The 144,179-nt window shown below is 37.4% G+C and overlaps 2 protein-coding genes across 2 annotated transcripts; one reads left to right on the top strand and one right to left on the bottom strand.

The window, feature by feature from the left end:
• Positions 1 to 77,886: 77,886 nt before the first annotated feature.
• Positions 77,887 to 141,525, top strand: LOC140142605 (arylsulfatase B-like). The gene is made up of 11 exons (XM_072164604.1): positions 77,887 to 78,060; positions 78,361 to 78,446; positions 80,811 to 81,003; positions 88,359 to 88,421; positions 89,226 to 89,495; positions 105,080 to 105,266; positions 107,247 to 107,434; positions 129,507 to 129,714; positions 132,545 to 132,794; positions 134,220 to 134,380; positions 140,537 to 141,525. Exons 2-11 carry the CDS (start codon positions 78,436 to 78,438, stop codon positions 140,839 to 140,841), a joined length of 1,836 nt encoding a protein of 611 aa, XP_072020705.1. The 5' UTR covers positions 77,887 to 78,060; positions 78,361 to 78,435; the 3' UTR covers positions 140,842 to 141,525.
• LOC140142956 (putative nuclease HARBI1) lies at positions 121,766 to 126,343 on the bottom strand. The gene is given in 3 exon segments (XM_072164984.1): positions 121,766 to 122,343; positions 124,991 to 125,374; positions 126,186 to 126,343. Coding segments are annotated over 3 exon segments (876 nt in total). The 3' UTR covers positions 121,766 to 122,009.
• Positions 141,526 to 144,179: the final 2,654 nt, after the last annotated feature.

The raw sequence follows: 144,179 nt of genomic DNA, 5'->3' as shown, positions 1-144,179 counted from the left end.
AGTGTCAAATCATCGTCACCAACTTTGTGATGGTTGATAGAATTAATTAGATCCGTTAACAGAGTGTGCTAAGAGGGTGGACTACATTGCGCCCGCAGGAGTGAATGTTAATAAACATAAGTTTGATGATTCTGCCTTGGTGCTTCTTATTTATAAAAATATGAGGTATGAATGGAGGCCTGAAAACCGTAATACTACTTCAGATACTTTGAAGGAAGTTTGCAGATAGGATATAACAACACAATGTCAGTAAAATTGTGAGGATTTGTCGAGAGAACTATTGAGATACCTATACTTGTGTTGACAGTGCATGTTACATTGATGTGACGAAAGTTGTTAATATTATTCAATTTCTCTGCAGCAACATACTACATTATTAGAAACAGCAAGAGAGAGTACAAAATGTTGCCCAATATAATGAACTAATCTAAAGGGTTCCTCCAAGCAATACAGTAACAAAAAGCATATTATTGTATTGCCTATCCATGATTATGAACACTTGTGGACAACACTACAAAGGAGGCAAGTATTCAACCACGTTGTTATTAATTAGGGTAACTTACTAATTCGGAAAGTTCGAGTGAAATTATATCACAATTTCAAAGGGGCATAGTGTTTCCATAACCTAAATTGATATAGGCCAGTATCGGCCAGAATCATTCCGGCATGCTAGTAAGAACGCCCGTACTTGATATTATAGAATTTATGTGTTTCACATATATGAGCATACTTTTGTCACGTTTCATCAATATTATAGAGATATGACTACAGTTTATAATGTGAGCTTTCGTCAGACACTAAACACAGGATTGTGATGAGCTAAAGTTGGGAATAATGCTGTCAATAGGGTTTTATACTTTTAAGACAAGTTCTAACATCTTAACAACATCATTAATGTTGTTACTTTTCAAAAGACTTTGCGTAAATTATGTCCAATTTTCTGGGTAATGCGTTATTTTGTTTTTCAGGCTCTCTTAGATCGGTCTTGCCCTATTTACATTTACAGCACGGTTACATATCACCTATCTACGGCTACGATCCGAAGGTCGATATCAAACATTGGTATTACTTCATGTATTCGAACATCTATCAAGAATTAAAATGCCACATCCCATGTCGCGGTAAACAGGCAAATCATCGTCACCAACTCTGTGATGATTGAGAGACTTTTAGATCCGTTAACAGAGTGTGCTAAGAGCGTGGATGCATTGCGCCCGCAAGGGTGAATGTTAATAAACCTAAGTTTGATGATTCTGCCTTGGCGCTTCTTATTTATAAAAATATGAGGTATGAATAGAAGCCTGAAAATCGCAATACTACTTCAGATACTTTGAAGGAAGTTTGCAGATAGGATATAACAACACAATGTCAGTAAAATTGTGAGGATTTGTCTAGAGAACTATTGAGAGACCTATACTTGTGTGTTGACAGTGCATGTTACATTGATGTGACGAAAGTTGTTAATATTATTCAATTTCTCTGCAGCAACATACTACATTATAAGAAACAACAAGAGAGAGAGAGAGAGTACAAAATGGTGCCCAATATAATGAACTAATCTAACGGGTTCCTCCAAGCAATACAGCAACAAAAAAAAGCATATTATTGTATTGCCTATCCATGATTATTATAACACTTGTGGACAACAATACAAAGGAGAGGAGTATTCAGCCACGTTGTTATTAATTAGGGTAACTTACTAATTCGGAAAGTTCGAGTGAAATTACATGACAATTTCAACGTGGCATAGCGTTTCCATAACCTTAATTGATATAGGCCAGTATCGGCCAGAATCCTTCCCGGCATGCTAGTAAGAACGCCCGTACATGATATTATAGATTTTATGTGTTTCACACATATGAGCATATTTTTGTCACATTTTATCAATATTATAGAGATATGACTACAGTTTTTAATGTGAGCTTTCGCCTAACACTAAACACAGGATTTTGATGAGCTTAAGTTGGGAATAATGCAGTCAATAGGGTTTTATACTTTTTAGACAAGTTCTAACATCTTAACAGCATAATTAATTTTATTACTTTTCAAAAGGCTTTGCGTAAATTCTGTCCAATTTTCTGGGTAATGCGTCGTTTTGTTTTTCAGGCCCTCTTAGATCGGTCTTGCCCTATTTACATTTACAGGACGGTTATATATCACCTATCTACGGCTACGATCCGAAGGTCGATATCAAACATTGGTATTGCTTCATGTATTCGAACATCTATCAAGAATTAAAATGCCACATCCCATGTCGCGGTAAACAGACAAATCATCGGCACCAACGTTGTGATGATTGGGAGACTTTTAGATCCGTTAACAGAGTGTGCTAAGAGGGTGGACTACATTGCGCCCGCAGTGGTCAATGTTAATAAACATAAGTTTGATGATTCTGCCTTGGCGCTTCTTATTTATAAAAAATATGAGGTATGAATGGAAGCCTGAAAACCGTAATACTACTTCAGATACTTTGAAGGAAGTTTGCAGATAGGATATAACAACACAATGTCAGTAAAATTGTGAGGAGTTGTCGAGAGAACTATTGAGAGACCTATACTTGTGTGTTGACAGTGCATGTTACATTGATGTGACGAAAGTTGTTAATATTATTCAATTTCTCTGCAGCAACATACTACATTATTAGAAACAGCAAGAGAGAGTACAAAATGGTGCCCAATATATGAACTAATCTAAAGGGTTCCTCCAAGCAATACAGCAACAAAAAACAAACAAACATATTATTGTATTGCCTATCCATGATTATTATAACACTTGTGGAGAACAATACAATGAGACAAGAATTCAGCCACGTTGTTATTAATTAGGGTAACTTATTAATTCGGAAAGTTCGAGTGAAATTATATCACAATTTCAAAGTGGCATAACGTTTCCATAACCTAAATTGATATAGGCCGGTATCGGTCAGAATCCTTCCCGGCATGCTAGTAAGAACACCCGTACATGATATTATAGATTTTATGTGTTTCACACATATGAGCATATTTTTGTCACATTTTGTCAATATTATAGAGATATGACTACATTTTATAATGTGAGCTTTCGTCTGACACTAAACACAGGATTTTGATGAGCTACAGTTGGGAAAAATGCTGTCAATAGGGTTTATACTTTTAAGACAAGTTCAAACATCTTAACAACATCATTAATTTTATTACTTTTTAAAAGACTTTGCGTAAATTCTGACACATTTTCTGGGTAATGCGTCCTTTTATTTTTCAGGCTCTCTTAGATCGGTTGCCCTATTTACATTTACAGCACGGTTACATATCACCTATCTACGGCTACGATCTGAAGGTCGATATCAAACATTGGTATTACTTCATGTATTCGAACATCTATCAAGAATTAAAATGCCACATCCCATGTCGCGGTAAACAGACAAATCATCGTCACCAACTTTGTGATGATTGAGAGACTTTTAGATCCGTTAACAGAGTGTGCTAAGAGCGGGGATGCATTGCGCCCGCAAGGGTGAATGTTAATAAACATAAATTTGAATAAGTAAAGCACAGCACGGTTACATATCACCAATATACGGCAACAATCCGAAGGTCGATATCAAACATTGGTATTGCTTCATGTATTCGAACATCTATCAAGAATTAAAATGCCACATCCCATGTCGCGGTAAACAGACAAATCATCGGCACCAACGTTGTGATGATTGGGAGACTTTTAGATCCGTTAACAGAGTGTGCTAAGAGGGTGGACTACATTGCGCCCGCAGGAGTGAATGTTAATAAACATAAGTTTGATGATTCTGCCTTGGTGCTTCTTATTTATAAAAATATGAGGTATGAATGGAGGCCTGAATCCGCAATACTACTTCAGATACTTTGAAGGAAGTTTGCAGATAGGATATAACAACACAATGTCAGTAAAATTGTGAGGATTTGTCGAGAGAACTATTGAGAGACCTATATTATTCAATTTCTCTGCAGCAACATACTACATTATTAGAAACAGCAAGAGAGAGTACAAAATGTTGCCCAATATAATGAACTAATCTAAAGGGTTCCTCCAAGCAATACAGTAACAAAAAGCATATTATTGTATTGCCTATCCATGATTATGAACACTTGTGGACAACAATACAAAGGAGGCAAGTATTCAGCCACGTTGTTATTAATTAGGGTAACTTACTAATTCGGAAAGTTCGTGTGAAATTATATCACAATTTCAAAGTGGCATAGTGTTTCCATAACCTAAATTGATATAGGCCAGTATCGGCCAGAATCATTCCCGGCATGCTAGTAAGAACGCCTGTACATGATATTATAGAATTTATGTGTTTCAAAAATATGAGCATACTTTTGTCACGTTTTATCAATATTATAGAGATATGACTACAGTTTATAATGTGAGCTTTCGTCAGACACTAAACACAGGATTTTGATGAGCTAAAGTTGGGAACAATGCTGTCAATAGGGTTTTATACTTTTAAGACAAGTTCTAACATCTTAACAACATCATTAATTTTGTTACTTTTCAAAACACTTTGCGTAAATTATGTCCAATTTTCTGGGTAATGCGTCGTTTTGTTTTTCAGGCTCTCTTAGATCGGTCTTGCCCTATTTACATTTACAGCACGGTTACATATCACCTATCTACGGCTACGATCCGAAGGTCGATATCAAACATTGGTATTGCTTCATGTTTTCGAACATCTATCAAGAATTAAAATGCCACATCCCATGTCGCGGTATCAGGCAAATCATCGTCACCAACTCTGTGATGATTGAGAGACTTTTAGATCCGTTAACAGAGTGTGCTAAGAGCGTGGATGCATTGCGCCCGCAAGGGTGAATGTTAATAAACCTAAGTTTGATGATTCTGCCTTGGCGCTTCTTATTTATAAAAAATATGAGGTATGAATAGAAGCCTGAAAATCGCAATACTACTTCAGATACTTTGAAGGAAGTTTGCAGATAGGATATAACAACACAATGTCAGTAAAATTGTGAGGATTTGTCTAGAGAACTATGGAGAGACCCATACTTGTGTATTGACAGTACATGTTACATTGATGTGACGAAAGTTGTTAATATTATTCAATTTCTCTGCAGCAACATACTACATTATAAGAAACAACAAGAGAGAGAGAGAGAGTACAAAATGGTGCCCAATATAATGAACTAATCTAACGGGTTCCTCCAAGCAATACAGCAACAAAAAAAAGCATATTATTGTATTGCCTATCCATGATTATTATATTACTTGTGGACAACAATACAAAGGAATGGAGTATTCAGCCACGTTGTTATTAATTAGGGTAACTTACTAATTCGGAAAGTTTGAGTGAAATTACATCACAATTTCAACGTGGCATAGCGTTTCCATAACCTAAATTGATATAGGCCAGTATCGGCCAGAATCCTTCCCGGCATGCTAGTAAGAACGCCCGTACATGATATTATAGATTTTATGTGTTTCACACATATGAGCATATTTTTTCACGGCAGTGAAATGATGCCACTTGCACCCACATCTCATATGCGCAGTTTATCCCTTACATATCCTGTGTCTTGAATAGCTATATAGCCCACCAACCTTGTGGTTAAAGAGACTAGGAAATAATTCCTAATATCTCATGCCTTAGTTTGTATGCCTTTATCTAATCTTGCCCCACTGACAACTTACTATTTAGCCCTTTCCCGGGGAAGAGTCTGTTAAATGTAGGATTTTTTATATTTTTTTATAAACATGTTTGTAATTGGCTTATAGCCATCACGTGCTAACTATACACATAACTGATTGGTTACCAGGTCATGGCCAGGCCTGATCACAAAATAAACATCATCTGTATAGAAACATATTAAGCAGGCGATTTACTTCAGAAAATTACTACATTGCACGAAACTAAATCCATTAATTATCTATAGTTAATTGAATGTTTATTGACTCTGATAACCCATGTGTATAAACCTGTATAATATTGGTGTTCAGTTCATAAAAAACAGGACCATGACCCTGACAAAAGCTAGCAAGAACAAATGGCTGTGTAATCAGTGTTTACTTTAGTGATAAAGGCATCTTGCAATTGTCTTCGTATAGGCCCTACCTATAGCCAAATTTGTTTCCTGTATAGGTAGCTTAATAAAAATTCCTTTAAAAAAGGAATGGGGCGCCCAATGTTAGCTTGGTCGTGATGTGGTGAATTTCATGGTGTTTAGATTTGGTATTATTATCTCTTGCAAACCCGGTGACGCCTCATTATAGAAGTACCTGTCGATAGGTTGTAAGAGAGGATAGCCTTTTCCAGGCACAAATTGCGCCATATATAAAGAAAGTTTTGCTACTTTGCAACACAATAAAACTTAAATGCAAAATGAGATCCTGTAGGTGGCTCCCGATGGGGCTTAAAAAACTAAATGCAAAATGAGGTTTTTAAAAAATATTGTTTTCTAGAGTCAAGACGCAGGTATCATTATTAAGCCTCATATCACTTATTTATTGTTGAATAAGTGCAGAGTAGGTTAGATATGAATATTAAATGTTAGACCAAAGTAGCTCAAAGTACATGTACTATACACCTGATCCGTGAACTTGTCTTTTTAAAGACAAATTCTTGTTTTCACATTTTATCAATATTATAGAGATATGACTACAGTTTTTAATGTGAGCTTTCGTCTAACACTAAACACAGGATTTTGATGAGCTTAAGGGTTGACGAGGTATTGTTGGTCGAAACAACCTACAAATCGATTTTCATTATCTAGATCAATATATTATTGAAAATTAACACCTTGATGCTTTGCAAAAGTTCATTCTATAAATCGTATACTTTGCAAACTTGCTTAATTTCTTGTTGTTAATGAGTTATGTACGTTTTACAAAAGTGTTGTTGTTTCAGACCTCTTTACAACGTAACTCAAGAACCGAAGCACCTATAAAAGTATATCTGTGATATTTTAATTCTTCTACGCGCTCGTATGAATTAAGCAATGCAGTTTTTGCCAAAGCTCGCTAGTATTCGTAGGATGCTGTGAACTACCAAATCACAACAGTTTAAAATAATTAATAACCTTAAGTTGGGAATAATGCAGTCAATAGGGTTTTATACTTTTTAGACAAGTTCTAACATCTTAAGGGAGGTGTAATGAGCGTGAACCTGGTTTGGATGCAGAGGGAGTGTGCCTGTAACAGACACAGCCACCAGAAAAGGACCAGCTCAGATCGCGCGCCAAATAAGTTTGCAGTCCAGAAATTTCATTTGTTTTCTCAGCCTTGCAAAAAATAGGCAGAGGTGGGAATCGAACCCGGGACCTCCGTGTTGTAAAACCTACTGCGTTACCACTGAGCCAACTGACAATTAGCTATGAGAAGTTTGATAGTAATCCTTGATATTGCTGAATAGAATAAATCAATACTGATAGGTCTATTTATCTAATGTACGATGCTATTCAAATTGGCCTATAAACTAGGAATATAATGTGAAATAACTATCAATCGATCAATCAATCAAGTTGTCAAGTTATCAACAATCAATAATAAACCGACGTAGGCCTATCATGGAATATTACTAACTAGGCCTACTAACTAATATACCAAATAAATAAAATAAATAAATAAGTCAGTGAAATGAAATGGATGCTATAACGTACCCAATCAAGCGAACATATCAAGGTCATATCAGGGCGTTATACAAAGAATGGTCAAAGGTCAACGTTTCCAAAGAAGTATAGTAATAGATGTAGACACAAGCTTTCGTGCGGGAAACATAAACACATAGTCGTCAGTCGTGTGGTTTTTATGAGATTTGATACGGCGCTGAAGTCTATGGCTGTCCCAAAATCAGTACCAGACCCGGTTTCTAGACGGCAATGTGTGTGTTGTTACAAGGAATGCAAACTCATTTTATCAATAAGTGAACCACATAGAGGAATACGACATCTATCGTGAGCCAATCTGCATTCTGTTGCCTGCAAAAGCCGACGATCAGGTAAAAATTCTAAAAGCAGCGTGACTAGATATTTGCGTTAATTTCATGATACGTGTAAAACGCATTGAAAACGCCAAATTGCAGTCATAAAATATATAATATTAGTAAATCACCCAATCGAATGTTAACGTAGGTATGTGGAAAAGAACTGCAATAATAATAACAAACTATGTGCCCAAAGAGTTGTCTTTGGCATGTCGCTTTTTTGAAATATCACCAAAAATATCAAATTTTGGAAAAACGCCCCAAAATTTAAAACAAACACGAACCTTCCAAAATAAATATATATTAGCACTCGGCGGCCCAGTCACTACCTGCCGCTGTGATTTAATAATAATATAGTGTACGTTTTCCATTAGTGTCCCAACACATTTTGGCCATGGTTGTATTTGAAAAGTTGAAAAATAACTCAAAAAGATATGATATTGACACCAAATTTGGAGCAGTTAGAGATCTTATCATTTGGCTTTACCCAAAAATTTTTGGATGGCTACATTTTAAATTTAGGGACTGGTCACTTCAAATGTCTTAAAGCGATATTTTGGCCCTGTCTAAGTTCACTATTCGTCACTTTAACTGTCAAAAATCTTCCATTACAGCTATAGAAGAAAATAAAAGTTATCACAACATCTCGTAATCAAAAAAGAAATAAAGGAATCGAACCCATGCACACTTGTTTTCCCAATTTACCGCAGTCTACCACAAATGAAGCAACGGAGTAAATCAACTTGTTAGCATTAATTTCGATTACATACAATGATGGATGAAAAAGTACTGTGTGTTAGCTCAGTTGATACTCTGCTTTTATTTGTGATGTTATTTATGAAAATAAGAATCCTACATATTTTCATTTCAACAGAAAAGTGAGAAATTGGTAATTTTAATAAGAAAGCAAAAAACAAAAAAACAAAAATTTTTTTTAAATCGTTAGGAATCGAACTCAGACTTTTTGAGCATAAGACAGACGACTTATCAACTGAGCTAATAGGTCCAAGTAACATTACGAAGTATTTTGGGGCATAAAAGCTATTGCGAAGTTAATAAAAGTGTTTAAACTAACCCGCTGCTTTTAGGACATAAATATCGTCTTATTGGCTATAGAAGAACGGTATTCAAGGCCTTTTTGAAGAAAATATATTCTAAAAGTGTAAGAAAGTCTGAAACCCACGGTATGCACTCGTAATCTAAATAAAGAGATAGTAGTGATTCTCTTTTATTATAGCCTGCATACCGTGACCCGAAATCACCTTCCGTATACAAATGTCAATGATGAATCGAATTATTGAACGGTTTACTGGGGCATAGTATTCTCTAAATGACCTATGCCGTGCATTAGGGTTTCAGCTTTGCGCATAATGGTATACGCGAGTTATAAATATGTTTAATAAGGAAATAAATATAATTATTAGGTCTTGATGATGCTGAAGCTGATGATGATGATGATGATGATGATGATGAAGATGATGATCATCATCATCATCATAATCATCATAATCATCATCATTGGATCCAAAAGGTGTGCCTATGCCTGTAATAGACTAGTCGAATTTCTTGGAAAGGGGCATAAGCCATCAAGGTGCATTTTTTGTTTAATGTGGTATCTATGACTTTTAAGTCAATTTGGGTATGCTGAGTTCATGAATCACGGATACCAAAAAATAATTTATATGCTTTGACATGCTAATTTGCATCAAACAAAATGATTACCAAAGTTATCAGAGTTTTAAATACTAATTTTATGATTTTGGCGGTTATTTTGTTTTTATGCAAATTAGAATGTCAAAACATTACAATTGTTTATGGTATCCACGTTTGTTGGATTCAGCCTACCCCAATTGACTTTATAAAAACATAGAGACCGTTTTTAACTTTAAAAAACGCACCTAAGACTGCTATTACTCAGCAGAAAGTCGACTAGTCTAATAGGATATGAAGGTGAATAGTCAATGATGTTTGCTATCTTCTGAAGATGATGAAATTCTGATTTAGAAATTATGTGTAATATTATGATAATTACTTTTTTTATGTGCTATGTTATTTTTTTATACATAAGTTTCTTTGAAAGCGCTTAAATATCAGTCATAAAATGTAATTTAAGCCCACTCCTGCCGACTATGATTATATTTACACGATTTACTCGTTGCAAATACCACATACGTTTTTGATGCAAACGATGAAAATGACTTTAAAAAAATTTATTTTGTCTAAAAATTAGCTTTTTTTAATTTTAAGTATTTTTTTTCCAAATCACTCTTTTAAAAGACTTCAATCAATTCCTGTTAACAAATATCATGCATTTCTGGCGACTAAATCACTACTCTTTCAAAATAAAAAGTCATTTTAAGCAAAATACGTAGTTCACATAGGCTAAATAATGTTCAGAACGCACTGTAAAATACATGATATTGCGTATAAAACGTGACCGTATCCCTAAATCACGTGGGGAAAATGCAATATTTTTTATATAAATGAAAAGATAAATAGTTTCTCCGTTTTCATGTAAAATTTGATGAAAATCCAAGCTATGGTTGAGGAGATATGGGCCAAAACACACATTTTAAAATTTGATTTTTTGTACCTTAGAGACAATGCTGGCCATAAATGTTGGGACGGTTTGATAGGGTAATGTAAATAAGCCCCCCACTCCCCCCGATCAATGTTGAATCCGACTTTTTTGGTCACACGCGCCTTGTGGCACCCAACATTGATTGGTGGGGAAGGGGGAGGGTTGGGGTGTTAGGAAAGGGTTTAGGCTTGACACCAAAGAAACCTCCATTTTATCACGTTAATAATAACGGAAATAAGGCCATAATATAGTGTACGTTTTCCATTAGTGTCCCAACACATTTTGGCCATGGTTGTAAGAGGGTGGACTACATTGCGCCCGCAAGAGTGAATATAAACATAAGTTTGATGATTCTGCCTTGGCGCTTCTTATTTATAAAAATATGAGGTTTGAATATACGCCTAAAAAACCGCAATACTACTTCAGATATTTTGAAGAAAGTTTAGATTGGATATAATAACACATGTCTTTAAAAATGTGAGGATTTGTCGAGAGAACTATTGAGAGACCTATACTTGTGTGTTGACAGTGCATGTTACATTAATGTGTTGAAAGTTGTTAATATTATTCAATTTCTCTGCAGCAAGATACTACATTATTAGAATCAACAAGATAGAGTACAAAAGGGTGCCCAATATAGTGAACTAATCTTAAGGGTTCCTCCAAACAATACAAGGGTAACTTACTAATCGGAAAGGGCGAGTGAAATTATCCCATGTCGCGGTAAGCAGACACATCATCGTCACCAACTTTGTGATAATTGAGATTATTTTAGATCCGTTAACAGAGTGCGCTAAGAGGGTGAACTGCATTGCGTAAGTAGGGGTGATTGTTAATAAACATAGGGTAGATGTTTATTTATAAAAAAAATATGATGTATGAATAGACTGTTCACGTACAGTACAACTTCAGATATTTTGGAGAAAGGTTGAAGATTCGATTGAACCACACATGACAGTACAAATGTGAGAATTTGTTAAGAAAACTATTGAGAGACCTATACTTGTAAGTTAACAGTGCAGTGTTGAAAGGTGTTGATTTTATTCAATTTGAATAAAAGGGCCATGCCAGCAAAATAGCCCAGGGGCCCCATAGTAAGGAGTTTGAATCACTTTTTTTTTTTTTTTTATTAAGGGGGGAGCATAAAACAAAATTAGACTAGTGAGCATGTACTGAGATACCTACGCGCGTAGCGCGCGAAAATTTTGATGGATATGGGTTCATTTTATTGACAGACATTAGGCTCATTTCGATCGAAGCGCGCGAAAATTTGCCATTTTTGATGTACCCAATCAAGGTATTTACCGATTGTGTGCGTATTTAAACAGTACAAAGAACCTGGAATATTTTTTTTAATTTTTTTGGCCCATAATATTTGACATATGAGGCTCATGTACCCATGAAAAGGTATACTGCTCAGGTGCTATGGCTGTAGCAACTCAGAATTATGTAGCAGTTATATTTGTTTTAAATTACTTTGCTTTTAAATTTTGGGCACTGGGACACCGGGCCTCAAATGTTAAAAGAACGAGTAATTGAGGCCCATAATATTTGGAGTTCATGTATTAGTATAAGTATGCTCAGTATTATCACTGGTAGGCCAGTAAATCTAGCACTTTTGGGTACCATATTAAAAGTCCCAAAATATCCAAGTTTGGCAAAGGTGCCTAATTTGCATAAATCCAAAATGGCCGCTAAAATTTCAGAAAAAATTACAATGATTTAACATTCTAGGAAGGTTTTTTTGGACACATCGAGTCTAATGGGATATGTTACAAAATGTTTACAAAGCAGTATCATTAGCATATTTTCAAAATGGCCGCCAAGATGCCCGGGCCAAGATGTTAATTATCTGTGTTTTACACAGGAAACACATCATTTCGTATTGTAGAATAGCTTGGAACAACTGCAACATTGTTTTTTTTTTTCACCACAATAATCATTTGAGAACCCTTGAATACTATACTAATAGTACCAACGTATCCAAGTATCACGAAACAGATTAATTTGCATAAATCCAAGATGGCCGCCTGCCAAAATTCAGAAAATGTAGATTTTGACATACCTTCACTTCTAAACATGACTATTACAATGATTTAACTTTCTAGGAATGGGTTTGTGGACAGGACACATCCATTATTATGGAATAGGATATAAACTGACCATAGAGAATGATCACTAGCATATATTTTCAAAATGGCCATAGGCCTATTTACACAACAATATCACTATGTACAACTACACTTGGAATAAATCAACAGTTTCTTTCAGCTTAATACCACTGGCTTAATACAATGTATTTGAGTTCCCTGAACATTCTAAAATTTCTCAAATATATATAGAAAAGTATGGGAAAGATTTATTTGCATAAATCCAATAAATGTACCCAAGATGGCCACCAAAATTACACAATCACAAAGAACACAGCTAATCTCATTGTTGGATCGTTACTCTTCCGACACACGAAGTTAACTTGGAATTCTCCCAACCAAATTGACCATGCCACTCCATAAAAGACGTTAGAGTGTACAGAAGAGCTGATGTTGGAAGTGGCCATAACCTGGCAATTGCTACCATCCACGTAAAATATGACATCAGTAAACTGCTAGAGAGTGATGTTTTGACATGCTTTAATGCTAAAATCGGTGGAAGGTTCCATGTATTGGCTGAATTAGATGCTAATACTGATTTTGATGAAGAGTGAAATGTATCTGTTGATACGGTAAATAGAGCATCAGTATATTTAATTACACTTGGGCCCCGACCTCATATCTACGGCACCTGAGACTGTATTATTTGTAAAGCTAGAATGGCAGGATTTGCACTCATGTGTTTAATGAGGAAGGAGAAGAAGGGGAAACAACCCAAGGATCACACACATACCCTACATGCGTGTATAATAAGTCTGTCAGTTGCACGGGTATAGACCTTTTTCATTACTAACCCATCTACTTCACATTCATTTGAACATTGATTTAACTTATCGAGAAGTTATGAAGATCCTTGCAGCCCCCCCAAAAAAAAAAAACCTGACTTGCTGACAGTTTAAATCCACCACTAGCTGCTGCACAACAAGGACTAGTCGTCGCAAACACCTTCTGCAAAAAAGAACACAAATTAACGTTGGACACGGGAAAGTACAGGTGGGAACTTTATAAACCAAATTGATTTTAGTATCCAGATAGGCATTGTAGACTGTAGAGTCATCACGAGTGTTGACATTTGAAGCGACCATAGGATGGTCAGAGCAAAGATAAGCACCGCTACGGAACTTGCAAGGTTTCAGATCATCAGGAACAGAAAGAAAAACAAACGGAATATTCAGGCTTCGTGAAGTGGAAGAAAAACACCCAAAAAAAATGAAATAAACCGAACTTGTCAAAACAGCGAGAAAGAAGAAACGAAAAGAAGAGAAGCAGAAAGAGAAGAAATGAAGAAATTGAAACAATCCTGATGAACGATAAAAGACTAGAACAGATTTCAAACCTAACCAATAAGAAAGCCAGAAAGAGCAAAATGAGAAAAAAGGATGACAACATCACAACTTATAGAGAATAAATTTGAGACGCGTGGGGGGTGTGTGTGTGTGTGTGCAGACTTTTACCAAGATCTTTGCACACATCGTCTACCCCAGGTAAATAATTATTTTGTATAGGCAGCGAAACGAACTGGTCTATAACACTAGGAAACCCAAAAGTCCAGAAAGTACCCCTTTTGTCCAGAACAGGCGAGGTGTGTCCATATCAGTCCACAAAAGTCGTGATAGCCGACACCTTGAAGGTAATTCAATTAACTCTGGTTCAGAGTTTAGTCACTTTGTCCAGAAAAGTCCAGAAGAGTCCGGAAAAGTCCACAAAATCCTAGAACTTGTCTGCAGACATGATGTCTGTGTTGGTCAATCCAGCATTCACACCTAGCTCCAGGCCATTGTTAAACTATTGACTTTAAGAGGGTAATAAAGTTTCTGGCTGTGAGCTCAGAATTATTGATTGGAAATGGTCATGGTTGGTAGAGTTTGAACAAATTCAGAGATATTTTCATGCATTTTATTTCTTATTATATACATGTACAATAAACTAGTCATAGTATCACTAAAAGCTAGTAATAATTACATTTTTGTGTTGACCATGTTCAAGAGTTATTTTGTAAGACATCAAAACCTGGTTTGTAAACTTCCGTTAAATTTACTTATCAGAACACATCAGAAAATACTGTTTCATACTACGTAATTTCTGGCTGATGTGTTACCGGAGACAAGAATTATATATTTGTAAGGCTCTCCAGACAATTTTTTTTCCTTCGAAAAATGAGACTTTTTTTTTTTAATAATCGATCCCCCACCCCGATTTGGAGTATCCCCGCATCTAGAGCTAAATGCTAGGATAATTCTTGGTTGACTTAATGCTACTTAAAAACACAAAATAAACCAAAAACATTTTGTGTCTTCAATATGCAAAGTTATAATTGTGTTCATGTCATAGTCTATTAATTGGTTTTGCATCCATTTTCCCTGAAGTGACATTGACCCAAACAAAACCGTGGTCACATTGAGACCGTGGTCTGCGGTACCGCTTAACTTCCATTGGTGAAGGACGAAGGGGATAATTTTTTTTAATCCGCCCACCTGCACCTCCTAGCTCTTTCCACTATTAGTATTTCCATGCTCTTTCAAAGCTGTGGAGGACAAACAAACACTTGGTGGGGGTGGGGGGTCTTATGGTGTACGGTGCAAAACTATTGTTTGAATCAATTATTAGATGTAACTCTCTTCTGTTTTAATGTGTGCATTCTTGATACTGAATACAAAATTTTGCAGTAACTTGATTAACATTCAACTGACATTTTAATTGACAATACACTTGACTTAATCTTATATCACTTGACTTGATCTGATTTAGTGAGGTCATTCTCACTGAACTAATTATTTACAAAAAAATTATACTGGAGAAAATACAGAGTATGAAAAATCATAATCTGAAAATGTGGATGTTTCCTACAAATCTAAGAGTATAACAGATCTTTTCTGTTTCATAAACTGAGCAAGTAGTGGAAATAACGGACCCATCAATCAATAATTAGATTAAGATTCAAGAGCAAATTCCTCAAGTGGCATACAATAGTGAACAATTGATTTTGTGATCTAGTAAGTGTGCACTACAATGGACCATTAAATGTAATCACTTGTCACTCACTTAGGCCTATCTCTGATATTGTGTGCATAGGTGTTGTGTGAGAGAGTTGGGGTGTATGTATCAATGATTTAATGCACTGAATGCAATGTCAATGATTTAATGAACTGAAGAAAAAATGAACATTCCTGTGATAGTAAAATAATTCTATGTTTATTAATTTTAAAAAAAAACATTTGAGATCTTTGAATGCATTGCCAAGTAAACATACCGCCCGTGAAGGACAGACATGTTCAAATAAAATAAATAATACTAGCCCCAGTACATTTGAGAATCCCTAACATATTTATATCTGATGCGATCAAGCAAAATCAGTTGGAACTCGGAAATATTAAATTTTCAGTTTCTTATAGGATAGTAAGAAGCATTTACAAAGCTGCTTTGTTTGGCTATATCTCAAAATCAATATTTTGCTTGATCGCATATTTGTTTACTTTATTTTATTATAACCTGTAAAATATTTAGTTCACTTGTAAATATTGGAGGGAAAAGGACACAATTAATGAATTATTTTAATGGAAATGCCTATTTAATATGAAAGAATGTGAACAACAAGGACCATAAATTCTAACCATGGGCATTGTGTAACATTCAAAAATATTTCAGACTCAAACCATATTCAGTAACCATGACCATTTCTAATTAAGGGAATTAAGATCTGTACATGATCAAAACATGTGACATTGCTAGCTTTTAAATACTATGACTAGTTTTGCAATAAGGTATAATAAGAATAAAATGCATGAAAAACTCTCTGAATTGGTTCAAATTTTGTAGTTTGTGTTCACCAACCATGACCATTTCCAATCAATAGTTCTGTCATTTTATTACACTCAGAGCCAGAAACTTTATTACCTTCTTAACAATGGCCTGGAGCTAGGTGTGAATGCTGTGTTGACCAACACAGACATCATGTCTGCAGCCCCAACACATTTTGTGGACTTTTCCGGACTCTTCTGGACTTTTCTGGACAAAGTGACCAAACTCTGAACCAGAGTTAATTGAATTACCTTCAAGGTGGCGGCTATCTGGACTTTTGTGGACTGATATGGACAAACCTCGCCTGTTCTGGACAAAAGGGGTACTTTCTGGACTTTTCCTAGTGTAAATGCTCCGCCAGCTGCAATACACAATAACTCCGCGCGGTAAGCGATTGATATTGGTATTTCATTGGTTAAAAATCCCGGCTAAAAACTAATCGCTATAGTGCTCAGCGATCATGTTATTAATTTGACTGTTTGAGTTGTCTTTCAAACTACCTAGGCAAGATTGATTATTCTATTGTTGAATGGCGGAGGATAAAGCTTGTATTTACACAGTCTCTGTAGAATTGATAACTCAATGAATAGTCCGAACCGGTAGGCATTCCTGAAGCACATATAATTGGAATTATATGAATTGTGTGACGCGACCACGATCCTATAGCAACATAGGCCTATGCTGGTGTGTTTACTATTGATACGATAAAATCTCAAATCCTTGAATATATTTCGTTATTTTTGCTATTTGAACAAACCTTTGTATAACGGCTTGCACATGAATATGTGTTGAAAGAATCTGATAACCTTCACTCTGTGTATTGAATTTCCTGCTTAGAGGCGTTTTGAAAACATAAACTGCCAACAAAAACACGAATTTGTTGGAGTTAGAAACGTTAAAAGGATAAAGAGCATGCACGGATCGCAGCGGAGCATGCGTATATATGCGTAGTGGAAAAGTCATGTATCTATCGTACAGGTGGTGTTCGTGCAGGTACAGGTAGCTTATACTTTGCCTGCAGTGCTTGGCCTTTATCTCGAAACTATTTTAATCACGGCGGACCAAAATCGTCATGTCGTGCTGTTGAACAACTAGTGGTTCGCCCTACTATCATGGCAATTTATGACACGAAGATATAGGAAGATATAGGAATGTTGACGCTGTGGTGTAGTTCAAAATCAAATCAGGATAAGACAGACACAAAAGTCTACTGATCAAACTGATCTCCGAAGTATAACAGTAGGAGAAGTTGAATTGGCAGTGAAACATTTGAAAAAAATAATAAAGCTCAGGGCACTGACGACATAACCAATGATGTCTTCAGGGATGCAGTGATAAACGCATAACACCCTAGACTGTATAACAAAATACTACAAGAGAAAAGGATACCTACAGTTTTTGTCAGAGAAGAACGGCAGATGTTTACATTTTGAAAGCGTGTAGAGAGTAAACATGGAAGTGGGGTTCTATTTGGCTGAACCAATGCTCTGTCAATCATAGCAACGGACCGATAATCTGATAGACCGATTGTGCGTCAAAACGTTGGTCGGCACAGATCGGCGCCGTTGAAAGGAACACAAAGCTTATTAACAGGGTGCGTCAATCTGAGCAAAGGACTGCAGGTCTTCTCTGAAACCCAGTTGGTATAGCACCGGGTCCCATTGAACATTGAACAAGCCGACATGTCCCGTTAGGCGACCCCACAGGTTCATCCTTGCCTGTCCTACGTAGGCTAGGCATTACCTCTTCTGGACTCATTTCTTCTTCCAGTTTGAGTTATAAGCGTTCTCGTGAGATCGTTTTAGATGCACTCAAATCTCTGGTTCCGGATATTTTCTTTATACGGCCTATAGCCTGTAGTCCGGGGCAGCATCAGGTGCTTGTGATGCTCATGTGCCACCTTTCTGATCTCAAATGACGTGCGGCGGAAGACTGAAAAGACCAGGAATCTTAAATTCGATTCATCCACCCTTGCTGGCTTCAAAGTCCTCGGGCCCTGAGACTTTTAACAAATATGTTCCCCATATTCAACGTCAGCCTACGTTGAGGTCTAAAATCGCGATCATGAATATGTTTATATCAGATATGGAATGAATAAAATGAAAAGAATTAGGAAAAGAATGACTGAATATTACAAACATATGAAAATATGAAAAGAAAACAATGGATGTATGCAATGTGGAAAACCAGTCAGAGGAACCTCAGAGGGCACTCTTACCACAGGGGTTCATGTCTGGAGTTCCACAACGGATAGCTGCACGTATTTGAAATGTCTTTGAACATAGATTTGTTACTTTTGGCGCCTACATATTTAAATATGGAACGTGATATGGCCGTGTTCTCAGAAGTTATACGCCTTCTAGCACAAATTTCCACACAACCAGATCGGCTTTGAAGTCGGAACACATTAAACAACATTTCTTTTCATTATAGACTTTTTTATAGTCTATATTTTCTTCATTTCAGCTTAATTTAGTAGTTGTCATGGTTGTGTGTTAATTCCTATTACTATTAGATACGTTGTAATAAAACATGATTTTAAATATTTGTATATTAATTTTCTCTGAGGGCTTGCAGCAAAATTGATATTTTATTTTCCTTGGTATGGGTTTGTGGCTAGTAGTCAGGTAATGATGATGGTGATGATGATGATATGATGATGACGACGACGACGACGACGACGACGATGATGATAATGATGACGATGACGATTACGATGATGATGATGATGATGATGATGATGATGATGATGATGATGATGAACAAATCAAATCAAATCAAAGATGATAACGATGACGATGATGATGATGATAATGATAATGATGATGATGATGATGTTGATGATTAATACACAAACGACAAAGAGGAAAAAACATGCCTAGCATGTAATTCTATTTTTAACATGGAAAAATTTGACCTCTTATCTTTTCGCAAACAGAGATTATGCACATCTTATCTCTTCAATAAACATTGTAAAAGTCGATTTGGCCTTGGCACGGGCCCTTGCTGAAAATATGTCACATGTTGTTCGGATTATAAAGACACAGTTTGTTGACCCTATAATGTGTATGCACTCATAAATTGACCTCTTAGTTTATTGGGTATAAACGCATGATCCTCTATAACAGCAGGTTAACTTTCTTGTTGAATGGAGGCCTCGAGGTCACTGAACTGTGTATTTGGAGATGATGTATTTTTGGGTCATAGCACACGTGTTAAGCAAAAACATATACATGAGAAGTAAGCAGGTTACTACAAGTAACATGAGTGGCAAACATTAATGTTTCATATTGCTTGCAACCCCCCCCCAAAAAGCAATGTTGGAGCCAATACTAGTCCGTTCCTGTCTCAGTATCAAAACAACATTGACTGGTGGTCAACAACAACAACAACAACAACAACAACATCATCATCATCATCATCATCTAAACCATCATCATCACCATCATCATCATCATCATCGTCGTCATCATCATTTACACTATAGCCACACAAATAGAAATATTACATTAACTGCAAGTCATCAGAAAAACAAAATAGTTTAAACAAATTATTGTTTTATTACTTGCGCACAGTTTGCAACAACAACATCAACTGCTAGATTATGCTCAAATGAAAAATAAAATAGACTTTCAAAAATCTATAATGAAAAAATATTTTGTTATTACAAGATCGTTCATTAAAGATCCATACCTCTCAATTTTTCTACTATGCGTTTTATTGATATTCATTTTAAAAGGGATGGTGAGTTAAACGACCCGAATGCGCTTGGTGTTGTTATTTATGATACCTAAATCAGGGTGTTGACTGGTGGTGAGAATAATTTGAGGAATGGTACCTCCACCAATGGTCGTCCCAGATAAGTCCGCATAAATTATATCTCAGTTGCAGAGATAGCATTTTTGGCAATAGCGGTCTGCAATATTGAGTCAAATTATTAGTCGACAGGGTGCCAAGTAAACTTACCCTGGTTGAGGGACGTGGAACATAATAAAGAATGTGATGGCGGGTTTCATTCTTAGGACAAAGTTTGCAAGTAGTGTTGGGCCGTTTTCCGTAAGTCCGAAGCTAATTGATCGTTGGATCGTTGAAATGGTTTTATTTCTTACACGGATAATACGCTTGACTTATATTCTACCAACCGCTCATTTCTGGTTAGAAAATGTACTGCAATACCAGCACTGGGTAATCAGAATTCCTCTGAGGAAAAAAAAACCAGTGCCACACAAGATTTTTCTGTGGAAGAATGTTAGTATTGACAATATGAAAGAAGAATGCCTTGTCTTTCAAAAGCAGTGTACAAGCATACTACTAGTAGTTCCCCCAGCAGATGTGGGCAGCCATCAAAACATGTCTTCTAATAATGTAACAGAAAAGAAAAGAAATTTGCTGACGTAAGAATGGACAAAGAAAGAGCTTTTAGATTATAGAACCTATCATTCCCGCAGATTGTTGAGTACTTTAGTACTGGAAAGGAAGTACATTTTCTGCAGCTCTGTTTTTTTTTCTACAGGATCTGTGATTTCATATGGAGGTATGATATATTGGGCGGTAGTTTGATACTTTGATTCTGTCACTAGTCCAGGCCAACTGCCTGAATGGAAGACACGTCCTAATAATTATAGAAACATCTTGTCTAATCCGGAGTTCGAATTTCACAAAAATAGTCATTGAATCTTTTATACAAGGATATACTCTTGTTTTCATATTTACACTTGTTTTCATATTTACAAATTAAAAGCGATACACATTTTGGTTATTTAAATTACTTTTCGTCTGGTGTAAATGTTATAAATAAAATGTCATTATAAGCGTGCTGAAGAAAAATATACATTAAGTCACCATAACCAATTTAAGGTTAATCTGTCAAATTTGGAAGATATTGTATGGTAAAGAAGTTTTGTCTGATCAGGGTTTCGGCCCGAACTGATCCCCTCTCTTAATGACAAGTTTAAGACATATCTTGTGGTACCAAACTAGAATCAAGGCTGGCTGGTGTTGTTTTGGCAGGTACAAAGACATCCTTTGTGATAAAAAGCTACCAATGACATTGAGGAGGCGCATGGATGATCAATGTGTGTTACCCACAACTAAAGATCTAGAACAAAAACGAACCACGACACAGCGAGCCATGGAAAGACGTATGCTAAACATAACTTTACTTAACAGAATCAGAAACAGTGACATAAGAAGTAAAACTGGAGTCAAAGACATCATGGAAAGGATTGGTGAAGCAAAATGGAGATAGCAGGACATGTGGCAAGAAAAACTATAAAGACGACTTGATCAAGCATTACCATTCCAATCCACAACAAAAATAACTAAACGAGTTCGAATCCCATCAAGAACGAGATATTTTACTGCCCAAATGTGGAGAAACGCCTGATAAGAAATGTGTGACTAAAACTAACAAAACAAAAGAGTATACACATCCAGCCCAGCAGTAGATGAAGCCATACGTAAACTGTTACGTGCATATTACTAGGTATTTAACAGACAATTTGAATCTGTTCAATCAATTTTTTCTTCAAACCAAGTAAACATTCCCATAAGACATGGTTTACACATTTATTAAACTTTTATTTTATTATTTTATATCGTACTTTCAACATCGAAGGCCCGTGGAATTAATCGCACCTGGAATCCACACATTGAAATAAAAGCCATATCTACACATGCATTCCTGCAAAGACACACCCGGTAGTTCCCTAGTGAGACCAAAGTTCTCTACTATAAGACAAATCTGCGTCCTGTAATGGAATATGCCAGTGTCGTCTGGGATTCGCAGTGCTCCACAACTTACACCTGGAAACTGGAAATGGTACTAAGTCCAGAGCCTCCAGGTTTCTATAAAAGACAGAAAAGGTTTTCGAACGGCTCTTTTCAGAGCCACCAAACTTTCAAAAAGACGGATGTAATTGGTATAATCGTTTTGCTTAGATATTTACAGTTTTGAATCTAATAAACCAAAAAGTATGACTTTGGTTATGTATAAATATTTCTTTTTTGAAACCAAGATAAGGTTTTATTATATAGGCTGCTAGTATAAAATTAAGAATTTTTCAGCAGAAGAATTCCTAATTTAATAGAGCCAAAATGGACGCAAAGATCATTGACCTGGTGTCTGCAGATTGCCTAAGAATCGTGACCCAAAAGTGACATATGCGGATGACGTCACATAGCCAAAGCCGAAAGGAAACTGTGTGATCGATAAGGGTCATAAGAGTGGTCAAAATACTTGGACCTGGAGAACTTATTAGACGAATTATTACAGAACCTCAAATGAGACATAACTGGATTCTTCCTTACTACTTAACTTCAGATCACCTTAATATTATGCATTGAACCAACTATTAGAAAAGGCAAATGAATACCAGTTGAAGCATGGCTCGGTAGAACACAGAGACCTATTCACAGCTTTAGGAAAGATTGGAGTCGACAATGGATATGTACAAATCTTTGACAAAGACTCTAATCAATAGGACTGAATGGATACAGAACCATTTTGCTCCGTTACCTGGGTAACAAAATGTTATTGAGTTCGGTATAGCGTTGATATAAATCAAAAACGAAAACTGACCCTAAAATGAAACCCTAAGGGGGAGGGGGCGCTGGTAAGTCTCATCCATGTAATACCAGAAAGCCCGTGAAATATAATCTACACGTGTTAGACAAATAGGTCAACGATATTTTCAGATGGTTTGAGAAGTCATTGGTGAAGACATATAAGGAAATTTACGTCATGGCAAGCCTTATATTGCATGCAATGTTCACTTTCGTAAATGGACGCATAACAAGAAGTTTGGGGACCGTCCACATTATGTATAGGAAAGAAAATATGTTTGCTCTGTATATTTTGAGCAGCTTACCCGCAATATTTGTACAAAACTCCACATATGTATCGTACATGTAATACCAGAAAGCCCGCCAAATATAATCTACATGATTTAGACAATAGGTCAACGAAATTTTTAGATGGTTTGAGGAGTCATTGGTGAGGAGATATAAGAAAATATACATCATGGCAAGCAATGTATTGCCTGCAATGTTCGCTTTCGTAAATGGACGCATAACAAGAAGTTTGGGGACCGTCCACATTATGTATAGGAAAGAAAATATGTTTGCTCTGTATATTTTGAGCAGCTTACCCGCAATATTTGTACAAAACTCCACATATGTCTCGTACATGTAATACCAGAAAGCCCGCCAAATATAATCTACATGATTTAGACAATAGGTCAACGAAATTTTTAGATGGTTTGAGGAGTCATTGGTGAGGAGATATTAGAAAATGTACATCATGGCAAGCCTTATATTGCCTGCAATGATCACTTTCGTAAATGGACGCATAACAAGAAGTTTGGGGACCGTCCACATTATGTATAGGAAAGAAAATATGTTTGCTCTGTATATTTTGAGCAGCTTAAATAAAAAATAAAATAAATTTTGGTATTTATACAGCGCCTTTCACATGTGAACATGTACCAAAGCTCTTTACATTTATTCCGCCGTCGTTTGAATATGTCAGCTGCCATACAATGCCCAAGGCATGCTCATACCATTGGGCGGCGCTCAATGGACATTATTCATAACAGCTCCCCATTTCACACCTGGGTGGAGAGGAGTAATCGATATAAAGTGCCTTACTCAAGGGCACAACACGATGGCGTCGCCGGGGTTCGAACCCGCAACCTTCCGATTATGAGTCGTGGCCCGTTCCGCTCGGCAACCGTCCACATTATGTATATAGAAAATATATTTGCTCTATATATTCTCTATATATAAAAGTCCACATTTGTCTCGTACATGTACTACCAGAAAGCCCGTCAAATATAATCTACATGCGTTAGACAATAGGTCAACGAAATTTTTAGATGGTTTGAGAAGTCATCGGTAAAGAGATATAAGAAAATGTACATCATGGCAAGCCTTATATTGTCTGCAATGTTTGCTTTCGTAAGTGGACGCATAACAAGAAGTTTGGGGACAGTCTATATACATTTAATATGTATAGGAAAGAAAATATGTTTGTTCTGTATATTATGAGCAGCTTACCTGCACAATTTGTACAAAACTCCACATTTGTTTTTCAGAAAGTTGGACTAAGAATTCAACCCAATTGCCATAGATTCAATAACTCTTCCTATACCTTTGTACAGGAACCAACCGTTGTTAACCCGTGATGAATCCACAGTTTACAGTATTACTGATAGCCAGAATGGAGTCAAGTGACTCTATAAGTGGAGAAAACTAGCACTGACTCTCCAAAGGAATTGTGAAGTGATCACGAATGTGGACATTGGCAGCGATCACAGGATGATTAGAGCTAAGATACTATTGAACAAGAAACTGGCAAGACTGAAATTCATCAAGAATTCTAAAAAGAGTAAACTTAATATAATGCGGCTGAGAGAAAGGAGGGAAATTTTTCAACTAACACTCAAGAATCGATTCACAGCACTGGATATGGAAGGTATGGATACAGACTCGAGATCTACACTTATATCCAGCATAGTGTCAGAGGCTGCTGAAGAGATAGCACCACATGAAAGAACAAAGAAACAAAAAACCAAAGAAGATATTGAGATTGAGGAGCTAGATATTAAAAGAAAGATACTCAGAGAAATCATAGACAAAACTACTACTCAGAAAGTAGAGTACAAAGAAACTGTGAAGGAAATTCGAAAGAAGAGGCCTCAGAGAAGTAGAAGAAAACGAAGAGAACAAATTTAGACTATCCTAGAAAGTGGCAAAGGACCAAAACAGATCTCCAAAATGAACAGTAAGAAAACTAGAATCAGCCAGATGAAAGACAAAAATGGTATTCCTACATCTAGTAGAGAAGAAATACTCTGTGCAGAGTTTTACCAAGACCATTCTCATTCTAATCAAAGTAAACCAAACTTCTTGTCTCCAGATCAAACAGACATACCAAATGTAACTGTTAAAGAAGTAGAGACAGCAGTAAAACAAATGAAAGACAACAAAACACATGGCACTGATGATATATCCAGTGACGTGTATAAGATAGGAGGTGCGGAAATCATCACTTAATTAACAAGACTCTACAACCAAATATTGACAGAAAAGAAGATACCAGCAGCCTGGAAGGAAGCCAAGATTATTCTTCTATATAAGAAAGGTGATAAAGAGGATATCAAAAACTACCGACCAATTAGTCTGCTGTCACATGCATATAAAATTTTCACACGTATCATTCAGAATAGAATCAAGATAATCTTGGATGAAAATCAACCTAGAGAGCAGGCAAGCTTCAGAGAGGGCTTTTCAACAACTGATCATCTGCATGCTTTGAACCAACTGATGGAGAAAGCAAATGAGTATCAGCTGAAGCTTTGTATAGGCTATATAGATTATGAGAAAGCTTTTGATTCGGTGGAACATAGTGACTTATTTGCAGCCTTAAGAAGAATTGGAGTTAGCGAAGGGTATGTTAAGATTCTAGAAGACATTTACACAAACGCCACAGCTACAATCCACATAGATAAGGATGTCTCCAAGCTTATCCACAAACAGAGGGGAGTACGGCAAGGGGACACAATCTCTCCAAAAATATTCACAGCTGCCATGGAACAAATTTTCAAACAACTAGATTTAGAAGAAAGAGGTATTAACATCGATGGAGAATGGTTAACCAACCTGAGCTTTGCAGATGATGTAGCCCTTACATCACCATCAGTCAAAGACCTGGAAGTTCAGCTAAATAGTTTGAACACTAAGAGCAGGAAAATTGGACTAAAATACATGACCAACATTGACACTAGAGAGTCCATTGAAATTGACAATGAACCGATAGAGAAAGTGGATAGTTAAAGTATCTGGGCAAGACAGTCAAAATGTAGGGCAACACAAGAGAGGAAGTCTTACTGAGAATCAAGGCTGGCTGGTGTTGTTTTGGCAGGTACAAAGACATCCTTTGTGATAAAAAGCTACCAATGACATTGAGGAGGCGTATGGATGATCAATGTGTGTTACCCACAACTAAAGATCTAGAACAAAAACTCACCACGACACAGTGAGCCATGAAAAGACGTATGCTAAACATAACTTTACTTGACAGAATCAGAAACAGTGACATAAGAAGTAAAACTGGAGTCAAAGACATCATGGAAAGGATTGGTAAAGCAAAATGGAGATAGCAGGACATGTGGCAAGAAAAAACGACAACAGATGGACAAAAAGAGTCACCGAGTGGCAACCAGGAACAGGAACGCGTAGAAGAGGAAGGCAAAGACGAAAATGGCGAGACGACTTAACAGCATATATATAAAGGCACCACTTGGGCAAGGGATGTGCAAGACAGACAGAAATGGAAGATTCTTGCAGAGGGCTTCATGCTAAAGAGGATGAAACAGCCTAGGTGAGGTGAGGTGAGGTAGCGTATACGCGAACGCAAGCGCGAATATGCGTTACGCGTGTGCGCGTAGAATTTGTCATTCCTGGCCCAGACAAACGAGAACCTAGACCTATAACTTTGGTTCGCGTAGTGAAGTCAACACTGCTTAGCAACGATTTTGACAAGGACGCAACCCGGACGCAAACAAGCAGACATGTTCGCGTCTACAGAACATGTTGCATTTGACGCGGGCGATAACGGCGCAGCAATCACGCAAACGATCGCGTTTTTCGTTCCAGACATGAACGCTTATTTCTACGCGTCCGACCACCCGACCAAAATCACCTTGGATACGTGGCTTCACCTACTGCCATGGTTAGGGATGGGCAGTTACAGGTCTAGGTGGTATGTCTATGATTCCTGGAACCTGTGTGCGTATACACGCTTACAAGTTGAATTCAGTATTTTGGAGGTAGCGGCTATAAAACATTGCCGTTTTTATTCTGTAGTTTTATTCCTAAGTAATATCCATCACCGATCTTTTTGTAAGGCTGAGTGGCAATGATTGACTGACATTCCCCATGAAATAATCATTTGAATTATACGATATTTAGATTGTTTTCGTTGTTGAAATTGGATTCAATCATGGGGCAGCTAAAGCTGCCCTCGTGAAATAAACCCCTCAGACGACGCGGACGCATCGTTGTTAAACGGTGATGAACAACGATGAAACATGATTAAATCCCTATTGTACAGCAGAGCTCGAGTTACGTTACTCTGCTATGTTTTTTGCGGCCAAGGGCTGGCGCATCGGTGTCGGGAAATTAAAATGGCGCCAGTGAATCGACGCTTAAGGTAGTGATTATTTTGCGTAAGACGCACGACTTGGTTTGATCATTTCGACCTCTTAGGGCTAGGCCTGTGGCCCTCGGCACTTTGACTTGCACATGGGTTTGCAAATCTCCGACTAAAATGTGTCTAGGCAACTACATCAACATGAACATAAATGCATAAACATGCAAAAACATAAAATATCGGTCATAGTTTTTAGCACTCACGAGACTATCTTGCACGAGTCTGGAATAGTCCTAACAATAACCTAACTTTATTGTCATAATTGTGTGTGAAGTATTTAGGTCTAATACAATGGTCAGCATAGGCCTATTGCCAGGATATATGTGATCCAATTAGCACCATGATACGTACAGTTCAGCTCAAGTTCAACGTCATATTCATGGATGGGTCAAGATAAGATTTCAGGTAGCATGGTTAGACCTATTTGTTTGCTCACACCATACCATACTAGTACTTGTATTACGTTACCAATTTTATTTAGTTTTTGACATGCATCGTAGTTATTTCGCAGTTATTCATTCATAAAATAATTGTTACAACCTCAAAAGGAGATGCTACGACCACATGATCATAACCTATTAATTATTCATGAGTGCGTTTGCTTGACACTTTTCGAACGCAATCGTTACCAGTCCTCACCTGCCAGCACCTGATGACCGTGCGCAGCAGTTGAAGGACTGGTGGATCCGACCTAACTGGCATTGACCAAGCATGATCAATGTGCACGTGAAAAAGCCAGTGTTGGAGAAGGTGATTACTGATCCTGAACAGAAAGAGCTCCTAGGATGAGTGGGTCAGAATCTGGAGTTAAAAAACGAAGTTAAAGCTGATATGAAGGCATTAACTGTGTCCTCTCTACCGTCTGTGCTTTGAGAGCCGCGTTCAACTTGCCCAATTGAAGAATAAGAAGAGTACGATCCTCATCCCACCTGATGACGACTCATTGGATCTCCATGTGGAAATGACCAAATACATGATGGGTGATTAATATTGTTGTGTCAACTCTAGAAGCTGCAGCTACTTTCATTCAACAACTAGAGTGCATTTTCTCCCTCCTAAAAGCTGGAGTTGAATCCATTATACAACAGTTGAACGATATCTGAAGGAACTGTGTACACGCTTGTATTGTTGCTTTATAGACACCGGTCTGATGATAACATTATAGAGATGGTTTTGAAAATACATCGCAGCTGATTGATGGCCTGTAATCTGAACCAACGTGCTTTTGAGACTCTTTCATAAACATTCGCTGAATCGATCTCACTTCATAGCCAAGAAGAGATGGACAACTTTAGCATAGCAAATGAGACTAAAAAATATTCAAGATCCGGTACCACGCGTTTCTAGTGACAGGTGCAGAAGTACCCAGTAAAATCCTGTGGCCACCTGAGCTGTACGAGTCGGTATTAACGTAATGAAACGCTACAACCGTGTCCTCAATATGGTGGGAATCATTTAATAATCACAAGCGTAATTTCTTTATGCAACCACCCGGACTGGTCTCTTTGAAAAGACAAGTTACAGACATGTTATATCATACTAAACTATAAAGACGAAGAAATTTTTAGCGAGTCGAAGGGGAAGCAATTATTTGGGCAACCCATTTTTTGGCACACATTCATGGGCGCCTTTTAAATAAACGCTCTAAAAAGGATTAGTAAAAATTTGGATCCCAAAAATTTGCAATATACCTCCCGGGGGAGGGGGGTGCAAGCGAGTTTTATATAAAATTTGGCTCGCTGTAGGACAATATGAATATATTTACATAGCTGAAATACAATTTTCAAAACAAGTTTTCCGTTTCAAAATGGCGGCCAAAACAAGTTTTGTCACGTGACCCAAAAATGCTAATTTATGCCAATAAGCTTAAAAACGGCGCAGCCGATTTTTTTTCACCAAAAGATGCGCAACTGATATTTAGGAGACGCACAAAACGTGAAATGTTTGGTCCAAGTGGACTCCCCTTATGTACTTAAAAGCGTTACATTATCATCGAGTCAGAATAAATTGATCAAAAGAAAAAACATTCCATACCATACCATAATTTTGTCGCGTATTTGTACCATTAACTTCATCAAAGGTGCTTAATATAGATTTTTTCTGAAACAAATAGCCATTTTTCTTATGCACACATGCCCAACCCCCCCCCCCCCCTTACGCACGCTTTGTGCATAACTAAAAATGACGAAAATTATGGACGGCCCCTTATGGAAACACCCCATAAAACATCGTATCTACACCTGGCTGAGTTAAGTCTACACCATTGAAGTTCACCATGTTCAAAGTCTCTAACATGCTGTAGAAAAGTGTCACATAAATAACTTCATTCATGTCACAATGCTTCACTTGAGGTTACGTAATGACATGATTTTCATCAATACTTTTTTTCTTGAAAATTTATAAAGTACACAAATTTCATGAATATGTTCATCACTTCATTGACTCAAATTATAAAATATCTCTACCAACGAAGTGCTTTTAAACCATCTTAGTATATATTTTTTCCCATATATTATTTTTAGTGTTACTAAGGAATTATAGTAACTCAGATGGATCTCAAAACAAAAGACGAAATAAAAGATAAACAAATCTCTTCCACATTGCTATAAAGTTTCTATCATGTGTTGTTCTGAATCATAGGTCAGGTTTATATAGGTCACCTGGTTGAGCTCAAATTATGCCTCCATTTTGAACTACATGTGATATCGTAATGAAACATTAATTTTGATAATTTGTCTAGTTTGTCTTTTACTGAATACATATTCAAATGGCATATGATAGGTATAATAACATACATATGGATGTTAATAGAGAGTACAATTTGGTTTACCAGTTATGTTTACCCCTGTACAAATTTGTCAAAATGAAAACAAGCAACCAATACCTATTCTCTTTTAATTCTGATTTAAGACCTTATTTGTTGAAATTGGTTGAGAATGAGGGAAACGGGGATCTAAAACCTAAAGAAGTAATCAGAGAAAACACGACGTTAGTTTTAACGTGCTAATCAATGGAAACACGCGCTAGTTCTCTTGTTCGAGAACGCTTTGTGTACAAATCAACAGGACATGCTATGGAGCAAACGGAAACTTTTTAATTGGCATCTTTCTTGGATTTTTAGATCGTCTTGTATCTATTTCTTGACGATTTCAACTGATTAGGTCTTAAATTTGAGGTAAAGGATTTTTTTCACCTTTGGCTTAACTAGGTTTCAGTGAAATAAAGTCGCTTGTTAAAAATACAAAAAATATAGTTCACCATTGAAAATAGAAGCATTTTAACCAATTCAGTTTTTGATAGGTGTGGAACACTGAAAATCACCAAGTTCATGAAGTCATAAAAGCAATCAGTAAGCAATTATTTCAATTTTAAGTATCAACGTTATTTCTCTAATATGTAAGTAATTCCAAAATTGTAACGAACTTCGTTGATAGTACGCTTTCCAAAAATGAAAGTGAATTTAAAAAATGACATGGTGCTTGGCAATTCAAACACTAGTAAGTAAGTTTTCCCTTTGGCTCATAATAAAACTAATAAGAATCCTTAGACCTTTTTATCAAAATTTTATCACTATAATGAGTGCGAAGGGTGGATCTACGATTAGCTTACGTCGTTTAGGCGTAAAGACGCGCATTATTTTATGACGGATAAAAACCTTAGAGGGGGTGGTACAATCTCCTCGTAGTTTTAGGATTTATCGGCGAATTTCATGTCATCTTGTTTTTAATTATACGTGTCTTACTTTAGTTGGTGATTTCTGTTCTATAAATAGGTATAAATCTACAAAACAAGTAATCCGATGACAATTCTTTTTGATAGCCTGGTAGAGATCTTAACACTTTTCTCTTACTTGGTGTACATATCGTAGCCTGGTATAAATTATATCCCTCTTCGCTTACTTCTGTACATATGCTTCAGTCGTTCCTGCCACAACTGAGGACCAGCTGTCTCGCCTGTATAGCAAAACAAAAAATTAGCAAACAAAACGTAAATCGTACAAAGTCCATGACGAAACCAGTGTAAAGTTGCACATGTGAGTATCTTAGATTTTGAAATGGCTAAAATTCCCATAAACAAGCTTTGAAATGGTATATCACATGTTACAATTCAAAATTCAATATTTTGCCTTAAAATCCTTTGTTTTCTATTGAATTTTATTTGGTTTATTGGTCCATATCTCTGAATGTGTACATAGATGGTCATTTAAGGATACATACTCTTCAATTCCATCCAACTTGTCCATGTTTTACATTTTTGCATATTTATGAAGTACATAAATGTATTCAGCACTTCAGATATTCATTTTGCAAAATTTGTGCCTAAAAAGTGCTTTTAAAAATGATTGTAGTATATTCATTTTTACCCTACATATATGTTGTTTACAGTTGCTAGGTGAGGGCAATTGGGATTGCCAGACCCAGCCATAAACATTTCTAAGACAGCTGAGCATAAAAATTCCTCTCATTCACAATATGTATTATCACAAGGCAGAGAAAATCCATAAAATCAATATATTCAGACAATGACATAACACCAGCCCTGTTTCAGCATTATTGAACACCATCCCACAATTCACCTGCTTTTGACACCTCTTTATCTAAATAGCAGTGTATTATAATACATGTTAGTTTGTCACACATCAGCACGCATGTATTGACTGCATTGATTTGTGGGAAGTGATTTGACTTGAAAGATAGGCTCTTCCCCAACCTTCAAAAGAATTCATTACTGTACTGTTGTATGCATGCCTAGTTGTCAATAGTGTGACTTGTAAATGAGGCTTTTGTGTTGGTCAAATACTTGAGGTCAATTCTGGGCACCATTTTGAAAACAATGTGCTTTTTATATGACTGGAGACATTTGAGATTTAGTCTATTTAACCTGTTCTTGAACCTGAATTTGGATATAATATAAAGGATGCATACATTTTGCTTGGGATATAAATGGTGAGTACAATCATGGGGCTATTAAAGATGGAGAGGCAATAGATTATGTAACGCATTGTTCACTTGTGCCGATTTCAAATCTGAAAAGTTATTCATCGAAAGGTACCTTTTGTTCGGGACAAAGGGCTTCCGCCATTAAATCGGTAAGCTGACCCGACAGTGTATTAACGCTTTACCTAGCAGGCTACTGTCAATAAGTGATCAAACGAAAGTCGCGTGAAAGCGTCTACTGGAACGAAAAGTAACCTTTGTTACCATTAAACCCAAGGGTGTGATTGAGTAGCCGTAAGCACAAAAGGCACACATTAGCCGCTGATGTACAGTTCGTTGTAACCCAATTGACTTTAGGTGCTCATGCTTCATTTACATAAATTGAATGCGCTTGCTGAATGATTACACATCAAGGCTGCCATATCTGCATGTCTGCATATATATAGTACTGTATAATGGTAATAGCTACGTATACATGTAACACATAATAAGTATACCAGTATAGGCCTATATAAAAGTTGTTTCACAAATTGACATTTTATTTTATTTTAAGAAGGAGTATGTCATAAACAGTGGCGTACTGAAGGGGCCGCTCTTCTGTGAGAGGTCTTGGGAGGGGATGAGGGAAGAAGAGGTGGAGGAGGGGATATGAAGAATGAGAGGGGGACTGGAGGAAGAGAGAAAGAGGAAGAAATGAAGAGAAAAAAAATAAATAGAAGTAAATAAATAGAAAGGTAAGGAAAATGAGAGGGGACAAAAAGTAAGATGGGATGGAGAAGGGAAGGGAGATAAGAAGAGGGAGTGATACTTTAGCAAGAAAGAATAAGTACAGAGAAAGGAAAAGAAAGGAATGACAAATAAATGTAGGCCTTATAATAATTATTATAGAAACTAAACACAGCCCCCCACATAAAATTTACGTTATGTAGAAATTATATTTCGGAGGTTCATATACCAGAGTTTGATAGCAAGAATGTAATTTTGGAATGTTTGACATATGCCTACAATTTGGTAGAGAAATCGGTGTCAAGTATGGTATGATATCAACGGTCCAAAAATAAAATAGCGAGTGGTGAAAGCGGGGACCCAAGTCATAGGCTTCCAGTGAAAATCTGATTAAGGCTATAAAAATAACAATGGGAAAATAATAATATATAAGCCTTTACCTTTAAGATGAGGTATAACTTTTATTTTTCCGATGATTATTTCTGGGCCAAATTTGATACTTCATGTGGCAAATTCATCCCATTTTTTGCTCAAAACCTCGAAAGAGGCAGTAACCTTAATGGAATACAAAAGGAATACTATGCAAATTAAAAGGGTTCACTTATTACATTCGCCATACAGGTGTGTACCTGGGATTTATCTTAAATGACGTGTTTGGGGCTCGAGCAAACTGACATATGAAAATATTGAGAGAAAAAAATTCAGGACTCAGCGGGGACTGAACCCCAATCGCTGGATTACCGGTCCAGAGTCTTACCACTGTACTACCTGAGTTTACAGTCGGTACTCAGGCAAACTCAACTTAAGTCCCATAATAACTCTCTCATTGTGTCTCAGCGGCCAATTATATATTAAATAATGAAGAAGGAGGCGGCCTATATGCTTCACCCTAGCAGGGCGTAAGACAATGCGAGACACAAATTAATATATGCGAGGATCGGAAAAAAATAAAAATAAACAATGCAAGCTCGAGAGATTATTATTTAAATGACGTGTTTGGGGCCGGGGCTCGAGCAAACGGACATATGAAAATATTGAGAGAGAAAAAACGCTGGATTACCGGTCCAGAGTCTTACCACTGTACTACCTGTGTTCATAGTCGGTACTCGGGCAATCTCAACTTAAGTCCCCATGATAACTCTCTCATTGTGTGTCAGCGGCCAATTATATTACATAATGAAGAAGGAGGCGGCCTATGTCAGTTCGGGGGCACTCATAATTCACCGACGTCTCTGATATCAAACACTCTTAAACCGTCATGTCACATAACAGTATCATATTTCAGGGACGTCTCATAAGTCACATACTTTTAAAACCCAGTCGCAAACGATAATTATGAGTAATTTTAGTGAACGTGCCGGCGCAGTGGGAATAATATTGTGAGTAGGCCTTTAGTGCCTGCTAATTTTACTATCCAATTCATGAATTAGAGCGCAGGCACGGGTACTTTCTTTTGGGTTTATTTTTTTTGCTTCAAAATATCTGATTTTGGCCATTGCAATCTAAGTCTGTTCTGGACCATTTGTCAGAATTTGCACAGATAATATAATTTTTGCACAGGTAGATATTTGCTAAACATAGGAAAGCTTATTCTAACACACTCAGCTTCGTTCCGATGTGCTGCATCGAGTGCAGCTGTCAACAAAGCTTGACGTATGTGATATCACAGACTACCCGTATATAAAATCACTGACCCTTCTTTAAAATCAGTGACGTCCGTGAATTACGAGTGCCCCCGAACTGATATGCTTCACCCTAGCAGGGTGTAAGACAATGCGAGACACAACTTAATATATGCGAGGATCGGAAAATAAACGATGCAAGCTCGAGAGATTATTATTCAAATGACGTGTTTGGGGCTCGAGCAAACTGACATATGAAAATATCGAGAGAGACAAAATCAGGACTCAGCGGGGATTGAACCCCGATCGCTGGATTACCTGTCCAGAGTCATACCACTGTACTCCCTGAGTTCACAGTCAGTACTCGAGCAACCTCAACTTAAGTCCCCATGATAACCCTCTCATTGTGTTTCAGCGGCCAATCATATATAATATAATAATAATAATAATTTTTTTCTTATATAGCGCATTACAACAAAGACCACAAGGCGCTTTACAATTAAAACATGTGTACGTAAAAACAAAATACCCATTGAATTAAATATACATCATTAAGAAATAAGAAACAAATGAAATAGGCACACGATGAACATTGCACAAAAGGGATTGCACGGAAAAAATGCATGCAAAATGAGCAGAGAAACAACTAAGTGAAATGTTCAAAGTGACGGCATCATAAAACACACATTTTTAAAACGCCAAGCTGTATACTACATTGATAACACGTGAGTAGAAAACAAAAAATGAAAATGAAGTATACAGCGAAGCAATTAAACACATGATCAATTCAATGCAATATCAAAAATGGCAAAACACAAAATCAAATTGAATATGAAAAATTCCAAACAAATGGATACTTTTAACGCAAAACAATACCAAAAAGTGGCGAAGCAAACATATTTACACCAGGTATAATACTCAAATGAACAGAGCAAACACGAGAACAGCCAAGAAAATAACTTTAGTTATACGAGGTGTATAGGCAAAATAGTATGCGAAACATATTGCACAATTATTAATAATACAATAATATCAAAATATCAACAAACAATACCAAAGTGGCGAAGCAAACATATCTACACCAGGTATAATGCTCAAAATGAAAAGAGCAAGACATATCACGAGAGCAACCAAGAAAAATAACTTATGCGAGGTGTAGACAAAAAATTTCATAATAATTAATTAATAATGCAATAATATCAAAATGTCAACAAACAATACCAAAGTGGCGAAGCAAACATCTACACCAGGTATAATGCTCAAATGAAAAGAGCAAGACACGACACGAGAGCAACCAAGAAGAAACTTGAGTTATACGAGGTGTAGACACAATATTATGCGAAACATAATTGCACACTTTTTATATCAAATAATGAAGAAGGAGGCGGCATATATGCTTCACTCTAGCAGGGCGTAAGACAATGCGAATCAAAAATGAATATATGCGAGGATTTATTTTGTGAGGATATGAATGGAGAAAGTAGATTTTGGCATGATATGAGTTTCTGATTTGTGCAACATTCACCATTTTAGTATGGTAAGTGTGTGCCTGGTTTTATTTTGTGAGAATCTGAATGTAGAAAGTCGATGTTCACATTTTTACAATGAAAACAAGAAACAAGTAAAAAAAGAATCGGGTTCATGTTTACAACATTCAACACTCATCATTAAGTCCAAATACACCTTGAATCGCCAAAAATCTGTGTCAAAGCGCTTTTTACATTTATTCCGCTGTCGTTAGAATATATCAGCGGCCTTACAGTGTCCAAGGCTTGCTCATACCTTTGGGTGTCGCTAAATGGACAGTATTCATAACAGCTGCACATATGGGTATAGAGATGCAGGTGAGGCAGGTAAAGCGCCTTGCCCAAGTGCACAACAAGATGGCACTACCGGCGATCGAACTCGCAATCCTCCGATTGCGAGGCAGAGTCCCTACCGCTGCGCCTCCGTAACCCTACTCAGCATGCTCATTTTTGATAGGTAAAGAAATGTTAGACCGTTTTAGCTTCTTTTTTTTCTTTTTTGGTGGACCGGTGATTTAGTGCCTTTAAGTTCTGGATCAGAGTCCTGTATCTCAAGTAATTTAGTGACATCATCTTGTTTGTTTGTTTGTTTGTTTGTTTTATTTACCCAGGTTGGTCCGTGAGGGACACATGCTAATCCACGAGAAAACCACGGACCGTTCCAAGCTCATACAAATGTACAAGCCTGGATAGCCAGTGTACTCTAATAAATATGCATGCTGGCCTAGATAGCTTTGATAAACAAAGCGCGAAATGGAAGAAAATAGCTAGGAAAAAAGGCCACTCCCAAACACAATTGTACAATTTTACTCTTAGCCCTTACTTCGTGAGAAAGGAAACTGGAATTCCAATCTCAGGCCCCGATGCAAAGATGAATGTCAGCTAGGCTAAGAGTTATAGGTCATGTAAATGTTTACAGTTTGCGCAGAGTTATACCAATACCTAAATTGAAAGTTTGTGGAAAGTTTCCATCTGGTATTCTTTCTGTGGGTGTGCGGGGTGCTTATGTATGTTCGAAAGTTTTACATAATTATATTTGTTTGTGTGTTTTTCCCCTGATATTTCCTCGCGTATTTATCCTAAAGTTATGAATCTTGGTGTATAATAACTTCAAGTATGTACGATACAAGGTCATTTTAAGGGTCATCAGAGGTCAGGTCATCAGAGGTCAAGTTTGTAAAGATGGTTTGATTTACACAAGAGTTTGACTTTATGCTACCAATTTATCCTCAGTGATGAAATTTAAAGAGAGTATTGTGTGACAAAATTTGAAGATCCTTTCTGGGTCATTCGGGGTATTCTGGGGTCAACTAACTAGGACTTTTATCATGAAAAAAAAAAAACCCGCAAGAAATATTCATGTATTAATGCGATTATTGGCTTCCTCGACTCGTTTTATATAAGATAAATGTAATGATATGAAGAAGTGCACTGTCGTCTTTAATGTAAATGCTTAACTAAAAATAGTCTATAGTAGGTAGAGAGCTACATCAAGAACAGGCAATGGTTTTAGGTAATCTACACTTCGTTCAAAACCTAGTGGAGGTGACGAGATTCATTGTCATGTATACTAACCAGGGTAGCCTTACTTAATGATCACATCTTACGCGGTCTTCTGCGTCAAGTATGGGCGGGCATCCATGCAATGTCTTGTAGACTCAAGGCATGTGGTGTCTATCCCGTAGCCATGTTGTTGAATGTCTGGTCATCAAGATGGAGCTTAATGTCCGTATTTGAAGAGTAAGAGCTATTGGAGATTTGGGCTATACCTGGGATGAAAAAATGAGGTAAAGTGATTTAATACAATAATAACATAAAGGCTGTAGGTGTATATACAACCATATTTTCTTTTCTAAGTAAAAAATGAAAAAGCGCAACGGAATAGTCACTGTATTACATTACTATTGTACGTATAGGCAACCAGATTTTAGTCGGCTTTTTTAATACTCTGGTCCACAAGAAGGAGGCGGCATATATGCTTCACTCTAGCAGGGCGTAAGACAATGCGAATCAAAAATGAATATATGCGAGGATTTATTTTATGAGGATATGAATGGAGAAAGTAGATTTTGGCATGATATGAGTTTCTGATTTGTGCAACATTCACAATTTTAGCATAGTAAGTGTGTACCTGGTTTTATTTTGTGAGAATCTGAATGTAGAAAGTCGATGTTCACATGTTTACAATGAAAACAAGAAACAAGTAAAAAAAGAATCGGGTTCATGTTTACAACATTCAACACTCATCATTAAGTCCAAATACACCTTGAATCGCCAAAAATCTGTGTCAAAGCGCTTTTTACATTTATTCCGCTGTCGTTAGAATATATCAGCTGCCTTACAGTGTCCAAGGCTTGCTCATACCTTTGGGTGTCGCTAAATGGACAGTATTCATAACAGCTGCACATATGGGTATAGAGATGCAGGTGAGGCAGGTAAAGCGCCTTGCCCAAGTGCATTACAAGATGGCACTACCGGCGATCGAACTCGCAATCCTCCGATTGCGAGGCAGAGTCCCTACCGCTGCGCCTCCGTAACCCTACTCAGCATGCTCATTTTTGATAGGTAAAGAAATGTTAGCCCGTTTTAGCTTCTTTTTTTTTCTTTTTTGGTGGACCGGTGATTTAGTGCCTTTAAGTTCTGGATCAGAGTCCTGTATCTCAAGTAATTTAGTGACATCATCTTGTTTGTTTGTTTGTTTGTTTGTTTTATTTACCCAGGTTGGTCCGTGAGGGACACATGCTAATCCACGAGAAAACCACGGACCGTTCCAAGCTCATACAAATGTACAAGCCTGGATAGCCAGTGTACGCTAATAAATATGCATGCTGGCCTAGATAGCTTTGATAAACAAAGCGCGAAATGGAAGAAAATAGCTAGGAAAAAGGCCACTCCCAAACACAATTGTACAATTTTACTCTTAGCCCTTACTTCGTGAGAAAGGAAACTGGAATTCCAATCTCCGGCCCCGATGCAAAGATGAATGTCAGCTAGGCTAAGGGTTATAGGTCATGTAAATGTTTACAGTTTGCGCAGAGTTATACCAATACCTAAATTGAAAGTTTGTGGAAAGTTTCCATCTGGTATTCTTTCTGTGGGTGTGCGGGGTGCTTATGTATGTTCGAAAGTTTTACATAATTATATTTGTTTGTGTGTTTTTCCCCTGATATTTCCTCGCGTATTTATCCTAAAGTTATGAATCTTGGTGTATAATAACTTCAAGTATGTACGATACAAGGTCATTTTAAGGGTCATCAGAGGTCAGGTCATCAGAGGTCAAGTTTGTAAAGATGGTTTGATTTACACAAGAGTTTGACTTTATGCTACCAATTTATCCTCAGTGATGAAATTTAAAGAGAGTATTGTGTGACAAAATTTGAAGATCCTTTCTGGGTCATTCGGGGTATTCTGGGGTCAACTAACTAGGACTTTTATCATGAAAAAAAAACCCGCAAGAAATATTCATGTATTAATGCTATTATTGGCTTCCTCGACTCGTTTTATATAAGATAAATGTAATGATATGAAGAAGTGCACTGTCGTCTTTAAGGTAAATGCTTAACTAAAAATAGTCTATAGTAGGTAGAGAGCTACATCAAGAACAGGCAATGGTTTTTAGGTAATCTACACTTCGTTCAAAACCTAGTGGAGGTGACGAGATTCATTGTCATGTATACTAACCAGGGTAGCCTTACTTAATGATCACATCTTGCGCGGTCTTCTGCGTCAAGTATGGGCGGGCATCCATGCAATGTCTTGTAGACTCAAGGCATGCGGTGTCTATCCCGTAGCCATGTTGTTGAATGTCTGGTCATCAAGATGGAGCTTAATGTCCGTATTTGAAGAGTAAGAGCTATTGGAGATTTGGGCTATACCTGGGATGAAAAAATGAGGTAAAGTGATTTAATACAATAATAACATAAAGGCTGTAGGTGTATATACAACCATGTTTTCTTTTCTAAGTAAAAAATGAAAAAGCGCAACGGAATAGTCACTGTATTACATTACTATTGTACGTATAGGCAACCAGATTTTAGTCGGCTTTTTTAATACTCTGGTTCACAAGTAATGTCCGATTAACCACCCTTAAGTGTCCAGACAATTATTACCACTTTCACCAGGTTTTATTTCTTTCCTTTTTTTAAATGCTTGAAATATAAGTATCCATGCACACCGATCATATCAGGTTTCGGCTATATGTTATAAACACAGCCAAATTAAAAAGTCGCCACTAGTTCCATCCCCATTTAATCAGAGTCTGATGAGCTTATGGCAACATAATGTATATATAATAATAAATTTTGGATTTATAAAGCGCCTTTCTCCAGATCTTAGAGGACTCAAAGCGCTGTAATTTCGCTGCAATGGTGAATCATCACAATCAGATCGCATCAACTAGGTTGCTGCCGAACGGCGCACACCTATCCGCATTTAGATTGTAACATCCACCAATTATCTGCAGCTCCCCAAATTCCATTGGGTGAAGGAAGTTTTTGATAACCAAACAAATATTTTTTTTTTTTGCGATACAGGAGGAAACCGGAGATCCCGGAGAAAACCTGCGAGAGCGAGCATGGAATCGGGATAAACCAAGTGCACATGAGTCCTTGGGCCGCGCCGGGGCTTGAACCCGGGACCTCAGTGGTGCAAAGCGAGGGAACTACCGCTGCGCTAACTCGCCCTCCCAATAATAATTTTCTATACACTTTCCTTCTAAGGTTGATACCATCATCGTGAGCATAGGAACCGTTGTTTGGAAATTCGTGCAATTTTCACAAAAACGTGATTTCAACTCCAAATGCTACTTCTCCCACAAATTACGTAGGGCAGTAACATCACTTGCCCACATGCGTTGTTGTTACCCAATGTCTGTAAATCTTACACAGATTTGAGGTCAAAGGTCATTAAAGGATCAGTTCCGGTGTAAAACCAAATAACTTAAAAACATAGCACAGTGACGGTATATTCACACATAAATTGATGTTACCTAGTGCACACGTGGTATTTTTATTTGTGGTCAAAGGTCATTAAGGGGTCTCTTCCGGTTCTAAGAGGAAAACCTTCAAAATGCCCCTCTGCCACAAATAACATGGCATAGTGATGCCACGTGCACACATGCATTGACATTAGTCAATATCTATGCGGTTGTCATAGATATTGGGGTCAAAGGTCATTAAGGGGTCACAGCACGGCCGTGTTCGTGGTCTTGGACCACAGCCATGTATAGTTACACATCCGTGAGTCACACCGTGTTCTTTTTCTTACAGGTTCTTTACATAGCCGTGACGCGGCTGTGTCTTGTATCGTACGAATACTTTCTGTCAACCTTTACATTTGCTCTATAGCACTCACATGCTTACACCGATTTTGACCTAGCTTGGTCACAACCATCATTGACCACGCCCCTACATGTCACGTGAAACTTGTGGGGTCAAAGGTCACGCAGGGATCATAGGGTCAAAAACGTGATTTCAGCTCAAAATGCATCTTCTCCCACACATTACGTAGGACAGTGACGCCACTTGCACACGTGCATTGTTAGGACCCGGTGTCTATGGGATGTACACAGATTTGGGGTCAAAGGTCATGAATGGATGACTTCCGGTATAAATCGAAATATCTTCAAAAAATTTCATTGGCTAAGAAAAACATAGGATAGTGATGGTATGTTCAAACGTGAATTGTGTTTACCCAATGTATATGATGTATTTTTTATTTGGGGTCAAAGGTTATTAAGGGGTCACTTCCGGTATAAAACGAAATACCATCCAAAAATTTTATCAGCCAAGAAAAACTTAGCACACTGACGGTATATTCACACATGAATTGATGTTACCTAGTGTACACGTGGAATTTTTTTCGGGTGGGTCAAAGGTCATTAAGCCAAGGGGTCACTTTCGTTATACCTTCAAATACCTTCAAAATACTTCTTTTCTCAAATTACACGGCGCAGCTGGGGATAAGTGTCCGGTGCATATATACTGGCTATAGCCAGTATGGTGTAAAAATAATTGGGATCAAAGGTCTTTTAGAGGTCATTTCAATTAAAAGACAGGGAATCCTTCAAATTCGACATGTATGCACAGCGTAGCAATCCTACACGTGGTAGCTCCCATCAGATCGAGCGCTTTTTACACAGACATGACGCGGCTGTGTCTTGTATCGTGCGAATACTTTCTGTCAACCTTTACATTTGCTCTAGCACTCACATGCTTTACACCGATTTTGACTTAACTTGGTCACAACCATCATTGACCATGCCCCTACGTGTCACATGAAACGTGTGGGGTCAAAGGTCACGCAGGGGTCATAGGGGTCAAAAAGTGATTTCAGCTCAAAATGCACCTTCTCCCACAAATTACGTAGGACAGTGACGCCACTTGCACACATGCATTGTTATGACCCAGTGTCAACGGGGTGTACACATATTTGGGGTCAAAGGTCATTATGGGATCACTTCCGGTATAAAACTAAATACCTTCAAATTTTTTATCAGCCAAGAAAAACATAGCACACTGACGGTATATTAACACATGAATTTATGTCAAAGGTCATTAAGGGGTCACTTTCGATGTCTGATCGAATACCTTCAAAATACTTCTTTATGGGTATGCATGTGTGTGAAAGACCTTTCTATTCATTGTGGGAAATCATGCAAGTATGTAAGAATAGCCCAAATCCATTGTATACTATTTTGCCCACGTAGTATAGCCTTCAATTTAATAATAAAGCTTTCAAATAATATTATCTTTAAGGACTCGGATAGCAACGTTTAGCTAGTATTTTTGTGGGACCTGAGAGCACATCAGACATATCGAATTGCATTCAGAATACGAGGAATGTCCTTCTGATATTAAATATTTTTTACTTTTTCGCGATATAATACAAATTTGTTTTATGGACAATTATTAAAATTTGATATTTTCGGATATTTAACCGTCTTCGAAGTTAACTTTATACAATAAATGAGATGTACTGAAAGTGTATTAGCTGAGATTGAAAATTTTGACCTTTCAAATTGAAGATACATTTTTAACCAAGTTTTTTTTGTGTGTTTTTGGGGGAAAATCTATATCTTCAATACGAAAGGTTAAAATTTTCATATGATGGACGGCTTTTCATCCCAGCTACATACATATACTTCAAAGTATGTATGTATGTAGCTGTACTTCAAAGTATATACCATTAGATTTATACAATTTACTTCGAGGACTGTTACATTTCAAAAATATGAATTTTTAATCATTTGCCATAACATGTGTATTATATCGCGAATTTCCAAAAATCAAAATTATTTGATATCAGAAGGACATTCCTTGTTTTCAAAATGCAATTAGATGCGTCTGATGTGCTCTCAGGTCCCACAAATTATACGTACAAACGTCGCTATTCGAGCCCTTAAATTTGTTTCCTTTTATTTGTGCGGTTTTGAAAATTAATATATTTCAGATACTCAAAATAAACGTTTGTTTACGAGTATGAATAAGGTTCAATCTTAATCAAAACTAATGCATTTCGCCCTTCCAAAAATCGATGAGACTAAAACGTTATAGTCAGCTTCAAATGGTTATAGATTGTACTACGCAAAGCTGAATTCAAACAACCTTAGCCATTAAAAACAAAATATGCAATTTTCGTTAGTTAAATTTTAGTTTCAAAATCAAATCCTCCAGTATGAACGTAATCCATAGTTATAAATGTTCACAATGCCATAAGGAATATGCTTCATTCGAAGATATGGGGAGACACATTCGTTTGAGATTTCTTGATACATGTATTCTTTAACTTGAATCTGGTAAAGTAAAATCATTTTTCTTGATTAAAACATCACTATTTTACTCTCTCCTACACCCCGAACAGATTTTGTGTATGTTGCCACATAAGATTTGGGATAAAAACGGTGCACTTTTGTGATTTTGATCAAGAACTGATGGGTTTTTTTTTTAAAACACTAACATTGCCGTAGGATTTCTAGACTCCTTTTCTTTCCAAAAATATATAATTTTATATACTTTCGATCTAAATTGAAGAAATAATGCTAAACTGTCTCAAATTGGTTCATGTTCTTCCCACTTTCCTGCCCTTAACATAAACACAGCCAAATTAAAAAGTCTCCACTAGTTCCATCCCCATTTAATCAGAGTCTGATGAGTTTATGGCAAAATCATTTATATAATGATTTCGAAGGTTGATATCAAATTTGATATCAAAATTTTAATCATCGTGATCATAGGAACCGTTGTTTGGAAATTCGCGCAATTTCAAAAATTACAAATTACGAATTGACCACGCAAAATCCAATGCACGGTATCAGCTAAATTATGTGGCCCGAAGCAACCCGTACAGGAATCATTGCATTGTACACTTGCCTTCGCACAATTAAAAGAGCGGGGTATTTTATTTGCATTTTGACGTGCATGGGTAAACCTTTAATGACAATGAAATCTACCAAAAAACGTTTCAAAACGTAAAAAGTGGCCAAAGTTAAAAAAAATCTTTCCTGTGTGGTTTTTCACCCTTTTTTAAACTTGGTCCCATTTAGTAAAGTAGTAATAACATGAAGAATTAGTCCTAATTTTTACATGCAACAATGTGCTCTTATAGGTTTAAGACTGTTCGAAAGCGGTGCAATATGACGTAGGCTATGTATTATCAAAAACATTTCAAGGATTATGTTTTATTATATTGCTTGTTCATAAAGAGTAGTAGAGTATTATATCGTCGGACGCATCACATACTGGTCTATCTCGAAAAACACGCATTTCGAGAAAATCGCAATTGAAAATCTTCGTATTAAGTTAACCTTTCTATAATTTAATTATACTATGGATTTTAATGAAAGTGGTTTTAAATTAAAGCATATACTTCACAAATTTATTTAAGTGGAATTTTGAATTATATTTATGTATGCAGTATTGCTTAAAACTACACTAAAGTTGTAGTTCTGTATGTGAAATAGTTAATTTCCCGATATCGTATTTAAAATTCGTTTCATACTGGTCTATCTTGGGGGCTATCTCGATTTCGCGAACAATGATGTGACTTCAGACGCATCACATACTGGTCTATCTCGAGATAGACCAGTATGTAATGCACTTTGAATACAATATCGGGAAATTAACGATTTCACATACAGAACTACAACTTAAGTGTAGTTTTAAGCAATATTACATACGTAAATATAATTAAAGATTCCACTTAAATAAAATCTGCTAAGTGTATACTTTAATTTAAAACCACTTTCATGAATATCCGTAATCTAATTAAATTATAGAAAGGTAAAATTTTCAATTGCGATTTTCTAGAAATGCGTGTTTTTTTCGAGATAGATCAGTATGTGAAAATACGTATTTTGAAAAATCATAGATAGTTTAAATTAAACATTTTATAACTAATTATCTAGGAAAAATTGAGGTCTGTAATTTGTTGTATTTGAAGAGCTCCGTAAAAAAGAACTATATACCAATTTTCTCAAAAAAGTCAAAAATTCAAGATAGACCAGTATGTGATGCACCCGACGATATATGGTTAGCAAATTGACTGTGTGTCAACCTGCTATGTATAGGCTCTACATCTGTACATAAGGCGCAGAATCGCACATGACAATGAAGAATTTAACAAAGTGAGTATTTGCTGCTTTTTCTTAAATCAAAATACATTATAACGTCTATACGGAAAAACTTCAATTACGCACGAACATTAATTCATTTGCTCTACAAAATAAACACCGACAACTAAGAAAATCAACAAATAGCCTATAGATGACATCGTATGGGTCTTTAGAAACTTTCATAAATGGGACCAAATTTAAAAAAGGGTGAAAAGCCACACAGGAAAGATTTTTTAAACTTTGGCCACTTTTTACGTTTTGAAACGTTTTTGGTAGATATTAATTCTTTTTTGAGGTAAAAATATTGCGCGGTAAGTGGTTCTTTGTAGCCATGCGAGGCGAACTAGTTGGATATCCATATTTCGCGGTTAGCGGTTCTTTATACCCTGCGGGGCAAACTAGTTGGATATCCATATTTCGCGGTTAGCGGTTCTTTGTATTTGCAAGGGCAAACTAGTTGGATTTCCATATTTCGCGGTTTGTGGTTCTTTGAAGCCCTGCGGGGCAAACTAGTTCGATATCCTCATTTCGCGGTTAGTGGTTTTAACCCGTGACCCGTGACCACCACAATCAGCTGCATACCGCATCCTGCTATTTTAATTATCAAAATACTAGTTTTTTTTAATGCTATGGGGTAAAAGAATTATTTAAAAAATTAATAGCTGAACCCAATAGTTCAGCCAGGAACTGGAAACGACATATTGATGACTTTATATAGAGTGTATTCAATAAATCCAAGCGGAACGAGAGTTGCTAAGTAACCGCTATCCGAACCATAAACATGATCAGAAAACGAGTGTTCAATTTCCTCATAGCATCCCACGTTGTACACACGTCAGTCGAATTTGGAGATGATGGTTTGTTAGCCCTCCAAGTTATAACATCGTTCACTTTGTGTTGAACATTGTATGTGGGCCTCGCTGTAATAACATAAAGATCAGTATAATCAGTGTGATATCATTCCAAGAGGTCACTTCCCGAATAAGCTAAACAGCCTATGTGGAGGAATTGTATGCATGAGCAACCACATAAATGATAAAGTAATGAATACCCTCTATTGTTACTTTTACGACATTCGATTACATTGAGGTTGCGACGAGGGCGCGATATTTGATTTCTTAACCCTAACACCCAAAAATCTTACAAAATCTTACTATAAAAAATTCTGCGCATGCATGGTCTGCGATGACGCAATCACCCTAAGTGTTATATGCGCGAGGAATTGCTGGCCGGGCAGCAATAACCCGTGTAGCTACCGGTTCGTGATGGTGTGCTTGGCATGCGGGGGGTCAAAGGTTCGAATCCCGGGGGTGCCAAGTCAAAAATTCTTCTTCTCCTTGACTTTTTCGGATCTTCTTTGACTTCGGATCCCAAAAAGCAGGGTCCAGTGTTAGGGTTAATATACTTATGTTGCCCTTCAAAATGCCTAAAAATCATCAAGATATTCCAATACTGTCTAAAGTTATGTAAAATTGTGTAAAATTTGTATGATTTATCGCACATAATTTCTGCGTAGCGTGGAGAATCATTTACATATGATTTTGGAGAAAAAATGTGATAATTTTAGGGAAATATAGAATGGTGGAAGAAACAAATGAAACATTTTCCTCAAATGTGTAGACCATGCTCTTTCTGTTCCTATTGATTTTTATACTGAAATAATTCTTAAAATGAAGTTGTTGGATGATTTTAGTTGGCATTGCTATAGTGTAAACATGTTGGCAGACAGTAGATCATTGTTGAGAGGGCACTCTATTCACGAGACTTCTTTTCCAACGCCAAAATAGCACGAATTTTGGTGGTTTGCGAGTGAAGAGTGTCCGCACTATCGAATGACTACGTACCTGTTCAATAGGTTTTTGTAAATGGGCTAGTGTTAGTGGGTAAGATGTACGTCTCTTTTGCATTGTTAAGACAAGCCACGCGGTCTCTGCTAGGTCTTTCGATCAACGTACTATGCGTGTTTGGTCAAGCGAGGATAATTTGTAAAGCAGTTTGGTAATGGTGAGGATGTTGCCCTTTTTGACGACTTCTGACTTTTAGTAAGCCCAAAATGAATCAATAAAATCGTGTATAACATATTTGTGGGGATATTTGGGCGCTATACAACAATTTAGAAAATAAATGGGCACTTCTCGGTTGGATATTATAGATTCTATAGATTTAAGTATGATATATTTTCGATGGTAAATATATTTTCACTTTAAAAGTTTATAGTTTTCATAATTGCAATTTATTAATATTATATGAAAAGCACATATAAATATATAATTGTAAGAGTATGGGATAATTTTGAAAATTAATAATTGCGAAACGCCGGCTGTAGAGATCAGCAATAAATGTGCATTTCAGGAATTGCCGCGATTCCTGCAGTAGTTTTTATGAATAGAATACAATAGCGGATACAATAGGGAATTCAATAGAACTCTATTACGGGTAAATAAACCTCGTCGCGCTGCAAAATTTCACTTCTTATTTTTTCATTAACTAACCGTTATTTCATCAAGTAACCGTTATTATTCAAACTTTGGAAAACCTCAACCGAGGTTTATAATTAGACCTCTCACATGCGTGTAGATGTTGAGAAGAGGTGGATTATAATCGATTAACCTGCCGTCCTATTCAGGCGACGTAATTCGTGGCACTCACGCTAGCTCCGCTGCGTGATAATACTCCCTATATCATTTTTGAAATTGCACGAATTTCCAAACATGATGCAGTGATGTCTACAGTAGAATTCATCTCGACCTTTGCAAGACTTAATCCCCATTAAAAGCTATTAAACCAAGATAACACTCATTGAAACAGCTCAACTGATTAAATCGGATCTTCTCTGGTTGTGCGATATCGCAATAAAGCTGGTATTATAGCTTCAATTGGAAACGGAAGGACACAATGGTATGTGGACCTTTGTTCACGAAATGAGACAATGGCCTGCTTTTTGTTAACCAGGATTCTTGAAAATGAGCAACATAATGATTGTTGACTTAACACAGTTTGGAAATAATTTCTTCATATTTTTGGTGTTATTTGTCGTTTACATATCCTTCCTTAAACACAAAAGTGCGACCCTCTCCAAACACCTAAATTAGCTAAAAATTTAGGACATGTTACAAAACTATATTTTCTAGAATTTCATAGAATAATTTAAATATAGCTTGTACCGTTTTTTTGTGGCATCCTTCAGATGTGAGCGGTCCGATACCAATATTTTCGGTCAAATCTCCATTCAATTAACATGGGGAGTTGGCTAGCTATGCCTTGCCCTCACTCATATTTTACAAAAGTGCGACCATTTCTGAACATCTAACCTAGCTGTAATTTTAGGTCATGTTAGAGAAATATATTTGCTAGAAGTTTATAGAATAAATTAAATATTTGCTGCTTATTTTTCACACAGTGATGTTAACTAGGCAAGTGTCCATTCTTCCAACATACATCATTTGTAGAGGTCACGCGTCAATGGTGAGAGCACTGTGTATTGTGTATAGGAAAACGGACAGTAACTGCAGTATGATAACGGTTCCTATGCTCACGATGATTAAGCGTTTGATATCAAATTTAGTATCATTATTCGAAGGAAAGTGTATAGAAAATTATTATATAAATTATTTTGCCATAAACTTATCAGCCTCTGGTTAAATGGGGAAGGAACTAGTGGAGACTTTTTAATTAATATAATATAATCTGCAGATACATGATGCAGTCATGTCTACAGTAGAATTCAATTCGACCTTTGCAGGACTTAAACTCCATTAAAAGCTATTAAACCAAGATAACACTCATTGAAAACAGCTCAACTGATTAAATCATATCTTCTCTGGTTAAATACACACAACATATGTGTCTGCTTTAAACGTACAATGGAGCAATGGGCTGGGATTATACTTTCAGTTGGGTGAACGATTATAAAGCGAGCGCTAGAGAACAATTGTGTGTGGTCTTTGTTTACGAAATAAGACAATACGTGCTTATTGTTAACCAGCGTTCTTGCAAATGAGACACATGGTGGTTTGCAGACTTAACACGGGTTGGAAATAATTTCTTCATATTTTTTGGTGTTATCTGTCGTTTACATATCCTTCCTATAACACCAAAGTACGAGTATTTCCAAACATCTAAATTAGCTAAAAATTTAGGACATGTTACAAAACTATATTGTCTAGAATTTTAGAAGAGTACTTTTAATATTGGCCGGTTATTTTTCACACAGCGACGTTAACTAGGCAATGTACTATTACCTATAACATTAACTAAAACACCAAAGTACGAGTATTTCCAAACATCTAAGTTAGTTATATATTTAGGATATGTTACAAAACTATATTTTCTAGAACTTTAGAAGAGTACTTTTAATATTGGCCGGTTATTTTTCACACAGCGACGTTAACTAGGCATATCCCCATACTTTTAACGTAGGCTATTTGTAGAGGTCACGCGTCAATGGGAAAGAGCACTGTGTATTTTGTATAGGAAAACGGACAGTAACTGCAGTATGATCTAAACTCAATGAGCTACTAAACGTCATCAAGCATTCGTTAGAAGTAAACGTTACTAGATATAAAATGGGAACAGATTAAATCACGGAAGGCATGTTACATCGAATATTCAACACCCACTAAAAAAGTCTGTAAGCGGTCATTATAATAACGCGAGTTAAATGGAACTAATTCTCATTGACTTGAAACGCGCAAATAGTTACCTTGATCAAAATATGTATGTAGCCCTTTATCTATGTTCATACATGTATAATTAAGGGCAGACTTTAGAAAAGGTTAAGTATAGGATAATGGCCAAGGATTAGAACGTTCGTGGATAAGAATGGCCGAAGACCGAAGGCCCAAGGCCATTCTTATCCACGAACGTTCTAATCCAGGTGTTTAGTTCAAATCATCCGTAACCACCTTCTTGAATTATAAAGATTTAAAATGTTTGTTACAAGAATTGAATAAACGTAGATTTGTAAAATCATTCAAGTGATTAGACCAACAATAATATTAGTTCTTTATGCCCACTTCTAATGTATTAACTATTGAAGTAGTTGCGTTTAGGTCTCTATTTTGCATAATAAGGAAAATTGGCAAAGTGGTCATAGGTTCATATGAAAGGTTCAATTGCGGATCATTACAGCAGGGTACCCCAGTAAAGCTAGACCTGCGCTATATATCTGAGCAATGATACTCTTTTCTGTGAATCGAGTGTTCGATTTTGGAACAACCATGCAGTTATGGACATTATTTTTTTTTTATCTTCGTTGGATTTGGATAATTGTAATTTTGTGATGGAATCATTCCGAGGATATAATCGTTGATTCGCAGCATTTCTTTCGAAGGGAGGACTTAAATCAGGCATGATTCTACGATTGGCCGAAGAAAGGTACGAGAATTGTAAATGCGCAAACTTTTATTTGTTTTATTTGGTTGGCCTTATTACATCCCATTTGACTTAGGCCTACATGGCACTAAACTTCGGCGGCAAAAACAAAATAAAAACAAAAATAAAAAAACTTCGCCGCCCTCGCCGCGAAATAAAAGCCCCGACCTCAACTTCCAGACCCCTCCCGAAATCAAATGGAGCGTCCCTAACATTTATCGGATAGGCCTACTGATCGATAGTATCCAAGCATCACCAAAATACCATCAGATGAAACATCAGATGTATTAAAGACATATCAAAATTAAACAAAAAATAGACATACTGTGACTTTTATCACCAGTAAACATGTGCAAATCAAACAAATATATAGGCCTAAATGCATTGATACAGAATGTATATACTAGTATGTAGCAATGTTTCACAAATAACAAATTATACGTAGGGTCTAATCGACTGAAAACGCATAAAAAATATAAAGACGAAAAAAGAAAGAAAAACTAAATAAAGTTTAATAGAAAAAGAACAGAAAAAAAAACCGAATGTAAATATTCAAATACTAAAAATATGTTATAATAAACATTCAACTTGTTTAACTTAATTGAGCGTCGAAAGTAAGGTCCATAATTTTAAGTATACACTGAAAATAAAAATGTGTAGGTTTCTGTAACCCCTTTTAAACACGCCAATGTGTTTATTAAAAACTGAAAATAGTTACTATCCACATTTTCAAGAAATTACTGGTATTTTCAGACTCCTAAATTATTACAAATCCAAAATAAAACTTAACACTTTCCATTTTCAAATAATCGCACTCTAAAGTTTAAACTTAAACACATCAAAGTGTTATAAACACTAACGATATAACGTTTTTTTAAACACCATGTTTACGTTTTAAACATTGTTAGTGTTCAGAGTTTAATACCGTATTCACTCGATAGTTAGCATATGTGCCTTCTATCGAGGGCTTTTGAAAACGTGCAAAAATGAAAAAAAAAATGAACAGCGCCATCCCCAAAAGTGACAAAAGTGTAAAGGGTTTTGAGCAAAGCATCGATACACATAGCTATATACGAACAATTAAGCCTACAAATTGATGTGTTAACCACATTAGCTCAGTTGGTAAAGCGACAGACTTTGAATCATCTTAACAAGAGCGAACTGAGCAGGAGTTCGAGGCTCGTTATAAACGTTTTCAAAAGCCCTCGATAGAAGGCACATATGCTAACTATCGAGTGAATACGGTAGTCCTTAAACGTTTGAAATTTGTAGTTACAACAACTGGGTTGGCCCTATTATATGTATTACAATTACAAACCATTTTACCTTCATGTCCATGAGGGCAACAAAAAACCACCAACAACCCCCCCCCAAAAAGACAACTTCGGCGCGAAATAAAAGCTCCGACCTAAACTTCCAGCCCCATGGAGTATCCGTAACATTATAAATTTAATTCTCGCTATTCACAATAAGGGCGCCGCCAGCGGTTTGCGATGTAATCGTGATGTATCATGGGAAAAGGTCGACATCCAAGTCCGCGCAATACGAATATTACCATGCTATTACACAGGAACACGTGACAATATTTTTAGTTTGTCAATATAACGGTATTACACGCAAATCGATAGAGAAAAAATTAATTGTGCACATTTCAAATCACATTATTAAGTATTATTGATCTAATACCCCACCAAGCCATCACTCTCTCTTATACTCCATCAGACCCTTATTCTCTCTGAAACACCACCAGACTGGAGAATACCCCTTTAATCCCAAAACATTTTGTCCCTTTAAGCGGTTAACCTCTTAACCCCATTGTACGTCGTGACGTATGTTTGAAGCCTTCATCATTGCAAATACAGGTAGCTACCAAAATTCTACCTATTGCGATACACTGTGTTAACCGGTCGTACCCATTTTGCTTTTTAAAGCATATGAACTTTGACCTCGGGGGTTGTGGCTAGCATAGCATACTTCTAGGTCATAGGCCATCATTATACCAAGTATGAACCCTGAGGGCGCTATAGTTTTTGAGCTAGAGCTGTTTGAAATTTTACACATATTGCCCCCTCTAGCCCATGACCTTTGACCTTTGGGGTAGGGGGTACCCTAGGATGTATCTAGGGGTCATGGGCCATCATTGTACCAAGTATGGGCCCCGAGGCTACTTTAGTTCTTGAGCTAGAGGAGAGCAAAGAAGTGGTCTTAAGAAGGAGAAGGAGAACTAGAAACCACAGTTGTGTTTGACCAAACACGAATATCTATGCCCGTGGCCCACACTCTCTCTAACACCCCACCAGACCATCACTCTCTTATACTCCACCAGACACTCACTCGCTCTAAAACACCACCAGACTGGACCACACTCTCTCTAATACCCCACCAGACCCTCACTCTCTCTTATATACTCCACCAGACACTCACTCGCTCTAAAACACCATCAGGCTGACCCATACTCTCTCTAATGCCCCACCAGACTCCCTCTCTCTTATACTCCACCAGACACTCACACGCTCTAAAACACCACCAGGCTGACCCAAACTCTCTCTAATACCCTACCAAGCCTTCACTCTCTCTTATACCTCATCAGACCATCAATCTCTCTAAAACACCACCAGACTGGACCACATTCTCTCTAATACCCCACCAGACCCTCTCTCTTATACGCCACCAGACACTCACTCGCTCTAAAACACCACCAGGCTGACCCAAACTCTCTCTAATACCCCACCAAGTCATCACTCTCTCTTATACTCCACCAGACACTCACTAGCTCTAAAACACCACCAGACTGGCACACACTCTTTCTAATACCCCACCAGACCCTCACTCTCCCTTATACGCCACCAGACAATCACTCGCTCTAAAACACCACCAGGCTGACCCAAACTCTCTCTAATACCCCCACCCAGCCATCACTCTCTCTTATACTCCACCAGACACTCACTCGCTCTAAAACACCAACAGGCTGACCCATACTCTCTCTAATACCCCACCAAGCCATCACTCTCTCTTATATTCCACCAGACACTCACTCGCTCTAAAACACCACCAGGCTGACCTCAACTCTCTCTAATACCCCACCCAGCCATCACTCGCTCATATACTCCACCAGACACTCACTAGCTCTAAAACACCCCCAGGCTGACCCCAACTCTCTCTAATACCCCACCCAGCCATCACTCGCTCTTCTACTCCACCAGACACTCACTAGCTCTAAAACACCCCCAGATTGGCGCACACTCTCTCTAATACCTCACCAGACCCTCACTCTCTCTTATAATCCACCAGACACTCACTCGCTCTAAAACACCACCAGGTTGGCCCAAACTCTCTCTAATACCCCACCAAGCCATCACTCTCTCTTATACTCCATCAGACCCTCACTCTCTCTGAAACACCACCAGACTGGAGAATACCCCTTTAATCCCAAACCATTGTGTCCCTTGTGGTTAACCTCTTAACCCCATTGTACGTCTTGACGTATATTTGAAGCCTTCATCATTGCAAATACAGGTAGCTACCAAAATGCTACCTATTGCGATACACTGTGTTAACCTGTCGTACCTATTTTGCTTTTTAAAGCATATGAACTTTGACCTCTGGGGTTGCGGCTAGCATAGCATACTTCTAGGGTCATAGGCCATCATTGTACCAAGTATGAACCCTGAGGGCGCTATAGTAGTTGAGCTAGAGCTGTTTGAAATTTTACACATATTGCCCCCTGTAGCCCATGACTTTTGACCTTTGGGGTCGGGGGTACCCTAGGATGTATCTAGGGGTCATGGGCCATCATTGTACCAAGTATGGGCCCAGGGGCTACTTTAGTTCCTGAGCTAGAGGAGTGCAAAGGACTGATCTTGAGAAGGAGGAGGAGAAGGAGAAGTCGAAGACTAAACACAACAAATACAATATCTATGCCCCGTTGCACGGGCATAGATAACTAGAAACCACAGTTGTGTTTGACCAAACACGAATATCTATGCCCGTGACCACACCTAACCCCCTTCCCCTATTCACACAAAAAAATGCCTACACATTCCCTTTTAAGGGAGTTTTTGTCAAGTGATCAATTTCCTTGACGTACGATTCGGGCCGTTATCATTGTAAACCCATGTAGCTAACAAAATACTACCTATTGCGCTACACTGTGTTAATAGGTCGTACCTATTTTGCTTTTTAAAGCCTTTGAACTTTAACCTCTGGGGTTGTGGCTACCACAGAATACATCTAGGGTCATGGGCCATCATTGTACCAAATATGAACCATGAGGGCGCTGTAGTTCTTGAGCTAGAGCTGTTTGAAATTTTACACATATTGCTCCCTGTAGCCCATGACCTTTGACCTCTGGGGTCGATGTTGCTGCAGTAAATATCTAAAGGTCATGGGCCATCATTGTACTAAGTATGAACCATGAGGGCGCTATAGTTCTTGAGCTAAAGCTGTTTTAAAAGTTTACACATATTGCTCTCTGTAGCCTATGACCTTAGACCTCTGGGGTCGTGGCTACCATAAATTACTTTTAGGGGTCATGGGCCATCATTATACTATGTATGAACCCTGAGGGCGCTATAGTTCTTGAGCTAGAGATGTTTCGAATTTTACGCATATTGCCCCCTGTAGCCCGTGACCTTTGACCTCTGGGGTCGGGGCTACCCTAGGATGTTTCTAGGGGTCATGGTCCATCATTGTATCAAGTATGGGCCCCGAGCCTACTTTAGTTCTTGAGCTAGAGGAGAGCAAAGAAGTGGTCTTGAGAAGAAGGAGAACTAGATGCCACAGTAATGTGTTTTACCAAACACGAATATCTATGCCTGTGACCACACCTAACCCCCGTCCCCTATTCACAAACGAAAACTTGGTGAGCACCATGTAAAAGCACTTGTTTTAAGCTTTCATTTGATATACATGTAATGCTCATAACACTGGACTGGCCCTCACCTCACCTCACCAGGCTGTGTTCGACCATTGTTGGACGTAGCCCTCTTCATGATTCTTCCACTGTTCTCTGTCTCTTGCATTTCTTATCCATGTAGGTCCCATGTAGGCAGTAATGTCATCACGCCACCTCCTCTTCTGTCTTCCTCTTGATCTTTTCCCTGTTCTTGGTTGCCATTCTGTAAGCCGTTTAGTGCATCTGTTATCTTCCCTTCGTGCAAGGTGACCTGCCCATCTCCATTTCGCTTCTTTGAGTTTCACCATAATGTCTTTGACTTGAGTTTGACGTCTTATTTCAGTGTTCTTAATTTTATCCCTTAAGGTAATGTGAAGCATCTTCCTTTCCATTGCTCTTTGGGCTGTTTGTAATTTCTGTTCCAGGTACTTGGTTGTTGTCCATGTTTCTGCCCCATATCGTCGGCCGTATCACATACTAACGTATTCGACATTTTTAAAAAATTTGAGAAAATTGGTATATTAGTTTGTTATGTTCTACTCTTTATATTTAGTAAAACTCATGCCTCAAAATGGCTTAATTAGTAAGATATTAAGTAATTTAATTATGTCGTATTTACAAAAGCTTGAATGTCTGCATCACATAACGACGTATTTGCCGATCACCTATACTGCGCAAGCCCAGTATATCGTATCTGCAATTTGAAGAATTGCCGTTTCACATACTGACGTATTTGCGCTACGTTTTTTGCGAGACTCTGTCATTGCACGGCAATATCGCTGTTTTGTCCTTTTCACATACTGACGTATTTGCGCAACTGTTTCCCATACTGACGTATTTGCGCGACGTATTGTCATTTGAACGGCGAAATTGACATTAGTCCTTTTCACATAGTGACGTATTTTATTTAATATTGATTTTTTGCAGAATAAGTTATGCTCTGATAGTGATAAGTGAATTATATTGAAAATATGTTAACCTGGTTTTAATCGACAATAATATTTTAATCAAAATTATGCAGCAAATGAAAATCGCTAGATTTTCAAGTTCGATTTTCTCGAAATGCGTATTTTGCAAATACGTCAGTATGTGATACGGCCGACGATATGTCATTGTTGGCAATACACACTGGTTGAACATTCTACTTCTCAGATACATTGGTAACTTTTTGTCACATAGAATGTCCTTGAATCTTCCAAAGCAACTCCAACCTGCCTTTATTCTGATCAAAGCTTCTTCCCTGGTGTTGTCCTCCATCTTCACTGTTTGGCCGAGATATTTGTAACCATCCACCTTTTCGATAACATCGCCTTCAACTTCAATGACATCCTCTGACTGGTAGTTTGTCATATATTTTGTTTTGCCCTTGTGTATGTTCAGTCCAATCTTTTTACTTCCTTTATTCAGATCATTTAACTAGACCTCCATATCCTTTACTGATCTTGTCACCAAAGCTACATCATCTGCGAATCTCAGATCTGTTAGCTTCTCGCCATCTATGTTGACCCCTCTCTCCTGTAGGTTCAGCTTTCTGAATATATCTTCCATTGCTGTAGTGAATATTTTGGGGGATATTGTGTCTCCCTGTCTCACACCACGCTGAATTTGGATTGTTTTTGAAACATCGTTTTCAATGTGGATTTTGGCTGTGGCATTTGTGTATATGTCCTCGAGAATTTGGACATAACCTTCGTTGACTCCAACTTTACGTAGTGCTGTGAAGAGGTCTTTATGTTCCACTGAGTCAAAGGCCTTCTCACTGGCCCACACTCTCTCTAATACCCTACCAAGCCTTCACTCTCTTTTATACCCCATCAGACCATCACTCTCTCTAAAACACCACCAGACTGGACCACACTCTCTCTTATACCCCATCAGACCATCACTCTCTTATACTCCACCAGACCATCACTCTCTCTGAAACACCACAAGACTGGACCACACTCTCTCTAATACCCCACCAGACCCACACTCTCTCTAATACCCCACCAGACCCTCACTCTCTCTTATACTCCATCAGACACTCACTCGCTCTAAAACATCACCAGACTGACCCATACTCTCTCTAATACCCCACCAAGCCTTCACTCTCTCTTATACCCCATCAGACCATCAATCTCTTTAAACACCACCAGACTAGCACATACTCACTCTCTCTAATACCCTACCAAGCCTTCACTCTCTCTTATACCCCATCAGACCCTCGCTCTCTCTAAAACACCACCAGCCTAGACCACACTCTCCCTAATACCCCACCCCTTAACCAACCACACCCCTTATCCCATCATGACAACCTTTTGAGGTGGTCCAAGGAACCAAAAGCAAAATACCTACACATTCCCTTTTCAGGGAGTTTTTGTCAAGTGATGAGTTTCCTTGACGTACGATTCAGACCTTTATCATTGCAAACACAGGTAGCTAACAAAATACTACCTATTGCGCTACACTGTGTTAATATGTCGTACCTAGTTTGCTTTTTAAAGCCTTTAGACTTTGACCTCTGGGGATGCGGCTAACATAGAATACATCTAGGCTCATGGGTCATCATTGTACCAAGTATGAACCCTGAGGGCGCTGTAGTTCCTGAGCTAGAGCTGTTTGAAATTTTACACATATTACCCCCTGTAGCCCATGACCTTTGACCTCTGGGGTCGATGTTACTGCAGAAAATATCTAAGGGTTATGGGCCATCGTTGTACCAAGTATGAACCCTGAGGGCGCTATAGTTCTTGAGCTAAAGCTGTTTTAAAAGTTTACACATATTGCTCCCTGTAGCCTATGACCTTTGACCTCTTGGGTCGTGGCTACCATAGGTTACATTTAGGGGTCATGGGTCATCATTGTACCAAGTATGAATCCTGAGGGCGCTATAGTTCTTGAGCTAGAGCTGTTTGAAATTTTACACATATTGCCCCCTGTAGCCCATGACCTTTGACCTCTGGGGTCGGGGTACCCTAGGATGATGCTAGGGTCACGGGCAAGCACTATACCAAGTTTGGGCCCCGAGGCCACCTAGGTTCTTGAGTTAGAGGGGTGCAAAAAGTGGTCTTAAGAAGGAGAAGAAGTCGAAGACTAAACACAACAAATACAATATCTATGCCCCGTTGCACGGGCATAGATAAGGAGAAGGAGAATGAGAACAAATACAACTAGAAACCACAGTTGTGTTTGACCAAACACGAATATCTATGCCCGCGTTTTCCGCCCTAACAAACCTTAACCCACCATGACACTAATTAATCAACCCTAGCACCCTTCACCACCTAAACCTACCCTGATACTTCTTAAACCACCATGACATCCCCGATCCACCAAGGTATCCCCTTAACGCAGGACAAGAGTTTTACAATTTTTATGCTAAGTAGCTAATTTGCATATAACTTAAAACAGAAGCGTGCAATGAAAAAAATAAATCGCCTATAGGTTGTTGCTCATGAAATTTGCCACACTTTGGTACCAATGACGATACACTTTGGACACATTTTGAGCATTTTTATGCTAATTAGCTAATTTGCATGTAACTCAAAACGGAAGCATCCAATGAAAAAATAAATCGCCTGTAGGTTGTTGCTAATGAAATTTGCCACATTTTGGTACCAATGACGATACACTTTGGACAAATTTTGAGCATTTTATGCCAATTAGCTAATTTGCATATAACTCAAAACAGAAGCGTCCAATGAAAAAATAAATCGGCTCTAGTTTGTTGCTCAAGAAATTTGCCACATTTTGGTACCAATGACGATGCACTTTGGACAAGATTTATGTATTTTTATGCTAATTAGCTAAATTTTACACATATTGCTCCCTGTAGCTCTTGACCTTTGACCCCTGGAGTCGAGGCTACTACAGGAGTATCTAAGGGTCATGGGTCATCATTGTACCAAGTATGAATCGTGTGGGTGCTGTAATTCTTGAGCTAGAGCTGTTTGAAATTTTACACATATTGCCCCCTGTAGCCCATGACCTTTGACCTCTGGGGTCAGGGGTACCCTATGATGTTTCTAGGGGTCATGGGCCATCATTGTACCAAGTATAGGCCCCGAGGCTACTTTAATTCTTGAGCTAGAGGAGGGCAAAGGACTGATCTTGAGAAGGAGGAGAAGGAGAAGGAGGAGAAGGAGAAGTCAAAGACTAAACACAACAAATACAATATCTATGCCCCGTTGCACGGGCATAGCTAATATCTATGCCCCGTTGCACGGGCATAGATAAGTTTGGGTGAACAGCATACGTCCATCATGTGAAAATGTTGACCTTCATTATTGAAGATAATAGCTCAAAACACTAAAAAATGTAGGTCTTTTTGGAAAAAAATATTTATGTTCAATATGAAAGGTCAAAATTGTCAATTGATGGTCGGCTTTTCATCCCAGCTACATACAGTGTAATTACATGTTATTAGATTTATAAAGTTTACTTCGAGGACTGTTAAATTTCAAAAATATGAAATTTTAAGAGGCATTGACAGGTTATTTTGGAGAATTTTTTGAAAATGTTTGCCACGGTCAAGAAATGGATTTCCTTTAAACTTTCATATTTGATGGACCTTGACTTAAAACAAACACAAATGAAATAAATTTTGGAAAATATCCCGTTGCCATGGTAACAGCCAAATTTCCATTTTAGGCCTATTTTCACAATTTTTACATTTTTCAGCAGTCAAATTGTCAAGTTTTGAAGCCAGTGTTACTAATATACACAATATATATAATGTTTTCTTTATAAGGTATGAATAGGTCAAACCGTGGATGCCGCATTGAAAGCATAAAAATAATCACCAGGTGTCAGGTTGGGTTATACCATTTATTTGAAATAGGGTGTTTTTCAATTTTTCAAAGTATGAAAATATACCAACTTTGTATAGCTCATAAACCATATGGTAGTGCTCCGAGTTCAACATCGACCACAACATGTTGAGATGATATATTGGTCTTATGAAAAATTTACATTTGAGCTTGGGGAAAAAATATCTTTTTATACAGTGTTGCCAGACATTTTCCTATTTTTTCGTAATTCAGCACAAGTATCACCTTAAGTTAAATGATGTGAAAATGAAACTTCACCCTTTCAAGGAACATTTTTTCAGAAAGAAAGTTAATTTCATATCAAAATTGATCAGTTATTATGGTCAGTGTTGTTCTAAACCAAATGAGTGTTGCCAAAATTGGGGTTTAATTGTAAGATGTGAATATTTTTCAGCTTCTTACAAGTCTTAAAAATACCAAAATACAATGGCATGCTTTCCTAAAAATAAAATAAAGATGTGAAAATAAAACATCGACCTCATCATGTTGAGATGATACATTGGTCTTATGAAAAAGTTACATAATAATTTTGAGCTTGGGGAAAAACATCTGTTTATTTAGTGTTGCCAGATATTTTGTAAATTGTATAAATCTAGTGATATGTACTTAAAGTGTATGTAGCTGGAATGAAAAGCCGTCCAGCATATGAAAATTTGACCTTTCGTATTGAAGATACACCTAAATAATAAAAAAAAAAATAGATAAACACCTAAAAATGTAGGTCTTTTGGGAAAAAATTTAATTTCACTATGAAAGGTCAAAATGTTCAATTAACATTAATTAATTGATTAATGGTCAGGTTTTCATCCCAGCTACATACACTTTAAGTACACATCATTAGATTTATTAAGTTTACTTTGAGGACTGTAATATGTCAAAAAATATAAAAAAATCAATTTATATAATTGACCCTAAAATTTTTATTGTATCGCGAATTTATCAACAAAAATCAAATTTTTTTTTATATCGGAAGGACATTCCTCGTATTCAAAATGCAATTCGTTATGTCTGATGTACTCTCAGGTCCGACAAAAAGTACTGTGCAAAGGTGGGTGACCAACCCCTTAACATACAACACAGAAAACAACAAATATATATACTTTAAAATATACATAAAATGGCATAAACTTGTTACCAATATACACATACTAGCTGGGCTAAAAGAAATTAAAATAACATAAGATTATTACATTACAAAATGATACATATAAGAGTAAGATAATGTTTAAATTAGCCCTACCCCATATGATTAAAGCACACAAACCAACTATACTTGCAAAAAAGATATGGGGAAGAAATGGGCAACAAACTAGATCCAGCAAATGTCTCAAAAGATAATTGCAGATACTTCGGGGTTAAAGCAAAATAAAAAATCACCAAGTGTTGATAAAAGTTGTCTGAGTAAATATCCGTTTCAAGTAGAAAAAGAGGACTACTGGGCACTGTATACCTCTGACATGACCCCGGAGGGGGTTCTCCCTGGTTAAAGGTATACGGAGATGTGCCACTGTTTTGGGGGTACCATAGCAATTTTGGTATATCGATTGGTGGGTTTTCAGTGGAGACAATACGCCAAATTGGGCGCATTTAGGCAAAAGTGCCCATAAAAGCGCCAAATTAGGACAAATTTGGGTGCTTTTTGGGTGTTTTTTGTGAAAAATTGGAATACTATAGCTATAACTTTAATAAGGTGTCATTTTAAAATTGAAAATGTCTCCACATTTCACTATTAACTCCATTTATAGTGGCATCATCCATGTGGTTTATTCATGGCAGCGATTTAAACAATATAAAACCTAAAGTGGAACATACGTTGAATTTTGAATATATGTGATAATATCTGGCAATACTGCATAGAAGGAAATATTTTCCGAACTCAAATTTAGAATTTAAATTCACATACTAAGTGTTCTTAGGTTAAATTTAACCTTAATATTGTTCATTCCACAGCAATTTTAGGGATGTGTACTATTTTTAAGACTTGTAAAAAGCTGTAAATATCTAAATTGTCATATTAAACGCCAGCTATGGCAACACCCATATGGCTTAGAATAACACTGACCATCCCAGATGATCAAATTGAATATGAAATTAACTTCCTTGCTAATAAGATCCGTATGAAGGTGAAGTTTCATTTTCATATCATTTAACTTAGGGTGAGACTTGTGTTGAATTTCGAAAAGATAGAACAATATCTGGCAACACTGTATAAACTGATGTTTTTCCCGGCCCCCAAGATCAACATAACTTTTTTCATAATAGGCCAATGTATCATCTCAACATGAGGTCGATGTTTCATTTTTCCATCTTTATTATAGGAATGCATGCCAAGGTAATTTGGTATTTTTAAAACTTGAAAAAGTTGAAAATATCCACATCTCACAACTTAACCCCAATTATGGCAACACCCATGTGGTTTAAAACAATACTGACCATTATAACTGATCAAATTTGATATGAAAAAAACTCTCTTTCTAATAAATGTTCCTTGAAAGGGTGTAGTTTCATTTTCACATTAAGGTGAGACTTGTGCTGAATTTTGAAAAATAGGAAAATGTCTGGCAACACTGTATATACAGATGTGTTTTCCCCAAGCTCAAATGTAACTTTTTCATAAGACCATTGTATCATCTCAACATGCTGTGGTCGATGTTGAAATCGGAGCCATACCATATGGTTTATGAGCTATACAAAGTTGGTATATTTTCATACTTTGAAAAAATTGAAAAACACCCCTATTTCAAATAAATGGTATAACCCACCCTGACATATGGTGATTACTTTTATACTTTCAATGCGGCATCTAAGGTTTGACCTATTCATACCTTATAAAGAAAACATTATATATTTATTGTGTATATTAGTAACACTGGCTTCAAAACTTGACAATTTGACTGCTGAAAAATGCAAAAATTGTGAAAATAGGCCTAAAATAGAAATTTGGCCATTACCATGGCAACGGGGATATTTTTCTGAAATTTATCCCATGTGTGTTAGTTTGAGGTCAAGGTCCATCAAATATGAAAGTATAAAGAGAATTTATTTTTTGACCGTGGCAACACTATTCTCAAAAATAACAGATAGTTCCTCTTAATAATTTGCAATAAAATTTGTAGTATCGCGAATATCACAAATTAAATCAAAATTATTTGATATCAGAAAGACATTCCTCGTATTCAGCATGAAATTCGATGTCTGATGTGAGGTCCCATAACAATACCGTGCAAATGTGGCAACCCGCTTCCTTAATAATGTATTAATCAAAATCATTGTCTTGTTGTTTTTCGTATCATTGTTTTACATGAATGAAGTGATGATAACAATATACTGCACTTTTCGCAAATACTTGCTTTTCGAAAGTGTAATGTTATTAACACTACATTAGTAAATGCTAGTACTTTTCCCCTGAAAAGTATTTGATTTTCAGAGAAAAGAGAAAGGCATTTACGAATGGCGTGTTATTGTGATCATCGGTCCATTCGTGGAAAATAATGGAGCGGTAATACAATAGCGCGACGTCATAGGTGTGTATTAAAAAAAGTTAATAAACTCTTTTCACCCAATGCAATGAAAAACTACAAACAGGTTGACCCATTTCACAGGTTGTAAATCAGTGAAATCAATAAAAGCTCAGTGATCTGAACTACTGATCCTACTAAGTATTAAGTTTTCAACAACAACAACAACAACAAAAAACCCGACATTTAATATCGGAAATAAACTTTTGTAACTAAGTAATATTAAAATATCTTACCTCTTAAATATTTGGTTAAATATTTATCGTTTGATCCGTAGAGTTGCCAAACACCTCCGTGTTAAATGGCGTCTATGTACTTGTAGATAGAGAGTGTAACCTTGCAGTTCAGCTTTTGATATTGAAATTCGCAAATCACTAGTCTTTTGTTTGTCATAAATTGTGCAATGAACCAGTGTGCAATGAACCAGACCAGATCAAGTAAAATATTTTAGGGTCTTTTACACTCTGAACGATGATCAACAATGGCCCTATTGTTGTACAAGGCTCACTCAGTCATTTAAGGTTATTAATTATTTTAAACTGTTGTGATTTGGTAGTTCATAGCATCTTACGAATGGTAGTGAGCTTTGGCAAAAACTACATTGCTCAATTCATTGCGAGCGTGTAGAAGAATTAAAATATCACAGATATACTTTTATAGGTGCTGCGGTTCTTGAGTTACGTTGTAAAGAGGGCTGAAGCAAGAACATTTTTGTAAAACGTACATAACTCATTAACAACAATAAATTAAGCAAGTTTGCAAAGTATAAGATTTGTAGAATGCACTTTTGCAAAACATCAAGGTGTTAATTTTCAGTAATATATTGATCTAGATAATAAAAATCGATTTTTAGGTTGCTTCGGCAAACAATACCTCGTCTACCCTTAATGAGGCAATACAAACGATCGAATTTGGTGTTGAAATGAGCAAAATTTTGAGTTACACCTTTTCAATGTAAAATTAATTTTCTCGGCCAGATGAAAAGCAATAATTTTCATTTTTTCAGTAAATGTCAGGAAAAACTGTAATGCTTGATATTGTATTTTTTTTTTCAAATCCTAGTGTTAAACTTAGGCGTAAAATTCAGTCATTTAGTGTAAGATTTTCGATTTTGATAGGCTTTAACTCTGCCCGCGAGCCTTTTTTTGGATCAACCTTTTAGCTTTTCAAAGTAATATAGTTCGCTAATGAAAGATTTTTCCCAACTTTCTAACGCACATCACCGTGAGCGATATATCATAGTTTTGTCAGAATTTCAGTTTTGATTTCACCATTTTTTACTGCCGGCTGAAATTTTTTCAAAATCAACGCGTGAAATCTGAGGCTAATACAGCATTGTGGATCGATATCTCTGGGTGCCCGGCCTGGCTACAGTGTTGCCAGTACTTCAATACAGCAAAGAAATTCCCAGGCCTAGCGTGGAAGTTTATAAAAACCTTTGTGGCAACAATGAGCCTTGCATTGAAAGTCATGGTTAAAATGTGTTGAGTACCACCCCTACCATCCCTACATACACCCCCACTACCCACCTCATACACCTGGGGGGGCATAATGACACTGAATTATTAGTCATTTATTCTTAAGTGAGAAACTTTTGCAAAATGAAGACCTAATTGAAGTCATTTGGTGGACCATTTTGGCACTATAATTGTGTACAATTTTAGTTTGAAAAAGCCAAAAAATTGTGAAAATGACGGCCTAATTGAAGCCATTCGTGCTTCACTATTAATCATTATTTAAAACCAAAGTGCCGATGTCCAAAGCAGAAGCGAAAAGGGCAACTTCTTTATGTATACGCAAAGGGGGTGTCTGAGGTGGGTTGTTCCCCCTAGAAGTTGGAAAATTTTGCAAATGAAGGCCCAATTGAAGCCATTTGGTGTATGATTTTGATACTATTATTTTGTAAAATTTTAGTTAGAACAAGTTGAAGCCATTCGTAAACTATTATTAACTATTATGATATAATACTGTTAAAACATAAAGTGTACGGGTGTCCCAAACAGAAGTGAAAGCGACCACTTGTTTATACAGGGGGGGGGGGTGTCTGAGGGTATTCCCCCCTCAGATGTTGGAAAATTTTGCAATATGAAGGTCCAATTGAAGTCATTTGGTGCATCATTTTTACAATATTTTCAAAACAAAAAAGGACCCAAACTCAATTTATACAATTTTACTTGAGATTTGATTTTCGCAATTACTAAAGCATACATGGATTGATGTCGAACATATTGAAGTCAGCATTGAGTCAGTTTTAATACTGACTTTATTTGTGTGATCAAATGTGACGAGCCCTGCATATCGGCTGGCCCGCAGTAATTTTCACAGGCTTTTGGGCCGTGGACCCGCCTTCAAGCAATGCCTAAAATAACCATCAGACCTAATACGAATGACCCGACTGTGCGTTTTTTTAGGCATGGGCAGTGATGGGCCTACTCAATTACATGCAATTTAACTTTTTCTCTTCTCTTTTCTCCCTTTTCTCTCTCTTTTTCTCCTTTTCTCCATTTCTTTTCTCTCTTTTCCCTTTTTTTTTTGGGGGTGGGGACCAAAATGTGGGGGGGGGGGACATTTGATATTGTGCCCCCCACTTTAAAAAGTGAGGGACGTGTCCCCATGCCCCCATAGGCCTACATAATATTACATACCGGTACATAATAATATTTATATAGCACGGCTATAGCTATACATTTAGAAAGTAGGTCATATATTGCTAAATTATGACAAATAGGCTTACATGTCAAATTAAAAACAAACCCGAACACAAGTCTGAAGGGTGTAATGAAAATGCCAACCCGCGATGGGGGGGGGGGGCATAAAAATTCACATGCAGATAGGAGGGACAGAAAATTAAAATCCCCTATAATAACACGCTAATTTTTCTAGGTTTGGAAAGTGGATTTTCCCATGGACCTCATCCTAGGTAAATAAAGAAACAAACAAACAGACAAAATTCTGACAAAACTATAGACCCACACGATGTGCATTACAGAGGTGGGAAATATCTTTCTTTAGCAAACTATATTAGTTTGAGACGCTAAAAAATGAATTCCGTAAAAAGCTCGCGGGCGAACTAAAGGCCTATAAAAATCAAACATATCACACTAAAAGACACAATTTGATGCTTAATTATAACACCAGGATTAAAAAAAATGTTTATATCCAAGCACTATGTTTTTAACTGACATTACTGAAGAAAAAAAAATATTGCTTTATATTTGACCGAGAAAATAAATTTCATAGCAAAAGGTGTATCTCTGAATTGTGCTGATTTTAACATGTATCGATCGACTTTTAGCGCGACTATGCATAACAAAAGAATTTTTGACCATCGTTCTGAGATGTTTAAACGTGCAGCATGCGTGGATTGAATTAATAATTTCTTCATGTTTATTATTATAAGTGTTATTATCAGTGTTATTATTAGTATTAATATTACTACTATTATTATCATTATTATTATTAATATTATTATTATTATTATTATTAGTATTATTAGTATTATTAGTATTATTAGTATTATTAGTATTATTATTATTATTATTATGTATTTTACTTCTTCTTAGAATTGAATGTTTGTGCATTGTACTGAGCATGTTCTTTTAGTGATTGCACAATAATTATAGAAAGTGTGACACATTAATATAATAATGCCATGTAAGACATGGTTAACAGTGAACAATGGTAAACGTGCATAGAATAGTTTTCATAAAGTTTGCAAGAATATATTCTGTATGTTATTAAAACGTTTTAAACCCTTTATATAACCCGACATTTAACCGTTTTCTGTAAAACCGTTCGTGTTTGCTGGGATAGTTTTGCAGGGCTCCTTAATCATTATTTGACGCTTGACGTGGCAACAACATAGGTAAAAAGCTGTATCGCAAATGCAAAATGCGATGTGATATAATTACAGGTCTGATATAAATGTACTATATTCAGTTAAGGGCTGGGGTATGAACGTTTGGACAGTATTTATTTTGGGACATTAGAGCACATCAGACATATCGAATTGCATTCTGAATACGAAGAATGTCATTCTGATATCAAATAATTTCGGTTTTTGAAATTCGCAATTTAATACACATTTTATGGCAAATCATTAAAATTGATATTTTTGATATTTAACAGTACTCGAAGTAAACTTTATAAATCTGATGATTTATACTTAACGTGTATGTAGGTGGGATGAAATGCCGACGATCAATTGAAAATTTTGACCTTTCGTATTGAAGATATGGATTTTTTTCCCAAAACACCAAAAAAAAAATAGGTCTTTTTGGGAAAAAATCTATATCTTCAATATGAAAAGTCAAAATTTTCAATTGATCGTCGGCTTTTCCTCCCTGCTACATACACTTTAAGAATATATCATAAGATTTACTTCGAGGACTGTTATATATCAAAAATTTGAAAAATATCAAATTTGTATAATTTGTCATAAAATTGGTATTATATTGTGATTTTCAAAAAAATGAAAATTATTTGATATCAGAAAGACATGCTTCGTATTCAGAATGCAATTCGATAGGTCTGAGGTGCTCCCATGTCCCTCAAAAAATACTGTCGAAACGCAATAAACGCTCATTTTAGATCCCTTAAGAAGTAATATAAAACTAGACTTAGCTGTGGTCTAAGACCACGAACACAGCCGTGTTATAACCCCTATATGACCTTTGACCCCAAAATATATGAAAACGCCCATAGACATTGGCTAATGTCAATGCATGGGTGCACGTGGCACCACTTTGCTATGTTACTTGTGGCAGAAGGGGAATTTTGAAGGTTTTTCGTCTCAGACCGGAAGTGACCCCTTAATGACATTTGACCCCAAATAAAAAAATACCACATATGAATTGGGTAACCACAATTCATGTGTGAACATACCGTTACTGTCCTATGTTTTTCTTAGCAAATAAAAAATGTTGAAGGTTTTTCGTTTTATACCGGAAGTGACCCCTTAATGACCTTTGACCTCAAGCAAAAAAATACCACATATACATAAGGTAAACATAATTCATATGTGCACATACCGACCCTCTCCTGTTTTTCTTAACTAATAAACATTTTTGAAGGAATTTGGTTTTTTACCGGAAGTGACCCCTTAATGACCTTTGACCTCAAATCTGTGTATGATTCATAGACACTTGGTAATAGCAATGCATATGTGCAAGTTGCGTCACCGTCCTATGTAATTTGTGGGAGAAGTAGCATTTTGAAGGTATTTCGTTTTATACCGGAAGTAACCCCTTAATGACCTTTGACCCCAAATAAAAAAATACCACATTTACATTAGGTAAACATAATTTATGTGTGCACATACCGTCACTCTCCTATGTTTTTCTTAGCTGAGAAAATGTTTTGAAGGAATTTCGTTTTATACCGGAAGTGACCCCTTAATGACCTTTGACCTCAAATCTGTGTATGATTCATAGACACTGTGTAATAGCAATGCATGTGCGCAAGTTGCATCACCGTCCTACGTAATTTGTGGGAGAAGTAGCATTTTGAAGGTATTTCGTTTTATACCGGTAGTGACCCCTTAATGACCTTTGACCCCAAATAAAAAATACCACATATACATTAGGTTGACATAATTCATGTGTGCACATACCGTAACTCTCCTATGTTTTTCTTAGCTAATAAAAAATTTTGAAGGAATTTGGTTTTATACCGGAAGTGACCCCTTAATGACCTTTGACCTCAAATATGTGTATGATTTATAGACACTGGGTAATAGCAATGCATGTGTGCAAGTGGCGTTACTGTTCTACAAAATTTGTGGGAGAAGTAGTATTTTGAGTTGAAATCACGTTTTTGACCCCTGTGACCCCTACGTGACCTTTGACCCCACGAAATTCATGTGACATGTAGGGGCTTGGTCATTGATGATTGTGACCAAGTTAGGTCAAAATCGGTGTACGCATGTCAGTGCTAGAGCAAATGTAAAGGTCGACAGAAGAAAGAACTAGACTTAGCTGTGGTCTAAGACCACGAACACAGCCGTGTTGTGACCCCTTAATGACCTTTTGACCCCTGAAATCTACGAAAACCCCACAGGCATTGCCTTAAGTCAATGCATGTGTACACATAGTATCACTCTGTCATGTTATTTGTGACAGAAGGGACATTTTGAATGTTTTTTGGTCTTGGACCGGAAGTGATCCCTTAATGACCATTGACCCCAAATAGAAAAATATCACATATACATTAGGTAAACATAATTCATGTGTGCACATACCGTCACTCTCCTATGTTTTTCTTAGCTAATACAAATTTTTGAAGGAATTTGGTTTTATACCGGAATTGACCCCTTAATGACCTTTGACCTCAAAAAAAAAAATACCACATATACATTAGGTAAACATAATTTATGTGTGCACATACCGTCACTCTCCTATGTTTTTCTTAGCTTATAAAATTGTTTGAAGGAATTTCGTTTTATACCGGAAGTGACCCCTTAATGACCTTTGACCTCAAACAAAAAAAATACCACATTTACATTAGGTGAACATAATTCATGTGTGCACATACCGTCACTCTCCTATGTTTTTCTTAGCTAATACAAATTTTTGAAGGAATTTGGTTTTATACCGGAAGTGACCCCTTAATGACCTTTGACCTCAAACAAAAAAATACCACATATACATTAGGTAAACATAATTTATGTGTGCACATACCGTCACTCTCCTATGTTTTTCTTAGCTAATAAAAATTTTTGAAGGAATTTGGTTTTATACCGGAAGTGACCCCTTAATGACCTTTGACCTCAAATCTGTGTATGATTCATAGACACTGTGTAATAGCAATGCATGTGCGCAAGTTGCATCACCGTCCTACGTAATTTGTGGGAGAAGTAGCATTTTGAAGCTATTTCGTTTTATACCGGAAGTGACCCCTTAATGACCTTTGACCTCAAACAAAAAATACCACATATACATAAGGTAAACATAATTCATGTGTGAACATACCGTCACTCTCCTTTGTTTTTCTTAGCTTATAAAAAATTTTGAAGGAATTTGGTTTTATACCGGAAGTGACCCCTTAATGACCTTTGACCTCAAATCTGTGTATGATTCATAGACACTGGGTAATAGCAATGCATATGTGCAAGTTGCGTCACCGTCCTATGTAATTTGTGGGAGAAGTAGCATTTTGAAGCTATTTCGTTTTATACCGGAAGTGACCCCTTAATGACCTTTGACCTCAAATAAAAAAATACCACATATACATTAGGTTGATATAATTCATGTGTGCACATACCGTCACTCTCCTATGTTTTTCTTAGCTAATAAAAAATTTTTGAAGGAAATTGGTTTTATACCGGAAGTGACCCCTTAATGACCTTTGACCTCAAATCTGTGTATGATTTATAGACACTGGGTAATAACAATGCATGTGTGCAAGTGGCGTTACTGTCCTACGAAATTTGTGGGAGAAGTAGCATTTTGAGTTGAAATCACGTTTTTGACCCATGTGACCCCTACGTGACCTTTGACCCCACGAAATTCATGTGACATGTAGGGGCCTGGTCATTGATCATTGTGACCAAGTTAGGTCAAAATCGATGTAAGCATGTGAGTGCTAGAGCAAATGTAATGGTCGACAGAAGAAAGAAGAAGAAGAAGAAAGAACCTGTAAGAAAAAAGAAAGAAAGAAAGAAAGAACCTGTAAGAAAAAAGACACAGCCGTGACTAACGTCACGGCTGTGTAATGTGACATTTTCACAATATACCTTCCTGGTCGACAGCAGGGCTACAACTCGAGGGGTATGGGTTATTGAGGCGGGGTGTAACACCTCTAATTCTTTAATAAAAAAAAAAGATTTTGAGAAAATGTAGCACCCGGGGTAGCAGCGGCCACGTAACGCCACTGATAGGTGAGTAATAAATCCTACAGTATTGCAACATTTAAAAAACCGTCACTGGATGCTTTGGATGTGTTTTGACAAAAAAGTACTTTTTCCCTCCACTTTGTTTGTACCAGAAATCTTTGCTCCTCCTTGACCATACTGCAGTTACTGTCCGTTTTCCTATACACAATGCACAGTGCTCTTACCATTGACGCGTAACCTCTACAAATAGTGTATGATAGAAGTATGGGTAATTGCCTAGTTAACGTCGCTGTGTGAAAAATAACCAGCGAATATTAAAAGTATTCTCCTAAAATTCTAGAAAATATAGTTTTGTAACATGTCCCAAATTTTTAGCTAATTTAGATGTTTGGAAATATTCGCACTTTGGTGTTTTAGTGTATGTTAGAGGTAATAGTACATTGCCTAGTTAACTTCGCTGTGTGAAAAATAACCGGCCAATATTAAAAGTACTCTTCTGAAATTCTAGAAAATATAGTTTTGTATCATGTCCTAAATTTTTATCTAATTTAGGTGTTTGGAAATATTCGCACTTTGGTGTTTTAGGAAGAATATGTAAACGACAGATAATACCAAAAAATATGAAGAAATTATTTCCAAACCGTGTTACGGCCCACAGCCATTATGTTTCTCATTTTCAAGAATGTGGATAACAATATGCACAGTATTGTCTCATTGCGTGAACAAAGGCCACACAGTAATTGTTACCTTGCGTTTGCTTTATATTCGTTCACCCAACTGAAACTATAATACCAGCTCATTGCTCATCACACAAGTAAAACAGTGTGTGTGGATTTAACCAGAGAAGATCTGATGTAACATAGTTGAGCTGTTTTCAATGAGTGTTATCTGTAAACATGACTGCATCATGCATGCCAACAAATATTTAGGGGTGGTGCAATAATAATATGTGTACCCTGGGGTGGTGATTTATAGGGGGGGCAAAGAATTTTGGCAGACCAAAAGGGAGGGGGTGCAAGCATTTTTGGCAGGTCGAAAGGGGGGGTCAAGCGATTTTTGGCAGGTTGAAAGGGGGGGGGCAATTTTTGGCACAGATATTTTGGGAACCGTTTCTATATTACACCCTAAAAAGTGTAGGGAGACGTTAGGAACACATTCAAATGTGCAAAATATCCTGCTCGCTGCGCTCGCATTATATGATATTTTGGCACGGCCAGGGGGGGGAATGCGATTCTTGGCAGACCATTTTGAGAATTCACCAGCCCGGGGTACACAAAATTATTGCACAGGCCCTTACACCTCCCCTTTTCCACATGCCCTAGAATATCGCCAACCTGGTCTCTCTCATATTCAGTGTATATCGCACTGAACCCACGTTCGATATTCAGTCTATATCGCACTGAATATACTGCAGTAAATAGCGCCTTCTGTTCAAAATTAACTTTAGTACGTATTAGTAATATTTTGATAAGTTAAAAACCTAAATGAGGTATTATTTGACAGCATAGACAACATGTATAAAAAGCAATATTTTCAGTTATAAACTTACATGAGGTAAGAGGCAGATTACAGGGGTGTCGGCGGTAACAAATTCATAAACAATATTGTTTAAGGTTGCCCCGCAGTGTTTGAAAGAAACAATAATTTGCTCCAAATAATGGCAAACAAGCTTAAACTATATATTAGCCCCCGATAGAGGGCTGGTGGTGAAGTATGAGGGATATTAAGGGGTAAAAGTTAAAATATTAATATTAGAAGTAGAATATATATTCTTTGGTGTCAAATTACATTAAGGTTACTGTTGGTCAATGTAACATTAAGGTTTATAGATTTTTAAGGTTAAGATACCAAAAAATTCAGACTGTTCTATTTAAGAATTATTTTGAATTTGGCACCCTCAAAGTATCCGAAACCTTTTTACCCACTTTCGAATTACCTACAACATTTTCTTCCCAGCAAACACAATAAACTTGGGGGAAAGTGGGGTAATCCCGGACAAAGCTATTGTAGCTAAATGGATAAGGGTGGCGCTCTGACACTACCCTGCGACATTAGCTACCTGAAGCTATTACCTCGTGTGTGCTACTACTGGTGCTATCCCATGTCACAAAATGAGACCTTTCCGGATAACTTCCCGATAGTCACCGGGTAGACACCGGCAAATTTCACATGCAAATTAGATAGGTAGCGGGTGACTACCCGATAAATTTTTGGGAAACCATAGTGGATACCTTTCAGGTAGTAGGTACCGGATGACTACCGGATGACTTTTTTGGGAAACTAACGGGTAAATACCCGGTGACTTTTTTGGGGAACTACCGGTAGCGGATAACTACCCGATAACTTTTCGGGGACCTAGCGGATAACTTTTGGTGACAATATACCTGGTGACCTCTTTGGAGACTTCCTATTGACCTTTTTGGGAATGCAGAAATACAAATTCATGAGTATGCACAAATTTATTAGACAGTTAGTAAGCTTATTATTTGAATAATTTGGAGAAATACAACTCTGTAGGCATGGCAGTTGAGCTTATAAAGTGTTATCTTGCAATAAGAAACTTGAAAGTGTACAATGTAATTGTAGTTATTGTACAAAAATTTTCTTCTGATGTAATTTGGTTCACACCTTCATACCTTAATTAATGTACAACCAAATTGTTATGATATAGCATATGCATTACAATATACCTAAATGTGATGACACTATAATTTTTATATCAAATATGTGATGCGATCAAGCAAAATCAGTCGGAACTCGGCAATAATAAATTTTCAGTTTCTTACAGGATAGTAAAAAACATTTACATAGCTGGATTTTGCAGAAAACCCCATTGAAATTGAACAACCAGTTCCAAAGATATGAGCAATTAAAGAGTTTCCAAAACAAGACGAAACAAAAGGAAATATTTCCTTTATTTGGCTATATCTCAAAATCAATATTTCCGAGTTCCGACTGATTTTGCTTGATCGCATCACATATTATAATTTATTTACAACAAATAGCTTAACCTAAAGCTTATATCAGTTAATAACATTAGCTGATGGTATTAATTTAATTGACATTAATTGACTGTCAAAATCATGTATGATTTACTAGAAAAGATATAAACTAAAACATTCAAATGTGTCATATATGTGACCGTACAGCACGAATGAGCCGTAAATGTCCTCAATTGTATTCTGAGTTACAGTGTAAAATGGGCATGAAGGTCGTATTTATAGGTACCTCAATTTGGTGCTACGTGTACCTCATTTAATGAGATACACGTAGCATCAAATTGAAATACCTATGAATATGACCTTCATGCCCATTTTACACTGTAACTCAGAATACAATTGAGGACATTTACGGCTCATTCGTGCTGTACGGTCACATATTAGGTACATGTACAGTGTATAAAGACTGCATTAATACACAAATCATTTCATACACATTTTCCTACCTGCATTATCATATAAAATCAAGCATTCAATGCTTTTTAATTCCTATAGCATGTTCCAGATTAATTAGTAAACATCTTGTAATGTCCTATATGTGACCGTACACCACGAATGAGCCGTAAATGTCCTCAATTGTATTCTGAGTTACAGTGTAAAATGGGCATGAAGGTCGTATTCATAGGTACCTCAATATGGTGCTACGTGTACCTCATTTAATGAGATACACGTAGCACCAAATTGAAATACCTATGAATATGACCTTCATGTCTATTTTACACTGTAACTCAGAATACAATTGAGGACATTTACGGCTCATTCGTGGTGTACGGTCACATATGTAAATCCATTTGGACCACAAATAACTTGAATATTCTGCACAAATATATTCCAACTGCCAACAGCTAGCTGCTCCATTTTGAATTCATTCAGTGACCTTTGACCATATACCCACCCACAATGCATTCTTAAGATGCGTTATGCTATTTTCAAGGTCAAATTAAAAGCGGATAACCACCGGGTAACTCCTGCAAAGAATCTATGTTTCTGGGAACCTTCTGGGTAACTCATTTGAAATATTTGAGTTTTTGGGAGACTTCCGGATGTCTACCCGAAAACGTTTGGATAACTTAATTAGGTATCCGCAAGGTATCCGCTAGCGGGCACTTTCGGATAACTCTGGAAAAGGTACCCGAAAGGTTTCTGATGACCACCGAATGGTCATCGGGTGGTCACCGGGAAACTTTTCTTTTTGCTATGGGATATGTCTCGTCTTTCTTTCGAAGATTCCAAAAAACAGGTACGTGTCATTTTCGACTTTTTATCTTAAATGTGATTGATTAGATATATTTCAAGTATGCAATAAATGTCAGAGCTGAAGTATAGGGCCTAAATAAAATTATATCTGAGACTTGATTGTTAGCTGGCTATATGAATTAGGGTGGGTTAGTAGAAAAAGCACTGTAAAAAGTAACTCATGTCCGTGAGGGGTAATCCCGGACAAGTGTCCGGGGTTGTCCGGGGTTACCACATTCAAAATAAACACATTGAATATGTAACTTATTTAGTTTTCCTACATCGTATCTGCACTTAAAATGCAGCTTTTGGAGCGTCTGCTGCAACTTGACATCGCTATTTGTTACATATCAAGTATTATTATATAGGCCTATGTTCGGATTACCCCCAGATCACGAGGTAATCCCGTTTTCTTGTCTTGTCTGTAAGTCCAAAACAATGTATTGGAAGTGACTTATAGCATGTTACTGGCTACTATAATGGTTGTTCTTAACAATGATAATGATGGTTCTGCATATTTATGCTTGGTATTGTACTTATGATGTCCGATAGAAAGGTGTCCGGGATTACCACCCTCCCTGATAAACGCGTTTTGGTGTTGTTCAAAATAACATAATAACAAAATGTTGGGCTAAATTTTATGAAAAAAAAACCACAACAACATTTTTGAAACGAATGTTATGCAAAATAATTGTTGGCAAATAGTTTGGCAAAAAATGTTGTCGACACTTTATCAATGGTTTGCATTAAGGGCTTGGTCATCCACCTTTGCACACTGAGTGTTTTATTTGTGGGACCTGAGAACACATCAGCCACACCGAATTGCATTCTGAATACAAGGAATATCTTTTACCTATAATTTTTTTGTTTTTTTTGTTTGAAATTCGCGATATAAAACAAATTTTATGCCAAATTAATAATTTTTTGACATTTAACAGTCCTCATAGCTGGGATCAAACGTCGACCATCATGACAATTTCGACCTTTCGTATTGAAGATATACATGAAGCTTACCAAAAGACCTGGATTAGTCTAATACATATTAAGTTGGTGTTGTGTGGCACTAAGTTATTATTTGTTATTATTATGCATGACCCCGAGGTTGCCCCAATGGTTGACTGAGCAGGTCAGGTTTAACCTGCTATTTAGATTGCCATTTTAACCATACATAACCGAAGTCAAGTAATCTATGGGCTGCACGCTATTGAGAACAGGTATAGAGCCTATTACAGTGGACTTAATTACTTTTTAACATGGATAGGTCACAACCAGAATATGCTGAATAATTAACGTAAGTATTTTATTTAATATTGATGTGATGTGTTCTGATTCAGTCAGACCAAAACTAGCAATTGAGAAATTGCGATAGAAGCTTAATGAATGTAGCAAAATTCAGTCAGACCAACACTAGCAATTGAGAAATTACGATAAAAGCTTAATGCATGTAGCAAAATTCAGTCAGACTTTGGGGGGGGGGGGTAGGGTTATTTTGTTGAAGCAATAATCATTTTAATGGGGTTGAATTTTGATATATAATTATTTATATGAAGACTAAAACAGTTATAATGTTTAATACTGATATTATGTATAGTTTTAAACCAGTCTTGAATCGAGCTAATTACGACCATCACTGTCAAACCAGATCGAAGACTTGCATACTAGCACAATGGATAAAAGGTATGAAGTTTATGAATATTATTATTATTATTATTATCATTATTATTATTAGTAGTAGTAGTAGTAGTAGTAGTAGTAGTAGTTGTACACTCGTAGCTGTGAGAGTAACTGATGGGAATGCTTCATGACCCTATTGACTTTTTGACATGTTCCCGTAATTCTTTTTACCACTTGTAAGTCCGATTGGGCATACTCTAACGTTTGGCCACATTATGACCTTTGACCTCGAGTGACCTCGGTTTGATTTTGTTCATGTTTCCATGATATGGAGAATTACTTTAACCAAGTTTAAAGGAGGATTGCATGATCCTAGCATCCTCTTTTTCTGACATTTTTCAGTAGATATCCACGAAAAAAGCTTATTCCCAAAATTTCAGTTGATTCCGATTTGCGTTTGCGAGTTATGCATGATTATGTGTATTACACTGCTCCATAGGCCACCATTATAATTTCGTTCTGGTATACCAGAATGAAATTCAAATTTGGCAATATTTTCGCTAAACGAATTAATCTGCAAGAAATTTTTGGTACATAAACATTATGTAGCCAGACGTATCTAGGGGTATAAAAATCTCAACATTTTTTGAGAAAAGTGGGGGGATGAGGCTGTGGATCACGAAATGCCCTTTTAAGCCAAACAGGGCGAAGTTTCAAATTTAGCCCCTGGATACAGGCTGAGTCATGTTTGAGGGGCTTTTAACTAGAACTATGTGAGGAATCTGTTATAATTAAATGGAAATGTCATTGGAAAGAGCAAACTCTACATGTCTAAATAAAAAAAAAATGTTGCAATTGCTCACTGCAAGTCACACTTATTTGAATACAACCACCCATGTTTGTAGCTGCACACGGCTGTTTGATTTTCATCCTTTTCAATTTCGACGAATCAGCAAAATGCTAACAGTATTTTATTGTTGAAATGACAACTTCTGCTTTTAATTATCATTCAACAAACAGGATGAAGTCCATGACAGTACTGCAATTCATTGCGGAATGTTAGGTACAGGATTGCGTCTTGAGCTGATCTTTGTTTGGGTCTTACTGCAACACATGACTAACTCTATCAGTTGTGATCTGGCAGTTCGGGGTCTGCCTAAAGCTTCCGGCTATTTTTTCCTTAGTGTCCCATGCACATTGAGCTTGTTTACATTCTTATATACTACTCCCTTACATGGAATCCGATTAGCCATGTTAGCTGTGGGGAATTGGAGACGAACAAGACGCTGAACTTCAGTGAAACTCTTAGTTTCATGATACATCGTCGACAGAAACGTGCGCTCCTGTGCGGTTAATGTAATATTTATATTGAAAAGAACCCTTTGAATTATTGATCGAAACCACACCTGCCACGTAACTTTATTTGCATTTGAATATCGCACCTTACAAATCAATGTAATACTTGGAAAGTGAAACCGTGTGCAGCTACAAAAATGGGTATTTGTATTCAAATAAGTCTACCTTGGGTTTGCTGTAAGCAATTGAATATATGAATACAAAAGCCACCTAAGTCCATAATTTGGCCAAATTGAGTTAAGCATGGGAAATTGTTGCTATACATAGGCCTGTTATATGCATGAAAGAACAACTCAAATTCATCCTCTGTGTCTATTGGGCATGTGAAAAATAGCATGTATGAAAGAATCACCCAATTCCATGATTTGAGTCTTGTAACACATTGATTGAAATCCAGTATGTATAAAAGTCCACTTGTAACACATTCACTGCTGGAGAATGACTTTTGAACAAAAAATGGGTTTAATAAAGGAAAGTGTGTGGTTTATATTACATGGCAGAATGCTTATCAACATTATACATACCTGTGTGCTTTATTTTGTATTATCTTACTAGTGGTAATCTCATTCTAACATTGTTGTCTTTGTATATGATTCAAAAAAACACCTAAGTCCAAAATTTAAAATGAACCCCACGAAGTCCCTGAAATGCTAATCGTCATACCTAATACAGGTTAATCCACTCATTTGCACGTAAAACTTACCATATTGACCAGGTAAATCTAACTGAAGGAATTAAAATGATACACAGGTTTTTCTTTCAAAATAACTTCGCATGGACTTAGGTGGCTTTTGTATTCATGTATTCAATTGCAACAATTCCTTTTTTATTTAGACGTGTAGAAGCCGCTCTTTTGAATGATATTTTCATTTATCGCATATTCTTTACAGATCTCTAGTTACAGCCCCTCAAACATGAGTACTTCTTTTGGACTCAGCCTGTCATACCTGTATGACCATGCCGGACCACTCTCTAGTTTGTATCCTAACAATTGCACTATAATAATGTTAATATGATGATGGTTATCATTATGGTGATTAGTTTATAATGTTTCATCTTTATATATTATAGATCTACTTTTAGAACTTTTAAAACATACAAAACACCAGCAGCAGCTGAAATCGGTTCTAAGAAGAGACGACCATGGCGATTATTAACCCTGATCGGATCTGTATGTGTCATCGTTATAATATTTCAAATCTGGATAGTTGAAGAATATATCACCGGGCCTCCTTTTACTCTTCAGCATGTCCAAGCAAATGAAGTAAGGGCATGAATTGTGATATTTATTTATTACTATATAAATGCATATAAATCATGAAACAGGTCATGTGCATCTATCTCACAACAGTGGCGTAGCCAGGTTTCCGGAACCCGGAGTGGGTACAAACTTGTTTATGTACCGACGAAAGTTGTGAATTGTTGCGCTCAAGAATCTAAAAAGTAGGGGTTGGGGGTAGAAGATAACAGATATATTCAAGCAAAACTATACCTCCTTCAGTGATAGAATTCAGGAATAGAAAGCTATCAAATACACCGGTCTCTCAATCTATCAGTTTAGCACAGGTTAATCTTAGAATAAAGTAACACATCTCCCGGAACCAGAATTTTAAAATTGACCAAATAAGAATGTATCTTTTTTTATGGGCAATAAGAAGATATATTTTACCAAATAAGGTACGTTTTTTGCTAAATGATTTCAGAATTGCATTAGTCTTGATTGAGCAGTCGATCATTGCGATAGTTTCAAGACAGAATATACCCCAAACATGCCAAAAAGTTTCTATTTTTTACTTAATGGGACTCAAATTGCATTTTTTGCTAATTCTGCAGTTTAAACTTTAAGGCAGAGGTTTTTATGGGTTATTGTTTATTATAACATTTCATCTGTCATATCGAACTTGGTGACGGTATATTCGATCGTTGTTCGTCTTCCTGTCCATGCCTACCATTCACATGCGGATGCCTGGTTAGAACGAACATAGAGTACACATGTATAATTTATATTTACAACTGGGATGTTGATCGATCCGAGAACAAAATCAATAAACGATACAATTAGTTCGCAACACAAACTTAAAAAACGGGCAAAACAGACACATCGTTTATCGGTATGACATTTTCGTATTGGTGCTGCCCTATCTAAGTTTGCACTGAAGTGCCATCTCAGTTTTGGTGCGCCGATGTGGATCATGTGTTAATGAATTTTTATTTATTCTGGATAAATAATGGAGTATTCATTACCCAAATCTGTGAACACCCTATAGAAGCTGGCTAATGTCAATGCATGTGTGCAAGTGGCGTCACATTGCTATGTTATCTGTGGCAGAAAAAGTATTTTGAAGATTTTCGTCTTGGACCGGAAGTGACCTCTTAATGACCTTTGAACTCAAATTGGTTAACACCTAATAGACATTGACTGATAGCAATGCTTATGTGCAAGTGTCGTTGCTGTACTATGTAACTTTAGACATAATTAAATTTTTGAATTTTTCAAAATTTCAGGCCGGAAATGATCCCTTTAATGACCATTGACCCCAAATCTGTGAACACCTCATAGACACTGGCTAATGCCAATGCATGTGTGCAAGTGGCGTCACTGTGCTATGTTCTTTGTAGAAGAAGAAGTATTTTTAGTGTCAAAAACTGCGTTTTTGGCCGTAAACCGGAAGTAGTTACCCCTTAATGACCTTTGACCCCAAATCTGTGAACACCCCAAAGACACAGCGTAATAACAATGCACATGTGCAAATGGCGTCAATGTGCGATGTTGCATATTGGAGAAGAAGCAAATTGACAGAAAGAAAGAAAGAAACTAGACTTAGCTGTGGTCTAACCCACAAACACAGCCGTGTTGTGACCCCTAATGACCCTTGACCCCAAAATATAATTATGAAAACGCCCATAGACATTGGCTAATGTCAATGCATGGGTGCACGTGGCACCACTTTGCTATGTTACTTGTGGCAGAAGGGGCAGTTTGAAGGTTTTTATCTCAGACCGGAAGTGACCCCTTAATGACATTTGACCCCAAATAAAAAATACCACATATGAATTGGGTAACCACAATTCATGTGTGAACATACCGTTATTGTCCTATGTTTTTCTTAGCAAATAAAAAAAATTGAAAGGTCAATGTATAAATCTCATTACTGTACCATGTAATCTGTAGGAGTAGGAGACTAAAGCTGTGGTCTAACCCACGAACACAGCCGTGTTGTGACCCCTAATGACCTTTGACCCCAAAATATATGAAAACGCCCATAGACATTGGCTAATGTCAATGCATGGGTGCACGTGGCACCACTTTGCTATGTTACTTGTGGCAGACGGGGCATTTTGAAGGTTTTTCGTCTCAGACCGGAATTGACCCCTTAATGACATTTGACCCCAATTAAAAAATACCACATATGAATTGGGTAACCACAATTCATGTGTGAACATACCGTTACTGTCCTATGTTTTTCTTAGCAAATAAAAAAATTTGAAGGTTTTTCGTTTTATACCGGAAGTGATCCCTTAATGACCTTTGACCCCAAATCTGTGAGGACCCCATAGACACTGGGTAATAACAATGCATATGTGCAAGTGGTGTCACTGTCCTACGTAATTTGTGGGAGAAGAAGCATTTTAAAGGTATTCCGTTTTATACCGGAAGTGGCCCCTTAATGACCTTTGACCCTAAATAAAAAGTACCACATAACTACAATTTATGTGTGAACATACCGTTACTGTCCTATGTTTTTCTTAGCAAATATAAATTTTTGAAGGTTTTTCGTTTTATACCGGAAGTGACCCCTTAATGACCTTTGACCCCAAATCTGTGAGGACCCCATAGACACTTGGTAATAACAATGCGTCACTGTACGTAATCTGTGAGAGAAAAAGCATTTTGAGTTGAAATCACGTTTTTGGCCCCTATGACCCCTGCGTGACCTTTGACCCCATAAGTTTCATATGACATGTAGGGGCATGGTTAATGATGGTTGTGACCAAGTTAGGTCAAAATCAGTGTAAGCATGTAAGTGCTAGAGCAAATGTAGTGGTCGGCAGAAAGAAGAAGAAGAAGGTAAACCGGGTATTCGTAGGTAACATGATCGATTTAACAATATCTATATTGAGTTTAGAGGTTCAAATGTTGCTATTATGGTAATGAATGAATAAAATGGTAGTTTTTAGATCTGTTTCAGATGGTACGTCCAAATGAATAAATGTTATTACCTTAGATCAAATGAAATTTGATGCTTTTAGCAAGATTTTAAACACTTCATTTTGATATAAAAATAGTTAAACAGCAAATTTGCATAAAAAATAATTGTTGAATGAATCCGTATAATGGGTAATAATATTGTCCGGGGGTACCGCTTCATAAAAGTTTTTGACAATTAATTTCCATTGGTAGGGACACTTCATTACACATGTCATGTATTATGCTGTATTCGTAGGTAACATATCAGTATTTGTAGGTAAGAATTAGACTTTTGGTGGATATCGCAATCAAATCTTCATTTTATAAAGCACTTTGAATGTATTGCTTTCTTTGTGTGCGTTTATTGATACTAGAGACCCTGTCATGTATTAATAATGTCACTTAAGTGACTTGTGAAGTCCATCTTGGAGTCAGTTACGTCTTATGGCCTTTCGTTTGAGGTCAACTACAATTAGCTTTATACCAGGGTCCATCACTGTGTTGTCTAGATCATGAGACAATGAGAACAGTCGTTTTTGTCCATGGTATTCGTAGGTAACCTTAGCGAAAACGTCAAAAGTTACCTTCGAATAAATCAATTTGGGCACAAATAACCCGGAAACCAGAAGGTCGGTAAACGTTCAAAATGAAGCACACATGACAGCTGACAAATCCAAGTAGTTATCCCCTTCTAATCTTCCTCGAATCTGATTTTTCTTTCAAATGAGCAGACCGTCGTCTATTTCAGTACACATTTTCCAACAATTAAGCCGTATTCAGTTTTGCATGGTAGGCATTTATGTGAATTCCCAACTTTCATTGACACAAGATTTGATAGCGAGCGTACGGGCCTTCTTTATGTACCGATATGGGCATTAGCATGAATGGCGGTCTTTCACAATACTGTCATGATGTCAAAGGTTATTTGTAGGCAACATTCGGCTACCGAAAGCTACCTACGAATACTTACTTATTTTGTTAATATCTCAGAAATAACTAAATGCAGGCTATTGAAACTTGGTAGTATTAAAGAGTGTATTACCCTGCACCTGTTACTTACATATAATTTACTATTCTCTCAGTTTGTGGAAATGACAGAGCTTTTAACATGTTGTTAAACACAATAATAAAGATGTCTGAATGCAATGCATTTCAGTATTGGACATATCAAAGCTTGTATCAATATAGCATTTCCGAATTACTGCTAACGGAACAAGTTTTAATGCTAGTTTTGGCGTTGAAATAGCGGCGCCGCTTTTCAACATGTTTTGATAAAAAACTGAATCCATAAAGTTCACCAAAATTGAAGCTTAAATGAAAATTTCAGTCCTTAATTAATACAGGGATGATGTAAAAAAAAGGTGAAAAACATTGTCACGCCACGTAGAAAACTCCGCTTAAAGAGGAACCAGCACATCTGGAAATGTAGCATGTTGAAGTCCATTTAATCCAGTAACATTGTTTTTATGAGGAGAGATTAGTGACATTCACCCACAAGACACAGATTTTATTGCACCATATCCCACAATGCAAATTGATGAGGTGTCCTTGGAGAGCAGGTGGTGTAAACTTATATTTAAATGCAGAATATGCATGATTAGACTACCCCGTAGTCCACTTGCCCATTGTGCATACTCTGGATATTGTATTTAAGCTTAAAACTCAATTAATGTGTGCACAATTGATAGATTTTCACATCTGATCAGTCACCCTACTCCCTCTGTTTGTTAGCTTCCCAAGTGGACTACTGACATTGCCTTGCGGTTAAGATTTTTAACACGGGACTCTATGGAGAGTTAGGCCAATTTCTGGCCTAACTAAAATTGTTCATGATGTAATGCATCTTTAAATGGATCTGCCTTGTGATTGGTCGCCCATACCTCGCTATGGTTTAAATCGTCTGGGCCCGCGCCATTACCATTAACTACACCGTAAACAACTGTCTGTGGTATTTGCGGCGCTTTTGTGTTGACGCGAAAGTTAATCTCTCATCAAACATCTAGCGCGTCCATGCTTAGTACTTGGACTGATAAACAAGTATGCTTGACAGTGTGTTTTTAGAGAGCAAAGTCCAGGGGGTAAAGTTCTGCTTACAATTCAAAGTTCATAGTCGAAATTTCGGGGTTCGCTATCAATAAACTGGTAGATTCCAAAATCAGAATTGTTCAGTATTAAAGTGAGCCGTTATAATTATGCAAGATAATGTTGCATTCAATTACTTTTATTGTCACTAATCGTCTGATATTTTAAACTCTTTATGACCATTTTACTATTGAATACTTTAATTTTAATAAACATCAATATAATTTTGAGTTCAACGAAATGGATTCATCATGACTAATAATAACATATTTTTAATAAAATTCGACTATGGCATAGTCTAATGCATGATATGTGTAAAGTCCTAGTGCATGCATGATGGGATATATATATTTGATGGTCTACGCCCATAAGGCATCGGCAACACTGATTAAGTTCGCGATGGTTTCGAATGATGTTTTCTTGAGAGGTCAAACAGATGTGGGTTACAGAGCAAAATGTTCCAGAAAAAAACACCGGCCTAACCACTCCCCCTAGCTACGCCACTGTCTAAAAAAATATACGTGGAAACAGAATTAGCAAAATGCACTTAATGGTTTTTGTTTTTTGTTAATGAAATTTATGTGGGTATAATGTTTTTTTATTATTATTTTTTTCTCCGGCAAATCAAATTTTCATTCCTTAAACATATTACATATCTTACTCTACCGGGTTTTTAATACTTAACACAAAACAACAACAATACAAAACAAATAGACAGAACAATTTATCACAGCAAATTCTCAAATATAATAGTGTAGACAAAAATCATCGCATGCATTAATTAAATAGGCCCCTCCAAACCTGCCATTTACGTTGATATATTTGGTAATTTAAGTCTTTTAGATAAATAAATCTTTCCAGAATGTGATAATTTTCAATTTCTTTTTGAAGAGGTAAAAAAGAGAGCGACGAATTTTGACATATTCTTCTATAAATATAAAATTTGGTTAAGATAATAATCAAATTTACAGCATGATTACTCTTTTTTATGTATGTTCCAAAAAGAACATGGTTTAGATTTAAGGTAACAGGAATACCAACTTTTTGTAGCTGAACCCAAATTGGTTTCACCTTTTTACATTCTGTGAAGATGTGCTTAATTTTTTCAGATTCCTCATTACAAACTGTGCACAAATTGTTATTTCTTTGGTTGATTTTATACATGAAGGTATTGGTGGTTATTCTATACTGAAACCACCGCAATTTTACGTCTATTGTGCATTTAAAAGGTATCAAACAGTGCATCTTCCATGCATCGTCTTGAAAAGGGATGCCCAATATTTCGCTCCAATTTTGTTTTGCTTTTGGAACCTTTATATTCATTAGTTGATTACAAAGTGATTTGCAACCTTTTTTATCCTGAAGGATCAGACTCAAATGAAAAGGAATAAAATGTTTTGGGATTGGGTACATTTGAATATTTACCTGGAATATATGCTTAAAATTAAAATTGCACAAAGTACACCATTATATTCTAAAGGATTCATTTTCAAATCATACCTAACTTCAATTTCATTCAAGAAAAGAAAACGATTACTATCTGCATGAACCAGATCCGAAATGAAACAAGTTCCAGAACAGAAAATTTACCATTTTTTACCCAATTAAATGTTTTGTTTGTTAGTTCGGGGTTTGGATTTCTACCTCGAAGTGAACCGATGTAAATAACATTGGTTTTGTCTTCATTTATTTTCAAACCAGATAATCTCTCAAACAAATCCAAAGTATTCAATGTTTGTACCAAACTCTCATCGCTTCCATTTAAAATAACTGTGGAATCATCAGCATATTGAGAAATTTTACAATTATAATGAATATTTTCGACTTCAATACCAGTAATATAATTATTTTTTCTAATAAGGCAGCCCAAAATCTCCACACAGCCTCGACCCAAATTAAATTGTTTTGAAGCGTTGCCATTCACCAGAACTGAAGATTGACTATTGTTGCAGAAGAGTTTAATCCATTTTTTAAAAGAAGTTCCAAAATTGAGAAACGGAATCAAAAGCCTTTTCAAAATCTATTAAGAGTAACATACCTGGCTTGTCGTGTAACTCGGTATACAGAATTAAATCATAAAGTAACCTTATATTTTCCCAAAAAATTTATACCGCCCCTTCATAAAGCCTTTTTGGTCATCATTTATTAAATTCGGTAGGATATGTTTCAATCTTTCAGCAATACATGAAGAAGCTAATTTATAAGTTAAAATGCACTTATTGTTATTAAGATAACTAAACTAGAGAACTATTTTACTTTTAGCAAGAAAACGAATGATAATGTAGTTTTCCATTGTATGCAAAGTATTTCAGTTCTGCAATTTCAATACATTACTGTTAATATTTCAGTCTTGGTCTCATCTGATATTTCATGCAACTGGGGATACACAGATCAAAAACGCTAAGCAAACGGTAAGTTTCTGTAGTTCAATAATATATAGCTACATGTTCAATGTAATATCTCATTATACTCACCTCTACCTCTGCATTTACATTACTTACTCTACTTACAAATTAGCATCCCACTGCTTATTCAAGAAGGTTCATTAATACTATCTTTACGAATATTATCCTAAATATAAAAGGAAATGACTATTTCAACCTAACTAACAAATAAAAAGTCAGTAGCTCTTGGAATAATTTTAGAAAACCGAAATGAAAATAATGGTCAAATCCCCGGGTAAAATGCTGGGGTACAAATTGTATTACTTAAATGAGTGCAAATGATGGATCTACGATCAGCTTAGGTCGTTTGGGCGTAAACACACACGTTTTTTATGACGGATAACAAATCTTGGGGGTTGGTACACCCCTTAATAAATGTACGTCAAGTATGCGTCAAAGCTTCTTTTGTAAAAAGGCTGAATCTTTTTACAGGATCTAAAGCAACCTCAGGGATTGTAGTACCTGTGTTCATATTTAAACAGCGGTAGCTCATAAACTTCAATAGCCTCAGGTCCAGTTACCGATGTCCCGTGACCCTAGTGTGATATTTGGTGGCCCCAATCCCACAGGTTCAAGTGGGCTATATATAGGAAGCAAAATACGTGAACAAAGTTAGAAAAGCTCATGTCAGAATATACTGATAGCTCCTGATCATTATATTTTGGTAGGGGTGTATAGCCGTAATTGTGTGAAATAATAACGCCTTTTAGTTGTTGTTTTTTCCTCGTGCTAGTGGGAACATGACTAATAGCCTATTATGTTGTTTTTCAGGATAACGGGACCAAAGAATTGTTTGGTTCACCTGCCAATCGAAATAAAAATAAAAATACATCACTACCATCCAAGCAACCAAATATTGTATTCATTTTGGCTGATGACTACGGTTACCATGACATTGGTTACCATGGCAAACAATATGGCGGTCTGATCAAAACTCCTGTAATGGATAGATTGGCAGCTGAGGGTGTAATTTTAGAGAACTACTACGTGCAACCAATTTGTACACCAACTCGAGTTCAGCTCATGTCAGGGAGATATCAAGTAAGCAAATGATAATCATCTTGGACAAATTTAGTGGTAGGTGACCTGATTGACAGCCTCCCACTTAACCCCATGAGTATTGAGATGTTAATTGGCACCTGCTGAAAGCTCGTATTTGGACCCTGAAGGGACGCACATTCGACTTTAAAGGGGGGGAAGTTTTGAAAAAAACACTTTCCCCACTACATGAGCAAAAACAAAAAAAAAACTTTCCCCATTAACACAAAATTCCCCACCTAACTGTGTATAAATGTATGAAATTTAAAAAAAAATCCCCGACCCCAACTTCGTACCCCACTTTGATGTCTAATGGTGCGTACCTAAGGTTATACGATGTGTTGTTGGTCGAAGCAACCAAAAAATTCAATTTTCATTAAAGTTTTATTCATATTTCCTTTGACAGCTTAACCATCGCTTATACGTGCGCGACGTCAAGCGTGTGCATTGGACCTTGTGCAAATAAAACGCGCTGGACGGCTAGCACTACGCTTAATTTGTAAAAGGAAATCTGAATAAAAACTTTATCTGAATCACAAAAGACCTACAAAAGTATATCTGTGATATTTGAATTCTTCTACACGCTCGCTATGAATGGAGCAATGCAATTTTTCCTAAAGCTCACTACCATTCGCAAGATGCTGTGAACTACATTTGTGTTGCTGCTTCGACCAACAATACATCGTATATCCTTAAAAGGACATTTCGTGATCCAGAGCCTCATCACCATACATAAAACAAAAAAAGTTGAGATCTTTATACCACTGGATACCTCTGGCTACATAATGCCTATGTACCAAATATTTCTTGCAGATTAATCCGTTTAGCAAAAATATCGCCAAATTTGAATGAAATTACAACAGTGGTGTATGGAGCACATAATTATTGTTACGAGTCGTACTTGACTCAAGGCCAAAATCACCTTATACCCGAACTCACACGAATGCACAACACAAATACACTGTTTGATTAAGCTAACAAAATCTAAGTCTTTAATTGAAAGCACGTTATGATTGGTATAATATATGACAACAAATGCACATACACAATAATCAAATATAATCACTTTTTATCTATTTAGTACTTAGCCAGCATTCTTCTTATTGGTGATCATACAGTTATCAGTTAATTTGGACGAATTTCGGAACTTTACCCCTTTTGACCTTTGGTTGACCTCTGGTGACCTTGAAATGACCTCCATCATATTTTGAATCATATCGTGATCACATGCTGCAAAATGGTATCATTGATTCTATCTGCTTGCCTCATTTGGTTGTTGGGCCTAGGCCCATGCATGAGTGACCAGGATGGTTATATTTGTTCTATTGAATCCTCATCAACACCTTGCAATGGGAGATATGGACTTGTGCATTGCCGATACCTTGCACGTAGGATCCCCTTGTACAGTAACTCATCATCAACGTTTCAAGCCGAACTGCTTCGCTCAGGCGATATTAACCCGAACCCTGGCCCAACAAATGAAATCTCAGTAAATCCTAGCAAACATAGAGACACTTCTCCCCCATATGATCCCAGTAAGATATGTTATACCAATGAGCAACTACTGGACATGAACCATCAGAACCTTTCCCTTCCTGTTTCTGTTTGGAATACCATAAAGACTCTGAACATAAATCGGAAACCATCTACCCATCGTGGATGTAGAGCCGGCGTGAAGAAACAACGTGGACGATTGCAGATAGCCAAACAACATCATCTTGGGTTCTTTAATGGGACTGAAGTAATACAACCTATACCTGTCATCTTCCGGCCTAGGAGGAACAATTCTAAACTATCACTGCAGATTAACTCTAAACCTAACTTTAATAACTTGCGTACAATTAAGTGTGTCTCAAATTTCAATGAAACTACTCTTGATATATGTTTGTGGAACGCCTGGTCTGTCAGGAACAAGACGGCTCTTCTATGTGATTACACAACTGAAAATGACATTGACGTCTTTTTTCTGACAGAGACATGGCTGTATGACGACGAAAATGTCATTATTGGGGAATTCAAACCCCCAGGTTATCTGTTCCTAAACCACCCTCGACACGATGGAAGAAGTGGTACACGAGGAGGTGGTATTGGTGTTTTATATAAAACCGAATTGAATTTGATGTCAATTAGTAGTGGTATTGTAACAACGACATTTGAGCATATTGTAGTAACTGATCAATCTAGATCAATTCTTTTCATTGTCATATACAGGCCCCCACCATCAAAAGTTAATAAACTCAAACTAAGTGACTATCTTGTTGAAATCGACAACTTTATAGGGGAAACAGCCCAGTTACCAGGTAAACATATTTACCTGGGGGATTTCAATATTCATATGAATGAGCCCACAAAATCTCATGTTGCCAAATTTATTAACATTCTCTCCTGCAATAACTTACAAAACTATGTGACTGGTCCTACTCATAAATCTGGAAACCAGTTAGACTTAGTCATTGGTAATGTTGATGATAATCTTGTGATGAATTGCAAAACCCATCAAAATCTAATGTCTGATGATCACTATTCTGTGTTTTTCAAACTAAATCGTAAAAACCAGATATGCCTAGAACATATACTAGTTGCCGTGATTTTAGGACTGTTGACATTGATCAACTCATGATGGACTTGACAACTGAGTTAGCTCCTTTAATGAGCATCATGAATGTTGATGAGCAAGTGCAATTCTATGATGCCACTGTTTGTGATGTTCTTGATAGGTATTGCCCTATACAATCTCGCAATAGAACTATTCGCCCAAGAGTGCCTTGGTATAATGATGATATTCATCTTGCTAGAAGGGTTAAGCGTAGACTTGAACGTCGCTGGCGTAAGAGCAAACTGGATACTGACCGCGAAGCATATGTTGTTCAGTTGGGTGTGCTTTCTGAACTTATCCACAGTGCCAAGGCATCTTATTTTACTGATAAGTTATCTAGCGGCAATGTTAAAGATACTTTCAAAACCATTAATACTCTTCTTAATACAACCCGCAACAATCTTCCTGTTGGTGAATCTGGTAAACCACTGGGTGACAAGTTTGCTCTTTCATTCAAAGGTAAAATTGTGAATATAAGAAATGAACTTGATGCAACATCTGGAATTGGTGACTTGACTGCTTTCGGGTTTCATGATGTTCCTGTAAATTGTGAGTTATCTTCTTTTGCTTCGGCTGATCATGATGAAATCTCTGAAATTATTGTTCGTGCACCAAATAAGACTTGTTCTCTGGACTCCATGCCTACATGGCTTCTTAAGACCTATGTCCATGATATGGTTCAGTTTGTCTCACATATTGTGAATACTTCCATCAGTACTGGTGTTTTCCCAGACTCCTTACGTCGGGCCATAGTTACTCCGATCCTTAAGAAATCAAATTTGGATCAAAATAACTTGAGTAACTATAAGCCTGTCTCCAATATCCCCTTCCTATCCAAAGTCATTGAAAAGGTTGTTTCTCGTCGTCTTGATTCATATATCATGGAAAATTCCCTGGAACAACCTTTTCAGTCAGCTTATAGAGGCAACCATAGCACTGAAACTGCCATTCTACGTGTCAAAAATGACATTATGCATGAGATTGACAATAACAGGGCTGTTTATCTTGTCTTGTTGGATTTGTCGGCGGCGTTCGACACGATTGACCATGATTTATTAACATCTCGCCTTGCTACATCTTACGGGCTGCGTGGTCTCGTGTTGAACTGGTTTGATAGCTACCTCAAGAACCGCACAAATCGTGTCAGTATCTCTGGCACCCTTTCGGATGAGCAATCTGTGGATTTTGGGGTTCCTCAGGGCTCAGTTGTGGGTCCTCTCATATTTACTTTTTACACTAAACCTGTCGCTAATATCATAACTCATCATCATCTGAGATACCATGTATATGCAGATGATACACAGCTTTATACTGCCTTTGATCCTTCTGTTCCTGGAAGTTCTGATCTAGCTTTATCCAGATTGTCTGCATGTATCTCAGATATCAAGAAGTGGATGACAATCAATAAACTCAAGTTGAATGATCAAAAAACCGAATTCTTTGCTGCTGCATCCCTCGTGCCATTAACTCCATTTCCAATGTTACGCTTCATTTGAGCAGCTCAGTCATCATCGAGCCCTCCAATTCCATCCGGAATCTGGGAATCATATTTGATCCCACCATGTCTATGCGTGACCACATTACCACCCTCACAAAGTCTGTCAATTTCCATCTTCGTAATCTTTACCGCATCCGTAAATTCATCGACCAGGATACCTGTCACCATGCTGTTCGCTCTCTCATACTGTCCCGACTTGATTATGGCAATGCAATCCTCTATGGTATCACTCAAGGTGAAAGAAATAGACTGCAGAAGCTGCAAAATCGTGCTGTGCGTTTGATTTTCTCTGTCCCTCGCTCAACTGGTACCTCCGACCTTCTCATTCAATTACATTGGCTTCCAATCCAGGACCGAATTCTTTTTAAACTCCTGCTTTATGTTTTCAAGTGCTCTCAGGGCCGTGCCCCCAATTATCTTTGTGAGCTTCTTTCAGCCTATGCTCCCGGAAGAGAATTGAGATCTTCTTCGGATAAGACCCTGCTTAGTCAGCCTAGGGCACATAGAGGATCTGGTTTAAATACCTTCTCTGTCTCTGGCCCTGGCCAGGGAGTCTCCATCAATTCCAGTTTTCAGGAAGAAACTGAAAACTCACCTTTTCAGTTAGCTTCTTTCTTGTTCCACTGTGTTTCTTTTTTTCCCCATCCTTTCTCTCCTTGTTCAGCGCCTTGATAAATTTTAAAGGCGCTATATAAATACCTTTATGTATTTATGTATGTATGTATATACTAAATTTTTTTCGAATTGGACACATTTTAGAATTTTACCCTTTTTGACCCCAAAACAGACCCCTCCCCATGTTCAAGCCAAATCTGATTTTAACCCTATATGCACCCAATGTTATAGTCATTTTGGCATTATTCTGATGATCACAGCACTTAATATGCAGCAAATAATGGAGCTTAAGGTGATTTTCAGTAATCAGCCCTATTTGACCCCTGCATGACCTTGAACTCAAAATCCGTGTTTACCCTATAGCCACCAGCTAATGTCAGTGCATATGTGTAAATCTCATCTCTGTACTATGTAATCTGTTGGAAAAGAAGCATTTTGAAGGTATTTGGTTATGTGCCAAAAAAATCCCCTTAATGACCTTTGACCCTAAATATGTGTTTACCCCATAGAGCACAACTATACTCAATGCCGATGACTAAGTCTCATTACGCTACCATGTAATAACAATCTAGCTAATAAAATAATTTGACCTTTGTTAACCTCTGATGACCTTGAAATGGCCTCCATTTTGTTTTAAATCATATCAATATTATATATTCTAATTTAAAGTTAATTTGGACGAATTTTGGAATTTTACCCCTTTTGACCTTTAGTTGACCTCTGGTGACCTTGAAATGACCTCCATCACATTTTGAATCATATCGTGATTACATATTAATTTTCATTCGAATTGGACAAATTTTAGAATGTACCCCTTTTGACCCCAAAACAGACCCCTCCCCATGTTCAAGCCAAATCTGATTATAACCCTATATGCACCCAATGCTATAGTCATTTTGGCATTATTCTGATGATCACAGCACTTAATATGCAGGAAAAAGTGAACTTTAAGGTGATTTTCAGTAACCAACCCTATTTTACCCCTTCATGACATTGAACTCAAAATCCGTGTTTACCCTATAGACACCAGCTAATGTCAGTGCATATGAGCCAATCTCATCTCTGTACTATGTAATCTGTAGGAAAGGAAGCATTTTGAAAGTATTTCGTTATGTGCAGAAAAAAATCCCCTTAATGACCTTTGACCCCAAATCTGTGTTTACCCCATAGACTCCAACTATAGTAGATGCCGATGACCAAGTTTCATTGCGCTACCATGTAATCTGTAAAAGAAGAAGCATTTTTGGTAAAATTCGCATTTTTAGCCAAAATTACTCATGCGTGACATTTGACCCCAAATGGTTCATGTCAAATGTAAAGGCTGGGGTAGTGGAACCTTTGCCCAAGTTTGGTTAGAATCGGTCAAATACTTAGGGAGCTAGAGCCAATTATGTCAAATGTTGACAGAAAGAAAGAAAGAAAGAAAGAAGAAGCAGAAACCGCTGGGATGCAAGAGTCCAGCCGTTGCTCGGCTGGACTAAGAAAAGAAAAAAAAAGAAAAGAAAAGAAAAGAAAAGAAAAGAAGAAGAAGAAACCACTGAAAAACAGAAGTCCAGCCGCCGCTCGGCTGGACTAAAGAAGAAGAAGAAGAAACCGCTGAAAAAACAGAAGTCCAGCCGCCGCTCGGCTGGACTAAAGAAGAAGAAGAAGAAACCGCTGAAAAACAGAAGTCCAGCCGCCGCTCGGCTGGACTAAAGAAGAAGAAGAAGAAACCGCTGAAAACAGAAGTCCAGCCGCCGCTCGGCTGGACTAACAAAGGGTTAAGGTGTGTTCCTTTACACATGTTACCAAGTTTTACTGTCATTACTTATATTAGTAATAATGTGTACAATAATTGTATCCAAAAAAGCATTACAATTTTCGTCACTAGTCACAATGTGTACAATTGTGAACAGGCCCTAATTTGCATACCCTCTTATCTTCGCGATACAGAAATCCTTAACCAATCTTAAACAACCGCTGTTTACGTGGCCCTCTCTTCTAATAATTGGTTAAAAGCCTTAAACCCAATGCTTTAATGCTTTGAACAATGCGTTTAAGACTTTAACCCACCAATTGTTTAAAGATGTTTTAACATCTTTAAAGATGTTTTAACATCTTTAAACAATTTTAAACAATAAACGTTTAAAAAATACGCTCGTCTTAAACAATAATTGCTTAAATATATTAAATGGGTCAATAGGATTGGGAGTTTCTTTCTTTCTTTCTTTCTTTCTTTCTTTCTTTCTTTTATTTTATACTAAAACATAATTCATGACAGATTTGAAGTCATCAGATCTTGGTCAACTGTGAGATTCGTTCAAAAAATACAATTTCATGCATAAATTATTTTAGTTTGTTTTCGTAGTATCCGAGTAAAAAAAATCTAGTAAACCTTTCTCTCTCGCATGCATTATGATATCCTATACTGAACATCGCCGCACACGAATTGCTGTTATACACCGACTGCACGTAGAACAGCACAGTACAGAACAAGACAGTATCGCTAGAATGTCAATCCCAATGATGTTGATAAATCCAGCAAATAAACCCATAAATATCCATCCTTTATGTCTCAACGATGTCTATGCATAACTTGGGGAAACCATGAAAAACCCATTAAGTCATGACAAGCTGATTCTGGAGCAACAAAATGACACAGAACTCAAAGAGATCAATCAAAGGGCATTGACCCTAGAAGAAGCAGAACAAAATTCTGTCTGTTTTTACAAACAAGATGGTGTACTAATGAGAAAATGGCGATGAAGAGTGGAAGGTAGTGCATCAAATTGTGGTACCAAAAGTATACCACACTGAAGTGATTAACTTGACAGTCCAATGGCAGGGCATTTGGGTGTTAAGAAAATTCATGAAAGAATTCTGAGATATTTCTGGTGGCCCACTCTCAGAAAAGATGTTTAAGAAGAATATTGCAAAACATGTCACATATGCCAAGTAGTAGGGAAGCCAAATCAGAGAATACCTCCTGCCTGGGGGGCACTCAACACAAATGACCATACGGGTATGCTCCCCGGAAAGACCCCCTTTTGGGTTTCGCAGCTCGAAAGACCCCTATATTTGACCAAAATAAAGCTCCGAAAGACCCTTGATTTTGATAATTTCAGCTCTAAAAGACCCAAAAATTGCTTATTCCTCATATTTCTGGTTTTTTTAGGCAATTTTCAACCAAAAAGCCAAGAAAGACCCTTGATTTTGACTTTTCACAGCTCCAAAAGACCCCATTTTACTTGTTCACAGCCCGGTTTGCAGCTCCGAAAGACCCCTTTTACCGGTACGCCGTCAGCTCCCAAAGACCCACCACCTCAAAATTCCGGGGGAGCATACCCACCAAAATTTTTGATGCCCCCCCCCGGGACCTCCTGCTCCATTAAAGCCAATTCCAGCCTTTGATGAACCATTTAGTAGGGTTATTATTGATTGTGTAGGCCCCCTACCAAAGACTAAGTCAGGTAATTAAAGCCAATTCCAGCCTTTGATGAACCATTTAGTAGGGTTATTATTGATTGTGTAGGCCCCCTACCAAAGACTAAGTCAGGTAATCAATACCTTCTGACAATTATGTGCGCGTCAACATGCTTTCTTGAAGCCATACCATTAAGAAATATTAAGGGGGGTACTACACCCCTGGCCAATTTTTTGCCTATTTTTGCATTTTTCTCAAAAATTATAGCACATTGGTGACAAGTACGATATGTATATTATAGGGGCAAGGACTACAACTACTGTACGGAAAATTGAGCAACTCAAAGCAAGTAGTTATTGATTTATTGATCAAATAGTGGTTTTCCCTCATTTTTGACTGTAACTCCACAACTGTTGTCTGTGCTGAAATAAAATTTCCAGTGCAGTAGTTGTAGTCCTTGCCCCTATAATATACATATCTTACTTGTCCCCAATGCGCTATAATTTTTGAGAAAAATGCAAAAGAGGCACAAAATTGAGCAGGGTGTAGTACCCCTTAAAGGCCCGGTCACATTATGACGGCAGATAACCAACGAAAGGTGACGAACGTGACGAAAATGTTGACGGCAAAGCGACGGCAAAAAGAGGAAAAACAATATTCGCTGACGATTGGGAACGACCTTCAGCGACAACACGACGGCAAGGGACGAAAGGCTGCAGCAGGAAACGGAGACTAGCGACCAAAACCGGACGTTGTCTGGGCGGCGAGCCCGACAACAAACAACGAGGTCAGACGGCTGCAGCGGATTTGCTTGCGGCAAGGAACGGCAGCTGATGGTGGATTGCGGCGATGATGACGTGACTCAGCGGCCGACATCAAAGCCTGTGTGTGTGTGTGTGTGCGGGTCGTATAGTCCACTTTGGCGTTCCCCCTCTTCACAACGTTCTGGTCATCTACTCAAAAATATAAATATCAATAATAATCAAAAATAGTAAAATCAATATCAATAATAATCCAAACTATTAATATCTATATCAATAATAATCAAAAATATTAACATCAATATCAATAATAATCAAAAATATTAACATCAATATCAATAATAATCAAAAATATTACACATATCAATAATAATAATAAAAATAATATAAATATCAATATAAATAATCAAAAATAGTAAAATCAATATCAATAATAATCTAAACTATTAGTATCTATATCAATAATAATCAAAAATATTAACATCAATATCAATTATTATATTCAAAGATATTAATATCAATATCAATAATAATAAAAAAAATATTACACATATCAATAATAATCAAAATATTAAAATCAATATCAATAATAATCCAAACTATTATATCATTATCAATAACAATCAAAAATATTAACATTAATATATCAATAGTGATTAAAAATAGTATCATCAATATCAATAATAATCAAACATATTAATATCAGTATCAATATTAATCAAAAATAATACATCAATATCAATAATAATAAAATATCAATCTCAATAATAATAAAAAATATTAGCATCAAAATCAATATCAATAATAATCAAAAATTTTAATATTTTTGATTAATATTGCTATTTCTTTTTATATGAACTTCAAAATTGCATCGTGCCGGACAGTTTCTTGAAATCGAACTGACGTCAAAAAATGTCAAAAAACGCACAAAAAGTTTAAAATCGTGGACCATCGTTTAAAAATCGCAGACCACCGTTTCAGACCCGCCATTAACAGTCAACATCCATCACCCTCCGGACAAAATTCGCAAGTCACTGTCGCACCAAGATCGTTACAATTTCGTTACTTGCCACAATGTGTCGTCAGGGTCCGAGATGTGACGTCTCTTGCCGTTGTTTTTTCGTCAATGGTCGTTGACAACGACTACCGACGAAATTGTAACTACCTCAAAACGACTAAAGACGGCTTCGCACGGTATGGAAACGTCAAAGAAATGAGGGTTGCAGTCTCCAACGAAATCTGAACGGAATCACAACTACTTATTTTGCCGTCACAAAATTTTCAACATGTAGAAAATTTGCCGACGGACGCGACGAATAATTTCGGCCGTCTGCGATCGCTAACGGATTCGTCACCGACAACTAACGGCAACACACGATGAGTGACGGTAAATTCAAAATGGCAATTCGCAGCTTAACGTCGCTTGCCGTTCACCCCTATTCGTCATAGTGTGACCGGTCCTTAAAGGGGGGTAACCCTATTGGTTTTGGATATGGATTGTTTTTAAAATTACATATAATATCAAATATCGTCCCCTTTATGCAGCTTTCTGAAAAAACGAGAGCATTTTCAGCGTAAATGTGAATAAATAGCAAAATTTGCAATCCAATATCTTGGTATGCGTGAATTGCATTCTGCATTAACGTCGCTTGCCGTTCACCCCTATTCGTCATAGTGTGACCGGTCCTTAAAGCAGTGACCATAGTGAAAGTGTTAACCAACTTCTTCACATTTGTGGGGCTCCCCAAGTCTATACAGTCAGATCAAGGATCAAACTTTACTTCTGGAGTATTTCAGCAGGTCATGTATCAATTAGGTATAGAGCAGTATACCTCAAATGCTTACCATCCAGAATCACAAGGTGCACTAGAAAGATTCCACCAAACATTGAAAAACATGATTAGTACATACTGTTTGGAATTTCAGAGGGACTGGGATGAGGGAGTACACTTGTTGTTGTTTGCTGCTAGGGAAGCTGTTCAGGAAACTTTAGGATTTAGTCCGTTTGAGTTAGTGTTTGGACACACAGTGCGCGGGCCCTTAAAGTTGTTGAAAGAAATGAGAAATCAGATATCAATTTGTTGGATTATGTCTCCAATTTTAAGCATAGGCTTAACAGAGTAACTGATATCGCCAAAGAAAACTTGAAACAGGGTCAGGCCAAAATGAAACAATGGTATGATAAACATGCCAAAGAAAGAGTGTTCAAACCAGGTGACAAAGTTCTAGTACTGTTTCCAATTCCAGGACACCCATTACAAGACAGATATCATGGCCCATGTGAGGTAGAGTCAAAGTGGGTGAAGTAGATTATATTATCAAGACTCCTGGTAGACGCAAGAGCAGGCAGGTATGCCACATAAATATATGTAGAGTATGTTGAAAGAAGTGACAGTGGCATCCCAAACCCCGGTGTGTACAGTAAAACATGCTGATCACGTAGACAAAAAATGCCGATGTAGACAAAATCGCCAATGTAGACAAGAGTAAAGATGACAATTCTGATGTCACATTTGACCAGGATAAAGAGCTGGAGCACAAAGAGTATAATGTAAAATTGAACAATTCTGATGTGCTCACTAATTTGGACTCAAAGTTAGGTCATGTTTCTCAAGATCAACAAAGTCAAATTGCAAATTTGATTCACAAATTTGACAATATATTTCCTAATACGCCAAGTAGAACAAATGCTGCATTTAGATGCAACATGTAGATGTTGGTGATACAAAACCAATCAAGCAGTACCCTTGCAGAGTCAATCCATTGGAAATGGAACATCTCAAAAATGAGATCAATTATATGCTAGACAATGATATCATAGAACCAAGTAGTAGTGAATGGAGTTCACCGTGTATACTTGCAAGCCTGATGGTTCATACCGAGTAGTCGCAGACATGAGAGCTGCAAATGTTCATTCGTACCCAATTCCAAGAATTGATGTTTGCATTGACAAAATTGGGAATGCAAAATTTGTTAGCAAATTTGATATTTTGAAAGGGTACTGGCAGGTTCCACTCACAGACCGTGCCAAAGAGATTTCTGCTTTTTGTACACCATTTGGTCTTTACCAATATAAAGTTATGCCATTTGGGTTGAAAAACGCGCCAGCAATATTTCAGAGAATGGTGAACCAAATTGTGACAGACATAGAGGGATGTGAAGCGTATGTAGATGATTTAATTGTTTACAGTCAAACTTGGGAACAACACATGGAACAACTCCATCAATTGTTTAAGAAGCTGTCTGAAGTACAATTGACAGTCAATCTGGTAAAAAGTGAGTTTTGCCATGCAACAGTCACATACTTGGGATATGTTGTAGGTCAAGGTCAGGTGAAACCAATCAAAGCCAAAGTTGAAGCAATTGAGCAATACCCTACACCTGTAAACAAGAAGGCACTCATGAGATTTCTAGGAATGGTTGGCTATTATAGAGAGTTCTGTCCAAACTTTTCAGAGATAGCAAGTCCTTTGACTGATTTGTTGAAGAAAGATGCAAAATTCATTTGGTCAGAACAGTATGAAAATGCTTTTCACAAAGTCAAATCAATACTCATGAGTTCACCAGTACTTACTGCACCTGATTTTCAGAAGCAGTTCAAGTTGACTGTTGATGCCGGTGATATAGGCTGTGGAGGTGTTGTGATGCAAGAGAGTGAAGATCAAATAGATCACCCCATTTGATACTTTTCAAGGAAATTCAACAAGCACCAGAGAAATTACTCCACATTTGAATATATTAATACAAAACCCACCCAAGTCCATACTTTGGCCAAATTGGGTTAAGCATGGGAAATTGATGCTATACATAGGTTTGGCATATGTATGAAAGAACAACTCAAATTTATCCTCTGTGTCTATTGAGCATGTGTAAAATGGCATGTATGAAAGAACCACCCAATTACATGATTTGAGTCTTGTAACACATTGATTGATATCCAGTATGTATAAAAGTCCACTTGTAACACATTCATTGCTGGAGAGTGACTTTTGAAGAAAAAAAAGGAAAATGTGTGGTTTATATTACATGGCAGAATGCTTATCAACATTATACATACCTATGTGCTTTATTTTGTATTATCTTACTAGTGGTAATCTCATTCTAACATTGTTGTCTTTGTATATGATTAAAAAAACCACCCAAGTCCGGCATTTAAAATAAACCCCACGAAGTCCCTGAAATGCTAATCGTCATACCTAATACAGGTTAATCCACTCGTTTGCACGTAAAACTTGCCAAATTGACCAGGTAAATCTAACTGAAGGAATTAAAATGATACACATGTTTTCCTCTCAAAATCACTTCCCATGGACTTGGGTGGGTTTTGTATTCATGTATTCAATTGTAAAGGAGTGTCTGGCATTGCTATTAGCATTGCTACATTTTGATGTGTATTTGGGTACCACAGTATACCCTGTGCTTGTTTCCACAGATCACAATCCCCTCACCTTCATCAATAGGATGAAGAGCAAAAACCAAAGACTGGTGATGTGGAGTTTGACCTTGCAAGAGTACAATCTGTACTATCTGGACATCAAACATATTAAGGGAAAAGACAATGTAATGGCTAATGCCCTGTATGTCCAGAATTGCATAAAACCTGATAAACAAAAATTCCTTTTAAAAGAGAACTTGTGTGACAAGTAGTCACTGTGTGTGTTGAGTTGAAGTTTATAGTATTTTGAAGTTGATGTAAAAGTGGAAAACATTTAAGAAAGTTTTCATTACATTCGAACTTTCTTCTTTTAAGGGTGAGGGTGTGATGTGCCCTGAGTAATTTAATTTAATCGTTTAACTTTGTTTACAAGCTGAAAGTATTTCATGAGATGGGAAACTCCCTTGTACGTGCAAGATAGTGATGTGGAAAGTCATTTCGGAATTCCCCCTAAATTGTAAACAAAGTTAGATCTATGTTTAGAACTTGGAAATCTCCAGTTCAATATATTGCACCATAGAGAAAACAAACCCAGGAAGTGATGTAATGAGAAAGGTTAATGTCTATAATTAATCTTGGGAAATCCCAAGCTTGCATCATCTGTGAAGATGTGAATGAAGTGATGGTTTATTAATAGATGATGGGTTTTTTGCATGAGTACTGGTATAAAAAGTTGGAGGCTTGAATTTGGACTTTACAGAATATCATGGGAGATTGTAAAACTCCACATGTGTGTGTTGGTCTTTCATGCTTCAAAAAGAAGTACATTTTAACCAGTTTACATAGCCAATAATTGAGATATTTTAATACAGCAACAAAGGAGACTTACGAGTACACAAAATTTTATTTTTATTTTTTTTTATTTATTACAATTTATCACTGGTATACAATAATTATAATATAACATCAAAATATATTGCACCTGAATATTCAAAAGTACATACAAAAAACAGGACGTATAGAAAAACAGGTGCAAAGCACCTCTAGGACAGTCCCACCAAAGATCAAAACAAAGAGGATCATTTTCGTGTGAGGATTTCATACGCAAGGATATTTATATATTATAAACGCAAGTGTACACTGGACTTCGCTGATTTTCGCAGGACAAGTGAATAAGGATATATTACATCAGTCGTCGAGAACATTGCAAGAACTCTAGGATCACTAACAAGAAGACCGCTGGTTAAGTAATGATAGAATAAAACTGATTGTGTGATTTTATTGTTTATGCAATTGTTGTTATATGTACCAATCATACTTTGTTTTCAATTAAAGACTTAAATTTTGTTAGCTTAATCAAACAGTGTATTTGTGTTGTGCATTCGTGTGAGTTTGGGTAAAAGGTGATTTTGGCCTTGAGTCAGTACGACTCGTAGCATGGTTAAGAGGAAATTTTAAGTTTGGGGTGCAAACCAATCGGAGAGGTGTCAGGAGAAGGAGAAGCAACCCAAGGATCACAAATATACCCTACATGCTTTATTATATATGGCCTGTTTCACTGGCATACTTTTAACTTTTTAATTACTATCCAACCCAAGGAACCATTGAACACGGATTTAACTTAAAACCTTTTTTTAAAGGCATGATGGCCTGTATGCCAAAATAGAAAGAGGGCCTTGTCGCCAACTGCTGACTTGCTGACAGCTTTATCCGCCAATGTAGAGGACGTATCATGCAAATGCATTATGCAATTGTGATCATTTGCAAACCTCCATGAAGCGAGGACGGTCCCCCGTTGCAGGGAGATCCGCGGCTTAAAGGGGCATTTCGTGATCCACAGCCTCATCCCCCCACTTTTCCCAAAAAAAGTTGAGATTTTTACACCACTGGATACCTCTGGCTACATAATGTTTATGTACCAAATATTTTTGCAGATTAATTCGTTTAGCAAAAATATCGCCAAATTTGAATTTCGTTCTGGTGATGCTAGGGGATGCTAGGATCACGAAATCCTCCTTTAAATGTGAAATATCAGTGCGTTTCTTCGTTTGTCGACAAACACGTACGATCGTTTTCGAGGACGCGATGTGTACAAATGCATAGGGCCTATAATGAAGCAAGCAGCAACTGTTGAATTTGAATTTTCCTTGGGATGTTGGATTAACATGTCTTTGTTACTTGGCCGATTTCAACGAATGAGGTCTCAAATGCGAGCCAAATGATGTAGCTATTACTTGCTGGTTCTAAATATGACGCGCTATATGTCTTTGTTTAGGATATACTGGAGTAGAAATAACTGATACCTTCATTGTTTTGTTGTCTGTATAATATGAATCTAGATACATACAGGATTGCAGCACTTTATAATTGAACACGCACAACCAAATTGCCTACCAACAGATGAAATAACTATGCCACAAAAACTGAAGGAAGCCGGTTATTCAACGCATATGGTTGGCAAGTGGCACGCTGGCTTCCACAAGGCGGCCTGCCTACCACATAGACGGGGATTTGATACATTCTTTGGTATGTACGATTGACATTGTTTAATCATCTTCCATGAATTCCATTGGCCCGCTTTCTAAATGTTTTGATAGAATTAATTAAAATAATGCTAATTAAATGCATAGGCTAGGGAAGTCCGATTGCTTTTCCGGAAGGAGCCGAGCAGTAGGACTTTCACAAATCATTTTCTTATATTGTAAAATCTGTAGCATCCGATATATAAAGGCTAGGAGTATACATGTTAATTGTATATTCTAACATATAATGCATAACATGATATCTGTGACCCGTTTAAAAAAAATTAAACATTCTTGTCAAAAATTTATAAAATTTGAGTAGTTTATCGAGTCAAAAATATTGGATAAATTAACAAAATCATGCATATTTAGTCCACATGTGATCATTAAAAGGCCCATAGATCAAAAACTATAGGTCACAGACATGCATCGTCATTAACATTTTTGTTCCAAATATGTAGATTGACACAATGACCTACTTTTAAGTCAATAAAATATATATTTATTTTTTTCCCAATGCAAAAATTACATTTTTAGGTCAAAAATCGCCAAAATAGCAACAACAAAAATTGCCATTTTTTTATATTTTAGTGTTGTGCTGTGACATTTTTATTCACCAGTGTTGGAAATGCATGTGACATGTAACATCTACAATAGAAGTGAAACTTCTACTCAATTTATTTTTAAAGTTACATCTATTTTAATATTTGACATTTTTGGGCAAAAATGGAAACAAAATCACGAAAAACACATTTTTAACCCTAAATACCTCCTAAATGTGCTAAGTAAAACGTGGGAACTTTTTGGATATTAATTCAGACATATCTTTACTCTTGATTTGTTATGTTTTCACGTTCTGCCCAAGAGGGGACTACAGAAGTGAAAGATAAATGCCCATGGCCCATAGTCTATAATGATAATGATGATGTTGATGTTGATGACGATGCCGATGATGTTAATGATGATAATGATGATGATGATGATGACGACGAAGTTGATGATGTTAATGAAGATGATGATGTTAATGATGTTATTGATGATGATTATGATGATGATGAGGATGATAATGGTAATGATGATAATGATGATGATGGTGTTGATTATGTTAATGATGATGATGATAATGATGATGATGTTGATGATGATGATGATGATGTTAATGATGATGATGATGATGATGATAATGAAGATGATGTTGGTGATGATAATGTTGATTATGATGATGATAATGATGATGATGATGATGATGATGATGATGATGATGATTATTATGATCGTGGTGATAATGATGAAAAAAGATGATGATGACAGTGATGAGTGATTTAATTAAGTATGCAATCTTCACCTCCCCCTCCCGCGCCCACCCAGTCAATGTTGTTTTGATACTGAGACAGGAACGGACAAATTAGTCTAGTGTTGGCTCCAACATTGATTGGGGGAGGAGGGGTTGAAAGCAATATGGAACATTAATGTTTGCCACTCATGTCACTTGTAATTTTAAAACAAAGCGCACGTGTCAAATACCCTGCTTACTTTTCTGTTTTTTTGATTTTGCTTAGCACATGTTCGACATCACCATCATCATCATCATCATCATCATCATCATCATCATCATCATCATCGCCGTCGTCGTCGTCGTTGTTGTTGTCGTCGTCGTCGTCGTTGTCGTCGTCGTCATCATCATCATCAACATCATTACTGATTACTAACAACACGTACATCGCCACACCAACAAAAATATAATCAGATCAATCAATTTGTTTACTGCAAGTCCTCAGAGAAAATTAACATACAAATGTTTTATTACAACGTACCTAATTGCAATTATACCAACACAATTGCTAAATTAAGCTGAAATGAAAAAAAAAAAAAGACTTTGAAATTAAAGTCTACTTTGAAAATAAATATTGTTTATGGATATACAGAATAACACCAAAGAAATAAATGTTAATTTCTTTCGTCTGTCACTTGGTTTATGTTTTAGGTTTGTGGCTGGGAGGAGGTGATCACTATAAGCATGAAACTCATTGTGGTCCTTGTGGATGTCCTGGAACAGGGTATGATCTCCACGAGAATGATTGCATTGCTGACTCAAGTTGGAAAGGAAAATATTCCACTACAATATTTACTGACCGAGCAATTAAGATTATTCAAAATCAACCCACTGATATGGTGAGTGAAGACTAAAAGAATAATACGAGAAAAGGAATTTTGTTTTTACTATCCTCTACCGTGTGATAGACGACAGGCAGGTCCAATATTTTGAGTAGTGGATGCCGGCGCAGCCGGTATCCACTACGATAAAAATGTAGTCAGTTAACTGTTTTTTTAATAACTGTGAACTATTTTTTTAGAAAAAACTAAGTACCGTCATAAAAACCTCCCCTTTTCATAAAATGAACGAAACTTGTTTACAACTTCACGCATTCTGTTGCGCGTACTGCTAGCGAGTATTCTCAAAATTTGCTACTGGTTGCTATGCAAATCATGCCATGAACATGACAAGACATTCTGATTCTTTTGTTTTGTATATGGCATGAAAATCCTCTATTAAAGATTCATGGGTGGTTAATTTTGAGCCCAATAAAGTTGTAATTGACGCCTTTGAGTAAAGAATTAATGGGCATGGAAATAGAGAAAATTTCATATTGACCATAATTCATGCCTATGAGTTACCCATGGATAAGGAATTTATGGGCATTTAAGTAGAGAAAATTTGACATTGACCGCGATTCATGCCCATGAGTTACCCATGAACATGTCCTGAACATGTTAAGGCTCTGGCTAAACGCATGACAAAAAAACCCACAAAAAACATGCAAGGGCATGAATATTCATGTGTGAGCATGAACAACCCATCAAAACTCCCAAAATTCAGCGAAAATAGTGCATGTTCTTGGCATGTTCTTCCCTTCATCCTTGGCATGTTCATGGGCATGCATGACTCATGCCATACGCACACCTCTACACGCGTGTTAAGCGTTATCAACACTCACGATAACGTGGGGTCGTCTACGGCCTGATATATGGCACCCGAAATCATGCGATTGTCCAATCAGATTATGGGTCTACGAACTAGACCACTCCCACTGACTAAGAATTCTAATTTGGATAAAAGGCTTCAGGTGAAATGTCCCAGCTCTTCTTCCCGGTAGAAAGCGACAATAATGTTTTCGCTGACATTATGAAGAGACTTTGTCAATGGATTGTCAAGAATTGGCCACTTTTTTACATTTCTTGACTTATTTCTTGATTATTCCTTGATTAAATATCACCTCTCACAAATAATAGCAAGAAATTGCTTTTTTTGAACCCCCTTTGACTCTCCACCACCCAAAAATAATATGAGGGATTATACCATAAAACAGTAATCGGATGTCATGGCCTTAATACTCTCAGTACAGTTAAGTGTTTTTCAGTTTTTCCAGAAAGGGAAGATTTTGATAATTTCTTGACTATTCATTTACTATAGCTACTTCGAGTGTGACCTCTTCAGATACGCCCCTGAGTATATTACTCAGGTGGGTCTCTAGTACTTAATATGAAGATGAATTGCTTTTACCTGTGGCGTAGCGTCATAGGGGCACGGGGTGCGTGCCCCCCCCCCCATCGATTGCAAAAATTAGACAATCCCAATCCCGAAAAACGGCTTGTGCCCCCCCATCAAACCCGGTGCCCCATCATGGTCGGTGCCCCCCCCATGTGATGACCCACGCTACACCACTGGGTTTTACTTACAACTAAATCGAACTTTGACTGGGTAATATTTGTATCCATTCAATCTATACACGGCTGGGTCTCAAAACCATATTCACATTAAAACATGTTCACATTTTATACTCAATCCTTGCTTGAATTGTTCCATTATGTAATAAGCCTGCATGCTTGAAGGTACTACTGCCATTGACAGTATTAAACCATGATGTACAATATTTTTAAGTGAATTTGGCATGCATTTGTATCTGTAATGATTACACATCACATGTCCCAACCCAAATTACACTCAATTTGGAATCAGCTAAATTTGTTGCATTGTAGGACAATCAGAGTTATTTTGAACCAATGTCTCAATTACCATAAAAACTTGATAGTTGGCATATGTGATGCGATCAAGCAACATCAGTTGGAACTTGGACATATTGATATTGAGATATATCCAAATGTTCTATTGTTCATATCTTTGGAACTGGTTGTTCAATTTCAATAGGGTTTTCTGCAAAATGCAGCTTTGTAAATTCTTTTTCACTACCCTGTAAGAAACTTTAAAATTTAATATTTCCGAGTTCCGACTGATTTTGCTTGATATCATCACAATGTGCTTACTATCGAGCGCTTTTGAAAACATGAAATTGTACCAAAATCTGGCGCTTTACCAACTGAGTAATGAGGTTGAGACACAAATTTGCAGATTTCCTTGTCCATAAATAACTATGTGTATCGATGATTTGCTCAAAACCCTTTACACTTTTGTAAATGGGGCTCTTCATGTATGCATGTTTTAAAAGCGCTCGATAGTAAGCACATAATATGCTAACTGTCAAATTTTTATGGTAGTAGTATATTAGTTTTCTCCACAGTTTACAATTTTGAAATTAGTACTTGGAACGCTTGGCAAGTTGGCACACTATATCGAAATTCCATACAGAATTCCTTATGATCATGGAAATGACTTATAGGCCTATTGTGTTTGGGAACAAAAATGACATCTACAACAATGATTTACCCTTCCCCTCTCCCCACCAATCAATGTTGGAAGTTGGAATTCATTGGGAAACCGCTGAAGACATTGGCATTTCTCAACATTGCACTGGGGAGAGAGGGTGTTTACAGGTTCTGTTCTTTACAAGCAAGTGATCCAAGACTTATTCCCAAGATTGTCTGTCCCAGTACAAAATATTTCATCTAAATTTTGTTTTTGTCTCATAATTCAAAAATGGAATGTTGTATGAGCTTCGTATTACACACAATTTGGGAGTAGATCATAGAATCATAATAAAATTGTTGATTTAAGAAGTTGGTTTATTTAGGTAGTGGTCACTGAAAACACACCCTATGCTAAATGACACAGGTTTTGTAATTATAGCTTTTATCTATATGATACTGAGTCAAATTTCAACAGAAAGTTGTATGAACTTTCTGTTGCACACTATTTGGCAGTAGACATATGCTTTGTAATCAAAATACAATTGCTGAAAAAGAAATTGGTTGGTTCAAGGAGTAGACAATGAAACGTCCCATGCCTAACTTCTACACATTTCATGAAGTTTTTGTGCTATATCTCAAAAACAGAAAATTGTACCAACTTGCTAATATCCATCCAACCAAGATTTTGCTTTTTTCTGAATTTAAATAAACATACAATTAGCCTTATGAAAATTAAAAACAACAATTTATTCCAGATTGATTTTGACTTTTGTTTAAAATTTTGTTTAAAACATGTTTGAAAGATTTTTTGGACTTTGCAAGCTTTTGGTTTTAGCCTGTTCCAGAAAAAATATCCTGACCGACCAACCTTATCTTGGCAGGACTGGCTGCACATAATATAGAACAGGGTGGTTTTTTTATTACCATGTATCAAGTCAGCTGATGAAAGACAAGACTTATAAAATGGTGAAGCTATGTACATTTTAATATATTAACATGTCTTTTCACTTGTTGGGAGTGAAATTGTACAAAATAATGCACACATACTAATGCAAGTCCTGCAGGGGGAGTGCATAGATGCATCAACACATCAGAACAAGTGCATTATTTCACAAGCAACAAATTATATGCATTTATTAACCTATTTCATACACAAGTGCGCGCCTCTGCATTACACACAATTAACGGGGAGCTGTAACTAGGCGAGTTAAAAAAGGTGAGTTAAAGAAAGGCGAGTTTAAAAGGCGAGTTAACCCCACAGAGATTAGGTTTTTTGTCAATTATTCTTACGAACTAAGCTAAAGGTGAGTTACGACAAAGCCATCAAGTCCCATCTGCGAGTTACGACAACACCAACAAGTCCCACAAGCGAGTTACGACAACACCAAGTCCCACAAGCTGAAAGTTGAAAGTTTCGAATGATTGTCCATAAAGGGTTTTGTTTAGTTATTTTAGATATTTTGTGATTTGAAGGTTCAAACGAGGCCTTTACATGTTCTATTAGACATGTACCAATTTGTATTTGAAATTTGAAATTAATAATTAATTTAACAACTTTTAAATTTGAAAAAATATTTCTAAAAAACAAATTGTGTCTTTTTATGAACCATCCTCTGTAGAAAGGCGTACCTAATTTGCATATTAAGTCGCCATTGAATAGTTCAATCGATATGAGATTGACTATTTCTGCCGACCACGATAGCGTGGGTATTTAGCATTGAAATACATGATTGGTAGTTTCTTTAGATCTTCTGCCGTCTATTCAATGCGGTTCTGTTACCAACCAAACACATAGTTTCGTAGAACAAAAATATACTTTGTGAACTTGACAGTCATGAAGTCGTCACATCCTTTTGGAACTTGGAAGTGTATGTTAAACCCGACTGGCCTATGTTAAGGTATAGTCGAGGCACAGAGAGGCACTTTTAGTGCACCTGGGCTTTATAACTATATTACCGGGAGGCAAGTTAGCTGACCGAGGTATAGGCACGAATTTTGAGCCTATGCTAAAAAATTTAAATTTTTAAATGGCACCATTAAGTTAAATGGAAAGCCAAATTTTGAATTTTCTCAAAAAGTTTATCATTCCCACGATATTTAAGGCGGTGACTGTTTTTCTATCAAGTCATAAAAAACGCCAGACAATATGCCTAATAAAGATGGCGGTTGTTTATGTCCATTTATTATACTATTGTTATAGTAACTATACAATAGTCTGAATAGCATGAGAGATCCGTAATGGATATTTGTGCTTTGCACGTGACTTGTGCGTGCATGGTGCGGTCGATATTTGGATTGGCTGAAGTGTTTACACATAGGCCATGGTCGCACTACACATGAGAGAGTTGCACATCACATTCTGACTTCATTGAAGTAACATGGGCTTGATTTTAGTTTCAGTTGGAATGTGATTTTTTGAAATATAAAGAAAGCTTTAATTCGAGCTTCAGTTAAAATGAATTCAGCAAGATTGGATGTTGTTATCCATCAAAATCATACAAAAGTCCAGAAATGGTTTTTGTACTCAATAAGAGCCCACCGGTTTTCTTAATTTAGATAACCGAGAAATGGATCCAAGTTCGGATTCTATGTTGTATATTAATGTATGCACACTTGCACGAGAGATCCGAGAGGATATTCGTGCGGTTTGAGTTCACGGAATCAAACTAAAGTGCTTATAGGCCAAGTTTTATGCATGTAGGCTTTTTAGTAATATGGTACGAAAGACCAGAGATGGTAGTCGTATATAAATATTATGAGCTTATAATAGCTTTCGCACGCACGAGAGATCCGAGATGGATATTTGTACTGTTATACTTGGTCTTTTATTAATGTACAGAAAAGGTACATAGATTCGACATGTCGAATTTATTTATGTTGAATTCTAAGCATGGGTCATAAGAAAAATCTAGACCTACATATACAGTGCAACTGACGAAGGAAAAGATTCCAAAAACGTGGCTTTGCTTAACAGCCTGCATACAGCTGGCAAAAAACGTCTTGCTAGCTGTATGCTTTCTAGCAACGGTTTTCAGCATGTCCTAAATTGGATGAAATCAAGTTGATTACCGTTATGAGTGGGAACTTTTTAACAGCTCTAGAGGCGAGAGATTGCATTAGGGCTTTAACGGTTTACCGATCTTTCTAGCCCTGCGGGGCCTATATAAAATAAACTCACTTGGAGTGTTTAGTCGTCGTATGAGAGTCGCCGGCCTCGGGCCTGCCGGCCCTGCGGCCTTGCTCTTTTAGTGTTAATTTACAATTTTTAGTCTGCTGACGCAGACATTTTTACTAAAACACAGTGATGTGTTCAATTGGTTGAGTAGAAGATTGATTTGGAAATTTGGAAAGAATTTGAATGTTTTGAAAGATTTCGAAACAAAATAGGCTTTAAAGCCTGTAATATTTAGATGGTTTATTTAAATAAAGACATGAGTAGTATTAGATCTCTTCAACATGACCATATAAAGCTATACTACTATTCTAATTCAGAAGATAAAAGTAGTATATTTTGGGAAACACGTATAGTTTCCTTAGACACGTTGAAGAAAGTAGTGTTTTGATATATATAATATCATAAAATGTTTCGTTTTTATAAGTTTCACAAGGTGAGACATATTTCGGATATTTTCTTTTATATTTATACCCCTTTGTGGTTTTGATTTTGGACTGGATTCAGGTTCTGACCAAGGGCCCGTTATTCTTTTAATTTTGCAAAAATGATATTCAGGGGCGGATCCAGGAATTTTCAATAGTTGGGCGCCGAGCACAAAGTCTGACACTGCTCTGCAAAAATACATAGAGTCAGGCGCCGCTCTACAAAAATTAGAGGGTGGGTGCGCCCCTCTAAATCCGCCCCTGATATTCCTATAGGCCTTCAAGAATAGGGCTTAATGCTCATGTGAATATCATAGTACCGGTACCAGGCAATTTGCAATAAAATGTTTTATGTGACGCAACGTGAAGTCACTTTTAATATTGAGAAAGCAATTATGCTACATGATTGCCAAGACTAAATCAGTAAGTTAATGCTATACATTGTTCAGATGTGACATACGTACATGTAGGTACGTCTTTTGGTTGGCGAAGTGTTGAATTGCATGTATAAAAGTTAATCACAGCCTATATACACGCCGGGATACGCGCATACGTACAAGAGCGGTCTGTCAGCACACTTGCAGTACAACTGCGAAAAGGCATTGAAGTCGCTACTGAACTTTAGGCGAACCAAAGAATAGCATGCCGTACTAAATTGCAAGCAGTTTGACACAAAGGTATAATCCTTTGCAGTAAACCTTTGATGGTCGGGCGCTAAGCCTTATCACATATTTACTGCATTGGACGCACTTGTCTCTGATTGGTTGCTGAGGCGATCTGTTGTTGCCGAGTGGAAATTTATGGATGAACTGTGCGTCATACCTGTTGTTCGCTCTGAATTTGCAACATCACAGCAGTCACGTTCGTCAAAGGTTTACTGCAAAATTGCTTGCCACGAATGAACGCTTGGACTTGGTGGTTGAGTGATAGTGCAAACTCACTATGTCTAAGACTATGGTGAGCATTTGATCACTAGCAATTTTTTAATCGCATGAGCGCACAATGACTGCTAGTATAATATGGCCTTCTAAAACATGTTGGTTTTGTTTAATTAACTTGGCTTAAAAAGACAAAAGATCACTCTTAATCATGCATGCTCTGCCAGCATGGCCTGCATACATGTACATTACAATCAACACGACACTGCAGTTAAGCTTAAATAGAATAAAGCTTATGACTTCAAAAGATAAAACAGACTGTATTTATCCATTTAACAAAACATTGGGTAAAAATAATCTATAACTTTGAGACTAGGCTACTTATAAAATGGTCAAAATAGGCCTACAAAACTGCATTGACCTGCCCTATACTTTTGTACAGGGACCCATAAGCTTACTTAACACTCCACAAATTGAAGAGTTTTCAAATTCTACAAGAAACACACAGCCTTTCCTGTGTAGTTTGTACTTCAATGCAACTAATAAATCAAAAAAATTATACAAATATTTGTAATAAGAGGTGTTTCTTACCAATTTTTCCACTTTATGTGGACAGTGGCTGCCTTGCAGAAGTCTTGCCGACTGGATGAATATTCATGAGGTCAAAGGTTACGATTGATCTTACGATCAATCTTACGATCCAGCCTCTCCCGCAAATATTATTTTTCAATTTTAATCTTAAAATCAATCGTAGCGTAAGTTTGATTTTGTGAAACGGAACTTTACGCATAATCTTAGCCTACGATCAATCGTAGAAAAATCAAGCGTAAGATTGAACTTACGATCAATCGTAAGTAAGTCTTTGTGAAACGGTCCCCAGATCTTCTGTAAGGACAGAACATTATCAGCTCTCAGGAGAGATTGCCGTCAGGTCAAGAGCAAATGCTCTGAAGCTACGTTACTTGATTTAGTTACAATGTGGAGACAATCCGTTCAAATAATCTGTTTTCATCAGCGCTTGTGTCAGATGAGACTCTCTCTCTCTCTGTGTCAGGTGGCGCTGTGTAGCGCTGCTGTGGTCTTCACAAGAGTACGCCATCTCACTCGATCTGATGCCAAGTGCGTTGCACCTTGCATTCCCTGGTTAGAAACCAGCTTCACGTCATTAGTCCAAGATGTTGGTGGACGTCCTCTTCCTCGTTTGCCTTCCATAGCCCCTTGCAAAATCTGTTTTTCTACACCTCCATGTTTCCTGACAATATGGCCAAAGTACTTCAGCTTTCTCTCCATTATGCCGCTTCTGATGGTTAGACTTGTACCAATCTTGTCGAGGATCCAGGAATTTGTTCTCCTGTCTTTCCATGTCACTCGTAGAAGCCTCCTGTAACACCACATCTCAAAAGCATCTACTCTTTTCCTATCATTCTTGGTCATAGCCCAAGACTCGCATCCATAAGTGGCAATGGAAAACACAGTTGCACGAAGTAGGCGTACCTTGAGGTCAATGGATAGGCCTCTGCTTTTCCATATGCTTGACATGCCCTGCACAGTTCCCTCAGCTCAAGTTCAATCAGCTCTACTCTGCTGCTACAAATAAGAGTGGTATCATCGGCGTACCTCAGGTTAGTAATTCTTGTACCGCCAAACTTCACTCCACCTTCAAACCCCTCCAAAGCTGTTCTCATTATGTCTTCAGAGTAGATGTTAAATAGGTTTGGTGATATCACACAGCCCTGTCGTAAGCCTCTTCCAATCTTGAACCAATCTGTGTCTCCACTACTTATTCTGACTGCCGATTCTTGGTCTTCATATAAGCAGCTGATCAGATCCACAAGATGACTTGGGAAACCCATCTTTTCATAGTTTCCCACATCTGAGGGTGGCTAACACAGTCAAAAGCTTTACTGTAATCTATGAAGCACATGTAAAGAGGAAGTCTATGCTCTCTGCATTTCTCAATCACATTCCTGATATTGACAATTTGGTCCCTAGTACCCCTTCCTTCACGAAATCCTGTCTGCTCATCAGCTATTTCTTCCTCCATTTTGTTCTTCATTCTCTTGATGATGATCTTCAGAAGCACTTTACTTGCATGACAAATCAGGCTGATGGTCCGGTGATTGGCACACTCTTTCAAATGTCCCTTCTTTGGCAGTGGAATAAATACTGCCATGCACCAGTCTCTCGGCCATTTCTTCTTTTTCCAGATGATACCACATAGACGCCACATTAGGTCTATCCCTTCTTTCCCAGTTGCCTTCCACAACTCAGAAGCTACATTATCAATGCCAGGTGACTTAGCATTTTTTTTTTGTTCCATGGCAAGCTCAACTTCAGATCTCAATGGTGGAGGTTCTTCCTCACACGTTTCACACTGTACATACACCTTGTCATCTTGTGCCTCAAACAGCTGGGAACTATACTGAACCCATCGCCTTTTGATGTCTACACTTTCGGTAAGAGTGTTACCTTTCTCATCACGTATAACATCCATCCTGGGGGCCCACTTCTTGGTAAGTTCTTTGGCAATACCAAAAGCTATTTTTGAGTCACCCTTACATCTTTCCATTTCCACACATTTCCTTTCGATGTAGTTTCTTTTGTCCTCCTTAACACTTTTGGAGACCTCTTTGTTTAAGCGTGCCCATTCTTCCTTTCCTCCATCTGCCTTTGCTCTCTTCCTGTCATCAGCTAGGTTTAAGGTCTGCTGAGAGATCCACGGCTGTTTCCGTTTCATCTTTCTAGGGATGTACTTCTTTGCTGTGCTCTAGACTGCTTCTTTCATGTCTTCCCACAATTCATTTGGGGTCTGCTCCTCTTCATTAACTTTCAGTAACTCGTCAAACCTGTTCTTCACATCTACTGAATATTGAGTGGGAATGTTGTCAACATCATACCTGGTAGGTGGTGCATTGCCTCTCTTAGCTCTCAGTTTTAGTTTTACTTTGGCTACAAGTAGCTGATGGTCACTACCACAGTCAGCGCCTGGTCGTGTCCTGACATTTTGGAGTGATGTTCTCCACCTCTTCCTGACCATGATGTAATCGATCTGGTTTCTTGTTCTATCTCCTGGGCTCATCCAAGTCCACAGTCTCCGTGGATGATGCTGAAATAACGTGTTCCCAATGACTAGGTTATTAGCTTCACAAAATTCCTCCAGTCTGTCTCCACGTTCATTTCTGATCCCAAGTCCATATTGGCCTATACACCCAGTTTTCTCCTTCATTTTGCCAATCTTAGCATTCCAATCCCCCAGTACGATGAGTAAGTCTCTTCTAGGTATACTATCCATAACTCCTTGTACCATCTCATAGAAGTCTGTCATCTCGCTCTCTGATGCATCTGATGTTGGTGCATACACTTGTATGATAGATACATTTAAAGGATGTCCTTGCAGTCTTACAGTCATCACTCTTTCATTTATTGGATTATATCCCAAAACACACTTGGCTGTGGTTCTTTCTATTATGAAACCCACACCTCCTCGTTTCCTTCCAGTATCTTTTCCAGAATAGATGAACATACTTCCATCATCTGTAGTGAACCTCCCTTGACCAAGCCACCACAACTCTGTTACTCCTAGGATCTTAATATTGTTTGCAACCATCTCCTTCTCCACAACTTCAATCTTTCCTCCTGACATACTGCGTACATTCCATGTAGCAATATTTATTGGCTTCCTTAAAGGGGTGCTGTTCCTTTCCTTCCTGGGACCATCAAGAACAGGACTTCCTGTAGCAGGCTTTAATCCTGATCTGTCATCACCAACAGGTGTACTCTGAGCAGCATCTCTCTCTTCCCCAGTAGCCATTGACGTATCTTCCGGCCTGCGGGTCGCACCTTCCGATACCATCGTTTTCTTTTGACTTTGTACTCTCATGCTTACATTCAAGGCCAAATAGTACGGTGGGTGGCCAGGTCCTTCCGTACCAACAGTAGAGGGCCATTCCTGAGTTCTTACAGTACTAGCCTCCTCTTGACACAAACCATCTCCCTGGATGCCAGATATGAGCTTTGTGTAATTGTGTTTTGTCGTTGACTATACGGTTGATTCCTCCGGCGCAACACATACATCAATGCTGTTGACCACTGACGACTATTTAAACCATAGCTAGTATTCGCTATTTACCCATAGCTGGGTTACAGAAGGTTCACCCTACAAAAGTGTCCCTTCCTTCTGCCTACTCATACCACACTGGCGAGGTAACATGGTAGAGGCTGGATGAGCTCCGAGTTGGAAGAGAGGAGTTCTTGAAGTCAGCTCTTGCTGTTATACTGACAGGGGGTCTCAGCGCCCCCTGAGAATCCACATCCTACACAAAACACTATGATTGGGACAGCAAGAAAGAAAGATGAAGAGAAGAAGTAAAAGTCACAACACAAGCTGGCACCCACACTAGCTTTTACCCGACAAAAGGAAATGGATGATGTTGTCCGGCTGTGGACAACCTTTTAGGCCACAGTCCGGATTTAATTTGACAGTATCGCCCATTTCCTGATGCCCGTGTGGGGTTACGCCGTCACCTTCACACTGGGGATCTGTGTCCTGTACCGCCAGTGTGATATGGGTTATGTGCCCATCAGTACTGGAATTCAGCGCCTTTACCCTAGTATGTGGAATAAGAACTCCCATCCTCTACGAAACTTAGGACGAAAGCTCCAATCCAAAAACAACACCAGACAAAAAAAACAACTACCAAGCCAACTAAATTGGCTCACCTTTCCTAACCAGCTGTGTTGCGAAAGGAAGTTTTAAGGTAGAGAAGGTGGACAGATAGAAGGATGAAAAAATAGAAAAGGATGAAATATAGAGTAGTGTAGGTAGGAGATGAGACAAAGAATGATATTCTACAGTTTGCAGAGAAGGGCCAGAATCGCTTTGAGGAGTTTGTTTCTGAACGATTGATCTCTACATCAAGACTCTCAGTGTAGGACAAAATGAAGAAGCTTTTGAAGACCTTTTCGAAAAGGAAAGTGCGTATTGGAGACGAGGTCATCAAGTTGCGTGAGGAACATGAGTTACTTGGAAGATTTTTAATAATCCAAGGCAGCCGACCAAGTTTAGTTCCTAAACTTGAGGAAACAATCAGCGAGTATGAGATGTCAATGGTTCCCCGATCGCTGTGTGCGGGTGATGGAACCCTGTACATCCCCACAGACAAAGCCAGTGTGATGCATACTGTTGAAAATGCTAAGGCAGAGCCCATTAAAATTGTCCCACAGCCTGACCTGGTGCAGGAAGATCCTCCAGTTGCCCCACAGCCTGACCTTGTGCAGGAAGATCCTCCAGTTGCCCCACACTCTGGTCTGATGCAGGAAGATCCATTAGTTGTTTCCACATAGCCTGACCTGATACAGGAAGATCCTTCAGATGTCCCACAGCCTGATCTGATGCAGGAAGATCAATCAGTTGTCCCACAGCCTGTCCTTGGGGATGAAGAACCGTCTGTCAAAGTTCTAATAGCTGTCGCCATGGCTGTGCTTCAGAGTATGAAGAAGACACCAACCATGCTGAAGCTGTCGGATTTCAGAATGCATTCAACAAACGCATTGAAAAGATGATGGATGGCTACGACGAGGGTCAAGTTGTATTTGATCGATACATGGATATCGTCGGTAGAATACGAAATCGTCGGTAGAATACGAAATCCATCGAGAAATGAGTCTTACCATGTCCATCATGGAACTTATCTCTGTATTATCGACCAAGAAGAAGCTGACATGTCTAGGCCAGAAACTGCTTAAATATTTCTCAAATGACAGTTCTTTCCTGATGGTCGTCGTATATGATACCTTCATCAAGGGACATAATTTTGAGGAGGTGCACGCACATGAAGAGGCTGATACATGCTTCCACATCAAGTCCTTGCCTCGGCTGCTAATTGTACCTTGCGAGACATATGCGTTTGGTCACCCGACACTGATGTCTTCCTGCTGTTAGTTGATTTAGTAACTTGTGGGCGCATTGCAGCTCCCTTCTTCGCTGAAAAGGCAAGGGTACAAAGAAACGAGAAATAAATATATTCAAGCAGGTTGAAGTTGTTGGACATCACAAATGTCAAGGCCTACTAGGATTACACAATTTTTCTGGTGCTGACTGGGGAGGAAAATTGGTTAAAATCTCCAAAAAGACTTGGATAAATGCCTACCTGAAGCTTGATGATGATCCTGCCATTAATTTCATCAAGGAACTTGGTGAAGATTCCATTCCTCCTGAACTTATTCATGGCGAGCTTCCAGCACTGATGGTGAAGGCATTGGAGCATTTTGTGTGCCGTGTTTACAGTTCAACAGGTCCAACAACCCTGCCATCACTCAGATAGGAACTATTTCGGTCAAAGAACTTGGAGGGTGAAATGCTACCTCCATCCCGTGCTGCATTGCTGCCTCATATCCTCCGTGTCAACTATGTAACTATGCGGGATAAATCATACTAGACAAATTGCCCTGAGCTGCCAACAATTGAAGAGAATGGATGGAAGTCAGAGAATGGAGGGTACATTCCAGTCAGATGTCTTGCTATCCATGATCCACAGGCAGTACTGAAACTCGTCAAATGTGGCTGCAAAGCAGGTTGCAAGGGAGGGTGCAGCTGCTCAAACAATAACATGCCTTGCACAGCTCTGTGCAAATGCTAAAGTGGAGACTGTGCAAACACTATAAGGGATGTTGCTACAGATGATGCCATGGATGATACAGCTGATGCTTCATGATGAATAGATCAACTCGATTGAACTAACTTGACTGGATGACTGCTGAGAATAGATCACACTTAAACGTTTGACACTTAAACAACACCTGTCAACCAGAACTGTCTCTTACAAAAATGCTATAGATAACTTGAGAATACAAAGAAACCAACAACATGGCTTTGTGCATTGGACCATTAGTGATATACATAGCTGTAGGGTGCTTCCATGGGTTCCAATGATGAGGAGGGACAATATAAATGAATACACTTCAAGTGACTTAGACAGTATAGTAAATATATTCAGTATACTTTAAAAGACACAAACAATTTAAATTATTATTAAAATGTGTTAAGAAATGGCAGAAATATGTGCCAAAATAGGTTAAGGGTATCTAAAATGGGGTGACCCCCCAGAAAGTGAGGGAGGGGTGTGAAAATTTGAACCCCGTCATTTTCTGACAGTTTGGTCCATATAGAAGCCAAAACACCCAAAAATCAATTTTAGCAAACAAATCGTAAGGCAGAACGTCGAGTTGTGATAATGATTGATGGTACATACCTTGTAATAATCAGGCGATTTTATAGATACACAGATGGGTATCAATATTTTTATTGATCATTAAATAGATCAAGCCTATAATTATACTTTGATGTAATGTATGTCCATTTGTTATTATTTATATCAAGTTCATTCCTGAGCAAGGACGCAAAATAATGTGCTTGTTCACACGATCACTGCTGCATGCCGCGTGTATTCTTGTGTGAAGTTATCATACATAGTTTACGCATATCTATTGCGAGATGTAACATGGCCCAGACACAAGGATAATTATAATAAGCCAGCCAGATTGACAATATTATTATAGCTGTTTAAGAATCTTCTATTTAAAGCCAAACAAAGAAATCACAGCCACTGCAGAGTGTCATGAAACAAATTCTAGGTGAAGAAGTTGGTGATTATGTCAGCTCTAGCAGCTACACCAAGGATGTTGTCAGGTTCAGGTGCTGCTTCATCTGGGTCACGCTGGACAGGCTTATCATTGTGTGCATCAAGGTGGGGCTCTCTCAAATCCTTGCTAATGTTGAACAAAACACAACATGCTATGATTATATCACAGGCTCTAGCGGGCTCTATCTGCAAACCATGACCAATCAAACATCTGAACTTGTTCTTCAGTTGTCCATTGACTTGCTCTATCAGGTTCCTGGTGACTGACTGTGATCGGAGGGAAAATAAGTAAATATTGAAAACAGCAATTAGAACATGATTACTAATGACATTGTGTGATCATTACATTTGGTGTAGTGTCATATCATTTTTGTACCATGGAAACCATCTGTAAGTTGTGGTCGGTCCTAACACTCTATGCATGGCATATACACCAGGCACAAAAATAAACTCGTCAGTTATGGTCATCCTTGCTGTTCAACAACCTGATAACTTTGGATTATTCTAAAATATATACATTTTGTTAATTGGACTTAGCTTTCTCATTTGACCTGGATATGCACCTCCAAACCCTCAAACCCCAAAATGAAAAGTTGCCATTTTAACAATTCAATTGTGCCTGTTTCAATGTGTGCATTATTGATTGGCCCGTGGTGCTTGTATTCAATACAACGATGCGGTCCTGAAAATGGTTGAAATTGCAACTTTTGATATTTGGGGTTGAGGGTTTAGAGGCGCATATCATGGCCACCTCTTGCTCGATATTCACAAACAGGGTGTCAAATGAGAAAGCAAAGTCAAATAAACAAAATGTATATTTCAGAATAATCCAAAATTAGCAGGTTGTTGAACAACAAGGATGACTATAACTGACAAGTTTCTTTTTGTGTCTGGTGTATACTAAATCTAGCAGAATTTGTCATTTTGGAGACTCCCAAAGATGGCGCCCAGGCCAAGTGATCTCCCTTGTTTCCCTGGTTTATGCCACTGCTGAGAAATTCTTATTGAAAAAAATGATATTTTTAAGTGTTAAAAATAAATATGTATAGCTTTGTATATAATGGCAACATATGTTTTTATCATCTAATTCTAAAGGGCATTTCGTGATCCACAACATCATCTCCCCACTTTTCTCAAAAAAGTTGAGATTTGTATATCACTGGAAACCTCTGGCAACATAATGTTTATGTACAAAATGGATAAATAAAATATTGTCTTATAGCATTAATGCATGTTACTGTTTTGAGTACTTGAAATAGTGTGCAAGTCTTGTACCCATATCATGTAGGCCAACTTATATGAAAAACCACTTAGAGCAATTTAGAAACCATTTAATAAAGGATAAAAAAGATAACCTCAAGTCGTCGGTCACATTACATACAGAGCTATAAGCTTATTAATACCATTTTAAACAAATTCTTTTCACATACAGAGCTATAACTTTGATAACTTTGATACCATGTTATTACACAATGTTACTTGAAAGATTGGCATGCAGAATTCAATAAAATTGAAACCTGTCTTCTTCATAAAAAAAAGTACCCTTTAAGGAAAGTTAATCATAGCAATAAGTAAATTTGAGGGTAAATCCAAAACCAGTATTGTATAGCTCTGTATGTGAAACACTTTTGTCTGTTTTTGTATAAAACTGTGCGATGGGAACGACGAAGTGTACTTTGACCTGAAACAATGTCATTCCCTACGGATATTTGTATCCAAATTCTCTTACTAGGGGCATAACTTTGCTGTGCATATAATTTTTACAGCATTCTGGTTGTTATTTAAGCCCAAATCTGACATTAGCGACTCAAGTCAATTTGAATTCATATATTGCTACCACTATGTACAACATGATTATGGTGTCTTTGCCCATTAAAGAAAATTAGCATCAAAACTGAAATGGAGAACTTTCATTCAAACCTTTTATTTTTTGCTGACTCTGTATCTCTATTCCAATTTGGATTTTGATAAATTGACACTAGAATTTTTACCATTTTTTGTTATAGGCGGCGGTAGCCGGGGGGACGGGCCAGGGGATACATCCCCCTAAAATTTGGCAAGGAGAGATGTCCCCCCTTAAAATCATAATAAAGGGTAAAATTAAGCATTAATTGCTCTGTGTAGTAGCTTACTTAACTGGTACACTGATATGTGCCACCTCAATACTATTTTAGGCAACACAAAAATATTTGAACATTTTATTGAACACAAACATTGCAACATATTAGGCCTATAATTAAAAATACAAAATAATTAACAAAAGAGCAGTTGTTTTGTGCACATTACCGGTTGTAAGCTTTAAGTGGTGCTGTGTCAGGATTGGGCACTGGTGTCATCAGCCACGGCTGCACATAGACGTTCGCTTTTCGTATCTCTTTCCTTGTTGGAAATGTATAACGTTGAGGAGATAGGAACATGTACCGAAGATCCGGGACCTACTCTGCCGTGTTTGGCTGAGTAACGGTACATGGACACGGTCTTTTGTGCCTATGTAAATTAGTCATTGTGTAAAGCTGTGTTTATACCCATGGGTTACTCATCATCAGACTGAATCATTGTCGCTAACTACACAAGTTATGTGTACAATTTTAGAGAACGTTGACCCACAGAGGGTGTCAATATAGGCCTACGTGTCGCTTTTGAAAAACAGCGAATCATGCGCATGCTCAGCAGGCAAATATGACGGCGATTTAGTACACTGACCATGCGTGCGATTCAGGTTTCTGCAAAAGCGATTGAGTATAAATGCATCTTTAGAAATGACCGGCGATTGTGTGTTCTCAAGTGGGTTTTATCATGTTAATTAGTGACCTGACACACATTTGTATTGGTTCGATCAAGCATTAAAATGCTGTAATTTTTTGTACTGGATCGTTCAAGCATCTCCAACAATTTTTTCAATGTAAGTGCCTCTGGCCCTAGTAGAAGTAAAAAACGGATACTATGGCCAGAGTTCTAGGGCTAGTTGCACAGTGTACCCCGAGTCCCCAAGCAGAACCCCTTCAAGACGACCATTCTCGAAATGTCTTCCTATCAGGCTGTTCCGCAGAATCCTGCTGTCATGGGTACTGCCCGGCCACCTGGCCACGGCATTCGTAATCATGTAATGTGCGTTACATATAAGCTGCACATTGATGGCATGGCCTCCCTTCCGACTGACATATACTCATCTGGGCCTTCCCACCAAAGTGCCATCAACAGCCCCGATCACACGTGGAAACCCAGCCACAGCAAAGAAGTCACGTTGTGTCTGCTGGACAGCCGCTGGAGTGGTAGGGAACCTTATATGTTGATTCTTCAAATGGCACAACACCAGTGTGACACGACGAACTACTCGCGATGCAGTTGCTTTGCTTACGGGATGGATAAAAGTGTCCTTGGCATCTCTCATACTGCAGTTACTGTCCGTTTTCCTATACACAATACACAGTGCTCTTTCCCATTGACGCGTGACCTCTACAAATAGCCCTACGTAAAAAGTATGGGGATATGACTAGTTAACGTCGCTGTGTGAAAAATAACCGGCCATTATTAAAAGTACTCTTCTAAAGTTCTAGAAAATATAGTTTTTAACATGTCCTAAATTTTTAGCTAATTTAGATGTTTGGAAATATTCGTACTTTGGTGTTTTAGTTAATGTTATAGGTAATAGTACATTGCCTAGTTAACGTCGCTGTGTGAAAAATAACAGGCCAATATTAAAAGTACTCTTCTAAAATTCTAGACAATATAGTTTTGTAACATGTCCTAAATTTTTAGCTAATTTAGGTGTTTGGAGAGGGTCGTACTTTTGTGTTTTAGGAAGGATATGTAAACGACAGATAATATTATTTCCAAACCGTGTTAAGTCAACAATCATTATGTTGCTCATTTTCAAGAATGCTGGTTTACAAAAAGCACGCCATTGTCTCATTTCGTGAACAAAGCTACACATACCATTGTTTCCTTTCGTTTCCTTTATAATCGGTTACCCAACTGAAGCTATAATACCAGCTTTATTGCGATATAGCACATGAAAACAGACACTGGTGCACAACCAGAGAAGATCCGATTTAATCAGTTGAGCTGTTTCAATGAGTGTTATCTTGGTTTAATAGCTTTTAATGGGGTTAAGTCCTGCAAAGGTCGAGATGAATTCTACTGTAGACATGACTGCATCATGTCAAAAGGCAACTGGCGTAAAAACGCAAGGCGACAAATACTTGTACACTTGCTGGTAGGGCATGGCTCCTATGTGTAGGGTGCTCTAAATAAGCTTCCAGCATGTTGATAATGTTCATGCATCCTAATCTGGTAAACCTATTATAATAGTTCTCATACATGGAGACATCGCTTAAATGTTAAAAGGGGTTGCCCCTAGCCCTGAACACCCTCTCTCTCTCCGCAGAGCTCTGTTATTCTCCCTGTCATGCTGATTTAGTAGCAATAACATAGCCATGTTTGAAAAGCTTATGAGTACAAATGCTGGAAATGTTGTTTGTTTATGATAATTTCCCGCCAAAATCTGATACTTACGATTGATTATTTTGAACTTACGCATGATTTGGATCACCACTTAAAGTTACGATTGATCCAACAAAAGTTACGACTGAAATTAATCGTAAAATTCTTTGTGAAACGGAAATACGATAGATCGTAAAGTTACGCTTGATCAAGAGGTTAACGATTGATAAATCAAACTTAAAGATCAATCGTAACCCTTTGTGAAACGCCCCACTGGAAGCTTTTGGGAAGCTGTTGAGGTATCACTAGACCAGCAATATGAAGTGTGGTCCAGAGCGGCTTCATCTCTACTGAGTCCAACCATCCCATCATGTCCCTTTAGTTTCTTGATTTCCTGCTTGAGGGCCTGATCAGAGAAGAAGCGGGTGAAGGGTTTCTCTGATCTTGCCACTACAAATTCAGCAGACTTCAGTGCATTCCATGTTTCTTTTTCAAGAGCATTCATTTGAGCAAGATGAATTGGCATCAGACGCGCATAGGTAAGGAGATCATGAGCGACGAAATATTGGATAAGCTGATGAGATGAAGAATACTCTTTACCTGGTGAAGATACTGGATCAAGAACTGAGCGAACTTGACAATGTCGTTTTCATCTTCCAGTGGCATGACATTTCTTGAGTACAAGGATTGGATTTCTCCAAAGATCTCTACCATCTGTGGGTTACGTTCATAGAGTTTGCTCTTGAGATCACTACACTGCATACGAACTGGACCTTTTGGAAGTGTCGATAAGATGGCATCAAAACGCAACATCATAATCGCAAGGCTGGTAATGATGTGGTACTCAGGAGCTCGCTTGTAGGCTAAATGCCACTGAAGATCCCACGAAGAGCTGCTGATGTGTATGCACCACTTTCAATAGCACATGTGTCAAGGCAACTTTCTTCAATTGTTTTACCAAGAGCATGCAAGGCAGCAAATGCATACATACATACATACATACATACAACGGCATATATATAGCGCAATTTCAAAGAAATGATCATTGCACTTTACAGAAAAACGTACCCTACTACTAAAGACTACAAGTAAACAAAAATATGCAAAAGAAACAACATAAAATCAGCAATGGTTAAAAAGATGGGTTTTCAGGCTACGTTTGAAAGTAGTAACTGTGGGAGATGACCTAATGGATGAAGGAAGATTGTTCCAGATTCTGGGTTCAAAGACACTGAACGATCCATCGCCTATCAGTCTGTTTGTCTTAGGAATTATAAGGCGCGTAAGATCTTGATTTGAACGAAGACCTTCCCTAGTTGGAACACGGATGGTCAGACAATCAGAGAGGTAGGGTGGTGCCAGATCGTTCAATGTCTTGTAAATGTAGAGTAGCACTTTGAAGCAAATTCTCTTGTCTATTGGAAGCCAGTGTAACGAATTTAAAAGAGGTGAAGATGAGTGACGGCGTGGAACTTGGAAGATAATGCGGGCAGCACGGTTTTGTAGTCTTTGTAAGCGAGCAACGTCTTTGCTTCTACATCCAGACAGAAGGGCGTTGGCATAATCAATCTTGGATAACACTAGTGCCCGCATGGCATTACTGGATGCATCTTCGGTGACAAACCTACGAATTCTGGACAAGTTCCACAAGAGAAAGTTAACTGTTTTACAAATAGATGTTATATGGTTGGACATGTTCATCGTAGCATCAAAAACAACTCCCAGATTCCTGATGGTAGCAGATGGAATTACTTCAGCATCACCAATCTTTATATTGATGTTGGAGAGATTGGGCATATTGTGTGGAGTTTTGGAGTTATTTAACTTGAGCATATTACAAAGCATCCAATCTCGAACTTCCTCGACACACATGGATAGCTTGAAGATGGCACATGCTGAATCACCAGGAATCTTGGGATTGAAAAACATATAGATTTGAACATCATTCTGAATCTTCAACGCGGAGTAAAGATCAAGATCTAGCGTTATCAGTGTCTTTCTGTGAGGGCCGACGACAGTGGCAGATATACCCTTGATTAACTGCAGAGTGGTATAGAGGTCACGTAGTATGTTGGCGAGGTTTTAAGTAGTAGAGAAATCACCGCTGTGTTTGTACGAGTGCAACTTTCGGAGGACTGTGATAGCAGTAGTGATTTAGTAGCAGCCCAAGTTGTCATCATATCTTCTTTTACCAATTTCCACGATTTACGTGTTTGTTCTTTGATTGACAGAATAGAGTCAGTTTGATTCATGTCCTTTGAAGATTCAGCATGGCTATTCTCTTCACTGTCCTGGATCTGGTCGTTTGCCAGCGGAGGTTCGGTTCAGGTTGCCTCCTTGTTTTCATCAGTTGCAAGGTATTTTGCTAGTGCCCAGATGTGAGTGAAGTCTTGACAAACAAGATTGTTTCGCTTTCCTATCCTGTGGAGTGGAGTGGTTTTGATAATGGCCTCTTGCAGCATGTTCAATTCAAATATCAGCCTGTGAGGGATGTCTCTGTATAACAAGTGGTTGATTCATCAGCTCTCCAGCTTTTACCATTCGCTTGAAGGGTTTTTTAACTTGAAAATGGGTTTAATAAATATTCTTTACAAGAGTGCCGGTAATTAAAAGAAAGGAACAACCAGGAAGCAATGACGTATATCAACCCTTGCTTTTGCAGAATCAGAACAGAACGACAAGAAATGCCCTTCATAATGTTCAGCACCTACAGTAACAGGTTAATTCCCGGATTAATTGTCATTGGATGCCCCTGAAATGATCAAATAATGGTAAAAGTTGCTCTTGTATTGGCCAAGAAAAGAGGATTAGGCCGAGAAATGCAAAGGACATGGGTCAGTCAGTCAGGGGGGGTCGGGAAAATTTGAACCCCGTCAATTTCTGACAGTTTTGACCCTTTAGAACCCATAACTGCAAAAAAACAAAAAACAAAAAAACAATTTTAAATTAGCACTCTAATCCTACGGGAGCTGTTTTCTTCACATACCATACTACACTTATTTATAAGTTTCTTGTTTCTTGTCGTTTTATTTTATTTTTCAGCCACTATTCTTGTATGTCGCTTATCAAGCTGTACATGACCCCATGCAAGCACCAAAAGAATATGTTAACATGTATAGTAATATTACGCATGATGTCCGAAAAACATACTCCGCTATGGTGACGTACATGGATTATTCAATAGGACGTATAGTTGATGTTTTGAAGACAACTGGAAATTGGGAAAACACGGTCCTTATATTCTCTTCAGGTATGTGAGACACTAGTCCTAGACCTTAAGCATCATATTCCGAGGAACGGAAAGACATCAAATTGGTGTTTTATGACCTTTAACATTCTTTTGTGGCGAGTGACATGATCTTTAAATTCACGCAGAGTGTCCTTGACAGGCGTGACTATGCTTCAGTGAACATGAAAGAATTCAAAAGATAACCTCTGCCCCAATAATCCCGAGCTATTGTCTGAAACTGCTCCTCGTAAGATGTATCATAAGAACTCGATCTTCAAATGATAGTCATATAACTAGGGGGTGGAATTATTTTACAAAATAACAGGTATTATTTTTCTGCAGGGCTTAAAATATGTACAGACCCTAGATAATAAATTATCAAAAAGAAAACAAATCAAATCATGAAAGCTAACCCCCCTGTACATACCCCTTGAAGATTTGAAATTAAGGTTGCCGAATTCGGAAGACTTACAAAAGTATAGGGAATTTGTGACCTTCGGGATAACATTGTTCAAATACAATTTATTACCGCAAATGTGGTAATTTAAGTGTCTATAATTGTTTGGCAGACAGAAAAACATATTGTATGATATTTTGCATATATATTCAGTCAACGGGGGGGCAGTATGTATACATTCACACAGATATCTCAGTTCATTGAACTAAGTACTCACTAAAGTCAAAGTTTCTCTGTTTTATATTGTAACTAACCTACTGTTCAGGGTGTATGTACAGGGGGGTTAGAATTATTTGATTTCAAAATCAAGTTGATTTGTATGTTAAGATAGGTCAGCTACATATTTTAAGAGGTGCAGAACAAAAAGTTGGTGCTAATTCCACCTCCTAATATAACGACCAATAGATAAATGACTGACTATCAATCATTGAAGACTGAGTTCCGCAGTCTAGTGAGACACGTCAATTAGACTACTGAACAATATCATACGGTAGTGTATTTTACCTTATTAAAGGTAACAAAGATATTATAGACTAATTCGTTCTATAAAATGAATAGATATTAATGTGGATATATTTGGGCACAACCTCGCGTTCAATTCACGAATGAAAACTAAAGATTCGCCTAATGGCTCTATAGGCTCCCTTGAAACTAAAAGCGCCCTTCCATAAAAATCCCACCAGCAAATAAAGGCACATACCCTAGGCTTTAATTACGGGCCCTTAGGCCGGCTAGTGTTATATTTCAGTGGTTACAAGCCGAACAGTGGGCCAGAATCACCTCAAAGTGTGCCAAAATTATAAACGGACAATCAACCGCATAAAAACACGGTAAAATGACTATATTAGGGTTTTTTGAGGCTACAGAATTCAATTGAGGCATTTTCAAAAATATATGACGTCATCAAAATGCTAAACGGTGATTGGTCGATTATTTTTACAACAGTATTTCAAATGACATAGGCCTATGTTACAATTTTAATGGAAAAAGCAAAATAGGGGTTCCAAGGGGTGCGAAATTCAGTGATGACATTTTGGAAAGCGTATGACGTCAATAATATGCTGATATGTGATTGGTCAATTATTCCTCCCACAGTTATTCAAATGCCTGTGTAAGAATTATTAAAAAAAACCTTTCAAATCGGGGGTTTTAACGACTGCGGAATCCAATAGCGCCATTTTCCAAAGCATATGACGTCATGAAAATACCGAACCGTGATTGGCTAATTACTCTTACAACAGTAATTCAAATGTCCGGTTGGAAAAGTATTAGCAAATAGCATATTCAAGGTTATACGGACTGCAGAATTAAATGACGGCATTTTCTAATACGTATGACATCAATAAAATGCTGACATTTCAATTGTTTAATATAAGCAAGCAAACAAACAACCAGCTAGACTAGATGTTGGGGGTGGTTTCTCTCACAAAATCTGTACGTGATTCTTTCTGCCCGACTCCAAAACGTCGCCATTATAGTAAACGTAATTTTGGCCCTAATTTTCAACCCATCACTGTTTACCAATTTCCTTGAAAAAACAACCAATTTTGCCCAAATAGGGTACTTTTACCAACATGTTTCTCAAAATACACAATGACATACTGGGCGCTTTCGTCTGTAGTGAAAACCCATCCATCGCTTTACAAAAATTGGCGAAAAAGCACCCCAAAAGGCAAGTCATATACGTATACCATGTCAATGGGATACTGAATTAAAAAATAAATTTCAAAAAGAAACTAATATTCTTGTGTGTAATCATGTATAGTTTCAACTATATTGTTTTGACTTTTACAGAAACAACCCTGGCCCCTCAGCTAAAATGCAAAATTATATCTTAAACTGACCTACCCCACAAGGTCTTCACATTCCTTTAAAGCCATGTTAGTGCAAGTTTTTTTACCCCGTTTTAGGTTTTAGAACAATATTAAGGGGAGTAAAAAAGGGAGGCGTTTTAAAAGAGATTTAAAGAGATTTCAAAGTGTTTTTTTGGATCGTATGTGGAATCTAAACCTGTATTTTGAAAATGGAGTTTTTTACGTTATAAGTACCTTTAAAAAGAAAGTGGTTGGAACTTAATTATTCATAAGCTTCATTTAAATGCATTATAATAACCAAGGGGCTGTCCACTAGCGTCTGTGTTACTGTCTTATAAAAAGACGTAATCTCGGGGAAGATCTCTATCTCAATGCTTGGTGATGAGGCTAAGATATTTTCTTATAGATTTGTGTAATGCGCTGTCCCTAAATAACCCCTGCAGTGCCTTGTGCCGACAATCGACAAGTTTTTATACACTGCAGTAAACTGATACAGTCAGTATGACAAAGAAGGGTTGCTTATAGTTTGGGGCTGTTTCGAGAAAACCACCCAGACATTAAATTTCTGTTGACATTTAAGATAACGGTGGAGATACAGTACACGGAATCAACTGGCCACTACGTGGTAAGAAGAAAACTCTATGGGAAGGAGGATTAAGAGCAAACGGATTTGTCAATAGTCCATTGATACCGTCTAGTGCCAGAGGGCGTGTCAGCCATGATTTGATACATGTTACAGACTGGTTTCCTACATTTGTTGACGGTCTAGCCGGTGGAAAGCTCAACGGTACAAAACCACTGGATGGATATAATATTTGGGAAACTATAAGGTATCTTGAGATTTGAGAGTTTCTACTCTATATATTCACCAAAAATCATGCCTCAATTAGTAAGATATTAATTAATTAAATTATGTAGTATTTGCAAAAGCTTGAAATGTCTGTATAACATAAGGACGTTAACCGATCACTTATACTGCGCAAACAGTATGTTGTATCTGCAATTTGAAGAATTTGTCATTTCACATAGTGACGTATTATAAGCCCTATCGCCATTCTAACTTCCGGTTTTTGATAGCAGTTTTGGGACACTTTGACCTCTGACATATCGGGAAAATTGACGTAATTATTAATAATTTTCTTATTATTGTCACAATTTTGATCATTAAAAATACCAAATAATTAATTTATAAAATACTAATATTTTTTATATTTGTTTTAAATATTGTAAAACATTTTAGATTATATTTTGTACGTACAAAAACCCAATATTTCTGAATTTTCTGAAAGGTCAAAGGACAAAGTGTCCCAAAACTGCAAAAACTGTCCTACAATGCATTGCAAACTTCCAATGCCGATTGGGCTTATTTGTGCGACATATGTGCGTGACTTTGTCATTGCACGGTAAAATGGCTGTTTTGTCCTTTTCACATAGTGACGTATTTGCGCAATTGTTTCACATAGTAATGTATTAACGCAACGTATTTGTCATTTGAACGGCGACATTGCCATTAGTTCTTTTCACAAAGTGACGTATTTTATTTAATATTGATTTTTTTTTTGCAGAATAAGTAATTCTCTGAAAGTAATAAGTGAATTACATTGGAAATATGGTATACTGATTAGCAAATGAAAATCTTCAAATTCGATTTTTTTAGAAATGCGTATTTTGCAAATACGTCAGTATGTGATACGACCGACGATACGTTGGGTGTCGAAGGGCAGCATACACTTGGCAAAATAATAGTCAAACACATCAACATTCATAGACAGCTACCACTACTTGCAAAATTAATATTAAAGAAGAAGTATTGGTCAGGCCATCTCTGGCCAGTGAGACAGCCAACAATTGATTTCGTGCAGTAACTATTACCAGCAATTACTAACTATTTATACTAGGATTTGGACAGGTTACCTTGTCCTTACATATCACGATTATTGCACACTGGTCTTCATCTTGGCAAGTTAGACACTCAAGCCACAAAATGTTGATCTTGTTGTAATATTTTATGAATAAATCCAGATGTGTTGTTTCATTCCGGGTGCCATCATGGTGCAAATAATGTTGTTGTCATGACAATTTGGTCGGTACTAATGAAAGCGAAATGACATGATGGGTGTAAGAGTACCGGAAAGTATCCATGCTTTACTAGTACGTGAATCAACAATCATCAATACAGTTGTTTAGAAGTTGATGTATTTTTTGACTTATGCCTGCGTGGTGTTTTGTTTGTGTGATTATTGTTGGTTTTTCAGAGATATGAAACCAAGTCCACGTACAGAGATATTACATAATATCGATCCAATGTTAAGTACCAGTACTCTATCAGAAGTCGCCGGTGATTCAAACTTATTCAATTCAAAAGTAAACGCAGCCATACGTGTAGGGGACTGGAAACTTATAACCAACGAACCAAGTAAGTATTCATAAATGGTATTGCACTAAGCAGATAACTACATTTAGCATACCTGATATTAAAGAGGCTGCGATTCCCATACGCTGTGATTGTACGCCCATCTATAAACTATTCAAAATACACTCTCTTGCGACGGAGCGAGGTGACCCCTTCAGCATTGAAGATTTGTATAATTCCATTAAAGGCCCTTCAGATGCTGAACAACTTCAGCAGGACCTAGACAAGCTCTGTCAGTGGGAGTCAGCATGGCAGATGGAATTCAACTCTGCAAAATGCTTCGTTAGTATGAAAGTGACACATGCCAAGAACATTCTACCATTCAAATACCATCTTGGTGATTCTATCCTACAAGAAACTAACAGTCATACCTATTTGGGTATTGAGATCAAGAACGATCTAACATGGAACTTACTTGTGAATAAAGTCAAATCTGCTGCCAGCAGGAGTCTCGGCTTCTTGAGGAGAAACATCTCATCATGCTCGAGGAAAACAAAAGCCAATGCGTTCAATTCGCTCGTCAGACCCCACCTTGAATACAGCTCTACAGTGTAGGATCCGTATACTCAGGAACAAATTTCTCAACTTGACAAAATACAACGCAGGGGGGCCAGATTCGTCTTTAATGACTACTCTTATACCAGCAGCCCATCAGACTTGATATCTAAACTGAATTGGGAGCAGCTAGCATTGAGAAGGAAAGAAAGAAGACTTTTGGTACTTCATCAAGCTCTGCATGGTCACCTGTCCATCCCGGTAAACAAAATTCTTCGCTCGACGACACGTCCGTCCCGCTTTACAAACGAATTCACATTTCACAGACTACAAGCCAGAAAAGACTGCTTCAAATATTCCTTTTTTCCGCGGACGGTGGTCGACTGGAACAGCCTACCATACGACATTATTTCATCAGATAAGCAAGCAACCTTCAAATCCAAACTTCACAAGCACCTAAGAGAGTAATAAGTAGCATTGCGCACTAACAACCCTGTCCGGATTACTTCTACCATTGCTACGCAATCAAGGAGTGTTGGGTAGTATCAAATCAGATTCAGATTTTAAACACTACAAAATTAATGCACGGACAAAAAAACATGCACACAGTTTGTCCTTATATTTAAACATAATTATTGAAAATGCGGTTCATAATATACTATGTGCGTATATGACCCCCGGGGTGGAGGGGGGGGGGGTCACGTGTAGATGTGCATTTCGTCTACTTTTGCCGGGCCGGGCGTTTCTCATCAAATAAAGCAGCTTTAGGGCTCAGAGTTGGTACACGTATAGCACGTGAGCATTATAATAGAGACCTTGCGAAATCAAGTTAAAACCACTAACTTTAATGTCTAGAGGATTATAGAGGATTATGTATTCAAAACCACTCTGCCATTAAAGCCGCTTGAAGTTAACGTTAACGCGAGAATCTATAGTGTGCCGTAAATTATGATGAAAATACGTCATAATTAAGAACAATAGTTTGGATATTTCCTCATAGACTACATAATTACCACTTATGTATTATCTAGTTAATAGACCAATTATTGGAAATCTAATTTGGTTTGGGTAAAAAACATGCCACATGTTGCTGAAAATTCCTGATTGAATTAGATCAAAATATTTTTTGTTCCAAACGTCACACTTGGTATATGTTTTTGTGTGTGCTCATGACGTACACCAAATCAGCTTGCGGAACCAAGTTTTGGCTTCGACTTCAACGCCAAGGGGATTAAGTTCCCGTAAAATGGCCTGATTTTACGGGACCCAGCAGTGTACTGAACTTCTGCGAATTGCAGCTGCTGTGAACATTTTTTTTTACAACGTTGCGTGTCTTATAATTACACCTCCATATAACCAAATATGCTTGTACTGTTCAGGTATTTTATTTAATTATTTATTTTATTCATTTAGGCCTACATTGTGTACCCCAATTCAGCAGAAAGCTGGTCTAACATGTGCCACGCTATACGCTGACACTCTTTAAACACACTCATCAAATATAAGTTATACATTGGGGCATATAGGCCTATGGGTATTGTATGTCAACCAAATTATTCATTATTAAAAGAGGAGGCATATTTGTTACAAAAAATAAGACTGTCAGAAAAGGAGCATCCAGAAAGATGTTGATTGAAATTCAAAATTCTGGGAGTTTTTAAAGAACAAAATGAGGATCATTCGGGGAGATATATTTAATTCGATCAGAATGCAAAGAGGAGTCCTTGCCCTCCTAAAAGAAAACTCCTGGCAACTCCTGGAAAGTGAGGATAGATGAATAGATGGAGGGAGGGGAGGATATGGAGAGGTGGTGGTGGTGGGCGGGGGAGGGGGGGGGGCTAGGGAGAGCAAACAGATAAAATGGGCTTGTGTCCTGATGGAAATATAAAATTGACAAAGCTAACGTTTACTGGAATAATAATTGAGCTTTTATTATAATAATCCGGGACAATAATATAGGCATACCACAAGAATATTTAATTGAAACATGTTTAGAAGTATAATATTAGCGTATAGCTCATAACATAGGCCTAATTCCCATTGCATTGGTCATCGCCTAGAGATGTAATCCATGTTTATTCATTATTATGTTTTGATGAATCCAAGTGTGTGAAAATATCGGATCCAAAACATAATAATGATAAAATTGGATGATTTACGCCCGATATTTATTTGTCTCGCTATGAGTTTTAAAATGTTGGACTCGACTACGTCTCGTCCAATATTTTAAAACTCATAGCTCGACCAATAAATATGGGCTCAATCGAGCCAATTTTATATCAAACTAAGCGCCTATTGTAATAAGTGTTACCAACAAACCACTTCAGCAAACAAAAGGGAGAAATTTGTTGCAGTCGCTTCTACATACCCTTCTTTTGATCACCCATTGATATACTTCCCCTAGTTTAAACAACAAGACGCTGTTGGTACAGAAACCAATCTGACGTTCGCGTTGAAGTGAATTTGAGCAAGAAATCGCATCGATATTTTTGAAGTTGCCGTTAAAGTTCCAGTAACTTCATTCCGCAAAGTCTCTATTATTATACGTATATAACCTCTATTTGTCACATACGCTAAAATAAAGGGCCGGTCGTTACTGCATATACAGGGTGAGTCAAAAAAGTGCAATAGAGCAAAGAATCGACTTCCCCATTATTGATTTTTTTTTTTTTATAAATGCCACATTAAATAGTCACTTTCTGTGAAAACATGAAGTGACTCGCACCTACCGTCCACGAGGTGCCATGTACTTTGAAGATTTCACACCACCAAATAGTATTATACGGTCGTGCGCCCTGAATGCATTTCTCAGAAATGCAATTCACTCCACTTCAATTTGCGTTTCCTATTCGACATTTGAAAAACCCGCCTACAAATGTATATGTTTTGATAGAGAATAAACAACTTTAAAGTAAAGGGAAAATGAAAATAATGTTTCTTTTCCTTAAGCAAGACCAAGGACAATAACACTTTGGGTGCTCCATTTTATTTCAATGCCAATGAGGTTAAGAAAATGGCAGTTGTTCCAAATCTACCTTACACAGAGTGGGCTGATATTCAAATGTTAGATGTCTCTTGGACAAACATTACAATTGGGTATCGCTATAAAATATGTCATAAAAACAATACGGTAAATGCTAATTCCTTGATTTTTTCACACAAGATCACTAATGGATATGTTTATAAAATGTTTTAAAACCGAAAATGTTCAACTCGGTTCTTACATAAAATTGGATTCGCTTCTCTATTGCACTTTTATTACTAACCCTGTATAATGCCGCTACAATGCCCTGCGTTATTATACTGATAGCATTTTAGCATTAAACCATAACGTGTGTACATGGACCACGTAGGTCAAATATAAACGGACCCAAGACCCAAATGTTAAAACAAAGGGCCGACCGTTTCTTATTAAATAAAGCAGCTTCAGGGCTCAGAGTTGGTACACTGATAGCTCTTTAGCACTTTAGCATAATATTGGTTATATGTCTATAATTATGAGCCCGATATGTCACATATTATTGACCCATGGTCCCAATCGCTAAAACAAAGGGCGACCACTACTCAATAAAAAAAAGTAGCTACAACGCCCTGCATTGGTATACTGATAGCACGTGTGCATTGTACCTTAACGCGTGTACATGGACCACGTAGGTCAGATATAAATGGACCCTGGGCCCAAATGCTAAGGGCCGGCCGTTTATAAAATGTTAAATGTTAAAATGTTGGTATTTATACTGCGCCTTTCACATATGAACATGTATCAAAGCGCTTTACGTTTATTCTGATGTCGTAAGAATACTGTCAGCTGTCATACAATGCCCAAAGCATGCTCATACCTTTGGGTATCTCCCCATTTCACCCTGGGTAGAGAGAGGCGAGTAATGTAAAGTGCCTTGCCCAAGAGCACAACTCTATGGCATCGTCGGGGCTCGAACCCATACCGCTGTGACATATACATGAAGAGCCCGTACCGCTGTGATTTATTTATCAATAAATAAAGTATATACAGTGCTCTGAGTTAGTATACTGATGGCACTTGAGCATAGTATCTTATCGTGTACACGAGCAACTGAGATCAATGGTCACGGGCACCAGGCCTGGCCCAAATGTACAAATACCAAGCACGCTGTTTCTCAGCAATTAAAGAAGCCTCAGGACCCTAATTTTGGTACAATGATAGCCCTAGAGCATAGACCCTGGAAATAGAGACACCATACATTTGCAAGTATACCTGAGCCACATATGTCATATAGCATGGGCCCCAGGGACAAGAACATTTAAGTAATTAGCACCAGAGTGACGATGTTAGCTCTAAAACTACAAGGACACAATGGCTTATTGGTGGCAAACTTACGGGACCTGACCCGTAAATGTTCCATTTGTCCATTTTGGCCTCATATGTTCAAGTCTAAGGACCTCAGAGTCCTAAATGTTAATACCAAAGCCTGGCCATTTCTCAGTAGAGGCAATCCATGTCAACTCCAGGGATGTGCACCGCAGTACCTCTTTTTCTTTTTCTGTGTGGTGCTAGATATTGGTGAGAAAGTCAAATCCTGAAAATTTGAGCTTCATACTCCATTTCGGCGGCAAGTGGCAGCAAGTTGAAATTTGGGGGGGGGGGGGATCAGTGTAAAAAATGTGTCGCTACGCGAAAGACGCTGTTTGGAGGGCCATAAATGTATAAAGGGAACCCATACAACTTAGAAAAGTATGTATCCTGGGGTACTTCTTTGTGTAGAATTCAAATCTGCCATCAGCAGAAGATAGAGGGTCCTCAAAATGCAACTTCATTAACCCAGGACCAACTTTGGGGAGTCAGAACTCCAAAAGTAAAAAATAATTTAATGTCCATTTTTTGGTCAGTCAGAGCTATTTGATGGGACATTACTCTTATCCCATATTGAGCTTATTAGAATACTATAGTATTAGCTGATATATTAACCATGCAAACCCCAATTGTACATTTTTTGTACATTTTGACTCCCCTGAAAATCAATGTCAGACATTATACCCCACCATCAACTTCAGGTATGTTGAAAATATGTCCTTGGACAATATTTCTGAGAGATATTGGATTGGGGTCTCGATGGCTTTAACACATCAGTTAGGTTTGCCTTCTCCATACAGTTGTACATTACATGCGAAATCAACAATGTGAACAACTCTATGGAGTAGGCTAACTTTGCTTATGGGATAAAATATCATATCATCACCACCGATAAATTGATCACCCTAAACTCATTAATAAATGCCGTCGCGCAAATAAGTTTCTTCTAAAGAACATGTACTAGTATTTGTCCTCATTAGATTGAGTGAATTGTAATTATATTAGCCAAATAATTTGATTTATTTGATGTACGTACATGCAATGCAATGATGCCAGCTGTTGTTCATATCGAGTTATAAAGTAGTCCTCTCTATTTAGTTTAAGTGCCATTACTTCTAAAGCATTTGAGACAAATTGTAGACTGTGGTAATGTAAGTGTTTGGTGTTTGTCTGACGAATAGGTGTGTGTATGCATAAGGGGCGTCTGTTTTGTGTATGGAGGTAGTTCATGAGTTGTGGTGTGAGCACAAGTGCGTCTATATTCCTTTTTGTTGTTGCTGTTGTTGTTATTGTTATTTAAATTAGATTTATATTGTCTTATATTTTTGATACAGCACCAGGAATATGGTCAGTGCCTCCGGAGCTATCGGGAAAACTAACCGAATCAGCAGCCGATAAAACGCACCACCCAATATGGCTGTTTAACATTAAAGAAGACCCACTAGAAACACAAAATTTATCTCAAACTTATCCTGATAAAGTGAACGAGTTACTACGACGATTACAAGCTTACAACGTGACTTCAGTACCAGTAGTTTATCCAAAATGTGATCAGTCTGCCTCACCAAGTCGTCATGGAAACTTATGGGTTCCATGGGGAGAACCCAAATGGAGAGACTTTGTGAAACGTAGAACTTGAAGCAAAGTTGAGCCTTATAGAGCTGTCTTTCTCTTGTATCCCAGTAGTTTCTTTGCTACTAACCAGGGTCTTTGGGGTGTCTACAGTTTCGGGGTCAAAGGTCATTAAGGGGTCGCTTCCGGTCAAAAACCAAAAATCATCAAATATGTTCATTTTTTTAATCTCAAAACGTAACCAGACCAGAGTGACATAAACTTCATAGTTCAGTTCAGTTCAGCCTCCCCAAAAGGAGAGTTTTATTAAATTGTAAATATAGGCCACCGGCCCTTTTCACATCTATAAAATCAATGATTACAATATTTACCAATTTTAGAAACACATACAAACAAAGACAGTCATTTTTTTTCAATACTGTATCTGGTAAGCAGTGCAAAATGGCAGTATGAAGCAACTTCTTTTAAAGTGTGTTCATTTGATGAAGTTATAAAACGAATGAAATTTGCCATTGTTGGCCTCGAGTCCAAACAGGAAGGGAAATATTTTGCTCTAAGATCATCGAAGAAGCTGCATTTTAGGAGAAAGTGCAATTCATCTTCAACTTCTTCTTCGTCGCATAAAAAACAAACACGTTCATCATAAGGCAAATTTTCTCTCCGTCCTGTCTCGACTCGGAGGCAATGACTAGAACATCGTAATCTTGCCACGGCAGTTATGAATCGATTATCATTAAATACATCAAGATAGTGTTCAGAAATGTGCATGTTCTTAAATTCCCGATATAGAATAAGACGACCGTTTGATGAAACCTCTGCCACCCAGTCTTGATGAGAGATGTCAGAAACTCTTTGGCTAAACGAGTTTAAGAATTCGATTTCATTACCTATATCTTGTGCAAGCCATGCATAGCCAAAGCCATACGAGAACAGAATATCTTTAACAGTGCTTGCCCAAGTTGTTTTACCATTTTCATCAAGTCTAAGTAGCATCTTATATGCAATTCTTGGATATCTATGATCGGGAAGTCGCAAAATCCTCAGCCAATATTTTATAAATCTGATTATTTGACGAGTGTATAAAGATGATCTACCACACTCACCCAGAGCTGCACAATTTGGAGTTGATGAATTTACACCAAGGAAAAACTTACACGCTTTTGTTTGGACTCTTTCAATAAGATCATATTCACCAAAGCCCCAAATTTCAGAACCATACATAAGAATGGGAGCGACAGTTGAATCAAAAACTTTAAAAAGTGCCGCATGTGCAAAGCACCCACCTTTTTGGAAATTAAACGCAACTGCGCCATAGCTTTACTAGCTTGGTCCGACAAAGTGCGTGTTGCTTTTCCCCATGTATTTCCTGGTGTTAAATCTAAACCAAGATATTTATAAGTATTTGTTATTTCAATGCGATTTCCCTTAAAAAACATCTTTCTCGCTGCGCAATTCTGCCACCCCGTCTAAAAATAAGCACTTTGGTTTTTGCGATATTTACATCCAAACCCCATTCATCACAAAATCGGGCGAGAATATTTATATGCCGTTGTAGGTCATAAACCGTATCAGTACAATAAGTACAATATCATCGGCAAAAAATAAGGATTTGATTTCGTTCACACCATTTCCAATATTGATACCTTTTCCACCTCTATTTTCAAGCATTTCATGAAATATCGATATAAAAATCGAAAGAAAGATGGACTTAGCATACAACCTTGTCTAAGACCAATATTACAAGGGGAAAAAATCAGTGATGCGGTTTTTATCCACTTTAACTGCAGATGTTAGCTTCTTGTATATACCAGAAATACATTTATAAAAGTTAACAGAAATACCAACTACGCATAGGCGCGACAAAAGCTTATCATTTTGCACTGTATCAAAAGCACCTGCGAAATCAACAAAAATACAATAACATTTGCGACCCCGACTGAATTGATTGTTGATAATTGCATGGAGAGTGAATACATTGTCGATAGTTGAATAGCCTTTCCGAAAACCAGCTTGAGCTTCTGGAATAATACTTGTGTTTTCAATGAATTTGTTCAATCGACTGTTTAGCACACTAGTGAATATCTTACTGAACACATTAATCAATGATATACCACGATAATTTCTAACATCATTTGTATCACCTCTTTTGTGAAGAGGAGTGATAACAGACATGCCCCAATTATCAGGAATAATCGCTGAGGAGAAAACAACATTAAAAATACAGGTCAAGCATGGCAAAATATCATTAATGCAATATTTATACATTTCACTACATATACCATCCGTGCCAGTTGACTTGTTACACTTCAACCTTCTTATCGCCTCAATAATTTCAATATCAGTTATATCAACATTCAAACACTGGGCATGATCTTGATTTACACCAACATTCATATTATGTTCATCATCATTCACATCACGATTTAGATCTGATTTGAGAAGAGAGCTAAAATGATTAAACCAATCAGATGGAGAAATTTTTGGATCTTTTTGGATCTCACCTTCTGTTCTCAATAAACAAATAAACTTTTGAACACCATCATTTATATGACCATTAGCTATCATTGTACAAATTTCATCAAATTCATGCTTATTTTCAAACACATTTCTTGAAAAATTACCACTTTTCTCAACCGACCAGCAATACTTATCAATGGTATGAATTTTGCAATTATCCTTGAGACCATTGTGCAAAGAAAGTTTAACATTACAATTTAAAGACCATTTTAAAGGCATATGATCAGATTCAGTCATAATATATACTCAAAAAGTGGTGAAGAAATAATCAAATAATCAATCACACTTTTGCCCTGTGAACTAATTTCTCAATGATTACATAAACACTGTACCTTTGTCTTTCAAACAACACATGTAAAAATTATATCATACACATGATTACGTAACAGCATTAGCATAAAATCAATATACTAAGGACACTGCCAAATCACGCAAAAAGGCGGGCCTTTTAAATTACAGAAAAAAACACGTGTTTACAATGTCCGAAAACAGCAAAAGTACAAGGTGCATATGGCTAGTTTTGGGCAGGAATAAACACTAGGTCCTCTTTTTGCATTTGGTAAAATATGAGACTTGCCATTAAACGTTGGTGGAAATGGGACGTCTGGAAACTTCAACAACTTTAGGGCTTGAATGGAAGCAAAATTATTCTGCAAAAATGGCGAAAATAAAAAAGCAATTATTACAAATGACAGTAATTATCTCCAAAATGAAACAGACTAAAATATAATGACTGGTCACGTGTGAGAGCTGGTACTCAGTGCGATGATAACTGGTGCAAATGAAACAACAATCTGCGCATGCGCAGGTGGGATGACCGATACAACATGGTGGAAATGCACGAAAATTGCAAAATTCCATGTAAATCGGGCCTAAAATATTACAAAA

The sequence above is a fragment of the Amphiura filiformis genome, chromosome 20 (assembly GCF_039555335.1).
Source record: "Amphiura filiformis chromosome 20, Afil_fr2py, whole genome shotgun sequence".
NCBI lineage: Eukaryota > Metazoa > Echinodermata > Ophiuroidea > Amphilepidida > Amphiuridae > Amphiura > Amphiura filiformis.
This window is presented reverse-complemented; position numbering and strand designations above follow the sequence as displayed.

Bases quoted from the DNA above. Each gene is read 5' to 3' on its own strand.
- LOC140142605 (XM_072164604.1), top strand. The intron at 107,435-129,506 runs GTGAGTGAAGAC...TTTATTTTTCAG, and splicing joins AAAATCAACCCACTGATATG to CCACTATTCTTGTATGTCGC. The intron at 132,795-134,219 runs GTATCTTGAGAT...TTGGTTTTTCAG, and splicing joins AATATTTGGGAAACTATAAG to AGATATGAAACCAAGTCCAC.